Source organism: Phascolarctos cinereus, unplaced genomic scaffold (assembly GCF_003287225.1).
Source record: "Phascolarctos cinereus isolate Bilbo 61053 unplaced genomic scaffold, phaCin_HiC Scaffold_5;HRSCAF=322, whole genome shotgun sequence".
NCBI classification, from domain to species: Eukaryota; Metazoa; Chordata; class Mammalia; order Diprotodontia; family Phascolarctidae; genus Phascolarctos; species Phascolarctos cinereus.
The window spans coordinates 205,452,533-205,596,711 of NW_027555958.1; positions in this window are offsets into that span (position 1 = coordinate 205,452,533).

The window sequence follows — 144,179 nt, forward strand, 5'->3', positions numbered from 1 at the left end:
TTCATAGTCCTTGTGTGTATGGGACATGGTGTGTGTTCAGGGAGGACTAGTACCTCTGGTGTGAGAGCTGCCAAGCGATTTTCAGATCTGCTTTCCACTTTTGGTGTCCACTTGTTATATGTACCTCTCACCTGTGGCTTCAAAAAGCTGTAGCATGAGCAGTGGCCACACCATGGTAAACTGTTTTGGCAGACAGGCTAAACCACATTGAGGCCTCCCGAAGGGTCTCAAACCCATTTGGTGAGTTAGGGAGATATCTACCACAAACTTCTGAAGACTTACCCAGTGGAATGTGCAGATGAGAACAATTTATTCCAATGGCCATGAAGGCTGCTGCAGCAGGCGCTGTGTAACTCTACTCCTCAGTGATGATGGAGCCACATTGATTAGTGATAAGAATGTGATGATAGAGTGATGGGATGACCATTCACATAGTGTTCTTGACAGATCATCAACAATCAATTCTGAAGCCATTCACCACATACAGGTTGAAGTCAGTTCTTGTCTAACCAAACTTCCAACTGAAGAAGAAACTTAGAATGCCATAATACTCCTCTCATGTGGCAAAATGTCTGGTGCTGATTCTACTTCATCTGGTATTTACAATGTAGATTTATGGTTCTCATACAAAAGCTGACTGAAATTTTCCAGAAATAGGAAGTTATCCTCCAGCACACAAAGCCAGTGACCAGGACCTAGGCTCCCAACACAAGAAGCTTGGGTCTGTGCCCTCTATTCCCCAGAAGGACAGCTCAATCTCTTTAAATGCCAGGGAATAAAGAAACCATGAATAAAAAGAAATGTGCCATAGATTCATATTATGAGAAGAGTGGAGATCAAGACAGAAATTCTGAAGAGGACAACATTGTCAACAAACTCACATCTGCAACATCAAAAGGGAATATAAACTAGTCTGAAGCCCAGAAAGCCTTCTTAGAAGAGCTCAAGAAGGATTTTAAAAGTCAAATGGGAGAGGTAGAAGAGTCCCTAAAAAACACAATTGACAAATGGGAAAAAGAGTACACTGAAGAAAACAAACCCCTTAAAAATACAATTGGCCAATTGAAGAAGGAAGTACAAAAACTAACAGAAGAAAACAATCTATTAAAATCTAGAATTGGACAAATGGAAACTAATGACTCTATAAGACAGCAAGAATCAGTCAAACAGAAATAAAAACATGAAAAAATGGATGAAAACTTAAAATACCTCATAAGTAAAACAACCGACCTGGAAAATCGATCCCGGAGAGACAATTTAAAAATCATTGGACTACCTGAAAATCATGATGAAAAAAAGATCCTGGACAGTATTTTTCAGGAAATTGTAAAGGAAAACTGCCCTGAAGTCCTAGAACCACAAGGTAAAATAGCCATAGAAAGAATACACCGCTCACCACCTGAAAGAGATTGCAAATTGACAATGCCAAGGAATATAATAGCCAAATTCCAAAATTACCAGATGAAGGAGAAGGTGCTGCAAGCAGCCAGAAAGAAACAATTTAAATATCATGGAACCACAGTCAGGATTACATAGGACCTTGTGTCTTCTAAATTAAAAGTCTGCATGGCGTGGAACAAGATATTCCTTAAGGTAAAGGATCTTGGATTGCAGCCAAGGATCAACTACCCTGCAAAAATGAGCATGATTTTTCAAGGGACAATATGGATATTCAATGAAGTACAGGACTTCCAAACCTTCCTGTTAATAAGACCAGAGCTCAACAGGGTGTCCCCCTATGCCTGGTGCTCTCTTTTTCATCATCTTTTCCTTCAAACTTCCCTGGTTTCCTTAAAGTCTCAGTTATAATCATGCATTCTACAATGAGCATTTCCTAATCCCTCTTAATTCCAGTGGCTTTTTTTCATTGATTATTTCCTACTGATCCTGTATGTCTCTTGCTTTTATGTAATTGTTTGCATAATGTCTGTCTCATTAGACTGTGAACTTCTTCAGAGTGGGGACTGACTTGCATTTCTTTATATCCCTAGAAAGAGGGAGAAAAAGCATTAATTAAGCTCCTACTACATGCCAGACAATATGCTAAACCATATATAGGGATTTAATTGTTCTTTTTCCAGCTGCTCCTCTTTTACTCCCCTTGTCTATTAGTAGATACAGATATAAATATAGATATACATGATATAGAAATATACTCTGATCCATATACTGTGGTTTATCCACCTTCTAGCACTGACTCCTGTCCCTTACATTGAGCCATAAAAGAAGAATTAATTTAGGAACAGATAAACTGATTAAGGGGCCTGATTAACTGGCCTCACTAGCTAACTTCTTAGCTATCTGCTATATATTTCAAGAAGGACTTTTTCCTTCCAACCGTGGATGAAACATAGCTGGTTAATGTCATAAGAAAATCAACTGTTCTGATACAGTTCAGTATGGCTGTCATTTATGTCTAAGTATCTAAGTAGACTCAAAATTCTATTTTTAATGTAATAGCATGATATTTCTTGATTTACTAGTGGAAAAGCAGGAAGAGCTGTCTGTCACTCTACTCCCCCAAACCATTTTCTATTCTATTCTTTTGGGACATGTGTTTCTCTCTAGAAACTCTTTTGCCTCCCTAACCTCTATGGAACAAGTTAAATTTCAAACAAGTCCCTAGATAGGGATGAATACCTGATTCAATGAACAATAAACAGGTATTTATTAAGTACTTACTATGCACTGGAAATATGCTAGGTGATGGAGATAAACATATCAAGAATACAGCAGTTTGTACAGTGAGCTTATAATCTAGTGAAGGAGATAACAAAACCATTTAGTTTTCTGCACTGTTATTGAATTATTTTGACATCCTGTAAATGGGAGCTCTCTCTCTCTCTCTCTCTCTCTCTCTCTCTCTCTCTCTCTCTCTCTCCCCCTCTCTCTCTCTCTCTCTCCCCTTCCCTTTCTTTCTTTCTTTCTTTTTCTCTTTTTGCTTCCCTATCCTCCAATATTATATTGGCAATTGTAGATGTTTTAAATTTCATTTACTTACTGTATTATTCCCAATCACTATTCTCCAACCCACTCTAATTATTCATTCAAAAAAAGAACAAATTTATAGTTCAATGTCTATAATTTTATCAAATTTACTAAGTTAACAAGAACAAAAACAATGACCTTCTAAAGACACAAGGATAACTACCTAATAAGCTCCAATTGGAGACATGGTTCAGTCATGCATCATCCACATATTCTGACCTTAGGAATACCTTGTTTTCTGGAAATCTCCTATATACTCTTTGTGGTAGCAGCTTCTCTGTTTCCTCTTTTTTATTATTTTCTCAAGTCTAGTATAGCAAGGATTATCTTGGGGGTCCAATTCAACCCACTATGCTGAGGGAAGCAAACAGACTTTTCAATTTAAGTGTCTTTTTAAAAAAATTAATTTATTTATAGTTTTCAACATTTACTTCCATAAGATTTTGAGTTCCAAATTTTCTACCCATCTCGCCCCTTCTCCAACCCTAAAACATCATGCATTCTGAATAACCCTTCCCCTAATCTGTGATCCCTTCTATCATACCCCTCCTCTTATCTCCTTCCCTTTCTATTTTCCTGTAGGGCAGGATACATTTCTATAACCCATTGCGTGTACATCTTATTTCCCAGTTGCATGTGAAAACATTTGTTTTTAAAACTTTAGGTTCCAAATTTTCTCCCTTTCTCCCTCTCCACCCACCCTCATTGAGAAGGCAAGCAACTCGATACATGTTATGCATGTGTAGTCCTACAAAACACTTCCATAGTAGTCATATTGAGAAAAAACTTACTGTATTTCCCTTCAACCCATCCCACTTCCTGTTTATTCTATTCTCCCTTTTAACCCTGTCCCTCCTCAGAAGTGCGGGCTTTTGATTACCCCTACCCCAATCGGCCTTCCCTTCAATATTCACCAACTCTCTTATCCCCTTTCCCCCTATTTTCCTGTAGGGGAAGATAGATTTCCATAGCCAATTGTGGGTGTATGTTATTCCCTCCCTAAGCCAAATGTGATGAGAATAAGATTCACTCTTTCCCTTTCACCTTCCCCCACTTCCCCTCCACTGTAAAGCCTTTTCTTGTCTGTTTTATGTGAAATAATTTACCCCATTTGACCTCTCCCTTCTTCCTTCTTCCAGTATAATCCTCTCTTATCCCTTAATTTTATTTTTTAGATATCACCTTTTCATCTTCAACTCACCCTGTGCCATCAACCTATCTATCTATCTATCTATCTATCTATCTATCTATCTATCTATCTATCTATCTATCTATAGATCGATCGATCTATCTATCCATATATTTTTTCTCTCCAATTACCCTAATATTGAGAAAGGTCTCATGAGTTACAAGTATCATCTTTCCGTGTAGGAATGTAAACAATTCAACATTAATAAGTCCCTTATAATTTCTATTTCCTGTTTACCTCTTCATAGTTCTCTTGAATCTTGTATTTGAAAGTCAAATTTTCTATTCAGACTGGTCTTTTCATCAACAATGCTTGAAAGTCCTCTATTTCACTGAATTTCCATTTTTCTTCTGAAGGATTATACTCAGTTTTGATGAGTAGGTGATCCTTGGCTGTAATCCTATCTCCTTGGCCCTCACAAATATTATGTTCCATGCCCTCTGATCCCTTAATGTAGAAGCTGCTAAATCTTGTGTTATCCAGATTGTATTTCCACAATACTTGAATTGTTTCTTTCTGGCTCCTTACAATATTTTCTCCTTGACCTGGGAACTCTGGAATCTGGCTACAACATTCCTAGGAGTTTTCCTTTGGGTATCTCTTTCAGGAGGTGAATGGTGGATTCTTTCTATTTCTATTTTTCCCTTTGGTTTGAGAATATCAGGGTGTTTTCCTTGATAATTTCTTGAAAGATAATCTTTTAAAGGCATAGACTGTTCTTAGACCAAAGTCCTTGTCTTTAAACCTGGTTAAGGTTTATGTGATAGGATGTTAGGCATCAAATTAGTGGTTACACCAAAGAAATGAAGTAATACATTCACAAAATTTACTCATCTGAAATCAAAATTATTGAGATAAATTTTTTTTGGCCCTGAATTTCATGATCTGTACACTCTTTTCATTTTCTCTAGGATTCTCATTGTGATTCATTGCTTTTACTTATTTGTCAAGAATAATAATGACCAGCCAATCTTATGGATTATTCTTTTCCTCCATCATTGTACTCTGAGATGCTCAGATTAATAATTTTCCTTACTGTCACAAATCCCTGAGTATCTTAACTTTTAATATGTGTATGATTTGATACAATTTTTTACCGTCTACTTATAATCCCACCTCTCTTGCTTTTATTCTGCTGGACCAAGCATTCCAAGCTGACTTTGTGCTTTACTGTGTCTTCTCATGCAAACATAATGAAAGCTTTCATTGTTTTCTTTCATTGTGGACATTTCCACAACTTCTCAAACTGCTGTTCAGGAAGTGTATGTATGTATATGCATATATGTTTATGCACATACACACAGACACACATATATACATATAAATGTAAAGCAAGTTGAGATGAACTTTGTTGGGAGGGCTTGATATATTTTAAGAGAATTTCTAGAAAATGGTGAGAGACACCTTGACATGCTTCAAATTTGCTGAGGATTTCAGAATCTCTAATCAACATGGTAGAATAAATCATTTGATAGAAAAAAAATAAATTAAAAACACAGAAAATTGGGTGCTCTGTGAAATGGAGTGGAGACAATCCTTTGCATTTCTAAAATCCACTGATTTGCTTGAAATATTTTCTCATCTGTAGAGTGTGAGTTGAAGAGGGTGTGAAATATAAGGCAGGAAGGGCAATTGATCTGACATTCCACTGGAAGCCTGTCTGGCGATTGTGGTCTGAAAATCTTCCATAAGAATTACAGAATATGCTTGATAAAAGAGAGTGATTTGAAAAAGAAATACTAGGCCAAATCTGCATTCCATATTAAGAAACTGCAATAATTAAGATACACTCCAGTTTACTCTTTCCCTAGACATTTGTTAGTTATTGGGTGAACATGACCTATGAGATAACCTTTTAAATACTATTTAACTATCCTAAGCAGATGGGAGGTATCCAGACAACAACCAATCAAATAACTGGAAGTGAATTTTCCATTGTCAGTAGACACAAATAAATTTAATGTCATAATTTTGCTCTCTCATTCAGGCAGAAAACATTTTTCTGGGAGACAATAAATTCACCTTTGGCACTGAGTGAGGAATCTGATTCCAACAGTTTGTAATGATTCATATATTTGTACTGATGATTTAGACAACTCTGTTATAAGACCCCAAGAAAGAAGGTTTACATTACACAAATTCTCAGTCTTCCCTTTTGTTCCTATGTCACAAAGAGAAGTATGAAATCAGGGTTCTCATTTGTTCAAGTATTCTGAATTTAGAAAGTATTTTTCTATATATTTAATTTTAAAAGAAAAATCCATATCATATAGTCAAGACCATCTTGTGGCTTACAAAATGTATGGTAATATAAATGGAAATTCTTCTAAGTTCTTTGAATCTTAATTCATAAGATTTCATGGAAGCTAAGAGGTATGGTGAGTAAAGCATTGGATTTGAAAATAGGAACTTTGCAGTTCCAATCTTGCCACAGACACTTCTTTGCTCTTTGGCCATGGACAAGTCACTTAATATTTAACTTTTTTCAGCCTAAATTTTTTCAAGAGGAAAACTGGTATAATATTATCTACCTTATAGAGGTGTTGTAAAAATCAAATGTGATGGTATATGAAAAATATTTTGCAAATCTTAAAACATTACATAAATACTAGCTATCATTAGTTTATATGATTATAATAATGGTTGCATCATAAATTTAGAGCTAAAAGGGACTTCAGAGGCCATCTAATCAAATCTCCTTGTTTTATAGATGAAGAAAATGAAGCTCAGAAAAGTTGTTATTTGCCTAGTGTGATATAAGTAATAAATATCCAAAGAGGAATATGAACCCAGGGCATCTAAGCCTACCAGGTAGAAAGATTTCAGGTACAGGATTATAGATGTGCTTTATATCTATACATAAAGGAGCAGCTTAACTAAGTTTAAAGAGGCCCATCATTGATGTATGTTTTTGTAGACTGGACCTCACTCAGGTTAATCCCCTATTAGTTTATGTCTGCTATTGGAATGAGACACTATAGGTAATTAGACAGTCAACAAAAGGAATTGGTTAACAAAAGCATTGAGAGGATGCTCAAAAGGAAAGAGCACTCTTGATATACCCACCAAATCTGAAGGTCTCACAGTTGGTTGTCCTTGGTGACAGTAAGCCATATCAACATGATTTGAGGCCAACAATAAGGTGTACTAGCTGTACTAATATACTCAGACCCAGTGGGCTACAGAATTTCAGCCACCCTTCTTCCATGTCTTCTCATCACTGATACATTTAGACTCTTTGACACTGGGTTAGGGAATTAATTTCTCAGTCGCAGGCATGTTTCTTAAGACCCTGCAAAGCAGATGCTGACTTAAATTAGTAAAGGATATTATTTCCCCATTAGGCTCCTTAATGGATTGAAGTCACATGTCTATCTGAAAGCCATGATCAAAAAAAGGGCCTAGACATCATCTTTCAAGAAATGATCAAGGAAAACTGCCCTGATATTTTAGAACCAGAGGGCAAAATAGAAGTTGAAAGAATCCACTGATCACCTCATGAAAGAGATGCCCAAAGGAAAACTCCTAGGAATATTGTAGCTAGATTCCAGAGTTCCCAGGTCAAGGAGAAAATATTGTAAGCAGCTAGAAAGAAACAATTCAAGTATTGTGGAAATACAATCCGGATAACACAAATTTAGCAGCTTCTACATTAAGGGACCAGAGGACTTGGAATATAATATTGTCCAGGTCAAAGGAGCTAAGATTAAAACCAAGAATCTCCTACCCATCAAATCTGAGTATAATCTTTCAGGGGGAAAAATGGACATTCTGTGAAATAGAGGACTTTCAAGCATTCTTGATGAAAAGACCAGAGCTGAATAGAAAATTTAACTTTCAAATAAAGGATTCAAAGAAGCATGAAGAAGTAAACAGGAAATAGAAATTATAAGGGACTTTTTAAGGTTGAACTGTTTACATTCCTACACGGAAAGATGATATTTGTAACTCATGAGACCTTTATCAATATTAGGGTATTTGGAGGGGAAACTATATGGATAGATAGATAGATAGATAGATAGATAGACAGACAGACAGACAGACAGACAGACAGACAGACAGACAGACATAGATAGATAGATAGATAGATAGATAGATAGATAGATAGATAGATAGATAGATGGCACAGGGTGAGTTGAAGATGAAAAGGTGATATCTGGAGAATAAAATTAAGGAGTGAGAGAGGATTATACTGGGAGAAGGAGAAAGTGGAGTAAATTAGCTCAAATAAGAGAGAAAAGAAAAAGCTTTTACAATGGAGGGGAAGTGGGGAAAGGTGAGAGGGAATGAGTGAATCTTATTCTCATAGGATTTGGCTTAAAGAGGGAATAACATATACACTTAATTGGGTATGGAAATCTGTTTTACCCTACAGAAAAACAGGTGGAGAAGGGGATAAGAGAGTGGGGAGATGATAAAAGGGAAGGGAGATTGGCTGAGCCATTAATCAGAAGCAAACACTTCTGAGAAGGGACAGGGGCAAAAGAGAAAATAAAATAAACATGGGGCAGGATAGGATGAAGGGAAATACAGTTAGTTTTCTACAACATGACTACTATGGAAGTGTTTTGCATGACCACACATGTATAACCTGTATTAAGTTTCTTGCCTTCTCAATGAGTGTGGGTAGGGAGGGAGTAAGGGAGAAAATTTGAAACCCAAAATTTTAAAAACAACTGTTAAAAATTGTTTTCACGTGCACCTGGGAAATAAGATATACAGGAAAAAGTGTATAGGAATCTATCCTGCTCTACAGGAAAGTAAAAGAGGAGGGAGATTAGAGAAGGGGGGAGGAGATAGAAGTGAGGGCAGATTAAGGGAAGCAGTATTCAGAATGCATACAATCTTGTGGTGAGGGAAGGGATGAGAAGGGGAGAAAATTTGGAATTCAAAATCTTGTGTAAGTGAATGTAGAAAACTAAATATAAATGAATTAATTTTTTAATAATTGAGAAAAATAATGAATCAATTGGGCACATAGGAAGAAAAAATAAAACCTAATTCAATTATCTTACTTCATATTTTCATGGATGCATTTCTTTTTTTTTAAATCAATTAAGTTATTTTTTAATGTTTTTTAAAAAATATAAATCTATTTTTTTTTAGTTTTCAACATTCACTTTCACAAGTTTTCAAGTTCCAAATTTTCACCCTATTTCATCCCTCCCTGCACCCCAAGATGGCATGCATTCTGAATATAGCTTCCCCTAGTCTGTCCTCTCTCATATCTCTCCCCCCTTCTCTTATCCCCTTCCCCTTCTATTTTCCTGTAGGGCAGGATAGACTTCTATACCCCACCTCCTGTATTTCTTATTTTCCAGTAGCATGTGAAAACATTTTTTTTAAACATATGTATTTAAAACTTTAGGCTTCAAATTTTCTCTCTTCCTCCCTCCCCATCCACCCTCATTGAAAAGGCACTCAACTCAATATGGGTTACATGTGCAGTTATGCAAAACACTTCCATAGTAGACATGTTGTGAAAAACTAACTCTATTTCCCTTAATCCTATCCTGCCCTCCAATTTATTGTATTCTTTCTTTTGACCCTGTACCTCCTCAGAAGTATTTCCTTCTGATTACCCCCTTTCCAAATTTGCCCTCCTCTCTATCATCCCCCCTTCTCTCTTGTCCCCTTCTCCCCCTATTTTCCTGTAGGGTAAGACAGATTTCCATATCCAATTGAATGTGTATGTCATTCCCTCCTTAGGCAAAAATCCTATGAGAATAAGATTCACTCATTTCCTCTCACCTTCCCCTGCTTCCCCTCCACTGTAAGAGACTTTCTTTTTTTTTTTTGTGAGATAATTTAACCCATTCTACCTCTCCCTTTCTTCTTCTCCAAGTATCATCCTCTCTCATCCCTTAATTTTATTCTCCAGATATGACCCCTTAATCTTCAACTCACCCTATGCCCTCTATCTATCTATCTACCTATATATACATACATATAATTTTTTTCCTCCAGCTACCCTAATACTGACAAAGGTCTCATGAGTTATAAATATCATCTTTCCATGCAGGAATGTAAACAGTTCACTCTTAATAAGTCTCTTATGATTTCTCTTTCCTGTTTACCTCTTCATGTTCCACTTGAGTCCTGTATTTGAAAGTCAAATTTTCTATTCAGCTCTGGTCTTTTCATCAGGAATGCTTGAAAGTCCTCTATTTCACTGAATTACCATTTTTTCCCTTGAAGGACTATACTCAGTTTTGCTGGGTAGGTGATTCTTGGTTGTAATCCTATCTGCTTTGCCCTCTGGAATATTATATTCCATGCCCTGCAGTCCTTTAATGTAGAAGCTGCTAAATCTTGTTTTATCGTGTTTCCACAGTACTTGAATTGTTTCTTTCTGGCAGCTTGTAATATTTTCTCCTTGACCTGGGAACTCTGGAATTTGGCTATATTCCTAGGAGTTTTCCTTTGGGATCTCTTTCAGGAGGAGATCGGTGGATTCTTTCAATTTCTATTTTGCCCTCTGGTTCTAATATCAGGGCAGTTTTCCTTGATAATTTCTTGAAAGATGATGTCTAGGGTCTTTCTTTGATCATGGCTTTCAGATAGTCCAATAATTTTTAAATTCTTTCTCCTGGATCTATTTTCCAGGTCACGTTTTTTTCCAATGAGATATTTCACATTGTTTTCTAATTTTTCATTCTTTTGGATTTGTTTTACAGTGTCTTGATTTCTCATAAAGTCACTGGCTTCCACTTGCTCTATCCTAATTTTTAAGGAAGTATTTTCTTCAGTAAGCTTTTGGACTTCCTTTTCCATTTGGCCAATTTTTCTTTTTAGGGCATTCTTCTCCTCATTGGCTTTTTGGACCTCTATTGCCATTTGGGTTAGGCTATTTTTTAAGGTGTTATTTTCTTCAGTATTTTTTTGGGTCTCCTTTAGCAAGCTGTTGACTTGTTTTTCATGATTTTCTTGCATCACTCTCATTCTTCCCAGTTTTTCCTCTACTTCTCTTACTTGCTTCTCAAAATACCTTTTGAGCTCTTCCAAGGCCTGAGACTTATTCATATTTTTCTTGGAGGCTTTGAATTTAGGAGATTTGACTTTGTTGTCTTCTTCTGGTTGTATGTTTTAATCTTCTTTTTCACCAAAGTAATAGTCTGATTCTTTTTGTGCTGCTTGCTCGTGATCCAGGCCAATTACTTGAGTTTTAAACTCTTTGTTAAGGTAAGAGTCTGCTTCCAATGTGAAGAATGTACTGTCCTAAGCTTCAGGGGTTTGTGTAGCTGTTTTCACAGATACTTGTAGGAACCCATAAATTTTCAGTTCTTGCAAGTTGGTATGATAAGGGGCGAGGTGTTTACTCCTTTCCTGGACTGTGACTGCAAGTATTCCTTTCTGTCCTGTAACTGTGGGGAGGGGTTCCTCTTCAGAGCCACCAGAAGCTCCCCCATGCCATAGCTCCTTCTCACCCCAGCACCACTGCCCAGAACTGTGACCCAGATCCAAACATGGGCAAAGCAAGAGATTCCTGCCTCAGCACTGGCAAAGAGATCCCTGCAAGCCCTCTCTGATTAGCTACTGGATGCCCCCTCAGTCTGTGGGCCAGAAGCTAGGGGAGCAGCTGCCCACTCCAGGGCCATGCTCTTGGGGAATGGAGCTGAAACCCCACCTTCCTCTCTGAGCATCACAGAAACAGACTTTTCCCACTGACCTTCTAAGTTGTCTTTGGCATTCGTGGATTGAGGAGTCTGGAAACTGCCACAGCTGCCCATGATTCTGTCCTCTGAGGCCTGCTCCAGTTTTCCTGTGGCCTGCGTGCCCATGCAGAGCTACGCTGTGCTCCCTGCCCGGCGTGATACCCCTTTCTGATCAATCATCCAGGTTGTCTTGGGCTGGAAATTTTTTTCACTCTGCCTTTTTGTGGGTTCTGCCGCTTCAGAATTTGTTTAGAGCCATTTTTTATGAGTATTTGGAGGGTTTGGGGGAGAGCTCAAGCAATCACTGCTTTCACTCCCCCATCTTGACTCTGCCCCCCCATGCATTTCTTTACCTTCATAAAACATTACAATATATAATCAAGATTTGTAGAATATTAGGTCATAAACAAGGCTTATCTGCTTTTGATAGGTTTTCTTGACTGGTTTTGTGAAAGCAAAATAAATGATTGTGCCTCTAGTCCTTGCTTCAGTGGAACTGCCTCTCAGGATGATGTCAACAGCTATGTCTATTTTTGCCCCGAAGGTAAGCCACTCTAAACAGTGTGTTTTTATTAGTACAGTGAATTTATAAAAATTGTCAAGAGGATAGCAAACTGTCTCTGTGGCAGTCATCAAAGATATTTTGTTCTTTTCCCTATCAAATAGGTTATTCTTTAATTCTCATCTGCATCTGTTTACCTTCTATCTAGTTATATGTTTGCCCATATCAAAATCCCACCCCCCAAAGCAACAGAAACATATTTAGCACAAAATATATGTATTTCAAGTGCTGGGATAATTAGCTATTTCTTCCTGTATGGGGTCCTCAAAAAGAAAGGTTTGAAAAAGACAGAGTACGTTCTCTAACCCTGTAGCATAAACAATATTACATTAGGAATTAATTGCTATTCTGCAAAAATCAGGGAAGTGTTCTATCAATATTAGCACTTTTTATTTATTCTTCCCATGAGCATGAAAATTTCAAATTCTGACATGCCAAACTAGAACAGGAGTACCTAACCTTGGGTTGATAAACTTGTTTTTATTGTTTTTTTAATATTTTTATAACTTCATTTTGATAGATTGGTTTCCTTTGTAATCCTATACATTTTACTTTGTGTGTTTAAAAATCAGTTTTCTAAAAATAGTTCCTTGGTTTTGACAGACTCTCAAAAGGATCAGTGACAAAAAATGTTAAGAATCCTTGATCTTGGAAAAAAATGAAAATGGGAAAAGGTTGAGGAGATTCATTTTCATGGAATATTATCATTGTTATTTTTATCATAATTATTTTTTGTAGGAATGTCAGAATGAGTAAACAGATGCATAAGATAGACAAATGAACTACCTGGGCTTAGTCACACAGGTAATAACTAGAAGAAGTAGGTTTTAAACCTAAATTCTGTGACTCTCCAGTCAGTGTTTTGTTTTGTTTTTTATCAGTGACTCAATCTACCTCCCACTTTCCTTTTCAATAATCATTATGATTGTCAATATAAAAAAAATATTTGAGATTAAGAATTATACTCATGACTGAACAGAAATTCAGAAAACCCTTATGTGAAATGTACACTTTAACTGATATTATCACTCAGAAGGTTTGGTTTACTAATCAAGAAGCATATCTTAGTACATCTTTATTATGATAATCATAGCTTACAAGGGAAAGAATATTCACTTGGGTATCAGGGCACTTGGGTTCAAAACCTAATTTTTCTACTTTTAAACTGTGTGACCATGTTCAAGTCACATCACATTTCTGGGTCTTAGGTTCCTCATTTATAAAATGATGGAGTTAGCTGGCCTATAACATCCGTTCTCTAACTCCATGATCCTTTGATCTTCTTAAAGGAGCTGAGCTCTACTTGTGTTTAATAAGCATTTTTAAGGAGTCATGGCTAAGCATTCCCATATGGGATCTTGATGCCTGCATATATTTATTATAAAAATGAATGGAATCCAACTAAATTGGCTAGTAATGAATCCCACCATTTGATAGCTGGGAATACTAGCCCAAATAGTTATTACATAGCAAGTGAAGATTAAGCTTAGAAAGGATCATTTCATTATTAACTATGCTTTACTGGGTTATATCATTTATGCCGGGAAAATAAATCTTGACATTTATATGGATAATTTTGTGGCTTACTTGTTACCCTACCTGTGAGACATGGGTCTGATTAAACTCTGATTGCAAATGAGAACTGTAATACATTATTAATGAACTTGGGATAATTATAAAGTTTTATGACTCAGGGATCAGTGGAAATTGGATCCATGGTCAGTTTGAGAAATTATTAGAATACACCATACACTGATAGTGCTGATGACTTAGCATTAGTCATGGTCTTCCCATAGGCATGGCCTGTGACAACATTAATGACAGTCATTTCATAGCGTGACCATGCATTAGAATACATTTACAAGAGCATGAAATGTTAAATAGTGAAGTAAATATTCTGTAGCAGTCACAAGGACCCTTTTATCTCCCTGAAAGTTCAAGTTTTGCTGAAAAAAGTTATATGTGCCCAGTCTTCTCAAGTTTAATAAAGAAATCTGTAAAAATTCTAAAAACAAATCTGTCAGTTCAGATATTGAAATCATATTACCACATTGCAGTCAAAGGAGTAAAAATGAACTGTTATGATTTCAAAATTCTCTGATAATGACATTTTTTTTTAAATGTAAGATCACGTATTTAAAAATTGAAAGCACTTTAAAGGTCATTTAGTCCAATTTCCTCAGTTGGCAAATGAGAATACTGAAACTCAGAGAGTTTAAGCAATGTGCCCAAGGTCACATGATTGCTGAAGTGACTGATTCAGGATTTGACCCCACATCTTTTGATTCCAAATCCAAAACTGTTTCTATTATGTCATGGTACTTCTCAAATCATTCTTCTCCAAACATACATTGTTTTCCAAACCAAAAAGTGAGTCAGAATCAAAACCATGCCTGATAAAGTATTCTCAATACATACTTGAAAAGCTATCCAGCATTTCCTTGAAAATTTGTAGTACAGGTACCTAACCACTTCCTAAAGAACCCTGATCTCTTTTTGAATATCTTTGAATCATTGGAAAATTCTTACTTCAAGACTAAATTTGCAACTTATTTTTAATATGTTCTATTATATAATGAATTAATGTTAATTTCAAAGTCAAAAGAAATTGTCATTTTGTAATATCAAAAGGGGAAACCATAAAAGTACAGAAACACAGGGATGTCTTGAAATAATTAACCTCAATCTTTCTCACTCTCTCTCTCCCTCTCTCTCTCTCTCTCATCAACTTGTTATATATGAAAATTAGTGTTCTATGATTAAGGTCAAGGGTTAGATTCATATACCATTTCCTTTTGTTTTTATAAACTGTTTTGAAGGTCTGAACTGTGAAATTAAGCCAGTTGAGTGGGCTTATAACTTCTGCAAGAGTAATTCTACCTGCTTAGACTTGGTGGATGACTACATTTGTGTTTGTCCTCCAGGCTCCATTGGTAAGACTTTAACAACAAATCAGACAAAATAAGGAATGCTCTTGTTTATATGAAATACAAAGTAAATAAACCCCAGTGGCAAAGTTAACAATAACATTTTGATATGAATATTATTCTGTTCCCCCAGAGATTGTAAAATGAAATGGAGCACGAAACCCTGGACAAATTTATGCTGGAATTTTAATAAAATATCAGGAGGAAAATCATGTAGTATAATACCATAGCTATAGTTCATTGCAATTTTAGAACACAAATGAAGATTAATATTGTCTTTTATAAATTTGATTTAAAAATTTCCTCATCATATGAGTCCCTGGCATTTTTCCTTTAAAACAAGGATTCATAAATGTTTCTGTGTCATGGACCCCTTTGGCACCCTGATAAAGCCTATATAGACCTCAGAATAATGTTTTTTTACTGTGAATAAAATAAAATACTTAGGATTGCAAAGAAAACCAGTTATATTGAAATGCAGGTAGAATGATGTTAAACAGAAACAAATTCAGGAACCCCAGATAAAATCGCAATGCAAAATTTCATTTTTCCTTTAGTTCAGTTAAGAAATGGATATGTAAACATGTGACCCTTTTCAAAGGGATAACTCAGTTCAACATTTTCATTTATTATACCTCTTGGTCCATTGGCAATAGTTCTGTCCTGCTATCTTAGCTTCATAAGACTGCTACATGCTGGCTTTTTCATACAACCTCTTTCCAACACCACTGTTGCTTTCTTTCTGAAATCAAAATTTTTTTTACCAATAATTTTGATGAAGGAAAATATGTATCAAAATGATCTGTGTTGCAAAAAATAGATGGGATAGTTAGTTAATTCGATGGACTAAAGATTATTAAAAAAAATCTCAAAAGGCAGGAATTATGGGCCAAATTATATTAGATCAAATTTTATAAATTTTATAGGGACAGATGTAAAGCACTATTGAGAATGTATAGATATGTTGAATAGGGGAATGGTGCTACAGCAAATAAGAAGCTTAAATATTATGCCTTCTTTTAATGGAAGATAATAAAATTTTAAACTCTTGACTAGCAAGACAGACTTTAAATCTTGAGAAAATTTTAGAATAGATTATTGAAGAAATGTTTTTGAAACGAAGTTTTGATCACAAAAAACTAACACGGTTTCAAAAAGAAGACAAATACCATACACACTTTGTTTGCTTCTCAGAGGTTTACTTAACTGGTAAATGAAAGGATTGTTATAGATATAGCTTACTGAGATTTTGTCAAAATATTCACTAATGTATCTCATACAATTATCATGTGGAAGGTTAACTATTCTACAGTTAGAAGGATTTGGAATTCATTGAATGGTTACACACATTGAATATTTGTTTTATCTATCAAAGTAAATTTGGTAAGATGTCTTCTTTGGAATGTCCCAGGAATTTGACCTTTTACTATTTAAATTTTTATTAATGAAATAATAACATAGGAGCAGAATTCACATGATTATCAAATTTTTTCAGAGAAATAGTAATACTTTGGCTGAATCAGGATACACAGTATCCTCTTAGAACATTGGGATCAAATCTAAAAAAAAAAGAGGAAAATGTGAAATTTTACACTTATGTTTAAAATCATTCTCAAAGGACAAGATGAGAGAGAGAGATGATTAATCAGTTTATCAAAAAACATTTTGGAAGTTTTAGTAGACTGCAACTTTAATATCAGTCAAAGTTATACTATGGAAACAAAAAAGAATGCAATCTTTGGACTACATTAAGAAAGACATAGTTAAAAGCTTTAAAAAAAATTCTTACTGGACACATATTCAACAAGAATTCCTAGAAGATTTAGAGAAAGAAAAAAAGACAGTCTAAAATTTTTGAGAATCAATTAAGAGCAATAATGAAAAATTAAGACAAGGAATTAGAGCAATGCAAAAAAAGAAATTGCTCTCATTAATATAAAAATTAAAACCTCAGTTAAAGAGGCAAAAAAAAAATCCACAAGAAAATAAATCCGTAAAAATCAGCATTGGTTAAATAATAAAAATGGTGCAAAAATCATTGAAGAAAAGAATTTCTAAACATAAAAATTGGTTAAGTGGAAGCTAATGACTCCATGAGCTGTCAATACTGAGTTAAACAAAATCAAAATAATGAAAAAGTTGAAGAAAACATGAAATAACTCATAGAAAAATAACCAATCTGTAAAATAGATCAAAGAGAGATAATCTAAGAGTTATTGAATTAGCTGAAAACTATAGTAAAAAGTTTGGGATATCATATTTCAAGAATTGTAACCAAAAAGAGGAACCACCAGAAAAAAAGGGAAAAAAAACACAACAGAAGAAAAAAAAGAGCAAATAATATGTTTTGATCTGCACTCAAACTCCATAGTTCTTTATTTGGATGTGGATAGCATTTTCCATCAAGTGAACTTTGGAGATGTATTAGATTCTTGCATTGCTGAGAAGGACTGAGTCTATCAATGTTAATCATTGCACACTGTCGCTGTTACTGAGTACAACATTCACCTCTTTCTACTCAATTCACTCAGCCTCAGTCCAATACAAGTCTTTACGGGTTTTTTTCCTGAAGTCTACCTGCTCATCATTTCTTATAGCAAAATATTATTCCAATGCATTCATATACCACAACTTGTTCAGCCATTCCACAGTTGATGGGCATTCCCTCAATTCCAATTCTTTGCCACCACAAAAAGCTCTTATAAATATTCTTGTACATGTGGGCCCTTTTCCCATTTGTATGATCTCTTTGGGATACAGCCTTAAAAGTGCTATTGCTGGGTCAAAGGGTATGCACATTTTTATAGCCCTTTGTGAATAGTTCCTAATCACTCTCCAAAATGGATGGATCATTTCACAACTCCACCAACAATGCATTAGTGTTCCAATTTTCCCACATCTTCTCCAGCATTTATCATTTTCCTGTTTTGTCACGTTTGCCAATCTGATAGGTATGATATGGTATCTCAGAGTCATTTTGATTTGCATTTTTTAATCAATAATGATTTAGAACATTGTTTTCATATGACTATAGATGGCTTTAATTTCTTTATCTGAGAACTGCCTGTTCATATCGTTGACTATTTATCAATTGAAGAATGACTTGTATTCTTATAAATTTGACTTAATTCTCTATATACTTTAGAAATGAGGCCCTTATCAGAGAGACTGGTGTGAAAAATTCTTTCACAATTTTCTTCTTTCCTTCTAATCTAGGTTAGATTGGCTTTGTTTGTGCAAAAACTTTTCAATTTAATGTAATCAAAATTATCCACTTTGCATTTTGTAATGTTCTCTATCTCTTTTTTGGTCATGAATTCTTCAGTTCTCCATAAATCTGACAGGGAAACTATTCCTTGCTCTCCCAATTTGCTTATAGTATCAGCCTTTATGTCTAAATCTAAATCATGAAATCATTTTGACTTTATTTTGGTTTATAGTGTGAGATTTTGGTCCATGCCTAGTTCATGCCAGACTCCTTTACAGTTTTCTCAGCAGTTTTTGTCAAATAGTGGATTCTTATGCCAGAAGCTGGGGTCTTTGGGTTTATCAAATAGTAGATTACTATAGTCATTGACTGCTGTTTCTTGCATACCTGACCTATTCCACTGATCCACCACTCTATTTCTTAGCCAGTACCAAGCAGTTTTGAAGATTGTTGCTGTATGATACAATTTAAGATCTGGAAAAGTGAGGCTGCCTTCCCCTGCATTCTTTTTCATTAGTTCCCTTGATATTCTGGACTTTTTGTTATTCCAAATTAATCTTCTTATTATTTTTTCTAGCTCTATAAAATAATTTTTGGTAATTTGATTGGTATGGCAATGAATACATAAATTAGCTTAAATAGAATTGTCATTTTTATTATATTAGCTCAGCCTACCCATGAGCAACTGAATTTTTTTCACGATTATTTAGATCTGACTTTATTTGTGTGAAAAGTGTTTTGTAATTGTGTTCATATAGTTTCTGAGTTTATTTTGGTAGGTAGACTCCTAAATATTTTATAATGTCTACAGTGACTTTAAATGGAATTTCTCTTTCTATCTCTTGCTGTTGGGCTTTGTTGGTAATATATAGAGATGCTGATGATTTTATATGGGTTTATTTTATGGCCTGCAACTTTGCTAAAGTGGTTTATTATTTCACATGGTTTTTTCCTTGATTTTCTAAGTATAGTATCATATCATCTGCAAAGAGTGATAGCTTTGTTTTTTCTTTGCCTATTCTAATACCTTTTATTTCTTTTTCTTCTGTTCTTACTAAAGCTAATGTTTCCAGTATGATATTGAACAACAGTGGTGATAATGGAGAGAGGAGAGATAAACAGAGGAGAGAGAGAGGAGAGATAAACAGAGGAGAGAGAGAGAGAGAGAGAGGGAGGGAGAGAGAGAGAGAGAGAGAGAGAGAGAGAGAGAGAGAGAGAGAGAGAGAGGGAGAGAGAGAGGAGAGAGAGGACAGATAAAAGAGAATTAATCTCTTTTGACAAAGGAAGAGTTTGTGAACTAATGAGAGAGAGGATCACAGGAAGTAAAATGGATAATTTTGATTACATTAATTATTTTTTGTACAAGTAAAAATTATACAGCCAAAATTAGAAATAAACAGAAAATTGGGGGAAAAAACAAGTTTCTGTAATATAAACCTCATCTGTCAAACATATACAGAACTAGGCCAAATTCATTTTTCTAAAAGAAAGACATTTCTTATTGATAGATGACCAAAAGATTTGAATAGCAAGTTTTCAGAAGAAGATATCGAAATTACCAATAATAATTCCATGAAAAATGATCTAAACGACTAATAATTACATAAATAAAAATCAGATTGTGTAATATGACAGAAGAGGAAAAAGTCAAATAATGGAACTAATGTGGGGAAATAGGGACACTAATGTACTATTGGTGGGGTTGCAAATTGGTTCAACTTCTCTGGAGAATAATTTGGAACTATGCCCAAAGTGCAATAAAGCTATGCATACCACTTATCCTGACAAATCTGCTAGAAGCTTTGTATCCCAAAGCAATCAAAGAAAAAGGAAAAACACACACACACACACACGCATACATACATGCATATATATATATATATATATGTATATATATATGTATATATATGTATGTATATATATGTATATATATATACATATATATATATATGCAATATTTCTATCAGCTCTATTTGTGGGGGCAAAGAATTGAAAATTGTATTCAGTAACAGTAATATTGTAACCATAATTAACTGTGAAAGAATAAGCTCATCTGATTAATAAAATTATCCATAACAATTCCAAAGAACTTGTGATGAAGCCTCCACCTCCAGAAAGAGGTAATGAACTCTGAATACAGCATATTTTTTTCTTGCTTTTTTTTTGGGGGGGGGCAGAGAGGCTCATAATACAGATATTTTTGCATGATATCATATAAATAATGGGTAACCTATTTCTTGCCTTTTCAATGGATGAGGAAAGGGTAGATGGAGAGAATTTCAATATGAATATTCAAAAAAATAAATTAGAAAATAATTAAGGCAGTTTCTTGGAATAAAGAGGTGAGAGTACTACTGTGCTCTTTCCTGGACTCTGTCATATCTCAGGTATTTTATTCATTTCTCAACACTACATTTTAAGGAGGATTTTGATAAGCTAGAAAATATTGAGGTCAATAAACAGGATATTTACAGGCCTTGAGACCAAGTCATATAAGCCTTAGTTAAAGGAACAAGATGTTTAATTGGAGGAAAGATGCATGGAAAATGAGAGCTATCTTCAAGCATTCAAAGAGCTATTTTGTTGAAGATGGATATGATTTAATGTATTTGATTCCAGAAGGTAGAACTTGGAGAACGTAATAGATGGTACCTGAGACATGTTTAGAATTACTATCTGGAGAGTTAGAAAAAACACTTTCAAATGATTTCAGATATTTTGTGTATGTATGTATGTAAATATGTGTGTTTGTGTGTGTGTGTGTGTGTGTGTGTGTGTGTGTGTGTGTGTGTGTTTTGTCTCAGGAAGAACCTTCTCCAGAATTGAAGGCCTTCATGCAGAAGTTGTATAACTATTTGTTGGTGATGTTGTAGTTAATAGTCATTCCTTTTAATGTATGAGTTGGACTATATTGACATAAATGTTCTTTTCAACACTAAAATTATGTTATTCTGCATAAACAAATAAACAAAATGCATCAAATTAATAAATAATATGTAGAAAACATGAATGAAGAATAATTCACTTAAAAACTAGGGTTTTATAGGACAATGAGCTAAAATGAATCAGTAGTATGAAATGACACAGAAGATGAACAAAAATACTGAGGTGATAATATGCTCCTTGGGGTGTAGGTGGGAGGTGGTCCATACCTTTGATTTAATTAGTAGCAGAATTCCTATTGGAGAAAATTTTTACTAAAATTTCTACTAACAGAAGGACAGCTGTTCTCCAATTTACTGTCTTAGAGAGTTACCTATTTTTTGGGGGAGTAGTAACTTGCCCTAGCCCACAAAACCAGACTATATTAAGAGGCAGGATTTGAATTCAGGTTGATGTCCATAATGAAATAGGTCATAGTTCCATGGTACTCTACCTGTATCACTGCACCTGCTGTGTTCAGTTACATTATGAATTCTGTACTTTAAGAGGAACATTGCCAAAAATTTAGTGTATCTAATGGGAGGTCAGAATGGATACTATGCCATAGCAAGACTGGTTGAAAAAAAATGAGGATGATTATTTTATAAATAAGAAAAGTTATGCAAGATATGTTATACAAAGTTTTAGAAATTGTAATGTGGAAGATAGATCAAATTCATTCCTCTTGATCCCAGAGTATAGAACCAGAATCCCTTCATGGAAGATTAAAAAAAACAGATTTGGGCTCCAAATTTACAGGAAAAAAAACCATTCTAATAATTAATGTTTTGCAAATGTGGCGTGGAATACTTTCAAAGTTAATGAATTTACCGTAACTGGATGTCTTTAACCAAAGGTCAAATGATCACTTTGTGTATGATAGGGGGATTCAGGTATGAGTCATGCCAGATGTCCTTTAAATTCTTGATAGAATTTGAATTTGATGTGTCTAGGTGTAAACTATTGCACACTTGGCAAAAATTCCTGTGATTTTTCACATCATTGATGGATTAGTCCTAGCTATAATTACATTCTTTTCTATGTTACCAAGAGACTCATAGGAACTTTATCCAAATGTCATCACAATGGATTTTAATAAGAAATCTGAATTGAAATTATCAAGAAAGTTCTTGCCATGGGTAGGGCATAATAGGCAAATAAAGATCTATTACCTATTACAAAATACCAGCCCTCTCATAAATTCTAGACTTCCGTTCTAATCTAAAGAGAAAACATAGATTAAAAGTCAAAGTTATGGATGGAAAATGGAAATTTCTTAACCTGCTTTCATCAGAGGTTGGCTTCTAAAATTCAGCTCTTCTTACCTGGACAAGATAGTAGAATAATGAATGTAAAAGAAAAGGAATGATAGCCATGTCAACATATGCTAGAGAATTTTTATATAGTTGTTCTCAGCATTATACAGGTGAGGGGAAAAAAACAGATAAAGATAAAATTGAGGAAATAAAAAGGAAGCTCATTTTTCAGATATATTAGTCTATTAAAAATTTTTGAGAAAAAAGTTTCATAGATGTTGATTCTTTAGAATCCACCTTACAAAACCAGAAAAACATTCTGGAGTCTCTACTCTCTTTTAATATCCCAAACAGTGCATTTTAAAGTGCTATTTTACTGTGTTCTAACATACAATAATTGATGATGATGTTGATGATGATGACAACTATAATGACAACGTCTAGAAATGTGATATTATTTGTGTGAGGTTTCCCTGATGTAGAAACACTTTCCATCAATTCAGATTGATAAGTGACCTGTAACTTATAGTCTCATAGAGTTGCCTAGTCTACTGAAAATGTAAGTAACTTGCCCATAGTATAGCTAGTATAGGTCAGAAGTCTTACACCTAGTCTTCAAGACTCCAAAATGGCCTTCTATCCAATATACTACATAGCCTCTCAATTGAAATATTATACCCTAAAATGTATTCTTTGACTAAAAAGGATGGAATAAAAATAGTTGAGAGTTGAAAACTATGCTAATATAAGGTAATAATGAGAGAACAACTAGATATATTCTACTAATTCAAGTTATCTGTCATTCTGGAGGAATTATCCTAGGTGACTAAAAATTGGGACAGTGGTTAAATGACTTAATCTGTGTCACACAGATAGTAAGTATTTGAGGCTGGATTTGAACTCAAATCTTCCTGACTGTAGGCTTGGTGCTACGCATTGTACTACCTGGCTGGTTGACTTTTAAGACCTAGAAAATAGTAAATTTTGTGAAGTATAATCCAGGAAGACTGACTTCAATCCCTAGCAAAATTCTGTGAGCAAAAATTTGTGAGTGTTCAGAAATAGAAGTATGATTATTAACAGCCTGCATGTTATCATGAAGATGTGATCTTGCCAGACTAATCTCACTTCCTATTTTATCATTCCTATATGTTGCATACCTAGATTTCAATTAGACATTTGTCATAGTTTTTCATGAAATCCTGGTGTGTATTGACAGTTATGGACTGAATGATAGTAGTTAGGTAAATTTGTAATACGAAGAGATTAATGTATAAAATTTCAATGCAGAAGAAAACCTCAAGGAAATACCCTAGGGCTTTGTCCACGGCCCTGTTGTCTTCAATAATTCTACCTGTGATTAGGAAAAAAGAGCTTAAATAGCATTATCATCAAATTTTCAGATAATACAAAGTAGAGAGGAAAAGATAATATTATAGAATGCATTACTTAAGGGTTCTTGACCTGAGGTTCATGAACTTGTGTTTATTTTCTTTTTTTAAAACATTTTGATAACTGTATTCCTATATAAAATATTATTTTTTTACATTTTGATAACTATATTCTTATATAAAATATTCCTTAATAGAGCTTTATATACATATATAAGTATATTTAAAATAATTTAAATTTAAAACATGTAAAATAATGTTTATTTAAAATAAATATATTTAAATATATGTGTGTATAACATTGTTTTTAAAAGTGGTCCATAAACTTCATCATAGTGCCACAGGGCACACAGCATTATACAGGGGTACAAACACACACACACACACACACACACACACACACACACACATATTTAAGAGCCCTTGCTCTAGATATTTAACATCAGAGGCATTCTGAATCTGGCTCAGAGCACTTATAGGCTGTCTTTGCAGTACTATCATAAGTAATTCAACTTAAAAATCCAGTCAGAGTTGTTGGTTGGCACTTTATGGGCAAATTGATCATTTACCTGAAACTTTCACTTCACAGTATATTGTAGTTGTATCTAGTGCATCTCTATTTATTCAGACATTAGGCTGTGTTCCTTATTCTTCTACCAAATACTCTGTCAAAAATTTTTAAAGGGTGTTCATAATATCAAGGTGGAATCAGGATGGAATGGTTAAATATCATAGTGTTCAATCTCATATAAATGTATCATATGCACTGACCTTATGTTAATCTTGTTCTTTTTATGGCTAAAATATATTGATCTAACCTGTCCTTACCCTGTAATGAAATTAATTGATCCCTATGCACTTTTAACATCTACAGGTACACTTTAATATGCTACATCTGAATTGTGGATCTTATTGGACCAGCCAATTATTTCCTAACCAAGCAGATCATAAAAATTCTCTTCCTGTAAGAAGACCTCCATTACACCCACAATATCTAGTTAATTCAGGCAAAAAATTCACCGCGTATGAAATTTTTTAGCAACTACGATTTTGAGAGGAGTGAAATGAATGCATGGAGATGAAGGTTCTTAATCTTTTTTTATGTCAATAACATCTCTGATAGTCTTATGAAATGTATATATACGCTTTCTCACAATAATATTTTGAAACACATGAAATAAAATGCATGAGATTACAAAGGAAAGTAATTTTATTGAAATACAGTTTAAAATCTTAAAAAAATATATTTACAGTCTCCAGGTTGAGCCCCAAATGTAATAGCTTATAGAATTAAAGAGAAAAAAATAAAATTAGATAATTAAAAAAAAAACCCTTCTCTTGGCCCCATGTTTGTTTTTAAAGTCCAGCCTTTTTAGATTTGTACTTAATAGGTATATCTATTGAACAAATTTATTCCTTAGAAAGAGTAAAATTCACTGATATTTGCTGAACTAGTTGCATTGCACTCTAGAAAAATTTCTGTCATCAAATTCTCACAGGTTATCACTGTACTGAGCCGTAATTTATAATGGGACAAAGCACTTAAGTAAGGCTTGTCAGATATTTATGATCCATAGAAATTAACTTGTCTTCCTACAGTCACAAGTCTTATAACCCACATGGTTTATGCTTTGCTGCTCCTACCCATTCCCCCTATGAGACTTTCTCCATATATACATAATACAGCTCTAGTGGGTCAGGTGATTTAAATATTATTTGTTAGTTATCTTCTCTTGACCTCCAATTTATTTTCAAGGCCTCATTTAAAAAAACACTGTCTTCCTTGACAGCATTATTTCATTTTTTCCTTCAATACATTCTGAAATTCCCTTACTATATTAACCAAAGAGTACTGGGAAAATAGCTTGTATTAAGAAAGCAGAATACTAAATAAGTCTTCATTTAAGTTTGACTATAATTCTTCTTACCAGAGCTACTTGTTAGAGAAACTCTTTACTATAAATGATGATTTGAGAGTTAAAAATGACATTCCAGTTCTGACTGCCAGCACTGAATAAATGTAATCAGGCAAACAAATTCAGAGGGCACTTGACTACAATAACATTGCTTAGGTTTCAAAAATTAAATTAAGGAATTATCTTACAGTAAAATATTGCACAAAGCAACCAGTGAGTTGCATAAAGTAAAAGAGAAAATCAATTATGGCTCAATAATGCCTTGTTTACAGGAAGCATGATGGCATAATTTTCTTTTGCTTTTTCATCTGTAAATATTAAGCATGGCTTGTTTAATTATGAGGTAAAGCAAAACAATAGGAATCATCTAGGGGCATGAATCGGTTCATTTTTAACAATGATTAAAATTAGTTTAAATGAAGCTTCTTTTGTGATCCTAGATTTTTCCTTTTGAAAAAGCAGGCTGCTTTTTCTCCTTTGATATTCAATTTACTTCTTTACTTTTCAATTAGAATTCAGGTATAGTTCATCTCTAATGTTTCCTTGTTTTTGTTTTGTTTTGTTGCTGGGTTTTGTTTGTTTGTTTGTTTTTTGTTTTGTTTTGTATTTTTGGAAAGGCGATTGGAGTTAAGTGACTTGCCCAGAGTCATACAGCTAGTAAGTGTTATATGTCTGAGGCCAGATTTGAACTCATGTCTTCCTGATTCCTGGGCTAGTGCTCTATCCACTGTGTCACCTACCTACCTCTGTTTCCTTTTGGTAGCTAAATATGATTATGAGAAATTTTGATTTGTGAATACTTGTGACTAAAAATAAAAACACAGCCTTTGCAATGGAAAGGCTTTATTTAATTAATCAGCCAAAAACTACTTAAAACTATGTGCAAAACACAATCCAAAGTATATTTTAATAGCTATCTACCATTAGAATAGACCAACAAAAAGCTTTTCATTAAAAAAAATGGCATAGGGAACTTCATATTTAATTAATTGATCTATAGTTCTTTATGTTTAATTCAAAGATTTTCTCAATAAGCATGCTATTATATATTATCAATTGCTATTTATTCAGCTTCTGGTTTCCATAAAACTTTAATTTCATTTCTCCCCTGAAGCTTGTTAGATGAGAATAAGTCATTAAGTAGTACAGATTATAAAATGGGCCATTTAAAATTGATTTATTCCATAGTGAGAAACTATATATCTAAACCATGATCTTGTAAATATATGACATTATTTCTCAGGGAATAATAGACCTAGAATTAGAAGGGAACTGGGAAATATTTTGGTTCTAGCCATCACATTTTATAGATGAGGAAATTAAGGTCTAAATAGATTAAGTGACTTACACAATATCTCAAGTAGTAAATAACAGAGTTGGCATCAATATCTATGACTCTATTACCAATGATAAGTGATAAAAAATCTAAAAATTCCTTCACTGTTAGTAGTGGTTCCATCTCATTATCCTCATCAATGAATGAGAGATCCATTTCATTTGACTTGAGACACAATGAACTTATTTCCTTACTTGTAGTAAATGAAAAAAACATGATGAGTCAAGGAAACACCCTGAAATAGTGACGTTAGGGGCCATACCTAGAGTCACCAAAAGTATTATCATTTTACAGTGGGGGAAGAGAATTCACAACAAACAGAAAAAATGCTATATAGAATAAAGGTTGATACTAATTATTAAATACAAACACACCTCAATAATATAGAGAGAATAATAATTCAAATATATTGAGACCTCATTCTTTGGAAGAATTTAATTTGCATCAATAGCAGCTATGATCTATGAATATCCCTAGCTTTAAATCTGTCAAGCAAAAATAAAATTCAATGTTCCCAACCTGGACTTGTTAGATGATATACTTGTCACCTGGACTGTGAAGTTGTTTTTTTTTTCTGCTTTTTCAGATTCAACATGATTTATTATTTTAATATTTGATTTGTCTTTCTGTCAGACAAAAACTGTTTGACAGGCATTGATGAATGTGCCTCCAATGCTTGCCAAAATGGAAGTCTCTGCCATGATGTAATTGGTGAATTTCACTGCAGATGCTTGACAGGCATTCAATAGTAAGATGTTACCTAATATCATAGGCCCAAATAAAATATAAATTTTAAAGTAACCTTAAATACATTGGAAGTGAGTTTTGATGTCTTTAAGACAATTCTCTAGGTGTCTTCATGATTTTCATTATAATTGTTAGATGCCAATCTTACCACATAAAGGTGTTTGAAGAGAATGAATTTTATATATATATATATATATATATATGACTACATGACAGCTTTTGAAAACATTCTTTAATAGACAAAGAATCCTCAGCTTAATGGTCAGAGAATAGCCTTGGAGACTTGGAGGCCCAGATCTCCACTTCAATGATGATGTAGTCAGCTTTCATAACTGGACCGTCCTTTTTTAGTTTACCATTACAGAAGTATTAAATCAATGACCTTTGAGATCTAAACAACTTGGATTTCTTAAAGCATGCTCATTGAGATATTCAGATTCCTATAGTTGTCATGTCATATTTAGTACTAGGGTTAAAGATATGGGGAAAGAGAAGTCAAATGATCTGTTATGTTTCCCAGATTGTTCATCATATATAAGAAAGAGATTGAAAAACAGCATGGTGTGTGTGTGTGTGTGTGTGTGTGTGTGTGGTGAACAAGTTCTCCTTGCAGAGACAGAATACCTGAGTTAAAGCTCTACTTCTGAGATATACTGACTGTATGTCTTTGGTTAATTCACTTAACCTCTTAGTCCAGGTAAATCTCTAAGTTGCATAAATATGGCTCATCTGAATGAGCAGAGGTTTCCTACACCAATGACATCGCATTGTACACTTTCTGCTTCCCAACACAGCAAAGGAGAGGAGTAGAAAAGAAGAAAGGAAGGAAGAGAGAAGGGAAGAAGGAAGAAAAAAAGAGGGAAGAAAAGGGAAGAAGGAGAAGTGAGGGAAGAAGGAAGGAAAGATGGAAGAAGGGAGGGAGAAAGGAAGGAAAGGGGAAGGGAGGGAGGGAAGAAGGAAGGGAGAAGGAAAGAAGGAAAAAGGAAGCAGGATTTTCAGAGTGCTTTTAGTCCTTTTAAGAATTGTACTTGTTTTCACATTTATTGTCCCATATTACTTCAGATAAAGAATCAAGCTAGAAAATATTTTACATATATATATGTATTTGTATGATCAAGTAATAATTAGATAAATAACACAATCATATACAAACATATGTATCTACATACAGAGAGGTGGGAAGTGGAGAGAGAGTGAGAGGGAAGGTGAGGGAAGGTGAGGGAAGGTGAGGGAAGGGAAGAGGAGAGGAGATGAGAGTGTAGAGGAGAGGGGAGGAGAGGTTTGGATCAGCAGTCATTCTAGTTTTAGCTATACTAAAATATTCCAGCTACAGGAAAAAATAACAACTATAAAATAGATAAGTTTCTTTAAGACAGATATTATTTTCTTTCATCTTTGTATCTCCAGTGTTTTTCATAAAGTGAATGCTGAATATTTTTTTTTTGTTGAATGCATTTGACGAGAGTATATGGCATTGGTTGAGCTGCTTCACGGCTCTATGACTAATTTTCTTATCTATGAAGTGAGAAGTTTGAACTTCATCATCTGTTAGGTTCTCATACAACTCTAACTTTGGGGAAACTATAATTTACATATACAAGTGAGTGTAAAATATATGCAAATAAAATTTTAAAATAAAAAGCAATTTTGGTAGGAGAAATACAACTTGGAGAAATAAAGAAAGTAGATTATAATACTTGTTTGTTGTTTTTTTTTTTTAACCTTGCAAGAAATTTGGTTTTCTAACAGTTGGAGGTAAGGAGGGACTGCATTCCAGGCATGGAAGACAGCCTTTTCAAAGGCTTGGAAATAAGAGATATATAGTTGTATATGGGGAACAATGGAAAAAGAGGTGAATGAATGAAACAGATGGAGACTAAAATCTTTAAGAATTACAATGATTACATTGTAAACTTGGCACCCATAAATTCAGCTCCTCATTAGGGTCAGACACCTCCTTTCTCACATTTCCCATTTCAAAAATAAAAATAAATGGGAGGTAGATATGATATTCTAAAACATAAAAGCAAGTTGTAGAATTCCAAGTGGTTAAGAGCTTTCATGGAAATTTTTTAAAGGTTACTTCTGACCCTTCCTAGGTTCAAGCTGACAACACATTCATGATAAGAATGCGTTTGAATTGTTGGGATGTACAGATGGAATCATTTAGCAGGAAGTTAAAGAGGTCTGCAAAATCTCTGAAGAAACCAAGGCCAGAGTGAACACTTCTGGTGTCATAAACATACCTAGCAAAATCAAATTACTGAGTATTTATAAAATGACAAAACTAGAATTTTTTTTTAACATTTGAATGAGACTCTCAACCCTCACCTCTACCCCATCAGATTCCAGATTGGGGAAAGGTGGCTAGAAAAAAAAAAATAAGCAGCTTGGACCCCTGTTAGAACAAGGATATAATGTGATTTTATTTTTGAGGGCAATGTGGTGGAGTGCAGAAGAGGAGGGTGGGTTTTTAAGGTCAGGGTGAGATTGCAATTACCTAATTTCTGATTCCTTAGTGGAAAGGAGGAGATAATTATGAACCAAAGCCCCAAAATCAATCCAAAGGAAAGAGCTCTTCATAATCTTCTTGTCTCCTTCATCTTTACTTTCTTTTCCTGCCACCTGCTTCTTCAGCCTTTTTGCTTTATTTTATATTCTCCACCTTATTCCTCCTCTCTGACATCTATCTTCTATTCTTCCTTCCTACTCCTCTCTTTCTATCTTCCTCCCTATTCATACTTATCTTTCTTTTCCCTTCTCTACTTCCCCATTCTTCCTCTCTCTAGGCTTCTTACACTCCCTCATTTTCTGCCTTATGTTTCTTTCTTTTCTCTCTCCTTCAGTAAATTGGTTACCTGTAAAACTCTTTCTTCTCTTTATTTCTATGTCACTTGACTACTGTGTGTGTGTGTGTGTGTGTGTGTGTGTGTGTGTATACATGCACATTTGTAGTAACTTTCTGTCCTCAGTTTTCTTAAATGGTCCTCTTCTTCCCTCTGCTCACTCAAGTAGGTATTCTGCAAGCATCTTTTCTTTGCTTACTTCCCTTCTCTATAAAAACACTCCCTTGATAATCTTATTGAATCACAAATATTTAATTTTGTAATTTACAAATGTGACTTCCAAATTTATTGTTCCATCCCTATTTTTTTCTGAGCTTTTCTCAAATCTAACTACCTGCTGGATTTTTCTGTTTGGACATCCCATTTGCACCTAAAACTCTACAAAATGTGTAAAATCAAATAGGCCAGTTGAAAAGCTCTGGCAAATTATAAGTAACTTCTTAATAAAGTATTTACAGGGGCAGCTAGGTGGCATAGTGGATAGAGCACCGGCCCTGAATTCAGGAAGGACCTGAGTTCAAATCTGGACTCAGACACATAACACTTACTAGCTATGTGACCCTGCGCAAGTCACTTAACCCAATTGCTTAAAACAAACAAAAAAAATAAAGTATTTACAGCCTCTGCAATCCTCTGGATTCAATCTGTTTCCAGACTTACATAGAAATACTCAGTTACATTGTATATCTTACAGATAATGAGGGCTACTTGACATTCCTTGACCACATCTTGCGTGTTTGTACATCCAAATCCTTTGTTGATACTATCCAATCCTGGAAATCCTACCTCTATGTCTACCTGCTTAAGTCATCCCCATTATTCAAGTACTAGGTCAAACAGACTTTTTCCCCCCCGATATAACTATTCCTAATTTAAAAAAAATCTTCTCACTTTGAAGTCCCGTATTATTCTGTTTATATGATAACATGTAATTTACCTTGCATCAACTACTTGTGTACATATAATATACTTCATATCAGATTTAAAGTGTTTTTGAGGGCAGAGATTATGTCTTGTTCAATTTTTATCCCCTACAGCATCTAATATATTATACAGCCTGATAAATATTTATTGAATATATAATTACTTAAATGAAGTGTTAGTTTAACAAATCTTTCAGAACTTGGCAGTAAATTCAGAGTATTAATAAAAAGGAGCAGAATAGGAGAGGACACACAGGGCTTCCTCTAGGGCAAATAAACTTGGTGGTATACTTGGAAAAAGGAGAAATCTCTATAAGATTGGAATGCCTAAAATGGAATGTCATTATGTCTTCTTCAACATTTTGCAATGCTTTTGTGTTTAAAAGGAACATTACTTTGTCTAGGTTTTATCTAGGTCCTATCTAGGTCCTAGACTATGAGAGAAGAATTGGTATCACCTCTATCTGCCTGAGCAGTATCATCCTTTTATTCTTTCTGCAGCTCATAATATAACTAATCTTAAAGAATTTGATTAATTTTGTTGAAGCAAAAACATAACATACACCCTAACAATTCCCATCAAAACCAATTGGAAATTACTAGACTAGCGTTGTAGAGAACATGTCCTTTTGTTCTTATCTCCAGATTTTTACTAACTATTCAGGATCTCTTTTTTTTTTCTGTATTTCCTTAGTGAGTTAATATTGTTTCCACATTCATCATCAGGGTGATGGCCACCATCATCTTACCAAGATAGCCCTGTAAATTTTTTTTTGCCTAAATAACATGACCTAGTTACTGACAGATGACATATTCCTCCTCCTGCTCCTCCTCCTCCTCCTCCTCCTCCTCCTTCTTCTTCTTCTTCTTCTTCTTCTTCTTCTTCTTCTTCTTCTTCTTCTTCTTCTTCTTCTTCACAATTGGGATTAAGTGACTTGCCCAAAGTCAAGTAGCTAGTACATGTCAAGTGTCAGAGGTTAAATTTGAACTCAGGTCCTCCTGACTCAAGGCTGGAGCTCCATCCACCACACCCCCTAGTTGCCCAGAGTGATGAGATATTAATTGAAAGCTATAAACTAAATCCAAGTTCTGATGAAAGAATACCCCGTTTAAATTAACCCTTACTAAACTTAAAACTGGGGTTTATGACATCAGCATTATCCTTATAAACCTATAGTCTAGTTTTGATTTTATCAATGTGTGCATTATCCTTACAACTGAAATTCTGAAGTATATTCTCTTCTTCCTTCCCCTCCCCTAGTCTTTCATCTCTCTCTCTCTCTCTCTTTCTCTTTCTCTCTTTTTTCTCTCTCTTTTTCTCTCCTCTCCTCTCCCCTTCTCTTTTCTCCTTTTTACTTCATCTAATGATAACACATACAGCTTGGCAGAAATGCAGTTTGAAAATGAGAAAACATATTTTGAAAAATTTAGTATTTCTGTTACCTTAAAAATAAAACAACCACATGTGTCTTTTTACATGCCATCACACCAACCATGACCAGGTGAATACTTTATCATAAACTATGGGAAAGTAGATGTAGAAAGGAGATGGAAGTGGAGGAAAACAAATCTTTATCTCTCTATATTCTGTATTTTCAAGAGTAACAATTCTACATGCTTAACATGATTTGCCAAATTGAAATGGATGGTCTCATTCAGTCTGCTCACATAGCTGTATCAATATTGTATGGCTCATCTCCCAATTGTTGTAAGCAATTTCTCATTAGCAAACTCATACTGCAATATATTACTATTGGTCATGAATAAATACCTCCATTGCAAAGGGATTAATATATAATTAGCAAATGGCTACTAAGAAAGAGACTGGTTTGAAAGCAGAATATCTAGACAATTTAGATCCCTTCCCTGATGAATTCAAGCTTGAATCAATTTGTATTCAGTCCTTTAAAGATGCTTTAATTTTGACTAAAAACTGAAACGAAGTTATTTTTGTAAATCTAATATTTCCTTTCTGAAGCATTCTCTAATATAAAACCTACTGTGCCATGAAATAAGTCTGTTGTACATTTCCTTTCATCTTTGATGACATGCCTAATAAACTCTTTCTAAGAATGAGCTTTATAGGAAAACAGGCACCATACTTTTATTCTACCTGATAGACTATTAGGGAATCTGGCAGTGTATAATTACCAAGGGTAGTCTTACTATTAATCATCATTGCTGACCTGGAAATATGTGTTATATTGCTAACGATATGGTCAATCAGATAAGTTTGATTTCTGATGTTCATACAGCACACATATCTAAGGACTTCACATCACTTAAAAGTTTTGAAGTCCTCAATTATAAACATTTCCTCATTTTGGTAAGTGGTGAGCATTATCATTTTTCAAATTAAGAAAGAGTGATATTGATTTACATTGTCCATTAGTTTATCCAAGTCTAGTGATAGCCATGAATAAAATTCAAGCTCCCTATCTCTCAGACTAAAGCCATCGATCCTGCCGGTTTCTTTTTACTTGGAGTACTTAATGATTGCCTCTATTATAATGTGATCTGCTTGAGGGCAAAGAGAATTTTAGCTCTTTATCATATTCACAGCATTTAGAATAGTGCCTGACACATATAAGGCAAGCATTTAATAAATGCTTGTTAACTTAATGTTTACAAAGCATTTTACCTGCAATAATCATTTTGAGCTTCTCATCAATGATGTAAGATAGAAATCTCCTTTTATAAATGGAGTGACTCAGAGAAGTTAAACTATTTAATTGATAGACATCAATTTCCAAGGTCAGTTTCAACTCAGATTTTTTTTCTGACTCTAGGTTCAGTTCTGCATCTAGCACTATGTCATGCTGCCCTCTAGTAGGAGAACCTTCTCCTTCTTCTTCTTCTTCTTCTTCTTCTTCTTCTTCTTCTTCTTCTTCTTCTTCTTCTTCTTCTTCTTCTTCTTCTTCATATACAGGATTTAAAAGATAGCAAAGTGCTTTATATAGTGCTTTTACATAATGCACATTTTTAAATTAAATATTTCCCAAATTCATGTAAAATAATTTAAACAATACTTTATAGTACTTTATTTTTAATTGCATGTAAAGATAAATTTAAATTTCATTTTTAAATTGGTTCCAAATCCCCCCCTCCTCCTTCCTAAGAAGGGTTAAGAATTTTAAAAAGGTAATATATGTGAAATCATGTAAAACATTTCCATATTAGTTGTGTTGTAAAGAAGAAATAGAGAAAAAAGAACCTCCCAAAAAATAAAAGATAAAGTAATTGAAAATAGTATACTTTGATCTTCATTCAGGCTATTGTTTCTTTCTCTGGATGTGGATAGCATTTTTCCATCATGATTTCTTTGGAATTGTCTTGGATCATTGTATTGTTAAGAAGAGCTAAGATATTTATAGTTGATCATCACACAATGTTGCTGTTACTGTATATAATGTTCTCCTGGATCTGCTTACTTCACTTTGCATTAAATCATGTAAGTTTTTCCACATTTTTTTTTCTGAAATCTGCCTGTTTGTCATTTTTATAGTAAAATACTCTTCTGTTATATTCATATACCACAAACAACCATTCCCCAATTGATAGGCATCCCCTCAATTTCCATTTTTTGAACCACCACAAAAAGAGCTGCTATAAGTATTTTTGTACATGCAGGTCCTTTCCCCTTTTTTATGATATCTTTGGGATATAGACATAGTAATGGTGGTGCTAGATCAAAGGGTATACACAGTTTGATTGCCCTGGAACTGTGACTACCACCCCTGTTGTCCTGCAGCCACATCTTTAAAATAATTCCTTGAATTAAATTCTAAAGCATCAGAACAAAAAGTTGAGGTGAAAAAAGTTTAAAGGTTTTTGTTTGTTTGTTTTTGGTTTTGGCTGGGAAATGGGGTTAAGTGACTTGCCCAGGGTCATACAGCTTGTAAGTGTCATAAGTTTAAAGTTTTGGAAGGGATATTTGTGAGAGTTTAAATGAGTTCTTACCTTTATTCTGTCCTCTTGTCTCTACCTTATAATTCTGGTTTGTTTTTTTAAGGTATATTTTCTTCAGTATTTATGTGTCTCTTTTATCAAGATGTTAGTGGTCTTTTCATACTTTTCTTTCTTTGTTTTCACTTCTTTACCTAATTTTTCCTGTAGTATTCTTATTTGAGTTTGAAAATCATTTTTAGGTTTTTCTAGGAATGCTTATTGGACTTGTGTTCAATTCACATTTTTCTTTTAGGCTTGCTTGTATCTGTTTTGGCTTCATTGTCTTCTGAGTTTGTGTGTTCATCTTACCTCTTATCATAGTAGATTTTTATGGTCACATTTTCGTTGTTGTCGCTTGCTCATTTTTCTATACTCTTTCTTGATTTGGAACTTTATGTTAATGTTCGACTTTTCAAGCTTCTGACTTTTTTGTCACTGCTATTTTCAGTTTTCAGGATGTTGTGATCTGGAGAGAGATATAGTCAATACCCTCATGCTTTGCACTCTGGTCTTTAACCAAGATAGGCCCCTGATTCCTTGTGATTCCTTGTGAATGCAGTGCTGTTCCTCATGATCTTTGTTCCCTTGGGGCCAGAAGTGATATTATTATTCAGGGCTTCCTTTCTCTCTGAACTGAAAGTGCTTCTTACTACCCCTGAGCTATGACCCAGAAGTGTGTATAAGTAATGAAGTTGCCAAATAGTTACCCCTCAGGCTTCCTGCTGCTTCTTGTTTAAAAGTGCTTTTCTCTACCTTGAACTATGGCCCAGAAGTTGAACTAGGCAATGGAGTTCAAAAACAATGTCTGCTTCTGAGTCTAGTGCTAGCATAAGGTCTCCTGTAGTCTTTCTGACTAGTTGCCAAGTCCCCTTACTGTCTCTGGCTTACAAATTCCTGAAGCTGCTGCTACTTCTATTGCCAACACCTAATCTAATAACTAGCATTTTAGACATGTGAGCTCTGTTTCAACTTCTTACCTTGTGTCACAAATCTTTCTTTCTGATTTCTCATGTTGTCTTTGACTGGAAATATCTCTTTCTGACTTCTTGCCAGCTCTATCATGCCAGAATTTGACTTGAGCTATCACTTTAAAGTTGTTTGGAAGGAAATGATGGTAGAGCTCAGCTGAGCACTTTATCTACATTACCATCTCGATATTGCCACCAGAAGTCTCTATAGTAAACATTTAATACTTCATTCATCTATTCATCTGTATCTTACCCCATTTGCCCTCCATGAACTCTGTGAAGTAGGTGCTATTATTACCCTAATTTTACACATAAGGAAATAATCTGAAATAAGTGAAGTTTCTTTCCCAGAATTACACTGCTAGTAAGTATCTGAGGCAGTATTTGAACTCAGGTCTTCCTGATTCTAAGTGCAGTGGCTCTATCCAATGAGCCGTTTAGCTGCCATAGAATGAATTATCATTCATTTTATACTGAAACTTCAGATGTACTTGTTCATAAGTACCCTGCAGGATTTAACATAGAACCTAGCACATAGAAGTGGTTTAATAAATGTTTCTCTTCTTTTCTTTTCTTTTCTTTTCTTTTCTTTTCTTTTCTTTTCTTTTCTTTTCTTTTCTTTTCTTTTCTTTTCTTTTCTTTCTTTCTTTTCTTTTCTTTTCTTTTCTTTTCTTTTCTTTTCTTTTCTTTTCTTTTCTTTTTTCTTTTCTTTTCTTTTTTCTCCTCTCCTCCCTCTCCTCTCCTCTCCTCTCCTCTCCTCTCCTCTCCTCTCCTCTCCTCTCCTCTCCTCTCCTCTCCTCTCCTCTCCTCTCCTCTCCTCTCCTCTCCACTCCTCTCTCTCTCTCCTCTCCTCTCCTCTCCTCTCCTCTCCTCTCCTCTCCTCTCCTCTCCTCTCCTTCTTCTTTTCTTTTTCTTTTTTCTTTCTTTTCTTTTCTTCTTTTCTCGTCTCTTCTCGTCTCTTCTCTTCTCTTCTCTTCTCTTCTCTTCTCTTCTCTTCTCTTCTCTTCTCTTCTCTTCTCTTCTCTTCTCTTCTCTTCTCTTCTCAGCAATTGGGGTTAAGTGACTTGCCCAGGGTCACACAGCTAGTAAGTGTCAGGTGTTTGGTCTGAGGTCAAATTTGAACTCAGGTACTCCTGACTTCAGGAACGGGTGTGCTATCTACTGCATCACCTAGCTGCCCCTTAATAAATGTTTCTTGAGGGGCAGCTAGGTAGCCTAGTGCATAGAGCTCTGGCCTAGGAATCAGAACCTGAGTTCAAATCCAGCCTCAAACACTGGATATTTCCTAGCTGTGTGACCCTGGGCAAGTCATTTAACTCTGTGCCTCACCAAAAAAAAAAAATGTTTCTTGACTTGGCTCATAATACTTGAAACAGGTTTATCTTATTGGTCAATGAGGTGAGATGCATTTAAATTCTGTTCATTTTTGTTTATATTCAAAGAAGTTTTGCAACTGGTGATATAGATTCTTATATTAAGACCAAGAAATAGACAGGACAAAGAATGTGAAGAAGAAAAGTTAAAATGTAGGACACGTTAAAATCTTTCATAAAATAGGTTTACAAGTACATTCTATGTGATCAAGTCATATTGATAATACAAACATCTGTGGTGACATTCTAGTGATAATCTGTAACTGTTTGAAAATGTATTAAAAAAAATAACTATTCTCCTAGAGTTCTGGTCCCCAGAATTTTATGCTATTTTTTGGGGGTTCAAATATGTAGTTTTATTTGTGGAATTCCAGGTAAAAACAAACAAACAAACAAACAAACCTACCAATGTTATTAGTAAATGTTTTGCAAGTTAAAATCTTATATCATTGCCTGAGGCCTTGAGAAGTTGAATGACTTGCCCAGAATCACACAGCAAGTCTTGAAAGCAGGTTTACAGACTCCAAAGCAAGCTCTCTCTTCCCTATGTCACACTCTTTTTAATATTTTTTTTTCTTAAGGTGAAAACTGTTCCCTTTGTAGTCATTAAATTTTGATTTACTGAAGATTATATAGATACTGTCTTATATAATAGGATATCAAAGTTTTGCATGAAGATTCAGGCTAAAAAGAAATGAACAATTATAGTGATGAGATTTGATTGTATTCAAATTTTTCCATACTCCTTAGACACTGAACATCAATGTTGTTGACCATTCTCCTAACCACAGCATATCTGAATGATTCATTTTAATCTAAAGTAGAAAGGAGTGTGATAGTGATAAAAAAAAAAAAAAACACTTCAGTTATTGGAGCCGCAGTGTCAGCATCCAACTTAACAATGCTGTCATTAAACATTTTTACTGAGGCACAAAAGCCATGTTCTGTAGTATTTCTGCTAACACATCTTTTTTTTTTTCTTTTATTCATGAGTTAACTTCTTAAACTTTTAGAAAAATACTTTCTCATTTTATGTATCAGCACATACCCAACTTGCTAAATGACTTGTTGGCTCAGTGGCTGTTAAATATTTTTGTCTTCCTGGATTGATCCAGTGGGTATTCCTATAAGTGAATATAGATTTTCAGGGAAGTAAAATTTTTTTAAATCAATTTTTTAAAGGATCAAAATGTCTCTGAAGTAGAAGAATCCACACAGAGACCATTGACTTGGACTTGACTGAGAATACCCATATATACCACAATCCATTACCTTTCCATTAATTAAAGAGCTTAAATAACAAAAACTCACTATTTCCTTAGGCAACTTATTCTACCTTTAGGTGATACTGACTCTGGGGGAAGTTTTCTGTACAGGAATATGTAAGCTTGCCAAAGGTATGTACCACCATAATGGAGAACATCCAGCATAAAATCTAGGTAGAACATGAATTCCTTGTGGATGATGATATCTTCCAAATATTCAGTTTTATGGATGATATTGTCAATATTATCTCAATCTCCAAGATAGTGTTGAGCTTCCTAGAAGAGAATCTGTAATTGCTTGAAAGTAATTTGGGCTGTCCATCCATGCAGGAAATATCAAGTGAATTAAGAATGTCCATTTCCCAAATTTCAACATGCATTTGGATGGATCCCTTAAGAAACTTATCCAACAACAGATATTACTGGGACATAATGTTTAAATGAATAGCAATCTGGAACCAGATTTGAAAAGGATGTATATTGGTAGTTTTAGTAATTGTGACATAATTTTAGTAAATTACAAATCTAATTTTTAGCTCCAAACTTCCCATGAAAACAAAGAACCATCTTTTCAATATTTTACCAGTATTAGTACAGAGCAACTAAACATGGAACTGGCCTCTAAAAAAAAGTAAGAATGATAAGCATAGTGATGACAGTTGGAGAAATACATGGTGGCAGTGCAGATCAAATAAAATAAAATATATAAAGTACTTTGCAAAATGCAAAGTACTATATAATTGTTAGTAATCATTTATGGTTGTTCCTACTGCCGCTATTATCTCTAAGTTCCCATTTAACTTTAACATTCTTCTATGGTCTATTAGCAAATTTAGATAGGAAATAGATTTTTTTAACTTTCCGTTTTGGTTAGTAATATTCATCATTTTGATATTTAAATCAAACGTGCCTACACTTTTGTTTCTTGGATGGTTGTAAATGCCTTAATAATAATTTCAGCTAGCATTTTATATTGTTTCAAGTTTATTGTATGTCCTTTGATCTTTTAATAACCATGTGATGGGTACTACTATTCTTCACTTTTACAGATGAGGAAACTGGAACTGAAAGCGTATAAGTGACTTGACCAGAGTTACAGAGTTTAGTTAGTGTCTCAGACAATAGTTGAACTCCAGTTTTTCTGACTTTGAATTCAACATTCCAGGCCCAGCTGTGTAATAGGCTACCACTGTATAATACATGTAGAGAAAGGACCTGGAAATGAGAGGACTAGGACAAAACTGGAAAGTTAGGACTGGAATAGGTAAAGGAAGTCGTCAAGATTCAATATGAAATTCTATGTTGAAGGTGATTTGGAACTAGATAGTACATCTGGAAAAACTGTGTTCATGGCTCTGACAGTGATGAAGATGATGATGATGATGATGATGATGATGATGATGATAATAATAACAAATAAATACTAGGCAAATCTGAAAATACCTGGAGAAGAGGGGTAAAGACAAGTAGATTAAAATTCAACTAATTATCAAATATTCAAAAAGCATTTATGAAGCACCTAGTATATGCCAGACACTAGTTATAGGCAGACAAAAGCAAGACAGCCTCTGGTTTTGAGGAGCTTAAATTTTCCCAGATAAGAATGAGGAGGCACATATGGCAGAGGTAGAGAAATATGGGAAATGACATCAAGAATCAGGACAAGTAAAAGAAAAGAGGACCTAGATAAAAACCTAAAACATTAAAATAAAAAATTAGAAGTGAAAGTTATTGGTTGCCTGTTAGAGCACAGAGGGAAAGGAATGTATAATTTTTGTCTTCCTATTCTCATCTACTGTTACAGTGCCTGCAGCATTATAAACAATGAGTAACCACTTATTGATGAATTGGTCACTGAGTTTTACTTTTTAATGGTATTTATGTGTTTTGTGTGAAGGCAAGGAACAGTTGTAATGTGGGTTTCTCTGTCTAAACAGGAGATCTTGAAGATGGGTTGAAACGGAGGGAATAGCCAAGTATAACTATTTTCCAGGAAATTCAGAGAAATGTTTAGAAACCTGTTAATAATTTAACCTCCCTGGAAGTTATATTTACTTTAAACTGATGGACTGATTGATCTGCATACAAATTGCTTCATCTGAATTCATTTTAAAGAGTCTGATTACACCCAGAACACCAGTGGCTTGTTTTTCCCTCTTGTTTCTTTGATCTACATGACACTAATTGTGGATTTGATTTGATTTTCCCCCAAAAAAATTCATATAGATTAGTTGTTTATACTCATAGACTTTTACAATTCATGATAAGGAAGGGGTAAAAAAAAGCATGGGAGACATAATTAGCAAAGAATATTTTGGATACCTCTATCTACCTATCATCTATCTACCTACCCATCTATCTATTTATCTATCTGTCTATCCAGCTTGAGTAGATTTTTTTTTTCAGATCAGATTAAGATCCAGCATTTTTTTTTATCCTACACTTAAGTTGACTATATGGAAATTTAAGGATTTGTTGTGTATAACATTAGTATATACAAAATGGTTTTGTGTAGTAATTTCTTTGACAAGAAAGGGGAGGCCTGGTGGAGTAAGAAGTAAGTCACTCCTAAACCTCCCTTATTTACCTCTGAAAGCCCAGAAAATATCACAGGAGAAACCCCAGAACAACTGAGCTGGACTGAATGTAGCAGCCTTATAGCACAGGAAGCTTGGGGGATTAACAAGAAAGGCCACTCCTGCTCTGGGGGAGGGGGAGCAGTACAGGATGGGAGGCATCCCAGCAAACCAGCAGCAAGCCCCATCTCAGTATACTAGGGTGAGATCCTGATCCTCAGGGTAATGGACCAGGCATGCACCAACACCAGGATCCCCTGAGTACCACAGTACTGGTAGAGGAACCAGTAGACACCAGATCAGAAAACCATGACATGCAACTACATTCTCCAACAGCCAAATCTCCCAGTGCCTCAACACAATTCCAGGAAACACAACTCCAGGAAACAAAGCTCCTGGCTGACAGACACTCTCTAGAAGCCAAAGACAGAGTGCAAGGTCTGGGTGAGCAGGCATCTGCCAGCAGGCCCAGTCCAGCACAGCTCTGGGGCAATGGCTGCTTCCAGAGTTCTTGGCCCATAGATGGAGGAGGGATCAAGTGGCTGATCAGAGAGGGATTGCAGGGATCTCTTTGCTGGTGCTGAGGCAGAATTCTCTTGTTTTGCCCGTGCTTGGATCTGGGTTGCAGTTCTGAGTACTGGTCCTGGGACAAGGAGCGCTGGAGTGGTGGAGCTTGTAGTGGCTGTACAGATAAAACCCTCCTCACAGTTCCAGGACAGAAAGGAGTGCTTGTGGTCACTAATAGACCAGAGCACGGCCAGGAAAGGAGTAAACAGCTCCTCCCTTATCACACCACCTTGGAAGAACTGAAAATTTACAGGTCCTTACTAGTATCCCTGAAAACAGCTGTACAAACCCCTGAAGCTTGGGACAGTATATTCTCCATATCAGAAGCAGACTCTTACCTTAACAAAGAGTTTAAAACTCAAGTAATTGGCTGGGATCACGAGCAAGCAGCACAAAAAGAGTCAGACTATATTATCTTACTTAGGTGACAAAGAAGATCAAAACATACAACCAGAAAAAGACAACAAAGTTAAAGCTCCTACATTCAAGCCTCCAAGAAAAATATGAATCAGTCCCAGGCCTTGGAAGAGCTCAAGAAGGATTTTGAGAAGCAAGTAAGAGAAGTAGAGAAAAAAGTGGGAAGAAAAATGAGAGTGATGCAAGAAAATCATGAAAAACAAGTAAACAGGTTGCTAAAGGAGACCCAAAAAAAACTAAAAAATATAACACCTTAAAAAATAGCCTAACCCAAATGGCAAAAGAGATCCAAAAAACCCAATGAGGAGAAGAATGCACTAAAAAGCAAAATTAGCCAAATGGAAAAGGAAGTCCAAAAGCTTACTGAAGAAAATACTTCCTTAAAAATTAGAATAGAGCAATTGGAAGTTGGTGACCTTATGAGAAATCAACACTGTAAAACAAATCCAAAAGAATGAAAAATTGGAAAACACTGTGAAATATCTCATTGGAAAAACAACTGACCTGGAAAATAGATCCAGGTTAGATAACTTAAAAATTATTAGACTATCTGAAAGCCATGATCAAAATAAAGAGCCTAGACATCATTTTTCAAGAGGTTATCAAGGAAAACTGCCCTGATATTTTAGAATGAGAGGGCAAAATAGAAATGGAAAGAATCCACCAATCTCCTCCTGAAAGAGCTCCCTAAAGGAAAACTCCCAGAACATTGTAGCCAAATTTCAGAGTTCCCAGGTCAAGAAGAAAATATTGCAAGTTGCCAAAAGAAACACTTCAAGTATTTTGGAAGCACAATCAGGAAAACAGAAGATTTAGCAGCTTCTACATTAAAGGACCACAGGGCATGAAATATGCTATTCCAGAGGGCAAAGGAGATAGGATTACAATCAACAATCACCTACCCAGAAAAACTGAGTATAATCCTTTAGGCGAAAAAATGGTCATTCAGTGAAATAGAGGAATTTCAAGCATTCTTGATGAAAAACCAGAGCTGAATATAAAATTTAACTTTCAAATACAAGACTCAAGTGGAACATAAAGAGGTAAACAGGAAAGAGAAATCATAACAGACTTATTAAGGTTGAACTATTTTTATTCCTTCATGGAAAGATGATATTTATAACTCATGAGACCTTTGTCAGTATTAGGGTAGTTGGAGGGAAAAAAAAATATATGAATAGATAGATAGATACATGAATAGATAGATAGATACATGAATAGATAGATAGATAGATAGATAGATAGACAGATAGATAGATAGATAGATAGATAGATAGATAGATAGATAGATAGAGGGCACAAGGTGACCTGAAGATGAAGGGGTGATATCTGGAGAATAAAATTAAGTGGTGAGAGGATTATACTGGGAGAAGGAGAAAGGGAAAGTAAAACAGGATAAATTATCTCACAAAAAACAGAAAAGGTTCTTACAGTGGAGGGGAAATGGGAGAAGGTAAGAGGGAATGAGTGAATCTTATTCTCATAGGATTTGGCTTAAGGAGGGAATAACATGCACATTCACTTGGGTATGGAAATCTGTCTTACCCAACAGGAAAATAGGGGGAGAAGGGAACAAGAGAGCAGGGGGATGTTAGAGAGGAGGGCAGATTTGGAAAGGGAGTAATCAGAAACAAATATTTCTGAGGAGGGACAGGGTCAAAAGAAAGAAAGAATAAATGGGGGGGCAGGATAGGATTCAGGGAAATAGTTTTTCACAACATGCCTACTATGAAAGTGTTTTGCATAAATGCGTATGTATAACCTATATCGAATTGCTTTCCTTTTCAGTGGGGGTGGGTGGGGAGGGAGTAACTGAGAAAATTTAGAACCCAAAGTTTTAAAAATGCATTTAGAAAAAATTGTTTTCACATGCAACTGGGAAATAAGAAATACAGGAAATGGGGTGCAGAAGTCTATCCTGCCCTACAGGAAAATAGAAGGGGAAGGGGATAACAAAAGGGGAGGAGAGAGAGAAGAGAGGACAGACTATGGGAAGGGGTATTCAGAATGCATGCCATCTTGGGGTGGGGGAGGGGCAAGATGGGGTGAAAAATTGAAATCAAAATCTTGTGGAAGTAAATGTTGAAAACTATAAATAAATAAATTTATAATTTAAAAAATCTATCATGGAACCACTGTAAGGATTATGTACAACCTTGCTGCTTCTAGATTAAAAGATTGGAGGGCATGGAATACAATATTCCATAAGGGAAAGAAGCTTGGATTGCAAACAAGGCTCATCTACCCAGTGAAATTGAGCATAATCTTTCAGGGTAAGAGATGGATATTCAATGAAATGGGGGACTTCTAAATCTTTCTGATGATAAGGCCAGAGCTCAACATAAAATTTGATCTTCAAATACAAGACCCAAGAGAGTCATAAAAAAGGAAAGAAAAGCAACAACAGCATGTTATTAATAAGAGAAAACTGTTTACATCCCTAAAAGGGAAGATGACACTTGTAACTCTTGAGAACTGTTTTGTTATTATGACACTTAAAGATGGTATACATAGAAAGAGGGCATGGGTATAAGCTGACTTTGATGTGATGATAAAATATCTAAGTGTGAAAAGGAATTGTACTGGGAGAAGAGGAAATGAGGAGTCAGACAAGAGTAAAAATCATATGAAAAGGCACAGAAACCTATTGCAGTAGAGGGAAAGAAGAGAGGGAGATGAGCAATGCTTGAAACTTCCTCTCATCAGATTTAGTTCAAAGAGGGAATAACATAATCAGGTATAGAAATCTAACTTAAGGGTCAGGTAGGTGGCACACTGGATATAGCACTGGCCCTGAAGTCAGGAGGACCTGAGTTTAAAGCTGGCTTCAGCGCAAACACTTGACACTTACTAGCTGTGTGACACAGGGTAAGTCACTTAACCCCAACTGCCTAAAAAAAAAAATCTAACTTAACCTATAGGAAGAAGGGGAAAGGGAAAAGAAAAGAGAGGGAGTGAACAAAAGGGAGGAAAGAAGTAGTAAGAGTAAAGGGGAAGAAAAGGGAGGGGACTGACAGAAGGTAGGGAAGACTGAGGGAGACAGTGGTCAAAAACAAAACTCTAGTGAGGAGGGAAAGGGAGAAAAAAGAGACAAAAGCATAAATAGAGGGGAAATAGGATAGAGAGAAAGACAGAGATAGTAATTATAACTATGAATGTGAATGGGATGAATTCTCCCATAAAATGGAAGTGGATAGCAGAACAGATTAAGAATCATAATGCTACAATATGCTGTTTACAAAAAAACACATTTAAATCAGAGGGATACACACAGAGTAAAGCAGATGATATGATGGTATGCTTAGAGAATCCTAAAGAATCAAGGGAAAAAAATACCTGAATTATAAACAAATTTACCAATGTTGCAGGAAATAAAATAAACCCACATAAATCATCAGCATTTCTATATATTACTAATAAAGCCCAACAGCAAGAGATAGAAATAGAAATTCCATTTAAATTTAATGTAAACATTAGAAATATTTTGAAGTCTACCTGACAAAACAAACTCAGGGACCATATGAATACAGTTACAAAACAGTTTTCACACAAATAAAGAAAGATCAAAATAATGGGGAAAATATCATTTGCTCATGGGTAACCTCAGCTAATATTATAAAAATGACAATTCTACCTAAATTAATTTGCTTTTTCAATGCCGTACCAATAAAACTGCCAAAAATATTTTATAGAGCTAGAAAAAACAATAACAAAATTCATCTGGAAGAACAAAAGTTCCAAAATATCAAAGGAAGTAATGAAAACAAATGCAAAGAAAGGTAGTCTATCTGTGCTAGATTTTAAAGTGTATTATAAAGCAGAAATCATCAAAACTACTTGGTACTGGCTAAGAAGCAGAGTGGTGGATCAGTGCAATAGGTTAGCTATGCAAGACAGAACACTCAACGACTGTAGTAAGGTATTTCATAAATGCAAAGACCAGCTTCTGGGGAAAAAAGCACTCATTTAACAGCAACTGCTGGGAAAAATTGGAAAACAGTATAGCAGAAACTAAGCATATACCAACATCTTACATCCTATGCTAACATAAAGTCAGAATGGGTAGATGATTTAGATATAAAGACTGACACTATAAGCAAACTAGAAGAACAAGGAATAATTTACCTATCACATCTATGAAGAACAGAAGAATTTATGACAAAACAAGAGATAGAGAATATTATAAAATTCAAAATGGATGACTGATTGCATTAAATTGAAAAGTTTTTGCAGAAACAAAGCCAATGCAACCAAGATTAGAAAGGAAGCAGAAAGCTAGGAAACAATTTGTATAGCCAATGTCTCTGATAAAGGCCTCATTTCTAAAATATATAGAGAACTTAGTCAAGTTTCTTAAGAATTTAAGTCATTCCCAAATTGATAAATGGTCAAAGGATATGAACAGCCCGTTCTCAGATGAAATTAAAGCCAACTATAGTCATATGAAAAAATGTTCTAAAACAGGAAAATGGTAAATGTTGGGGAAGGTGTCAGAAAATTAGCACACTAATGCATTGTTGGTGGAGTTGTGAAATGATCCAACCATTTTGGAGAACAACTTGGGGCTATGTACAAAGGGTTATAAAAATGTGTATACCTTTTGACCCAGCAATAGCACTTCTAGGGCTGTATCCCAAAGAGATCATACAAATGGGAAAATAACCACATGTACAAAAATATTTATAGCAGCTCTCTTTGTGGTGACGAAGAATTAAAAATTGAGGGAATGCCCATAAATTGGGGAATTGCTGAACAAGTTGTGGTATATGGATGTAAGAAATGTGCTATAAGAAATGATGAGTAGGCAGAAAAACCTGGAAAGACTTTTATGTACTGGTGCTGAGTGAAGTGAGCAGAACCAGGAGAATGTTGCACACAGTAACAGTCATGTTGTGCGATGACTAACTTTGATACACTTAGGCCTTGTCAACAATGCAAGAATCTAAGAAACCTCCATTCTCATGATGGAAAATGGTATCACATCCAAAGATAGAACTATGGAGTCTGAATGCAGATCGAAACTTACTATTTGCTCTCTATTTGCTCTTTTTTTTCTTCTGTTTTGATTTGTTTCTTCATTCTTTTGGTTCCTCAATTGGTTTTAATTCTTCCTTACAACATGACTAGTGTGAAAATATGTTTAATAGGAATATATATGTGAAGTCTGTATCAGATTGTCTGCTGTCTTGGGGAAGGATGGGGAGAAAAATTTTAAACTCAAAAGCTTATGGATGTGATTGTTGATAAATCAAAATAAATTAATACATTTTAAAAATGGCTTTAAACAAATGCTAGAACAGCAGAACCCAGACAGAGTGAAACAGATTCTCAACCCAAGACAATGTGGATGTTTGATTGGAAAGTTCTATTTTGCTAGGCTGGAAGAGGAACATAGTTCAGTGTGGTCCACACAAGCAAAAACAGGGCATCAGCAAATCTAGAGCAGTCATCAGGGTTTGAATCAAGGGGTGCTGTGGTGTTTTCCAGACTCTCAACCCACAAATGCCAAAGGCAACTTAGAAGGTCAGTAGGAAAAGTATGTCTGACCACAGTGAAAGAGGAGCTCTGTCCCAGGCCCCAGTCCTGTGCAGCCCCAGGGTGGCAGCTGCTTCCAGAGCTCTCAGCCCACAGATGGTGAGGGTATCAAGTAGCTGATCAGGATCTCTTAGCTGGTGCCGAGGCAGAATTCTCTTACTTTGCCCATGCTTGGATCTGGGTTACAGTTCTGGGTGGTGGTCCAGGGGCAAGGAGGAGAACTGGCATGATGGAGCTCATAGTGGTGTTGCAGAGGAAATCCTTCTCACAGTTCTAAGGCAAAAAGAGGGCTTTTGATCACTCATAGACCAGAGTACAGGCCAGGAAAGGAGTAAATACCTCACCCTTGATCATATCTCCTGGGAAGAATTGAAAATGTATAGGTCCCTAAAAGTATCTCTGAAAATAGCTGCACAAAACTCCCAAAGCTTGGGACAGTACATTCTCCATCTTGGAAGCAGATCCATACCTTAACAAAGAGTTTAAAAATCAAGTAATCGGCTAGGATCATGAGCAAACTGCAAAAGAAGTCAAAACATAGAATCTTTCTTTGGTGACAAAGAAGATAAAAACATACAACCAGAAGAAGACAAGAAGGTCAAAGCTCCTACATCCAAAGCCTCCAAGAAAAATATGAATCAGTCCCAGGCCTTGGAAGAGCTCAAACACAATTTTGAGAAGCAAGTTAGAGAAGTAGAGGAAATACTGTGAAGAAAAATTAGAGTGATATAAGACAATCATGAAAAGCAATTCAATAGCTTGCTAAAGGAGACCAAAAAATACTGAAGAAAATAACATTTTAAAAATAGAATGGAGCAAATAGAAGCTAATGACTTCATGAGAAATAAAGACATTGTAAAACAACTCCAAAAGAATGAAAAGTTGGAAAACAGTGTGAAATATCTCATTGGAAAAATAACTAACCTGGAAAATAGATCCAGGAAAGATAATTTAAAAATTATTGGACTATTTGAAAGTCATGATCAAAAAAAGAGCCTAGACATCATCTTTCAAGAAATTATCAAGGAACAACTGCCTTGATATTCTAGAATCAGATGGCAAAAATAGAAATGGAAAAAATCCACTGATCACCTCCTGAAAGAGATCCTCAAAGGAAAACTCCTAGATAATATTGTAGTCAAATTCCAGAGTTCCCAGGTCAAGGAGAAAAAAAAATGCAAGCAGCCAGGAAAAAAACAATTTAAGTATTGTGGAAATACAATCTGCATAGCACAAGATTTAGCAACTTCTACATTAAGGCACCCAAGGGCTTGAAATATGATCTTGCAGAGGTCAAGAGAGATAGGATTACAACCAAGAATCACCTACCCAGCAAAACTGAGTATAATACTTTGGGGGGAAATGGAAATTTGATGAAATAGAGGACTTTCAAGCATTCTTGATGGAAAGACCAGTGCTGAATAGAAAATTCAACTTTCCAATACAAGATTCAAGAGAAGCATGAAGAGATAAACAGGAAAGAGAAATCATAAGTTACTTACTAATGTTGAGCTGTTTACATTCCTATATGGAAAGATGATATTTGTAACTCATGAGTCCTTTATCAGTATTAGAGTAGTAGGAGGGGGAAAATTAGACTTACATATATATATATATATATGTATATATATATATATATATATATACATACATACATACACACAGAGATAGATAGATAGATAGATAGATAGATAGATAGATAGATAGATAGATAGATAGCAAGCACAGGATTAGTAGAAGAGGAAGGTGTGAGATCTAAAAAGTAAAATTAAGGGGTGAGAGGATTATACTGGGAGATAGAAAGGGAGAGGTAGAATTGGGGTAAATTATCTCACATAAAACAGACAAAAAAAGGCTTTTACAGTTGAGGGGAAGTGGGGGAAGGTGAGATGGAATGAGTGAATTTTATTCTCATTGGATTTGGCTTAAGGAGGGAATTACATACACACTCAATCTATCTTACCCTACAGGAGAATAGGGGGAAAGGAAATAAGAGAAGGGGGGAAGATAGAAGGGAGAGCAGATTGGGGGAGGGGGAAATTAGAAGCAAACACTTCTGAGGAGGGACAGGATTAAAAGAGAGAATAGAATAAATGGGGGACAGGATAGGATGAAAGGATGTATAGTTAGTTTTTCACAATATAAGTATTATGGATGTGTTTTGCATGACTACACAATTATAACCTGTATCAAGTTGCTTGCCCTCTCAATTAGTGTGGGTGGGAAGGGAGGAAGGGAGAAAATTTGGAATCCAACTTAAAAAAAATGTTAAAAATGTTTTCACATGGGAAATAAAATATACAGGCAATGGGGTATAAGAATTTATCCTGCCCTACAGGAAAATAGAGGGGGAAGGGGATAAGCGTAAGGTGGGTTCATAGAAGGGAAGGCAAATTAGGCAAAGATTGTTAAGAATGAATGCCATCTTGGAGTGGGGAGACGGGTGAGATGGGGAGAAAATTGGAACTCCAAATTTGTGGAAGTGAATGTTGAAAACTAAAAATAAATAAATTAATACATGTTCAATGTATAAAAATCATAAACAAACAAACAAAAACCAAAAAGATATGATCAACAGTTCTCATAGGAAGAAATTAAAGCTATCTCTAGTCATATGAAAAAGATGCTCTAAGTTACTATTGATTAGAGAAATGAAAATCAAAATAACTCAGAGATACCACATCACACCTATATATTACCTAACATGACAAAACAGTACAATGATACATGCTGGAGAATATGTGGGAAAATTGGAACACTAGGGTTGTGAACTAATCCAGCAATTCTGGAGAGTAATTCAGAACTATGCCCAACAGTACCACTTCTAGGTCTATATCCCAAAGAGATCATAGAATTGGGGAAAAGACCCGCATGTGTAAAAATATTTATAGCAGCTCTTTTCACAGTGGCCAAGAATTGGAAAGTGAAGAGATGCCCATCAATTGGGAAATGGCTGAACAAGTTGTGGTATATGAATGTAATGGAATAATATTGTGCTATAAAAAGTGATGAGTAGGCAGACCTCAGAAAAACCTGGAAAGACTTATATGAACTAATGCTGAGTGAAATGAGCAGAACCAGGAGAATATCGTACACAGTTACAGCTACATTGTGCATTGACTGACTTTGATACACTTAGTTCTTCTCAGCAGTGCAAGGATCTAAAACAACACCAAAAGACTCATTATGGAAAATGCTACCTACATCCAGAGAAAGAACTATGGAGTCTGAATGCAGATGAAAGCATATTATTTGCTGTCTTTTTCTTTTATTCTTTTATTTCTTCTTTCTTCTGGTTCCTCCCATTAGTTCTAATTCTTCTATACATCATGACTAATGTGAAAATATGCTTAATATGAATGTATATGTAGAGCCTATATCAGATTGCACACCACCTTAGGGAGGGGGGAGGAGACAGAGGCGGAGAAAATTTAAAAATCAAAATCTTATTGAAGTGAATGTTGAAAACTAAAAATGAATGTATTATTTTAAACAATGTAGAAAGGAAAGTGGAATCTTTACTGTGGCTCTTTGAATTATATTTGTAGCTTCATTTAAATTTCATCAGAGTTTCTAAAAAATGCATGTGCTACAATTGTGAACATGCATAACATAAATAGAATTGATTAAATACTAGTGGAATGTGATGAAGAATTTTGAAATGATTAGTTGTAATTTCCAGTCTTGAAAATTGGTTTAAGTGGAATTCTGTTAGTCACACTTTCCTTTTGTTTTTATTTTCAGTGTCTTTACCCATCCTTTCATGCTTTTCTCCAAGTTCAGAGACTGTGTTATCTACTTCATTGAATTTAACTGTCTTCACTTGAACCACTGGACATACCCCTTCTTTACACATACACATACACCCTCCACCCTCCCCTGACACATATCCACACAGAAGGAAAAACAACAGTGGTTTGCAATTGCATAAAAGATGTTTTATATTTTATTTTTTTCCCCTTGATATAACCTTCTGTTACCTCCAGGGCTGTTCATCAATTATCAAATACTCTCTGTTTATCTCCAATCTCTCCTCTGCTTTTGGCTTCTTTTCTATGTCTGCAAATATGCTGAGGTTCTCCCTATTTTAAGAAAAAAACCCACCTCTTCTTGTCCCACATAAAGCTATTTTTCATAGGTTACTCCTCCCTTTACAATGAAAATTATAGTGAGTCTACACCCTGCATCCACCTCTTTACCATAATATTACTCACCATGTGAAATCTGGCTTCAGATCATATTACTCCACTGAACAAGCTGGTGCTAGGGTGAATAATATACCTTTTAACGTTAAATAGCTTTTACACTTTATGGTATAGCCATTTCAAGACTGCAAAATGTATTACTTATATAGCTTTCACTCTGGCTCTATTTACTTAAATCCAAATTACACTGTCAAGAGGGGTCCCCAAAGGCCATCTGACATCTTTAATTCTAATGATTCTTGGAGTAGTTTTGTAGATTTGGGGTTTGCTAGTATTATCAGCCACAAACTTCCATCCATTGTGCCAATGTGTTCATGAATACTGATTAATCAGACAGAGTTAATTAGGTTTTTAGAACTGGTATTTATTTTTGTGGTATAATAAGAAAAGTTAGTCCATAAAAAAGTGCCTCTTAAATGTCTTCAACATGTTCTCTTACAAGCATATCCAGTGTTCAGGGAAAAGTGGGCTCAAGCTCAGACAGTATATATGGTAAAGGCTTGGATCCAAGTGAATTTCTATTGATGTAGAGTCCATTTGTAGTTCCCCTTAGTTGTAGCCCTCTGCTAGGATGGCTGGTGTTGTTTTTTAGAGTCCAGAGATGTAAAAGGTCATAATCACAAAAGATTTATGTAGCATTTTCTATTTGCCAGGCCCTGTGCTAAGAGCTTTACAATTATTATCTCATCTGATCCTCATAATTATCCTGCAATGTAGGTGTTATTATTATTCTCATTTTGTAGATGAGGCAACTGAGGCAAACAGTGATTAAGTGACTTGCCTAGAGTATTTTCTTATCATTCAGTCATTTCACTGATGTCCAGCCCTTCATGACCTCTTTTTTGGAGGGTTTTCTTGGCAAAGACACTAGAGTGGTTTGCCATTTCCTTCTCTGGCTTATTTTACAGATAAGAAACTGAACCAATAGTGTTGAATGACTCACCAAGCATCACACAGCTACTAAGCATTTGAGGCTGGATTTGAACTGAGAAAGATAAGTTCCTGACTCCAGTTCTGGTAGTCTATGCACTGTGCCACCTAGCTGCCCTTTCCTAGGGTAACAGAGCTACTAAGTATATGAGGCTAGATTTGAACTCAGGTCTTTCTGGATCAGGCCTGACAGTGGGCTACTTAGCTGTTTTCAAATATAAAGATTTCTCTTCTCGCTTTGTCCTTGGGCCACTGGTATACAGTAAACAGTGCTACTGACATCAATGGGAAGTCCAACTCCTCAAATCTTTCCAATTTTACAAGGTCATTCTTTGGAAAGGGAAGGAAAGATACAGAACTTTATTGATTGCCCCACTTTGTGGCACACTAATTACAGATGATTGGTCTACTTCTTCAAAGTGCTACTGAAGTTAGAAAGCTACTATGGTAAATGGCATAGTGAATCTTATCATATCCCAATATTATTTATCAAGTATCTTGTGGTTCTTTGAAAATAGTCTTATGGGTAAGATTAGAAATCTACTGAGTCTAAACTGTTTATACTTTAATTCTTTGTTGATGCATCAAAAACATTTGATTAATGTACATAGGGGCCTGAAGTGGTATTTTCTTTTTTTCTTTGTTTTTGTTTTTTGTTTTTGTTTTTTCAGCCAAAGACAAGGTTTATTTAAAGATGCACCATATTAGCCAAGCTCTTTAAAGCATCTGTGAGCTATTATCTAGATTTTAATAATCTGAGCACCTTAATGGAGACAAGATGGACCTTATACACAGGAAGATTATGGGAGGGACCTAGGAGTGGCCAAGTAGTCTGGGAGGGGCAGAACTATGAGGTAATAGAAAGCCAGAGACCTGGACCTCACGGCCAAGGGAGAATTAAGCCTAGATAGGATTAAGGGTGGGAAGTGGCCTGGGGACATAGGGAGGTAAGAAAATGGAGGGCTGGGCTAGGTTAAGGGTAACAGATAATTGGGAGATTGCATAGGCTATAATAAAAGGCTAGTTGATGGGATCATAGCCTCAGAGGAATACCAGGGACCTCCTTGATCAAGTGGGAGAATTCCAGGAGAATCCCTTAGTCAAATGGTACCAAAATTCTTTTTGGGGTAAGGGGCAAAAGTCTTGGTTTCTGAAACTGCTTCCTGCTGGCAAGGGGTGTAGAGCTGTCCCTGCCTCTCTGGGTCCTGTTCAAGGGGTCAGACTTCAAATCCATTAGGCTAGAAGACCTTGAACTCAGTAGGAAGTTGGTAGCCTGATCAATCATCTGGAAGTTGATGACTATAATCCTGAAGGAGACAAACCTGGCAAGGAAGTTAAGAAAATAAGGACTAAACAGCCACAAATGGAGTATAGAGAAATGATAACTTCCTTGGAGGGAATTAAAGATTAAACTGGCAAGGTCAACTGTCTCCCACACTTCCAGGAAACATGGGGAGGTCTGGTGCACAGAGGGAAAAGGGAGATGGGAAGTTTAACTAGAGAAGATTGGCTCTGAAACTTCACCATCAGGTCCCTTCCCAACAAAGGGGCAGGGCAAGAGGATAGCATAAGGAAGGAGTATTCAAACAACAGATCTTCAAAGAGAAAGGGTAGGGGGGGCCATAGTAATTAGTTATTAGTAAACCTAGAACATAGCCATGATAAAGTGAGTAATCTTAACTTCAGCCTTGATTTTTGCTCAAGGCTCTGTGAGAGAGAGAGAAAGTGGGAGAACTGCCAAGGCCTTGAATCTGCTGTCATTCTCATTCTTAAGAAGACTGCAGGATAGGGTACTGGGAGGGAACTACACCACTTTTCCAATGTCTGGGACAATCTTTCCTCTAGTGTCCCTCCTGGGCACATCTTGGCAACAGTCCTAGAGGCATCAGTCCCAGTGGCAGCATCCTAGAATTGAGCATGTTCTCAGTCTCTAGGCCCTTCCCTTCTTTTTCTTTCCTTTGCTACTGCTAAGTTTCTCTTGTTAAAAACTCCAAAGGCCATCTCTAGTAATTGAGCCTGGGGTGTTTGGGGTCCCATTGCCAATTTCTGCAATTTTCTCCTAATAACTGGGACAGACTGATTAATAAAATACATGCTGAGGATTGTTGCCCCTTCTATAGAGTTAGGATCTAAATTCATATACTTTTTAATAGCTTCTGTTAGCCTGTCTAGGAAAAGGGAAGGGTTTTCCTTTTCTCCCTGAGTAATTTCCTTAATTTTTTAAAATTTACTTGTTTTTGAAATGCAGTTCTTAGGTCTTCTAACAGGCAAAAGACTGTATAGTCTCTCTTTCCCCAATCCTCAGTCTTCTGTTAATCCCATCCTTGGTCAGTGGTGGGAACAACAGGTGTTCCTGGGGGGTATTTTGTGGGGTCATTGCTAGACAAATGGTCCCCAAATCTTGGGGCTTGTTCCCAGATTTTCCTCTTCTCCTCAGTGGTACAACAGGTGGAGAATAGGATATGCAAATTGCCCCAAGAAAGCTTGAATTGTAGGGACACGTCCCTAAAGCCCTCACTAAACTTAGTGTTATCTTCTGAGTATTGCCCCAGTTTCTCTTTAACCTGAATGAGGTCTGAAATGGAGAATGGAACATGTACCATAATTGTCCCATTAGGTGAGACAGGAACTTCCCTTAGAAGAACAAGCTCTGAAGGCCCCATGGGAACTGGGGCTGGGGAGGAAGGGAGAGAGGAAGCCCCAGTTCTTGTGAGTGAGGGACTTGGGAATGCTGGCTGAACTGGACTGGCCTGCAAAGCTCAGGGAACTGACTGGCAAGGGAAAAAAATCACCTGGCACCGGAGGAGGGGGAAGGTTCAGGGGAAGCGATATCACCGAGACTGGGGCCTGATGCCAGGGCCTGGTGGTCCTTGCCTCAGGATAAAGGGTCTAGGGAGGAAATGCAGGGCACAATGCATAGAAGGTGAACAAGGCAGGATACAAATGGGGGTGGGCTAGAGGAAAAGGGAAAGAGGGGTGGCATTGGAAAAGGGGGAGACTAGGGGAGAATGGGGTGGAGATAGGAGCAGGGGTGATGATGTTAACAGAGGATGGGAAGAGGTGGGTGCTCTAGCACTGAGGGCCATAAAAGGGTTATCCAAAAAGTCTAGTTGACCCCCATCCCCCATTTGTGGGGCAGCTCTAGCTATGAGCATCCTACATTTTCTGAGAAGGAGGTCATGAGAAAGTTTTGCAAAATTCATTATGTAAGGAATCTCTACCCATTTTCCTTGTCTGCTCCAATATCATTCTAACTCTGAGAGAGTATGTTGCTGTAATGTCCCCAAAATGGGTCATGCCTCATAATTTTCCAGGTGATAGTGAGGAAAACAGTGTTGCAAAAGAATACCAACCTTTTCCTTTTAAATTCTTTAGAGAAACTAAATTTTTCCCAATTTTGTAAAAGGCAGCCCAAAGATGAATCTTAGGTAATTGAAAAGGACTGACCTTTTGTAGGTTTGGGGGCTGGAAGTCCCTCCTCTTTAAAGGAGGATTTGGGAATAAGCCTTGGGAAACAAACAAACAAACAAAAAGCCCAAGAAAGTACCAGAAGTTTTCCCAATTCCCTAGCGCCGAGAGAATTGGGTCTACACTTCCGGATATGGAGTCTGAAGGCGTGTCAATGTCCATGATCTTGAACCAAACCATTAGACCAAGAGCCTGAAAGCATCAGGCTGAGTTCGAGATAACCGTGTAGCTATCTGACATAATGGACCTGAGAAGTTAGACCTAAATAGCACTTCCAAGCCAAGCCTTCCTAGTTGCTTGGAAATCCACTGACTGTAGGGCAAGAAAGGTATTTGGAGGATAGGGGAGGTTTATGTACCTTCTAGTCTTGGCTGGAGAAGAGCTCGGGATAAAGCAGCTTCCCAGTCAACAGGGAACCATATGATGAAATATGGAGGTTTAGGGGTGCTGGGACTCCAAAATCACAATACATGGGTCCCGCCTGAATGAATTTGACCCAAGCTTTCTTTCAGTCAAAGACAAGGTTTATTAGAACATCCATCATGTTTGGCAGACTCTTAAGGAATCTAAGCATTTGTATTGCTAATACAAAAGGGATTTTAAGAATCTGAGCCAAAAATGTATTTTCTAAACATTTGTTATAGGCTCTATGCTCAGGAAACAAATAAACAAAAAAAAATCTGTGACCAGGTGGCTTGTGATTTCTATTATAAAATAACAAAAGAAAAAAAGAAACAATCAGAAAAAAAAAAGCTGTCTGCACGTTAATGTTTAGTTGCATAGTTTATACTATAATGACTGTTTTAAGTTCAGTAACACAGTTGATCAATGTTATTTTTAAAAAGTACAACAATTTGGCTGAAACTACTTACTGTTTACTAAGATAATCTCATCCACTATAAAGTCGTCATACATAACCTCAGGTGGACCTTCGTGCTTACCTGGAAATCCTTTTCCTCTATCCTTCAATTTGCTCTATCTCATTCTGGGGTATGTGACTATTCCAAGGTTTTCATTCATTCCCATCCACACTCATGCCTCCCTCATTACTGCCTAGGAATTAGCAAATAATTCTAAACCCTTTCATTCATCTAACTCCAATCCTGAAGGGAGATTTTGATAGCAAAAAATTTGCCTTCCTTTATATAGCACACACACATGCAAAAAGGCAATCATATCCTTTCCTTTCTCTCCCACTCTATATCTCGACACTCTCTGCATCCGTTATTCCCCATTCTTTTCTCTTTTGTTCTAGTGTTTGATGTAGAGATTATCCTTTTCCAGTCAGTCAATTAACAAATATTTATTAAGCATTTACTTTTCTCCCTATTCCCTTTGAAATAAAATCCAAACTTTTCTGTTTGCCATTTAAAGACCCTCACAACTTGGCTCTACCCTACCTTTTCAAAATGTATTTCATATTGTTTCCACTACATAAACCCTCTATCCCAGACAAATAGATATACTTGTTCTTTTATTAGATATTTAGTCTCATTACTTTATATAGCCTATCCCCAATGCTTGTCATGCTATATCATCTATTCCTTACAGAAGCCTTAACTTCCTTTCGGCATAAATGAGGTGCCACCTCAGATACAAGACCTCCATTCCCACCAATTTCTGAATTCTTTCTATCTCTTGAAATCACTTTGTATTATTTTGTGTATTTTTATATATGTCTGTATGTGATATATTCTACCCTCTGCCTCCCAATTGAATTTAGTCTGAGACAGTAGCTGTTTCATTTTTGTCATTTTATACCTGGCATGAAGCATGGTGCCCTGTATATATCAAAGACAATAGATGTTTATTGGATTTAGTTTAATTATTAAATATTACCTTGTGTTAAAATTGTTTTTTTTCCCCTTGCTACTGAAGCATAAACTCCATGAAGATAAATGTAATCTCTTTAGATAGAAATTTTGTATCTTCTTTAGTTTTCAGTATGGTGCTGTTATGCATGTAATTGATTCTCTCCACTCTGATCTATTGTAATAGCTGCTAATTTGTCATAAGGTATTCTTAAACTTTTTGTGTCATGGAACCCTTTGGCAATTTGGTGAAACCTTTGGAGCCCTTCTTAGAATATTGTTTGTTGCCTACATGCGTGTTTTAAATTAGTGCTAAATTTCAGTTAAAGGTTAGTAAAATTAAAGTTGTATGTATATATATTTATATAAATATCTAGATAGATTAGATAGACAGACAGACAGACAGACAGACAGACAGACAGACAGATAGATAGATAGATAGATAGATAGATAGATAGATAGATAGGAATATAGATATAGACATATCTCCTATCTGAATTCGTGGGCCCTTCATATACATATCCATAGATCTCTTAGAGGTTCATGGACCTCAAATAAAGAACCAAGTTTCTGCTCTCTACTCCATCTTGACACAACTGCCAAATTGCTATTCTTAAAGCACAATTGCAAAGCTGTAAAGATATAATCAAGTATCGAATGTCCATGTGAAAGCTTGCTTGTTCCCAAAAACACTTTCATGGAAGTTGCTCATGAATCACATATATATGACTCACATATTTCTTATATGTGAGACAATAAGCACATAAGTCAGAATTTGTTCATGTTTTCAGCACATTATTCAAGTTGAAGCAGGTATCTCTATGTATAGTAACATCCTCTATTCTTCCAGATATTCTTGTTTCTTGCTATTGTTGCTGGAGAGAGGGAGAAAGAGAGAGAGAGAGACAGAGAAGACAGAGACAGAGAGAGAGACAGAGAGAGAGAGAGAGAGAGAGAGAGAGAGAGAGAGAGAGAGAGAGAGAGAGAGAGGATAGGGATGCTTTCCTATTTCTCCTTTTAACTATAGCACTTAGCTCAATGCTTGGCACCTAGTAGACAATTTAGGAATACTTTTGAATTATTATCAAATGCTTGTGTAATTGCATCAAACAGATTTTCCATGACACAAATCTCAAAATTTTATAGGAATACTATGTAAGTATTTCACTGTTACCTTGTTTCTCAACTGGTTTTATTACTTTGGGACTTCACTGACTTCTCCAACATTCCCCAGGAAGATCATTATTGGGAAAACCTCATGATTCTGCAAGTTTCCATCAGCCATAATATTCTACCTCATCACTACCCCCCAGGCCTCTGATTAGAAGGTGGGGCCCTGAACTCCAAACACTGCATTTAAGGATGGTGCAGAGCTCAGAACATTACCTCATTTCTCTCCTCTGTCCACTACTTTGAGATTTCTCTGACTTCTCCATCATTCTCCCCACGATGAGTACTGCCCCTCACAACTTCTCCTTCCTTTTGTATTTCAAGTTCCCTCATTAGTTTGGAACCTACTTGATGGCAAGGATTCTTTTCTTAAAATTTGTATATCCCACAGTTGGCACGGTGCCTGATGCATAGTAGGTACTTTATAAATCTTAATTGACTGTTGAAAGTTTATTTCAGTGCTGAAGGACATAAGCCCTAATTCTTGCTTAGAACAAAAATATTTTTCCCCATCTAAAATTGTGTTTGTTCTTTGTGTAAGAAAAAACTTCTTAGGCACAAAATAAAATTTTCCTTTCTTGTGGAAGCAAATATACTATATTGCATTTCTCTGTCATGTTTTCTCTATTTTCTTTATAGTTATATAAATTAATAAGAACATTTTCTCTGTCATGAGAATAGTCTCAGGAACAGATAAAACTATACTTTCTTTTAGTCTCTACAAATTATGAAACTATTCTGATAATATAATGCATAAATTCTGCTTTACAGATGAATTGAAAATGGGGCATTTGTAAAAGGCAGGTTGGGACTGGCAAAAGAAATGTTGAAAGGAAAGAGGTGCCTTATTAAATTAATTCTATAGAAATCTCCATTTTGCTTCCCAACCATAGGCATCCTTGGTGAAATCAATATAAATAAATGTCGCTCGTCAACATGTCTCCATAGTTCAACTTGTACAGACTTCATCAATGGATACAAATGCCACTGTGCTCATGGATTCACTGATGAGTAGTACCAGTTGACAATTTCACATTGTAAAGGACAGTAGCCCACACAGTACATATCAAAATACTCTTGACTAATTTACCTTCACTTCCCCCTCATTTCTCATTATTTGCCTGAGACTAATGTTTCATTTGAATTGCAAAAACCTGGAACACCTACTCCATCTGTAAACTAACCAGCTGAAAACAAATTAAGTTACAAGGAAGCAGGCTTGAAATGTTTCCATGTCTAGGGAAGATAAAAGTCCATCTTTAGTAATTCAGAAAGAAGTTGGTATAGCTTCTGGTAAGGTAAAGTAAATAGACTCTGACATTAATATATGTGGAGTTTTATTTGATGAATTTCATCTCCCATCTTATCACCAGTGGTTAAAGATGCCTTTACAAGTTGAAGTACAAGTTGAAGAATTATGAAATGACACTTGCTTGTCTTATTAAATCTTTTAATTTTTTTATTATCTTTTCAAAAGCTTAACATGTGAAACTGATATAAATGAGTGTGCCTCTTTTCCCTGCAAGAATGGAGCTACCTGCAATGACCAACCTGGTAATTACATCTGCCAATGTGTGGCTCCATTTAAAAGTAATGAACACTAAGGGAGAAGGAAAAGCAAACAGAATTAACTCTGGAAAGCATTTCTTCACTTGTCTTAACTCATTTCACTCTCTCAACAACATTATTAGGCCTTCATTTTCTTAAAGTCAGCTTTTAAAGTGAACAAGCAATTATCTCACAGGCTGAAATGAGTGTGTAACTGGTTAGCATTGTTGATGCATCCACTAAAACAGGTGAGTTTTGTTTGTGTTTCATCACTAACCATAATAAAGTAAAACTAAACGTAGAAAAATAAAGTGCATATGATAATTGTTGAATATCATTTGAAATATCTTCCCACTTTCTCAGTTAAAATATGTAAGTAATTTCCTAGTCTTCTACTCCCCAAAAGATTCTCAAATGAGTTCTTGAATGTAGCAGTAGTGAGGTCATCTCACAATAATATCCAGTAATTGCTCCTTGACTCTTTGATACACTATACATTGACAGATTCTCCTCCTCCTCTTCCTCCTCCTCTTCCTCCTTCTCCTCCTCCTCCTCCTCCTCCTTCTCCTCCTCCTTCTCTCCTTCTTCTTCTCCTTCTTCTTCTTCTTCTTCTTCTTCTTCTTCTTCTTCTTCTTCTTCTTCTTCTCCTCCTCCTCCTTCTTCTCCTCCTCTTCCTCCTCCTCCTTCTTCTTCTCCTCCTCATTAGGATTTGCTGTGTATATTTGTTTTTATTTCAATTATATCCTGAGGCAGGTAGGTAGCATAGTGAGTTGAGCACTAGACATGGAATTAGGAAAAACATAGTTTAAGTTAGACACTAGCTATGATTCAAGGTCAATTCACTTTACACCCCCCCCCACTTTTGTGCTTTTAAAAATGTATTTTATTTTTCCCCCAGTTACCTGCCAAAACAATTTTTAACATTTGTTTTTAAAACTTTGAGTTGCAAATGCTCTTCCTTCTTTCGTCCTCACCCACCTTCATTGAGCAGGCAAACAATTAGATATATGTTATACATGTGTAGTCATGTAAAACATTTCCATATTAATCATGTTGTGAAAAAAACAAAACAAAAAACTCAAGAAAAAGAAAGATAAAAAATATGCTTCAATTTGTACTCAGACAACATCAGTTCTTTCTTTGGGGATGGATAGCATTTTTCATCATAATTTCTTCAGAGTTATCTTGTGTTATCATATTACTTTGGATCGTTAAATCATTCACAGCTAATAGTCTTACAATATTACTGTTACTTTGTACACAGTATATTTCACTTTTGATCAGCTCATTTAATTCATTCCAGGTTTTTCTGAGAGCATCCTGCTGATCATTTCTAATAGCACAATAATATTCCATCATAATCACATATCAAAATTTGTTCAGCCATTCCCCAACTGATGGACCTCCCCCCAATTTCCAATTCTTTGCCACCAGAAAAAAAAATCCTATAAATACTTTTGTACACGTGAATACTTTTGCTTTTTGTTGTTTGGTTTTTAATCTCTTTTGGGATACAGACCAAGTAGTGATATTATTAGGTCAAAGGGTATGCACAGTTTTATAGCCCTTTGGGCATAGTTCAAAATTGTTCTACAGAATGGTTGAATCAGTTCACAACTCCATCAACAATGCATTAATGCCCCACTTTTCCTCCAAAATTTATCATTTTCCTTTCCTGTCCTATTAGCCAATCTAATAGGTATGAGGCAGTACTTCAAATTTAATTTAATTTGCATTTATCCAATCAATACTGAGTAATAGTATTTTTATCATATGATTATAGATAGCTTTGATGCCTTCATTTGAAAACTGTTTATATCTTTTGATTATTTATCAGTTGGAGAATGGGTCTAATTTTTATGTATATGACACTTTCCTATATGTTTGAGAAATGAGGCCTTTATCAGAGAAACTTGCTTCCATTTTTTTTTGCAGTTACTATTCTTAACTGTATTTCTCTCCCTCCTATTTCCCCACTTATTCTATTATCTCTCCACTTTCACCCTGTCCCTCCCCAAAAGTTTTTTCGTTTGACTATCCCTTTCCCCAATCTGTCCTCCTTTCTGTCAAGCCCACCTTCTCTTATCCCCTTTCACTCTACTTTCCTGTAGAGTGAGATAAATTTCTATACTCAATTGAGTGTGCATATTATCTCCTCTTTCAGCCAATTCTGAGGAAAGTAAGGATCACTCACTCCCTCCCCCCTCCTCAAACCTCCATGGTAAAAGCTTTTGCTTGCCTCTTTTCTGTGAGATAATTTACACCATGCTAGCTCTCCCTTTCCCTTTCTTCTAACACATTCCTCTCTCAAACCTTAATTTTATTTTATTTTAGATATCATCCCTTTATATTCAACTCACACCTGGTCCTTCAATCTATACAGATAGATAGATAGATAGATAGATAGATAGATAGATAGACAGACAGACAGACAGAGACAGATAGATAGATAGATAGATACATACATACATACATACATACATACATACACTCCTTCTAACTGCCCTAATAATGAGGAAGTTCTGAGAAGTTCAAAGTATCATCTTCCAATGCAGGAATGTAAACAGTTTAACCTTATGAAGTCCCTTATGATTTCCCTTTCCTCTTTATTTTTTTATGCTTCTCTTGAGTCTTGTATTTGAAAGTCAGATTTTTCTATTCAACTCAGGTCTTTTCATCAGCAATGCTTGAATGTCCTCTATTTCATTGAATATTCATTTCCCCCCTGAAGGATTATGCTCAGTTTTGCTGGATAAATGATTCTTGGTTGTAATCCTAGCCCTTTGTCCTCCTATTACATTCCAAGCCCTCTGATTCTTTAATGTAGAAGCTGCTAAATCTTGTGTTACTCTGGCTGTGACTCCATGAGGCTTGAATTGTTTATTTCTGGTTGCTGGCAATATTTTCTCCTTGGCCTGGGAACCCTGGAATTTGCCTATAGTATTCCTGGGAGTTTTCATTTTGGGATCTCTTTCAGGAATTGATAGGTGGAATCTTTCCATTTACATTTTACCATATGTTTCTAGAATGTCAGGGCAGTTTTCATTAATAATTTCTTGAAAGAAGATGTCTAGGCTCTATTAATGATCATGACTTTCAGGTAGTTCAATAATTTTTAAATTATCTCTCCTGGATCTATTTTTCAGGTCATTTCTTTTTCTAGTGAGATATTTCTCATTGTCTTCTATTTTTTCATTCTTTTGGTTTTGTTTTATTTTTTTCTGAGATTTCTCATAAAGTCATTAGCTTCCCTTTGCTCCATTCTATTTTTAAAATAATGTTTGTTTATTTGTTTTCTTCAGTGAGCTTTTGAACCTGCTTTTCCATTTGGCCAATTCTACTTTTTAAGGAAATTTTGCCTCTTTTTTCCATCTGAACAATTCTTTTTAAGATATTCTCCTCCTCATTGACTTTTTATATGTCTTTTACAATTTGGCCTAGTCTATTTTTTAAGGTGTTATTTTCTTTAGTATTTTTTGTCTCTTTTACAAAGCTGTTGAATCATTTTTGTGATTTCCTTACACCACTCTCATTCCTCTTTCCATCTTTTCCTCTGCCTCTCTTACTTGATTTTCAGAATTCTTTTTGAGTTCTTCCAAAACTGAGACAAATTCAGATTTTTCTTGGAGGCTTTTAACGTAGGAGCTTTTACTTTGTTATATTTTCCTGAGAGCATGTTTTAATCTTCCTTGTCACCATAATAACTTTCTATGATCAAAATATTTTTCTGTTCTTTGCTCATTTTCTCAGCCTATTACTTGACTTTAAACTCTTTTAAAAAATATTTCTTTTTAGTTTTCAACATTCACTTCCACAAGATTTTGAGTTCCAAATTTTCTCCCCATCTTGTCCCTTCCCCCACCCCAAGATGGCATACATTCAGAATACCCCTTCCCCTAGTCTGCCCTCCCTTCTATCTCCCTCCCCCCTTCTCTTATTCCCCTTCACATTCTATTTTCCTGTAGGTCAGGATAGATTTATATACCCCATTGCCCATATATCTTATTTCCCAGTTGCATGTAAAAACATTTTTAACATTTGTCTTTAAAACTTTGGGTTCCAAATTTTCTCTCTTCCTCCCTCCCCACCCACCCTCATTGAGAAGGCAAACAACTCAACACAGGTTATACTTGTACAGTCATGGAAAACATTTCCATAGTAGTCAAACTAACTATATTTTCTTTGATCCTATCCCATGCCATTTATTCTATTCTCTCTTTTAACCCTGTCCTTCTTCAGAAGGATTTGATTCTGATTATCCATTTGCCTAATCTGCTCCCCCTTCTATCATTCACCCCTCTCTTATCCCCTTCCTCCCTATTTTCCTATAGGAAAATTAGCTTTCCATACCCAATTTAGTGTGTATGTTATTCCCTCCTTAAGTCAAATCCAATGAGAATAAGATTCACTCATTTCCTCTCACTTTCCTCCATTTCCCCTCCACTGTAAAAGCCTTTTCTCATCTGTTTTATGTGAAATAATTTACCCCATTCTACTTTTCCCATTCTCTTTCTCCCAGTATAATCCTCTCTCACCCCTTAATTTTTTTTTTAGATATCTTCCCTTCATCTTCAACTCACTTTATGCTCTCTATCTATCTGTCTGTCTATCTACCTGTCTATCTATCTATCCATATAATTTTTTTCCCTCCAACTACCTTAATACTGACAAAGGTCTCATGATTTACAAACATCATCTTTCCATGTAGGAATGTAAACAGTTCTAACTTAACAAGTCCCTTATGATTTTTCTTTCCTGTTTACCTCTTCATGCTTCTATTGAATCTTGTATTTGAGAGTCACATTTTCTATTCAGCTCTGGTCTTTTCATCACGAATTCTTGAAAGTCCTCTATTTCACTGAATAACCATTTTTCCCCCCTGAAGGATTATACCTAGTTTTGCTGAGTAAATGATTCTTGGCTGTAATCCTGTCTCCTTTGATCTCTGGAATATTATATTCCAAGTCCTCCATTCCTTAATGTAGAAGCTGTCAAATCTTGTGTTATCCTGATTGTGTTTCCACCATACTTGAACTGTTTCTTTCTGGCTGCTTTCAATATTTTCTCCTTGACTTGGGAACTCTGCAATTTGGCAACAATATTCTTTGGAGTTTTCCTTTCGGAATCTCAGGGGGTGATTGATAGATTCTTTCAATTTCTATTTTACCCTCTGGTTCTACAATATCAGGGCAGTTTTCCTTCATAATTTCTTGAAAGATGATGTCTAGTCTTTTTTTTTTTCATCATGGCTTTCAGATAGTCCAATACTTTTTAAATTATCTCTCCTGGATCTATTTTCCAGGTCAGTTGTTTTTCAAATGAGATATTTCACATTGTCTTCTATTTTTTTCATTCTTTTGGTTTTGTTTTACAATGTCTTGATTTCTCATGAAGTCACTAACTTCCATTTGCTCCATTCTAATTTTTAACTAGTATTTTCTTCAGTAAGCTTTTGGACTTCCCTTTCCATTTGACCAATTCTGCTTTTTAAGGTACTCGTCTTCTCATTGGCTTTTTGGATTTCTTTTGCCATTTTGGTTAGTCTATTTGTTAAGGTGTTATATTCTTCTGTACTTTTTTTTATTTTTTGGGTCTCCTTTAGCAAGCTGTTGACTTGTTTTTCATGATTTTCATGCATCACTCTTATTTCTCTTTCCAGTTTTTCCTCTACTTCTCTTACTTCTCAAAATCCTCTTTGAGCTCTTCCATGGCCTAGGAGTGATTCATATTTTTCTTGGAGGCTTTGGATTTAGGAGCTTTGACTTTGTTTTCTTCTTCTGTCATATGTTTTGGCCTTCTTTGTCACCAAAGAAAGATCATATGTTCTGATTTTTTTTTTTGCACTGTTTGCTCATGTTCCCAGCCAATTATTTGATTTATAAGCTCTTTGTTAAGGTAGGGGTCTGCTTCCATTGTGGAGAAGCTTTTGGACTTTTATGCAGCTATTTTCAGAGATACTTCTAAATTCAGTCCCCTGAGGCCTGCTCTAGGTTTGCTGCAGCCTAGTCTTTGCCTGTGCACCCACACTGAACTTCACTTCTCTACTAGCCCAGCACGATTGACCTTTCCAATCAATCATCCAGGTTGTCTTGGGCTGGAAATTTATTTCACTCTGCCTTTTTGTGGATTCTGCTGGTCTAGAATTTGTTTAGATACATTTTTACAGGTATCTGGAGGGATTTGGTGGAGATCTCAAGCAAGTCACTGCTTTTGCTCCACCATCTTGGCTCTGCCCCCCTTTTAACTCTTTTTTTTTAAAGTGGTGCTCTGCTTCTAGGACACAAGGCATGCCATCTGAAGCTCCAAGATATTGTGCAACTTTGTTCATAAATACTTATTTTTTTAGATTTAAGACTTTATTCTTGAGGTCCTCAGTGCTTTTTTCCACAAACATAAAAAAGTGAAGTTCTAAGCAAACTGTTAAATGTCATTTAGAATTTAACAATTTACATGCCAATCTAGAGATCCCAAAGATTAATATTTTTTTTAACCAGGGAAAGAAATAGAAACAAAGTTCCAATTTTTTCCTTTCTCAGTAAACAATAAGCATAATTTGAATGCTCTTTTTTGTTTGTTTTTATTCATTTTTATTTCTTATTTCTTGATTTTTCCAATTAATTAATTTGTTTCTAGTTTTGGACATTCATTTCCATTAGGATTTGAGTTTTAATTTGTCTCCCTTTCTCTCCCAGATGGTGTGCTATCTGATATAGGCTGTACATAAACATTCCTAAGCATATTTCCACATTAGCCATGTTGTACAGAAAAATTAGAATCAATAGGAGAAAGCACAAGAAAGAAGAAACAAAAGAAAACAGAAGAAAAAAAGAATAAATAGTATGCTTTAATCTGCATTCAGACTTCAGAGTTTTTTCTCCAAAAGTCTTAGATCTTTGCATTGCTGAGAACATCTAAGTCTATCAAAATTAGTCATCACACAATGTGACTGTTACTGTGCACAATATTCTCCTGGTTCTGCTCACTTCACTCAACATTATTCCATACAAGTCTCAACAGATTTTTTTGAAGTCCATTTGCTCATCATTTCTTACAGCACAATAGTATTCCTTTACATTCATATACCATGACTTGTTCAGACATTCCGCAATTGATGGGCATCCCCTCAAATTCCAATTCTTTGCCACCATAGAAAAAGCTGCTATAAATATTTTTTTTGTACTTCTGAGTCCTTTTCCCATTTTTGTCATCCCTTTGGGATACAGCCCAAGAAGTAGTATTGCTGGTCAAAAGGCAGAGATTCTTCTAAAGACCTGTAAGTTTTCTGTTCTTCCAAGATATTATGATCTAAGGAGAGATGTTTTTACTTCTCTCCTGACCTGTACTCTGGTCTCTGAGTGACTACAAGAACTCTATTCCACCCTGGAATTGTAAAGCAGATCTTGGCTCCATCATGGTCACAAGCACTGGTGTGTTAGCCCTCCTCCTCACCCTGGGACTGCCACCCAGAACTGTGACAGTGATCTGAGTATATGAAAAGCAATAGAATCCTGCCTCAGTGCTAGCAAAGATACCCCTGTACTTTCTTTCTGAATAGTTGTTCCACCCCCTTAACATCTATAGACTGAAAGCTCCAGAAGTAGCTGCTATGGCTACTGATTCAGTGGCTCCCAAGGTATGCTCCTTGTGTACTTTGGTTGGGGCTGTGCTGGTGCAGCCTGGGCTGAACTGTGATCCACTCTCACCCAGGAATAGCAGACCTTTCCTGTCAACCCTCTAAGTAATCTATGGCAACTGTGGACTGACAGGTCTGGAACCACCACTGCTGACACCAATTCAGTTGCCACAAGGTCTCTTTCTGGTATGCTGGGGCCCAGTCTGTGCTCGCTAGAGTGAGCTCCTCTCTCACTCTGGTGCAACAGATATTTTCCTGCTACCTTTTATGTTGCCTTGCACTGAAAAATTATTTCACTCCACCTTCTTGTGGGTTCTGCTGCTCTAGCTAGCAAGGTAGCTGTTAGAGCTTGTTGAACATTATAAATGTTTAGAGTCATTATTTAGATATATTTGGAGGGGTTTGGGGGAGAGCTCAGGTGAATCCCTGCCTTTACTCTGCCATCTCAGCTCTACCTCTGCCCACTTTAACCCTCTTAAGAGTGATTTTTCTTGTATTACTCACCACAAAATTGGTATAATTTAGCACCAATCTTATGGGTTAATTGTGAGGATAGAATGAGACTTCATACATATGCACTCATAAATATATATATATATATATATATATATATGTGTGTGTGTGTGTGTGTGTGTGTGTGTGTATGATATATATATGTGTATGATATATGCAGCTATATATTACATGCTTTTAATATACATGTAGGTATATAATATATACACATATATACTACATGCTTTTAATATTTTATTTTTTCCAATTATGTGTAAAAATGTTTAGCATTAATTTTTCTAAAGTTTTGACTTCCAAATTCTATCCCTCCTTCCTCTCTACCTCTCTTCCCTCCCTCTTCCCTGAGATCATAAGCAATATGCTATAGATTATAAACAAACTATTGACAAATGAGAGCATACCCAAAAGAGCTTAGGCTGGCCACTTCAACTATGGGAACTTCTGTTTACTCATATTTAAAATGAATGTGAAATTAGATGATTTCTAATTCTACTTTTATCTGTACTATGTGTGATTCTTTGATAGTGATGGGGTTTCATACTCATATACTTGAGATAGATGAAGAAGCAATAACTTGTAGGAAAGACTTGGTGAGAATGACATTGGAAAGATGAAGATGCTTGTAGTATTCAAATATGCAAAGAATTTCTTCATAAAAATAGGCATTTTTTGCCTCTGGATACTAAAACTAGAATCAATAAATGGAACTTATAAATATTGATCATGATTCAAAATAAGTAATAATAATAATAATAATTATAATAATGCCTAGCATTTATGTAGCATTTTAAAATTTGCAAAATATTTTACAAGTATTTTATCATTTTATCCTCATAATAACCCTGAGCAGTAGGTATTATCCTCATTTTATGGATTAGGGAACTGATGCAAACAGAAGTTAAGTGACTTACTAAGGATCACAGAGTTCTTAAGTATTGCAACTGGATTGGAACCCCAAATATTTCTGAAAATGGTATGACACCTTTATCTACTTATCACTTAGGTCTCTCAATAGAAGCTTTCTAATGAAAAGAGCTATCTAAAATTTAAATAGTCTGCTTTGGAAGATAGTGAGTTTTCCATCACTGGTAAACTTTAAATAGAGGCCCTAAGCAATTATTGGGGATGTGATAGGAGGAACTCTTGTTTCAGGAGTAAGAGAAAATAGCTTTAGCTATGATGTAATCAGGAGTAAGATTACCTTACATCCAGGCTCTCTTCAAATTCTCTAATTCTCTACATTATTGATATTATATAAATTGATATACACAAGTATTTATTTGTAAACTGATAGGACTACTTTCCCAAATCCAGTACTACAAAGAAAACTTTGTTTCAATAATTGTTATGACTTGGATAAATGTTTGTATTCTGCGTTCTTATTTTAGCACTTTAGTTTACTCCACATTTTATTTTATTTTTATTATTTCCATCTGAGGAGATTATGGGTCAATGCCAGTTCTGACCTACTCTATCAGATACTAGTGCTGAGATTTTCTCCAAATAGTGTATTGTAATTACATAGTCTATTTGTAGGGACAATAGAAAGTAATTAGAAATGTCTTGGTATAATTGTTTGTGTATTGCTTAAAATTGTGCTTTTATGTATATTCTGTTCTAGCATTATAATTATGGAATCTCCATGAGTAGAATTACTTTTCATATTATCATGATATTACTAGTTGTATATTTCTTTTCAAAGATTGGAAGGTTAGGATTTTTTTCTTATTTTTAAGGAAAAACATAGAATCAAGGAACCAATTATTTCCATACTACAAGGGACCTCTAATCATAGGTATTCATTCTTTATATTTCGGTAGTAGTTAGATTTTTAAAAAAAATTTGGCCCCTAGAAATTCTTTTTTCTAGGTTTAACAAGTACATGCCAAAATCTTCAATTCCTTGGAAACAAAGTCATTATTTTGATTTATTTTATTCGATCCATTATAGATTGTCTTATCAAAAGAAAAGAAATTGTTAAAAAAACTTTATTGCCTTTTATTAATTTAAACACATCAAGATTTACCTAAGAATTCCAAAATACGAAAAAGATAAATTAGAGTGATATTGTGGAGGCAGAATGGACAAGGTTTGGCAACTAATTGGATAATAGGGGCAAGTAACAGAGAAGGATCAAGGATAAATATAAGGATGAATTATGGTGAGTTAAAGGATGGTGGTACCTACATACCAATGGAGGGAATTAGGAAACAAATATTCTTTACAAGAAAGGATATTGTTTTGAGTTGAATATATTGAGTTTGAGCTGCTGATATAGCACCATATTTTAAATGTTAGACTTAGGCTGGAGGTAAAAATCTGGAAATCTGTTGTTTAGCACAGTGCCTGGCATATGATAAATTCTTTATAAGTGCTTGTTGATTTGATTTCAAAAGGATAATGAACCTCTGGGAGCTAATGAGATCACTAAGAAACAATACTGCGTCAAGGAGAAGAAGGGCTTGAACAAACCTCAAGGGTAAAAGCAAGTATAGAAGGTGGAGTACATATTTTGATCCAGCAAAAGAAATAGGATCTAGCAAGAAGGTTAGGAAAAAAATCAGGAGAGCACAGTGACCATATATTACAATAATACTTTATTTTTTATTAATTAATTTATTTTGAATTATCAACCATCACTTCCATAAGCTTTTGAGTTTTAAATTTCCCCCTTCCCTCCCCACCTCCTTCCCCAAGACAACATGCAATCTGATATAGGCTATACATATGCATTCCTATTAAAAATATTTTCAAATTAGTGATGTAATAAGGAAGAATTAGAACCAATAGGAGGAACCACCAGAGAGAGAAAACAAAAGACAATAGAAGAAAAAAAATACCAAGTAATATGCTTCAATCTACATTCAAATTCTATAGTTCTTTTTCATACATGGGTAACATTTTCTATCATGAGGCATTTGGAGATCCTTGTATTGCTGAGAAGGGTTAAGTCTATCAACATATATAGTCATCACACAACATGGCTGTTACTGTGTACAATGTTCTCCTGGCTCTGCTCACTTCACTCAGCATCAGACTATACAAGTCTTTCCAGGTTTTTCTGAAGTCTGCCTGCTCATCATTTCTTATAGCACAATAGTACTCCATTACATTCATATATCACAACTTGTTCAGCCATTCCCCAACTGATAGGCATCCTCTCAATTTCCAATTCTTTGCCTCCACAAAAGAGCTCCTATAAATATGTATGTAAATGTGGGTCCTTTTCCCATTTGTATAATCTTTCTGGATATAACCCTAGAAGTGTTATTGCTGGTTCAAAAGGTATGCACATTTTTATAGCCCTTTGGCTATAGTTCCAAATTGCTGTCCACAATGGTTGGATCATTTCATAACTCCACCAACAATGCAATAGTGTTCCAATTTTCCCATATCTTCTGCAACATTTATCATTTTCCTGTTTTGTCACATTGGCCAACCTGATGGGTGTGACGTGGTACCTCAGAGTTGTTTTGATTCGCATTTCTCTAATCAATAGTGATTCAGAGAATTTTTTTTCCATATGACTATAGATGTCTTTAATTTCTTCATCTGAGAACTGTCTGTTCATATTCTTTGACCATTTATTAATTGGGGAATGACTTGTATTCTTATAAATTTAACTTAATTCTCTATATATTTTAGGAAGGATACCCTTATCAGAGAGACTGGTTTTAAAAATTCTTTCCTAATTTTCTGCTTTGCTTCTAATCTTAGTTGCATTGGCTTTGTTTGTGCAAAAGTTTTTCCATTTAATGTAATCAAAGTTATCTGTTTTGCTTTTTGCAATATTCCCTATTTCCTGTTTGGTCAGGAATTCTTCTGTTCTCCACAAATCTAGTAGGTAAACTATTCCTTGCTCTTCCAGTTTCCTTACAGTTTCAGCCTTTATATCTAAATCATGAGCCCATTTTGACTTTATTTTGGTATATGGTGTGAGATTTTGATCTTTGCCTAGTTTCTGCCATACTCTTTTCCAGTTTTCCCAGCAGTTTTTATCAAAGAGTAAGTTCTTATCCCAGAAGCTGGGGTCTTTGGGTTTATCAAAGAATAGATTGCTATAGTCATTGACTACTGTGTCTTGCATACTTAACTTATTCCACTGATCCACCACTCTATTTCTTAGTCAGTACCAAGCAGTTTTGATGATTGCTGCTTTATAATACAATTTAAGACCTGGAATGGCTAGGTAGGCCACCTTCCCCTGAATTTCTTTTCATTAGTTTACTTTTTCTAACTGAATAAAATAATTTTTTGATAGTTTGATTGGTATGGCACTTAATAAGTAAATTGGCTTAGGTAGAATTGTCATGTTTTTATATTAACTTGGCCTACTCATGTGTAACGGATGTTTTTCTGATTATTTAGATCTGACTTTATTTATGTGAAAGGTGTTTTGTAATTGTGATCATATAGTTCCTGGATTTGTTTCAGTAGATAGACTACTAAATATTTTATAATGTCTACATTAACTTTAAATGGAATTTCTTTTTTTCTGTTTCTTCTCTTTGACTTTGTTGGTAATACTGATGATTTATGTGGGTTTATTTTATAGCCTGCAACTTATCTAAAGTTGTTTATTATTTCAAGTAGTTTTTTCACTTGATTCTTCAGAATTCTCTAAGTATATCATCATATCATCTGCAAAAAGTGATAGCTTTGTTTCTTCTTTGCCTATTCTAATACCTTCAATTTCTTTTTCTTCTCTTATTGCCAAAGCTAATGTTTCCAGTATGATTTTGAACAACAGTGGTAATAATGGACATCCTTATTTCACCCCTGATCTTATTGGAAATGCTTGTAGTTTGTCCCCATTACATATGATGTTTGCTGAAGGTTTTAGGTCGATACTATTTATTATTTTAAGGAAGACTCCATTTATTCCTATGCTCTCTAGTGTTTTTAATAGGAATGGGTGTTGTATTTTGTTAAAAGTTTTTCTGCAAGTACACAATAATAATTTAATGACCACTAATGATCAAACTGACTGGAACACCAATCTTGCCCTCTCTTTTAAATATAGACCTAAATTAATTACTCATTCAATATCAAGATTAAATAAATTTATCTCAAATGGAAATGAGCCTATAGTATAACAGCATTATACTCAGATGGTCAGAGTGGCCCCAGCCAATTGCTCTCACTTGTAGTAGCAGGGGGAGGTCGACATAAGCCCAAGTCCATTTTAGGGAATAATTTTCAATCATCGTTGTTTTTTAAGTCATAGGGAGAGGGACAGAATTTTTTTCCTAGTACTCTAGTTCCTCAATTACCTTGGGTAGCTGATGGAGAATGACCTGCAAGTCTTGGCTGCTAAGCCAGGTGAATGGTATGTACAATACGTGCTGGCCTGCCCTCCCCATTCCACCAAAACCTGCCTGCAAACTGCCAATACAGCCAAAAGCTGATACCTTTTCATGGTGTGTGTCGTGGTCCTCTTGGGGACAAAGGACAGACAATAGCAACAATGATAATCAGTCAGACAGAAAGAACAAATGCCCAGAAAGCATTTGCTGCAAGCTCAAATCTCAGAAATCAAGGAGTGCTAGTTCTAGCCATTTAGAATTCTGCACAATTATGACAGAACCACCTCTGCCCACAGTGTTTTATAATACTTCCTCTCTTCAGGGATTTTCTCTTCCATGGCCTCATTTTCCTTTGCCACCCTGCCTTCCAGAGGAAGGATAGGGCACAAGATATTATTATCCATATGCAACAAGCCTGAAATCACATAATTCTAGGTTTTGACAGGCTCTGAGTCCTTTTAATCAAACTCATTCTTGAATATGAATCTCCACTGCAACATACGAAATAAATAGTCACCCAAACTCTGTTAATTGACATTTAATAAATAGAACTTCCCAAGGTATCACAGTCCACTTTGGGATAGCTCTAATTGTTAGTAAGCTTTTCCTGACATTAAACCTGAATTTGCCTCTTTGTAGCCATCACTTATTTTCCCAAATTTTGTTTTATATGATCAAAGATACAAAGGTTTAGTCCTTCTATCCCATGATAGTCCTTCAAGAGTTTTAATAATAAATTATTATTCTTTTTAATCTTTAATAATTATTTATTATTTAATAACATGCTCACACAAAATTTAAAAAATTATTTTGAATTAACTTTGAAACTCAAAATATTCTTATGAGGTAGTCAGTATACATTTCTGTATCCTAGTTTACAGATCAAGAAACTGAGACTGAAAGTTTAAATGGATTGCCTGAGGGCAATTTGTGAATGATGGTCTGAGGACACATGTCAATCTAGGATTTCTAACTGTAAAGCTGGTATACTTAGTATCATATTTCCCTGGAACTGACTAGAATTCTTGAAAAGATCTTAAATTCGGCATTGCTCAACTACATATACCTACATATTTCCTAGTTTAGAGAATTTTATAGATGTCAGATGTCCCATACATACACAGATTGCCACATATTTGAACAACCAATACATATTTTCTGGATAGGAAGCTAATAGCCTCAGTACTTTTCTTTTTCCACTTTACTTTGTGAACAAAGTAAAGGTTAGCCCCAGTATATGGATAAAGGAGCTGAGATGCAACTACAGATATTTTTAATTTTAGAATGTTACTAAATACATAATTTTCTTACAACATGAGAAGTATTAAGGAACAAATAAACTCTCAGAAATAAAACCATTTAAACCAATAGGGAGGCTATTTAGGCAAAACATAGGAAAATTGAGATACAATTTTGAGCAAATCACTTCTGATCTGTTACATCTTTAATGACACATGCCGCCAAATGGGTTACAATTAAGATAAAAAGTAAAAATGGTAATTAGCCATTAAACATGTTTGCAACAGAAAGTAAACAAAGAAGAAAGACAGCTCAGCAAAAGAAAAATGCTTAAGTTGGTTGAAATGCTAGAACAATAATGCAGCTCTCAGGATAGGACACTTTGTTATGGGAACACGTAATTAGAAAGCTGATTTAAGTGCAAATTTTAAGTGTTTGAGAAGGGCAAAGACTAGAGTGCAGATAATGGAGCAATTACTTTTTCAGCATTCAAAGGCCATATCTCAGTAATTCTTGCATGAGGGCACAAAGTTAAAACTACAGCTGCTTTATAATTAAATGCTAAAGCTCTGTCTATAATTAGAGTGAACACTCCTAGAGGGCAGAGATGTTGACTAGATCTATACAGCATGCTAAATCAAACTTCTTTCTATTGATTCAGGTCAATTTTGGATCAGTTGGTTATATCACCAAAGGGTCAATATAACTTGGTCTAAACACTTGCAGATTATAGCTGCATATATTTGTTTTTATATCAGCTAAAATAAATGTAATATTCAACAGTCATTCTTGTGCATTTGTTGTCATTTTTGTTTGCTCTACATTTATGGTTCCATCAGTGTGGATTATTCTGGTTGTATATTCTCTCTCAACCAAAGCACACTGGTGACCTATTTCTAATTTATACTCTTAGAAAGTTGTCTAGGGTTATTGAGATCTTTAATGATTTGCTCAGAGTCATAAAATTAGTAGGTGTCACAGACAAAACTTGAACATAAGATTTTCTGAATAGGAAGCCAGCCTTGCTATCTCTTTTAATACAAAACCTAAGAATACCTTCTATGTGAGGGAGAAGATATTGGCCCTTTAATAGTTGTTGGTTTTGTATAGCAGTTAGCATATACATTGTGGGAAAACAGAGTTTCATGGGATGTCAAGAAATTACCTAGTTTTCTAAAGATATGCTAGGTGCATTTCTACATTTATTATATGAACTCAATTTTTCATTGTATCACTATTATTACTTTATTGATCTCCCATAAGCATTGAAGATACAGTTCTCATTTAATGTAACTTCATTTGAACTTGTCAAACAAAAGTTAGTTTTGATGTTATAATAATGACTTCTTCTGATTTCCATATCTTTGTTTCCCTTGCTTCCATCAAGATTCAGCTCAAATCTCCCTTTTTCAAAGAAATTTTTCACAGATTCCCAAGCTGCTAGCAACTTTTCTCTGACATTACCTCCCATATTTAGATGTGCACTTCATACTTATAGTTATTTTCACGTCATCTAACCCAAAAGAATTTAAGTTTCTTGAAGGCAGATTTTTTAAAATGTAATTTAATAATTTTTGGCCTTTTTTTGTATCCCTAACACTTAGGATCTGGCATTTTAGTACTAAGCATTTATTTAATGCTCGTTGACTGACTGAATGACTGACATGGTAGTAAAATATATATAATTACCAAACTCCAAAATCATATTATGCAGATAAATATATAAACATATGATCAGTTCTCATTAATTTTAATTACAAATTAGCTTTACAAAGAACAACATACAGATCATCTTGGATAGGAAATGGTTAATATTGCATCACCCTCTTCCCATTTGATTTTCCTTATTTAGAAAGATTAGAGAAAGTGGTAATTTAACTTAATTCATTACATTCTATCTCTGATGTTCCCTAAGGAGCATTTACTAAGCTAGCCACAGCAAGGGATAAAATCATTGACTATGATATTTTCCACTCAGCTCTTGCCTTAAATTTAGAGTAACTTACTTCAAATTTATTGATTCAGCGTGAATAGTGACAAAAATGGTGGAAGAAGAGGTAGCTGAAAAAAGTCAAAATGACCAGTAAAACATACCCTATTTAAATATTTTTCTTTGTTTGTTTGTTAATCAAGCTCATAATTGTTTTTCTGGAAAGGTCTGTGTTGACCCATGGTACAAGATAATAGTTTTCTATTTAGAAAAAAAAAATGTTATGAAAGAGAATGGAGAGAAATCTGTTAGTCCTCAAAGCATTTATAGATGTCTGTGTGTGTGTCTCCCTGTCTCTCTCTATCTCTAATACACAAATATGCCCTGAGCTAAATAACACACACAAAAATATATGTATGTATGTGCATATATGCATATAGATAGATACTCATGCATATATACATATATATCTGTATTAAGTGGAGTGCTAAAGATTCATAAGAGCATACTTGTGATTTGTAGATCAGATCTATTGTTCATTAAGTCCAGTATATGACAACTTTTCTTAATAGTCTATTTTTCTTTATATGCTTCCTTAAGGTAAATTTTTTGAGACAAGTCTATATTCACTAGCATCTCCTAAGTGAAACTATCATCTGTAACTGACCACAAAGTCCTAGAATTGAACTTAAACTTTGTTTGCTGTGGGACCACGTGATAGTTATTTTACCTCTTTGTAGCTACAATTATAAATTGAGGAGATAGATGATCCTTAAGATCAAAACCTTATGAATCTTTTAAAGGGAAAATTAAGGTTTTGAATTTGAAAAAATATATCTAGCATGTTCATGAAACGTCTAGATGTCAGACAAAATATGGGTAATAATCTAAAGATTAGAAACCAATAGAACAACAATGATAATTCCTGTCTGATTTATGTAATATCCTATTGACAAGTCTGTTGAATTTAGAGAAAATTACATTTTTTTCAATTTTCAATTTGGTACAACATGACAAATACTCCTCATTTGTTTGCTTTATCACAAAACTTCTAATTTAGTATTTAATTGTGGTGTGGATGTGACCCTTGGTCATTGGGCAATGTACCAGTAGACACAGGCAGCTAGGTGGCACAGTGTATAAAGTTTCAGGCTGAAGTAAGGGATACTCATCATCTTCCTGAGTTTAAATCTGGCCTCAGACTCTTACTATCTGGGTGACCCTGAGTAGTTTCCTCATCTATAAAATGATCTGAAGAAGGAAAAAGCAAACTGCTCTAGTATCTTTGCCAAGAAAACCCCAAAAGGAGTCACAAAGAGTCAGATAAAACTTGACAAAAACAAGTAGAAAAAAAAGGCTCTGTCATGTTCTTCTACGTCAGAAAGATGTTAAATGCAGTTCTTTGTGTTAGATTGAATCTGATATTTCAGAATTAGTGATTCATCATCAGTAGGTTGGCCAGTAGTAGATAAATTATTTGACCATGGCAATAACCCATTAAAAAAAACAAAAGAAAAAGAAAGGAAGGAAAAGGAAAAATAAACAATTAACCATTATTCTACACGACCATATTTTATTTAGTGATGTTTTGTATTGGTAAAAATAACAATGCATGATAAATTTATTTATTCATTTATTCAGTTATTAGTACTTTATTTTTTAACCAATTAAAGGTTAAGATACTTTACAACATTCACTTTTGTATGATTTTGAGTTCCAATTTTTTTCTACCTCTCCCCTCCCCAAGACAGTGTGCAATCTGATATAAGTTATACACATATAAATATTAGACATATATCCACATTAGTCATGTTGTGAAAGAAGAATAAGAACAAAAGGGAAAAAATTATGAGAAAGAAAAAAATGAAGAAAAATAGTGTGCTTGGATCTGCATTCACATTCCATAGTTCTTTGTCTGGATGTGGATAGCATTTTCCATCATGATTCTTTTGGAATTGTCTTAAGTCATTGTATTGCTGAGAAGAGCCAATTCTATCAAAGTTGATCAGCATACAATGTTGCTATTACTGTGTACAATGTTCTCATGGTTCTCACTTTACTTAGCATCAGTTCATGTAAGTCTTTTCAGGCTTTTTTTTTTCTGAAATCTCCCTGCTCATCATTTCCTTTAACACAATAGTATTCCATTACATTCATATACCACAATTTGTTTAGCTATTCCCCAATTGATGAACAACTTCTCAATTTCCAATTATTTGCCACCACAAAAGGAGCTGCTATAAATATTTTTGTACATCTGAGGTCTTTCCCATTTGTTATAATATTGTTGGGATACAGAACGGTGGTATTGCTGGATCAAAGGGTAGGCATAGTCCTTTGGGCATAGTTCCAGTTTGTTCTCCACAATGGTTCGATTAGTTCACAACTCCACCAACAATAAATTAGTGTTCCAATTTTGCCATCTTTTCTTGAACATTTATCATTTTCCTTTTCTACAATATTAGTCAATCTGATACATATGAGGTAATGCCTCAAGAGTCATTTTAATTTCTATTTTTTCTAATCAATAATGATTAAGGACATTTTTATAAGACTATAGATTATGTTTCTTCATCTTCAAATTGTCTATTCAATTCTCCATATATTTTAGAAATGAGGCTTTTATCAGAAATACTGGCATAAAAATTATTTTTAAGATTTCTGCTTTCCTTCTAATCTTGGTTTCATTTGCTTTGTGTAAAAAAGTTTTAATTTAATAAAATCAAAATTATTCATTTTGCATTTCATAGTGTTCTCAATGTCTTGTATGGTCATAACTTCTTTCCTTCTTTATAGATATGAAAGGAAAACAACTTATTGCTCTCATAATTTGCTTATGACATCATCCTTTATATCTAAATCATGTACCCATTTTGATCTTGTCTGGGCATAAGAGGGTAAGAAGTTGATCTCTGCCATATAATTTGGTTCTGCCATATTATTTTCCAGTTTTCCCAGCAGCTTTTGTAAAATAGTGAGTTATTTTCCCCAAGACTGGAGTCTTTGGATTTATCAAACAGTAGATTACTATAGTCATTGACTACTGTGTCTTGTGTAACTAACCTATTCCACTGATCCACCACTGCATTTCTTAGCAGGTACCACAAAGTTTAGATGACTGCTGCTTTAAAATACAGTTTTAGATCTGGTACAGCTAGGCCACCTTCCTTTATTTTTTTTTTTATTAATTCCCTTGATATTCTGAGCTTTTTATTCTTCCAGATGACATTTGTTATTACTTTTCTGGCTCTACAAAATAGTTTTTGGTATTTTGCTAATGACAGTAAATTAGTAAATTAATTTAGGTAGAATTGTCAGTTTTATTATATTAGCTTGGCCTATCCATGCGCAACTAATATTTTTCCAATTCATTACATCTGACTTTATATTTTTGAAAAGTGTTTTGTAATTGTGTTCATACAGTTCCTGATTTAACTTGTCAGGGAGACTTCCAAATATTTTATATTGCATACTGATATTTTAAATGGAATTTCTATCTCTCTATCTCTTGCTGTTCGGCTTTGTTAGTAATATATAGAAATACCAATGATTTTTGTGGGCTTATTTTATATCCTGCAACTTTGCTGAAGTTGTTAATTATTTCAAGTAGCTTTTTACTTGATTTTCTAGGATTCTCTAAGTATATCATCATATCATCTGCAAAGAGTGACTACTTTGTTTACTGCTTGTCTAAACTAATCCCTTCCCTTTCTTTTTCTTCTTTTATTGCTAAAGCTAACATTTCTAATACAATATTAAACAATACTAGTGATAATAGACATCATGGTTTCACTACTGATAATATGTGGAACGTTTTCTAGCTTTTCTCCATTATGTACAATGTTTGCTGATGGTTTTAGATAGATTCTACTTATCATTTTAAGGAAACTCCATTTATTCCTGTACTCTCTAGTGTTTTTAATAGAATATATGCTGTATTTTGTCAAGAGTTTTCTGCATCTATTGGGTTAATCATATGATTTCTGTGAGTTTTATTATTGATATGATCAATTACTTATAGTTTTCCTAATGTTCAACCAGCCCTGAATTCCTGGTATAAATTCCACCTGGTAATAGTGTATTATCCTTGTGATAAGTTACAATAATTTTTTGCTAATACTATATTTAAACATTTTGTGTTAATATTCATTAGTGAAATTGGTCTATAATTTTCTTTCTATTTTGGCTGTTCCTGGTTTAGGTATCAGCACCATATTTGTATCATGAAAAGAATTTGGTAGGACTCCACCTATTTTCCCAATAATATTGGAATTAATGATTAAATGTTTCATAGAATTCACTTGTAAATCCATCTATTGCTGAATATTTTTTCTTAGGAAGTTCATTGACATTGATGGCTTGTTCAATTTCTTTTTTTCTGAAATGGGGTTATCTAAGTATTTTATTACCTCTTCTGTTAAATGTGGAAAATGTATATTTTTGTAAATATTCATCCATTTCTTTGAAATTGTCAGATGTATTGGCATACAGTTAGGCAAAATTACTCCTAATTATCATTTTAATTGCTTCTTCATTGGTGGTGAATTCATCCTTTTCATTTTTGATACTAGTAATTTGGTTTTCTTCTTTCCTTTTTCTAAATCAAATTAAACAAAGATTTATCTATATTACTGTTTTTTTCCATTAAACCAGCTTTTAGGTTTATTTATTAGTCATACAGTTTTCTTATTTGAAATTTATTATTCTTTCCTTTGGTTTTCAGAATATCATTTTTGATATATAATTGATGATGCTTAATTTTTTTCTAGTTTTTTTAGTTGCTTGCTCAATTCTCTTTCTCCATTTTGTTCATGTAAGCAGTTAGATATGTAAAATTTCCCCTAACTAGTGGTGTGTCCCACAAATTGTGGTATGTCATCTCATTATTGGCATTTCCTTGGATGAAGTTATTGATTTTTTTCTGTGATTTTTATTTAACCCATTCATTCTTTAGCATAAGATTATTTAGTTTCCAATTAAATTTTAGTCTATCTTTAAATAGCCCTTTATTACACATGGTTTTTATTACATCATGATCAGAGAAGGATTCATTTAATATTCCTGCCTTTCTGCATTGGATTGTGGATATGATTTTATGCCTGATCCATGGCAAATTTTTATGTACATAGCATGTACTGCTGAGAAAAATGTATATTCATTTCTATCCTGATTCATTTTTCTCCAGAGGTCTATCATATCTAATTTTTCTTTATTAAAATTTATTTATTTATTTATTTTTTAAAGATTCATTAATTTCTTTCTTTTTAGTTTTCAATATTCACTTCCACAAGATTTTGAGTTCCAAATTTTCTCCCCATCTCATCCCTCCCCCAAACACAAGACAACATACATTCTGAATACCTTTCTGCTAATCTGACATTCCTTCTATATCCCTCACCATTCTCTTATCCCCTTCCTCTACTGTTTCCCTCTAGGGCAGGGTAGATTTCTTTATACCATTTCCTGAATATCTTATTTCCCAGTGAATGTGAAAACAATTTTTTAACCTTTGTTTTTAAAACTTTGGGATCCAAATTTTCCTCCCTTCCTTCCTCCTCACCCAACCTCATTGAGAAGGTAAGCAACTCGATACAGGTTATACTTGTGTAGTCATGCAAAACACTTCCATAATAGTCATGCTGTGGAAAACTAGCTATATGTCCCTTCATCCTATCCCACTCCCATTTATTCTATTCTCTCTTTTGACCCTGTCCCTCCTCAGAAGTATTTGCTTCTGATTACCCACTACCCAAATCTGCCCTCCCCTCTATCATCCCCAAATTCTTTTATCCCCTTCCCCCCTATTTTCCTGGAGGGTAAGATAGCTTTCCATACACAATTGTATGTGTGTATTATTCTCTCCTTAAGCCAAATCTTATGACAACAAGATCCACTCATTCCCTCTCACCGTCACCCACTTCCCCTTCACTGTAAAAGCCCTTTTTTTGGTCTGTTTTATGTGAGATAATTCACCCCATTCTACCTCTCCATTTTTCCTTCTCCCAGTATAATCTTCTCTTACCCCTTAATTTTATTCTCCAGATATCACCCATTCATCTTCAACTACCCTGTGCCCTCTATATATCAATGTATCTATACATATATTTTTCTCTCCAACTACCCTAATACTGACAAAGGTCTCAAGAGTTATGAATATCATCTTTCCATGTAGAAATGTAGTTCCAACTTAATAAGTCCCTTATGATTTCTCTTTCCTATTTACATCTTCATGCTTCTCTTGAATCTTGTATTTGAAAGTCGAATTTTCTATTCAGCTCTGGTCTTTTCATCAAGAATGCTTGAAAGTGCTCTATTTCACTGAATATCATTTTTTTTCCCCTGAAGGATTATATTCAGTTTTTCTGGGTAGATGATTCTTGTCTGTAATCCAATCTGCATTGCCCTCTGGAATATCATATTACAAGCCTTCTGGTCCCTTAATGTAGAAGCTGCTAAATCCTGTGTTTTCCTGATTATGTTTTCATAATACTTGAATTGTTTCTTTCTGGCTGCTTGCAATATTTTCTCTTTGTCCTGGGAACTCTCGAATTTGTCCACAATATTCTTAGTAGTTTTCCTTTGGAGATCTCTTTCATGAGGTCATCATTGGATTCTTTACATTTCTATATGATCCACTAGTTCTAGAATATAAAAGCAGTTTTCCTTGATAATTTCATGAAAGATGATGTCTAGGCTCTTTTTTTTTTTCGATCATGGCTTTCAGATAGTACAATAATTTTTAAATTATCTCTCCTGAAACTATTTTCCAGGTCAGTTGTTTTTCCAATGAGATATTTCACATTGTTTCCTATCTTTTTTCATTCTTTTGGTTTTGTTCTACAATGTGTTCTTTTCTCATAAAGTCACTAGCTTTTAATTGCTTCATTCTAATTTTTAAGAAAGCTTTTTCTTCAGTAAGCTTATGAACTTCCTTTTCTGTTTGCTCAATTCTGGTTTTTAAGGCATTCTTTACCTGCTTGGCTTTTTGGACCTCTTTTGCCATTTGGGTTATGCTATTTTTTAAGATGTTATTTTCTTCAGTACTTTTTAGGTCTCCTTTAGCAAGATGTTGACTGTTTTTTCATGATTTTCCTGCATCACTCTCATTTCTCTTCCCAGTTTTTCCACTACTTCTCTTACTTGCTTTTCAAAATCCTTTTGAGGTCTTCCATGGTCTGGGATGATTAATATTTTTCTTGGAGGCTTTGGATGTAGAAGCTTTGACTTTGTTGTCTTCTTCAGGTTCTATGCTTTTTTTTCTTCTTTTTCTTTTTCTTTTTTTTTTTTAATGAGGCAATGGGGCTTGCCCAGGGTCACACAGCTAGTAAGTGTTATGTGTCTGAGGCCGGATTTGAACTCAGGTCCTTCTGACTCTAGGGCCGATGCTCTATCCAGGGCACCACCTAGCTCCCCTGGTTGTATATTTTGATCTTCTTTGTCACCAAAGAAAAATTCTACAGTCTGACTTTTTGGTGCAGTTTGCTGATGATCCCAGCCAACTACTTGAGTTTTAAACTCTTTGTCAAGGTAGGGGTCTGCTTCCAGTGTGGAGAATGTACTGTCCCAAGCTTTGGAGGTTTTGTGCAACTATTTTCAGAGATACATCTAGGGACCCATAAGTTTTCAGTTCTTCCAAGGTGGTGTGATCAAAGGTGAGGTGTTTACTCCTTTCCTGGCCTGTGCTCTGGTCTATGAGTTACCACAATCACTCTTTTTCACCTTGTAATTGTAAGAAGAATTCTCTCTCCAGTGCCACTACAAGCTCCACCATGACAGCACTCCTCCTTGCCTCAGGATCATCACCCAAAACTGTGACCCAGATCCCAAGCACAGGCCAAGCCAGTTAATCCTGCCTCATCACCAGCAAAGAGATCCCTGTAATCCCCCTCTGATCAGTCACTGGATTTCCCCTCAGTCTGTGGGCCAGTAGTTCAGGAAACAGCCACTGCCCTGGGCTTGCCCCAGGACTGGGGCTGGAACCGCCCATTTCTCTCACTGTGGTCACAGACTTTTCTTACTGATCTTCTAAGTTGTCTGTGATGTTTGTGGGTTGAGAAGTCTGGAAACCACCATAGCTGCCTGTGATTCAGTTCCCTGAGGCCTGCTCCAAGTTTGCTAAGGCCCGGTCTTTGCCTGCACACCCACGCTGAACTGCATTTCTCTCCCAGTCAAGGGAGATGGACTTTTCTAATCAACCATCAAGGTTTTCTGGGCTAGAAATTTGTTTCACTCTGTCTTTTTGTGGGTTCTGCTGCTCTATAATTTGTTTAGAGCCATTTTTTGCAGGTATTTGAGGGATTTGGGGAAAAGCTCAAGTAAGTCATTGCTTTTACTCTGCCATCTTGGCTCTGCCCCGACTAACTTTTTCTAAAATTCTATTTACTTCCTTAACTTCTTTCTTATTTATTCTGTGGTTAGATTTATCCGGTTTTGAGAAGGGGAGGTTGAGGTCCCCCACTATTATAATTTTGCTGTGTATTTCTTAGTGTAACTCAATTAACTTGTACTCTAAGAATTTGGATGTATACCACTTAGTGTATATATATATATATATATATATGTAACACTTCATTGTCTATGGTACCTTTTAACAGGAAGTAGTTTCTTTCCTTATCTTTTAAAATTAGATCTATTTTAGCTTTTCTTTTGTTTCAGATCAGTATTGCTATCCCTTTTTTTTTTACTTCTACTGAAGCATAATATATTCTATTCCAGCCTCTCTGTGCAGCTCTCTACTTCAAATGCTTTTCTTGTAAACAACATATTGTAGGATTATGACTTTTAATCTACTCAGCTGTCCACTTCCATTTTATGAAAGAGTTCATGCCATTCACATTTACATTACTAACTGTGTCTTTCTCTCTATCTTATTTCCCCCCATTTTATAATTTTTTCTCTTCTTTCCCTTCTTACCAGTGTTTTGCTTTTGACCACTGCCTCCCTCAATCTGTCCTCCCTTCTATCAACCTGACTCCCTTTTTCCCCCCTTTCTCCTCCTACGTCCCTATGAGGTTAGTTAGATTTCTATACCTGACTAAATGTATTTGTTATTCCCTCTTTGTGCCAAATCCAATAAAAGTAAGGTTCAAACAATGCTCACCCATTGGCCTAATTTTCTTCTACTATAATAGGTCTTTTGTGCTTCTTCATGTAATTTAATTTATCCTAATCTGACTCCCCCTTTCCTCTTCTCCTAATACAATCCTTTTTTTTCACCTAATTAATATTTTGAATCTTCAGATCAAAGTCCACTTGTACCCATACCATCTGTCTATGTGTGGCCCTTATAATTGCCCAACCATTCTCAAGAGTTGCAAATATCATATGCCTGTGTAGGATGTAAACAGTTTAACTGTATAGAATAATATTTTCCCCTTTCCTGATTACAGTTTTTGTGCTTCTCCTGAGTCTCGTATTTGAAGATCAAATTTTCTGTTCATCTCTAGTCTTTTCATCAGGAATGTTTAAAGTCACCTATTTCATTGAATAACCATCTTTTCTCCTGAAGGATTATGCTCAATTTTCTTCCGTAGTTGATTCTTGCTTGTAATTCAAATTCCTTTGCCTTCTGCAATATCATATTCTAAGTCCTCTGATCCTTTAATCTAGAGGTTGCTAAGTTCTATATATTCCTGACAGTGGCTCCTTGATGCTTGTATTGTTTCTTTCTGGCTGCTTTCAATATTTTCTACTTGACTTGATAATTCCGGAATTTGGCCAAAATATTTCTTGGAGTTTTTGTTTTGGGATATCTTACAGGATGTGATTGTTGGATTCATTCAATTTCTATTTTACCTTCTGGTTCTATAATATGAGGGCAATTGTCCTTCATAATTTCTTTTTTTTAATTTTTTTTTGGGGGTTAGGTGACTTGCCCAGGGTCACACAGCTAGTAAGTGTTATGTGTCTGAGGCCGGATTTAAAATCAGGTCCTCCTGAATCTAGGGTCGGTACTCTATCCACTGCGCTACCTAGTGGCACACTTGATAATTTCTTAAAAGAAGATATCTAACCTCTTTTTTTGATCATGGCTTTCAAGAAGTCTAATAATTTTTAAATTATCTCTCCTGGATTTTCTTTTCCAGGTCAGTTGTTTTTCCAATGAGATATTTCACATTGTCTTCTATTTTTTCATTCTTCTGATTTTCTTGATTTCTCATAGTCATTAACTTCCATTTGCTCCATTCTACTTTTTAAAGATTTATTTTCTTCAGTGAGCTTTTGAACTTCCTCTTCCATTTGGCCAATTCTGCTTTTTAAGCGTTCTTCTCTTCATTGGCTTTTTGGACTTCTTTTGCCATGGGGGTTAGTCTTGGATACTTTCAATGTCTATTTTATCCTCTGATTCTAGGATATCAGGGCAATGTTCTATATAATTTCTTGAAAGATGCTGTCCAGTCTCTTTCTTTGATCATGGTTTTCAGGTACTCTAATAATTTTTAGAATATCTCTCCTGGATCTTTTTTTCCAGATTTGTTGTTTTTTTCCAATGAGGTATTTTAGATTCTCTTCTTCTTTTTTTTTTTTTGGTCTTTTGATTTTGTTTGACTTATTCTTGATGTCTCATAGAGTAATTATCTTCCACTTGTCCAATTCTAATTTTTAAGGATTTATTTTTCTTTAGTGAGCTTTTGTACCTCTTTCTCCATTTGACCAATTCTACTTTTTAAGTGGTTGTTTTCTTCAGTGGATTTTTTTTCCATTTGGCTAATTGTATTTTTAAGGAATTGTTTTCTTCTGTCAGTTTTGATCCTTCTTTTTCCAAACTCTTCACTCTTTCTTGTATACCTCTCTTTCCCCAATTTTTAAAAATTTCTCTTATTTAACTTTCAAAATCCTTTTTGAGCCCTTCCAAGGAGGCTTTTTGGGCTTGAGACCAATTCATATTCCCCTTCAAGATTTTGGATGCAGGTATGAGTTTGTGTTTCGGTCTTCCCTGTCACTATGATAATTTTCTGTGGTCAAGATTCTTTTTTGCTTCCTGCTTTTTTTTAGCCTCTTTGATGGCTTACAAAGTTGAGCTCTCCTTTTAGGACACAGGGGGAATTGTCCCAAGCTTCTGGTGCTGGGGGCCAGATGCCTGTTCTCTGGTTTTGTATGCTGGGACATCAGGTTCTGTTGGCTTTCTCGGTGTGCTGGAATGGCCTGGCCTAGTTGCATCAGTAGTTGCTTGGTTTCTGGGCCAGGCAACTTGCTTTCTGCTGTGAGGCTGGGGGCCTCACATCTGGCCTGCTGAGCCAGGACCACGATGGAGTCCTTGCCTATGCTGTAGCGAAGAGCCTCCCGAAGGCTTGCATGGACACCATCTGTCTTGGACTGTGCTGCCTTTTCCCAAAGTGAGACAGACTTTTCATGAATACTTCTAAGTGATCTTAAGCTGTAAAATTGCTTCACTCTGTCTTTTTGTTGGTTCTGTCACTTCAGAATCCATTTAGAGACTTTATTTAATGCTGCTTCTGAAGGAAACTGGGGAGAACTCAGGCAAGTTCTTGTCTTCTCTCCAGCATCTTGACTCCACTAATGAAAACTGTGAAATATTCTCAAAATTAAAAGTGATTAGAATAGGTTAAAATCCTCTGAAAGATTATAGAAAATTATTATCCAATATTTTCCCTTTTTAAAAAAATATGAAGATCTAGAGGCACACTGCTTAGTATTTAGAATTTATCTTAGAAATAAGATACATGTCTACAGATACGTCGGTGGAGGAGAGTTTTTTACATAATTTTTAAAGTTTATCCATAATATTAAAATTCATTTATTATCATTTAAAAAAATCAACATGTGTATAGTGTATGCCTTTCTTGAGTATTGAATTAAAATCAGTAATATGGAAATGCTTTCTTTTAATATTTTTATGGTTTTGCTTTGTGTGTATTGAATAAAATGATATATAGCACTATTTAAAACATACCAGCAGCTAAATACTGCTACTTAAATGTGCATTTCATGTATAACATCTATTGATTTTCAATTTTATGGTGTGTACAAATTTAGTAAAGACTATCATATTGTTGGATATTATCAACCAGAAATTACAAGGCAGCAATTTTCTTGGGAATTTTAGTGAAAAGTAACATTTCTCAAAAATCTGGTAATTTTGCAAACCTAAATAAAAGAAAGAAAAATGTATAGGTTTTTATTTAAAATGTGAGCATGATTTTTACTTATTTTTCAAGTAAAACACATCCATGCATGTATCTCTAGGCATTCATCTTCTCTATTCAGTTCAACTCTAGGCTTTAACTTAAATGTACTACCCTTTAATCATCCCAATTGAGGATTTATGCCGTGAAATAGATGGAGCTAACCACCTGACTGATCAAGCTGATTGAAAGCTTAGAGGTACACCTAACCTTTATCAAGGTCATGAAATTGTCATTTTAGAACATCTAGTCAAAGAGCTGAAAATTAATTCCTATGATAGTATTCAGTTTAAAAAAAGTCATACCTGGATTTGCCTGAAATAAAGAGCACCTGAAGTTTACTATTTTTTAATGATTACACAAAATATAGAATGAATAAGCAGTAAATTATCTATTTCTATTAAATAGAATAAAATATTTCTTATAAAATGTAAAAAATAACCTTCCTACTAAAAGGGATACTCGTCAAAAGGCCATACTTGCCTTTTTTTTCCTTTATAGAATAAGTATCCCATTGCATTGTGATAAGGCTGTGAGCTTTTAATTAAATAAATTTGTTAATTATGTTGATAATTAATTTGATAATTCTATAATCAATAACTATACTAAGGAGTCATAAACAATTTAAAGATGGATTCCTGAATGATTACATGTAGTTTCATAAATTAGAACTATTTTTATTTACCTTCATGTGATACAACATTGTATAGTGCAGAACTGTCAAACATCCCCATGCAGCCTGCAACACTACTGAGATCAGATGAATCATATTAAAATGTAATTAGGAAATATTTAGCATTATAAATGAAATACAATATAACATAGAAAATGTTGTTTTATAACTCAATATACACTTACAGGGATCCTTACATGTGGTTTAGTATCTCTAGTTTCCATTTGAGTTTGACATCAGTGGTTTGGAAGATGGAAATCTGACTTCAAATCCAAATAGATATTGGTTTAAGTCTAACATCAGACACATTCTTTGTGTAGCCCCGAAAAATTCACTCAACCTTTCAATGCTCTAGGAAACTTCCTAAGAAGATAACATTGCAGAAGTGCCAACCTAAAGTGATAGACAGTTTCCTCCTTTAGGAAATCCCTGTACCAAAGAAATCATCCATCAATATCCCTATGCTTTCTTTGATGAAAAAAAAAAAAGAGAAGAGAACTTCCCCTAGCACTACAGTTTCTGTCTACTGGGAGTAAATATTTTTCTGCTCTCCTTTACAAGAATAAAAAAAAAATACATATCATAATATAAGGAAATGAGAAGAGGGGGGAATTGAAACTTCATTATGGTCACTTTGAGTATCAATTACTATTTACAAAGTGACATACTTTAAGAATTATTGACATTTTAAATGTTTCTAAAATACTAAAATTATTATAAAATATGTTATATATTATATATTATTAATTATATAATATAATTATAATTATGTATTAATTAGTGATTAAAGAGCATCATGATAATTTTAATTACCTGTAGAGTCAACTACATTCACTTCATCTAATTTAGGTCTGAGGTTCCTAAAATTTAGGAAAAAATGTAATTACACAGAGTGGACACTAAAGATTTGTTTTGTCAATTCCCCTTCTCAGGATGGTGGTTAGGAGGAATCAGATGGATTTTGATATACTTTTTGTTTCTTTCTTTTGTTAAATATTTCCCATTTACATGTAAAAAATAATAACATCCTTTTTTTTAATTTGAGTTCCAAAGTCTCTCTCTCTACTACCTTCCCTGCTCCATTATGTAAGAAGGCAAAAAATATTAATTATTTATATGAAATCATTAAAAAATTTCAATATTAGCCTATGCCCAAAGGGCTATAAAAATATGCATACCCTTTGACCCAGCAATATCACTTTAAGGGCTGTATCCCAAACAGATCATACTAATGGGAAAAGTACCCACAGGTACAAAAATATTTAAAGCAGCTCTTTTTGTGGTAGCTAAGAATTGGAAATTGAGAGGATGCCCTTCAATTGTGGAATTGCTGAACAAGTTGTGGTATATGAATGTAATGGAATACTATTGTGCTATAAGAAATGGTGAATAGGCTGACTTCAGAAAAACCAGGAAAGACTTGCGTGGTCTGATGCTGAGTGAAATTAGCAGAACCAGGAGAACATTGTACACAGTAACAGCCATGTTGAGTGATAACTAATATTGATAGACTTAACCCTTCTCAGCAATACAAGAATGTAAGACATCTCCAAAGGCCTCATGATGGAAAATGCTATCTACAAAGAAGAAAGATCTATGGAGTTTGAATGCAGATCGAAGCATACTATTTTCTATTTTTTTCTTCTGTTGTCTTCTGTTTCTTCTTTCTGTTGGTTCCTCCTATTGGTTCTAATTATTCCTTACAACATCACTAATGTGAAAATATGTTTAATAGGAATGTATATTTATAGCCTATATAAGATTGCATGCTATCTTGAGGAGGGAGGTGAGGAGGGATGGGTGAAAAATTTAAAACTCAAAATCTTATGGAAATGATTGTTGATAAATCAAAATAAATCAATTTTTAAAAAGATAAAAAAATACAATTTAAGTAATAATAGCACCTTAAAAAAGTCCATATTAGCCACATTCCAAAAGAAAACATAGACAAAAAGGAGAAAAATGACAAAAGTTTATAAAATATACTTCAATCTGCATTCAGAGTTCATTAGTTCAGGGGCAGCTAGGTGGCACAGTGGATAAAGCACTGGCCCTGGATTTAGGAGAACCTGAGTTCAAATCTGACCTCAGACACACAACATTTACTAGCTGTGTGACCCTGGACAAGTCACTTAAACCCCATTGCCCAACCAAAAATACAAGAGTTCATTAGTTCATTCTCTGGAGGTAGATAGCACATTCCATCATGGATCCTTTGGAACTGTCTTGGATCAGTGTCTTGATCAGAGTATCTAAGTGTTTCACAGTTGATCATTCTAACAACATTTGTGTTAATTTGTTCAATGTTTTCCTGATTCTGCTAATTTCATTTTTCATGAGATCATATAAGTGCTCCCAGGTTTTTTTGAAACCATCTTGCTAGTCATTTTTTATAGCACAATAATTTTCCATTTTAATCCTATAGCACAACTTCTTCAGCAGTTGCCCAATTGACGGTCATCCCTTAATCTCAAATTTTTGGGAACACAAAAAGAATTGTTATAAATAATTTTATGCAGTTAATTCCTTTTCAAATTTTTCTTTTAGCTTTTTGGGATACAGACCTGATAGTCATATTGCTGAGTCAATGGGTGCACACACTTTTAATGCCCTTTGGCCATAGTTCCAAATTGTTCTCCAGAATGGTTTGACTAGTTCAGAACTCCACCAAGAGCACATTAGTGTCACAAATTTTTCTACATCCCCTCCACCATTTCTCATTTAACTTTTCTGTCATATTACACAACGTAATAGGTGAGAAGGTATCTCAGAGTAGTTTTAATTTGCATTTCTCTAATAAGTAGTGATGTAGAGCATTTTTTCTGTGAATATTGACAATTTTTTCTTCTGAAAACTGCCTGTTCATACTTTGACCATTGAGGAATATATATATATATATATATATATATATATATATATATATATATATATATATATATATATATATATAATATATATATATATATATATATATATATATATAATATTATATATATATAATATATATATATATATACATACACATACATACATATACATATATATGTGTGTGTGCATATATATATATATATACATACACATACGTACATATACATATATATGTGTGTGTGCATATATATATATATACATACACATACGTACATATACATATATATGTGTGTGTGTGTATATATATGTCTGTGTGTGTGTGTGTATTTGGCTCAGTTACCTCCATACAGATTTGAGAAATTAAGCCTTTACGAGAGAAACTTGTTATAATATTTTTCACAGTTAACCTTTTTCTGCCAATTTTAACTGTGTTAGTTTTGTTTGTGCAAATCCTTTTTAATTTCATGTAATCTAAATTAATACTTTTTACTTCCTGTGATGCTCTCTGTCTCTTGGTTGGTCCTAATCACTTCTCTTCCACATAGATCTAACAGCTAAATTTTTTCCTCATTTACTTAAGATATCACCCTTTATGTCTAAATCATTTTTCCATTTTAACTTTATTTTGGAATATAGTATGTGATATTAGTCTAAGTCTGTTTTCTTTCAAATTGTTTTCCAGTGTTCCCAAGCAATTTTTGTCAGATGTTGAGTTCTTACCAAAACTTGGATATCTAGATTTATCAGACACTAGATTACAATGCTCATTTCCTATGCTGTATTGTATATCTAATCTACTCCACTGATCTATTACTCTATTACATAGTCAGTACCAGATTATTTTGATAATTACTGCTTTCTAATAGAGTTTGAAATCTAGAACTGCTAGGCTATCTTCCTTCACATTCTTTTCATTGATTCCTTTAATATTCATGCTCTTTTATTCCTCCACATGATTCCCTCCCCCCAGCTCTATAAAGTTATTCTTTGGTAGTTTGATTAATATTACATTGAATAATGTAGTCTCCTTTTTATTTCCATTCAGTTTTCTCCATAGTTCTATCATTTTTTTTCTGAGATTATATTCATTTCCTACACTTCTTTCCTATTTAGTTTATGATTAGATTTCTGTAACCCTGAGAAGGGAAAGCTGTTTCTCCACTTCTTTATTGTTACTATGGTACTACATAGAATTTGGATTCTATGCCATTTGGTGCATATGTGTGGGATCATATTAAGCTTTACTGGGTAGGTGATTCTTTGTAATACTAGCTCCTTTCTCTTCTGGAATATTATATTCCAAGCCTACTGCTTTTTTAATGTGATAGCTAAGTCTGTGACTTCATGATATTTGAATGATTTTCGGCTTCTTGAAATATTTTCTCTTTGACTTGGGAGCTTTGTTATTGGGCTGTAACATTCCTGGGAATTTCCATTTTGGGATCTCTTTTCAGATAGTGATGGGTAGATTCTTTCAATTTTTATTTTACCCTGTGGTTCTTGGATATCAGAGCAATTATCCTTGATAATACTTGAAATATAATAGCTATATTCTTCTTCTGAATAGGATTTTCAGGTAGTATAATAATTCTTAAATCATATCTCCACAATCGATTTTCAAAGTCAGTTGTTTTTTTCCAATGAAATAGTTCACATTTTCTGTTTTTTTTTTTATTCTTTTGACTTTGCTTTTTTATTTCTTAATGTCCCATGGAATCATTAGTTTCCAGTTGCCCAATTCTAACTTTAAGGAATTATTTCCTTCAGTGAACTTTTGTACCTCTTTTCAATTTTGCCAAGTCTGCTTTTTAAGGAATTATTTTTATCAGTACAGTTTTGTGCCTCTTCTTCCATTTGTCCAATTCTATTTTGTCCTTCATTTCTTTAAGGCAGTTGGAGTTAAGTGACTTGCCCAAGGTCACACAGCTAGCAAGGGTCAAGTGTTTGGTCTGAGGCCGGATTTGAACTCAGGTCCTCCTGACTTCAGGGCTGGTGCTTTATCCATTGTGCCACCTAGGTGCCCCCAATTCTATTTTTAAGGTGTTATTTTCTTCAGTATTTTTTCTGTTTCTGTTTAGCAAAGCTAAGTGTCTTCTTATAATTTTGTTGCTTTGCTCTCATTTCTTTACCTATTTTTTCCTCTTCCACTGTTACTTTATTTTGAAAAAAAATAGCTTTTCTAGGAATTCTTGGCGGGCTTATGTCCAATTAATATTTTTTTTTCTTTGAGGCTTTGGTTGAGGTTTGTTTTTTCCACATTGTTTTCTTCTGAGTTTGTGCCTTTATCTTCTCAGTCAATACAGTAGCATTTTATGTTCAATTTCTTTTTTTTTTCATTTTTCCATGCTATTTTTTTTTTTAAATTTTAAACGTTATGTTAAAGTTGAGCCCTGTTCCTGGCATAAAGAGGAGAGGGGCACTGTCTCAAGCTTCAGAATTTTTTACAATTATATTTTCAGAACTACTTCTGGTGGATTGGAAGTTTTTGGTGCTTCCAAGATGTGATCTGGGGAGAGATGTGGTCACTGCTCTCCTGGTTTGCACTCTCTTCCTTACCCAGGAAGGGTCCCTGATCCCTTATTATTGCAATCCATACCACTCCTCAGTCACTCTTTTGTTTGGAGCCAGAAACAGTACTGCTCCCTTGTGAGTTCCTGATCCTTTGCGATCAAAAGTGTTACTGATTCTCAGGATTTCTTCCCCCTCTTGACTGAAAGTGTTCCTTTTTATCCTTGAACAGTAACTCAGACATGGTTATAGGCAGTGAATTTGCCAAACAATATATGGTCCTCAGTCCAGTGCTAATAAAGCTGTTCCTTGTGGTCTCTTTCTGACCATTTGCCAGGTCCCCTTACTGTCTCTGGCTTGAGAGCTCCTGAAACTGATCTTGTTTCCCTCACTATTACATAGTCCCACTACTGGTGTTTCTTCACTATGAGGTCTTGGTCAGCCTCCACCCTCATATTCTGGATCTTTCTTTCAAACCTCCTAAATTATCTTGCTCTGGAAGAATGTGTGCTTCTGACCTTTTATTGGCTCTGCCACTCCAGAATTCAATTTGAGGTCTTATTTTAAAGTTATTTGGAGGGGAAGATTGTGAGACCCTGGCTGAGTACTTTTTTTTTTATTCTATCACCTTGGCTATGGTCTTTTTCTTTTTCTTTTCTGGATTTTTGGGTAGTAAATGGGCAAATGCTTATTAAGAAGAATTAGGAATTGTTAGAGTATGCTTTTTTAAAACATTTTAAAATTCACATCATCAGTGACAACTACGGAGCTTCTGCCATCAGCTATAGTTGAGCATCACTGTCAGAGAATGTGCTGGATGGATCATTGATATAACACCAGAAGACCTGTCCTCCATCATCTGAAAGAATAGGAGTCAGTTTACTCACTTTCTTTTTACTCTTGAACCCTTCTTAGTGCTATCTGGTTTTCATTTTGTGCCCTTCCCTTCATTTGGTACAAGAAATAATTCATTAGACATTAATTTTAGTGTTTAATAACTTTAGTATTATCATCTTCAATTAACATTGAAATTCTGCTGGTAGATTATAACATATATGCAAATCAAGGATTTAAAAGAAACAACTTTTATTGTTTCATGATAGATATTAAGTGATCCACAACCTTGCTTATAGTGGACAACATTTAAATGATATTCATTTAAATAAAAGAAAACTAATTTAATAAACATTTCTACTTGTAAGAAATTATTACTATGATTTTACGCTCTAGGAATTTCCCAAAATGATGAGTGCTATTGATAAATAAAAGCTAATTAAAATACACCTTTTCTGTGAAGTCAAATGCATATATATTACATCTAAGTAGTTCTTAAAATGCACTTTGCAATATGGATGTATTGAAGACTTTGGGCACTTCCTTGGGCGTAGGTTTTTAGCTGAAAATAAAATGAAGTAGATGAAACATAAGACTAGATTAAAAATATTGACCATAAATCTTTTCAAAACCCTCTATAGAAAATGTCATTTACTTTCTTAGATCAATAAGCTCTTGTACAGTGTGTTATCACATTCCTAAAAGAAAAAAAAGATAGAATTTGTGTGAAGGTAAATATTAAGTGTACATATCTTCTCCTCTATAGTGAATTTCTCATTTGATGATCTCAAGAATGTCAAGACTTTTCTCACATATAATTAAGGACTAACTCAATAATTTATTTAAAATCTAATCCTTCAGAAAAAAAAATGAGCTATATTGATTAAAATATCTGTCTGTGAAATAGCTAAAATAACCATGGATGGATACTTTGAAACATTCATGCTAGCAATTAAATATACTGGAGCAAATAAGAGCAAAGTAGAAAAGATTTTTCATTAGTCTTAGACCTTTATTTTATCTTCAATTTAAAAAGAAGTTTGTTGTCTTCAAACAAACAAAGCAAAATATAATTTTTTATTTTTTATAGTTTTTTATTTTTCCCCAGTTAAAAGTCAAGAAAATTTTTAACATTCATTTTTACAAGATTTTGAGGTCCAACTTTTTCTCCCTCCCACCCTTACTACTTCCCCCCTTCAGAAAATAGAAGGCAGTTTGATATAGTTTATATATGTACTATCACTTAAAAATATTTCCATATTAGTTACTGTTGTGAAAGAAGATACAGATAAAAAAAATTAGAATGAATACAGGAAAATAATATGCTTCAATCTGCATTCAGAGTCAATCAGTTCTCTATCTGGATATGGATAACATTTTCCTTTGTGAGCCCTTTGCACTTGTCTTAAATCATTGTGTGGCTGAGAAAAGCTGTCATTAGTAGTTGATCATCACACATATGTGTTATTATATTAAAGCAAGGCTTTGGTGAAGGAGAACGAGCCTTAAGGTAGGATTATTGCGGTCTGAGAGGTTATGAATTCACAAACTCAAACATTCTTTAAGTCAAGTTGGCAAAAAGTTTATTGTTATGTTTTACAGCAGGCAAGGATTCTTAAGGAACCTGCGACCTTAGAGGGGTATAGTTAAAGTTTATATAGGATAAAATACAATAAAACATGTGCTAAATATGCTAACTAAGTGATTCAGGGTGGGATTAGGGAGTGGTTAAGGAGTGGTCAGTTCTTAAAGGAACATGTACTTCTTGTACCTACTGCACAGGCATTTTACCCAGAGTTCACTAGGAAAAGTCCACGGGGTGGGGGGCACATAGAGGTGTGGTTTTAGGCCTCCTATATCACTAAGTTAACTGAATTCAGGGGTAATTGAGAGTTGTCCAGTCTGCCACCAGTCAATGTCTTGTTTGACAAGATATATATATATATCTATATATATCTATATATCGATATATATATCTTAAGTTCAGAATACAGATAATGAGAAGTCCAGGATGTAGATAATGAGGTAGGGCAGTAGTATAGATAGTCCAATGGTTAAGAATATCTTTATGGCCCAGTGCAAAGCCAGTTTAAACTAATAATTCCTTCAGGTGCTGTTTGTAACTGCACCAAGAAAAGAGATAAGGGTCTTGCTGGGGCCCACTAGTGAGTAATTGCTAGGCACAGTGTCCTTGGGCTGGGGAGAAATTGCCAGAGACAGTGTTTCTGAGGCTAGGAAGAAATTTGGGTCCAAGTACAAACACCCAAACACAAGCACCCATCAGGATGACCCAAGTTCAAGTCCTGCCTCTGACAGACTGTCATACCCTTGCCAAGTTACTTAACTTCTCAGTGACTCCTCACCTAAAGCATCTGAATATAATTTTCAATTGCATAAAATGTACAATTCTATACTGGCAGAGTAAGGTATGCACCGGGTGTCCTTTACACTGATAAAATCACAGGTCTGCTTTTAAAAAAAAGTTACATAGCTTTATACTCTTTACAATGTGTGGCCCTTAGGCCTCAGGAGTTTACCTTTGTAATCTATGTTGGTTTTGTTACTCTTTTCTGCTGAATAGAATATTAGCTTTTCAGTGACAGGGATTTAAAAGAAATATCCCCAGGGCTTACCAATGTTCCTGGTACATAGTAGGTGCTTAATAAATGTTTACTAAATGTTAAATGAGTGCTTCAAATTTGGAAAACTGAGCTCAAAGGCAATGTTCAAACTATAATGGTAGAATTAGGAATAGTACCATTCCTAATTTCTAATCATTCTCAAGGTTTATATGGAAAATATGGCTTTGCAAAATTGCACAAATTATTGACCATGTGAGTGGTACTGTTGAAAATTATGTTGACTCAGTATCCCATTGTTCCCAGCTCTGCTTATTAGCCAGTGGTGGGGGAGGTTCTAGTGGGGAAGGAAACACTAAGTCTTTAGCTTTCTGTATCACCTGCTCTTTGTTGTACCCTATACTCTTACCTGCAAATTGTCACATTCTTGCTAACTTGGGAAGCAACTGAGATGCAAGAGGCCGGATTTCTTTTGCTGAGGTGGATCTGTCTAAATGGTCTTAAAAGTTACCTACCTTGAAGCTAGTGTTCATCTCCAGTGATCTGCCCGTCTACATGTTGCTGCCTTGACACCATCATAACAAACTCCTTTTAATGTTGTTTGTCCTGAGTTTTGCCTCATCAATCAGGCTGAAAGTCCAAATGAAAAATTTTCCTTTTAACACTACCTTTTTATTTCCTGGCAGATAATAAAAAAGGTACCACTTACCTTTGTTAACAAATGAACCCCATGCCCACAAAGGGACCTTAAATGAAAGAGTCCAATACACTGATTAAATGAATTTATTGTCTGAGACTTATAGGGGAGAAAAGATCTTCCAAGGGAGCAGAGAGTTCTCATCTGCTCAAAGTGGAGAGAAAAGGAGTAAGACAATATAGTTTCTAGAAGCTTTTGGAGTGTTATAGGGGGTGCAGTTAAGGGAGAAGACTTCTGTACATACGATAAGCCAAAGAGTAAGGTGTTTGGAAAGTCCTGAGTTTTCAGCTGTTTCTTAAGGCTGCCTTGAGCTGTTCAAGATTGGTTTGACCTCTGCAGCCTTCTCCAAGTTCACCTAGAGTTCATTTCACAAAGGATCACTGGTAGGTATGTCAAGCAGCTCTGAGCCCCAAAAATCCTTTTAATTGGCTGGTTGTTGTGTAATTCCATTTTCCTGCTCCCTTGTGAAGTAGGGAAGTTCTAACATATAGTATAGTCATTGCAGAGCTCGTGTCCACACCTTTTAGCCTCTCAGAACTCAGGGTTGGAAAGAGTGATCAAAGGCTATAAAGTCCACAATTATTCTGGTCGCCTCAAGCTTCCTTTTGCAATGGGAAATTTAAATTAAAAAAAATGCTTACCCTCTTTTGTGTCTTACCTGGAGAGCTCAGGAAGAATCCTAGCCTTTAGCCAGTGTACAACATGAGTGCAAATAACTTTAGAGACTAATTGAAAACAAAACAGCAAATTGATTTGGTTTAAGGAGTCCACTTAACTGGTAAGTGATGCCTTCTACAAAACATTAATGTTGGTTTAAATAGCATCTATGTCATGATGTTTAGCCCGTCTAGAGGTGTGGGGAGAGATAGGGAGAGAGATCAAACAGGGAAAAGAAGTGAAGTTTCTATACCTTTATTTGGAGTCCAACTAGCAGGATTTGTTACCAAAAAGAGAAATCATTCCCCTTAAAAGAAAGGAAAGAAGAGGAGGCAAACAGTTACTTTGACAATTGTTATTGACATCTATTTGGGCTAGGACAGTATGGTTGAGGTTGAAACAAAAGAAAGGATGACTGGTGTCCATCAAAGGAGAGCAAATAATTTGTTCAGCATTGGGTGAGACTGTCTAAACTTTACTGTGTCCTTATTTTCATATTTTATCACTACTTCACTTAGTCCCCGCTAAGTGGGGAATTTCATGTTCCACTAGGAAAACTGGAATGTTGGGGAACTCAGAAAATTAAGGAGCTAATTTTCATTTATTTCTGAAGATGATGGATTCTTATCTTCTTTCTGTGAAATTCCTGTTGTAGTTCACAACAATAACATGTGATAGTTGCACTTCAAAATAACTGTTTAAATTTATAGTCCTTTGTATTTTTTTTTTTATGTATTTAAAAGCAGTCTGAGAAGGGATCCATAGATTTTACCATGGATACAAAGGCATTCATGACATTAACAAAAAATGGGTTTCAACTCCTAATTTAAACTACTCTAGAACATCCTGACTGTGAATTGTAGAAGGTAGACCAATAGGTTGGCATTTAGAAAATTCTGCCCTGAGGATTATTTGTAATCAGAGATTGTCAAATAGGGATGAGCCTTTCCACACTGATATAACCAAAGGAGTGAGGAAAAGCCTTGAACTATTGGCTAACATTCTTCTTCTTCTTCTTCCTCTTCCTCCTCCTCTTCTTCTTCTTCCTCTTCTTCTTCCCCTTCCTCTTCTTCTTCCTCTTCTTCCTCTTCCTCCTCCTCTTTCTCTTCTTCTTCTTCTTCTTCTTCTTCCTTTTCTTCCTCTTCTTCCTCTTCCTCCTCTTCTTCTTCTTCTTGCTCTTCTTCTTCCTCTTCCTCTTCTTCTTCTTCTTCTTCATCTTCTTCCTCTTCCTCCTCCTCCTCCTCATCATCATCTTCTTCTTCTTCTTCTTCCTCTTCTTCCTCCTCCTCCTCCTCATCATTATCTTCTTCTTCTTCTTTTTCTTCTTCTTCTTCTTCTTCTTCTTCTTCTTCTTCTTCTTCTTCTTCTTCTTCTTCTTCTTCTTCTTCTTCTTCTTCTTCTTCTTCTTCTTCCATGCAAGTCTTTGCAGGTTTTTCTGAATTCTGCTTGCTCATCATTTCTTATAGCACAATAATATTCCATTACATTCATATACCACAACTTGTTCAGGTGTTCCCCAATTGATGGGCATTCCCTCAATTTCCAATTCTTTGCCACCAACAAAAAGAGCTGCTATAAATATTTTTGTACATGTGGGTCCTTTTCCCATTTGTATGATCTCTTTGGGATACAGCCCTAGAAGTGCTATTGCTGGGTCAAAAGATATGCAGATTTTTATAGCCCTTTGGGCATAGTTTCAAATTGCCCTCCAAAATGGTTGGATCAGTTCACAACTTCACCAACAGTGCATTAGGGTTCCAGTTTTCCCACATCTTCTCCAACATTTATCATTTTCCTGTTTTGTCACATTGGCCAATCTGATAGGTGTAAGGTGGTACCTCCGAGTTGTTTTGATTTGCAATAGTGATCTAATCAATAGTGATTTTGAGCATTTTTTCATATGACTATAGATAGCTTTAATTTCTTCACCCATTAACTGCCTGTTCATATCCTTTGACCATTTATCAATTGGGGAATGACTTCAGCAAGCATTTTTTAAAATCATTTTTTATTTTTCTCCTCCTTCCTCCCCACCACCCTCCCCAAGACGGTGCACAATCTGATTTAGGCTATACATTTACATTCCTATTAAACATATTTTCACATTAATGAAGTTGTAAGTAAAAATTAAAAACAATAGGAGGAACCATCAGAAAGAGGAAACAAAACTGAACAGAAGAGAAAAAAAAAAGATAGCCATTCAACTTTCACAGTTATGGTTACTATTTGTGTCTTTTTCTCCATCCTTTTTTCCCTGTTTATATTTTTCTTTCCCCTTTTTCCTTTGTCCCCCTCACTAGTGTTTTGCTTTTGACCACTGCCTCCTTCAGTCTCTCCTGCCTTCTATTATCCCTTTCCCTTTTCTTCCCCTTTGCCCTTACTGCTTCTTCCCTCCCTTCTATCCCAGCTCCCTTTCTTTCCCATTTTCCCTCCTACTGCCTATAGGGCAAGTTAGATTTCTATACCTAACTGATTATGTTATTCCCTTCTTGAGCCAAATCTGATGAGAGTAAGGTTCAAACAATGCTCACCCCCTCCCTTCTTTCCCTCTGCTGTAATAGGATTTTCTGTCTTTTCCTGTAATGTAATTTACCCTTGTCTGCCTCCTCCTTTCTCAGTACATTTTCTAAGATCAGACTAATCCACTTACTTGGATCCATTTAACCCACTTGATTAGATTTTTTTTTATCATTACATCAAAGTCAACTAATATCCACCCCCTTTATGTATAGTTCTTTAACAACAATCCAATTCTCAGTTGCAAGTGTCATCTTCCCTTGTAGGGATGTAAACAGTCTGCCCTTATTAACAACATTTTGTATCTTTCTGTCCCATTTACCTTTTTATGTCTTTCTTGAATCTTGTACTTGAAGATCAATTTTTTTGTTGAGCTCTGGTCTTTTTATGAGGAAGGTTTGGAAGTCCCCTATTTCATTGAATATCCATCTCCTCCCTTGAAAAATCATGCTCATTTTTGCAGGGTAGTTGATCCTTGGCTGCAATCCAAGCTCCTTTGCCTTACAGAATATCATGTTCCACGCCCTGCGGTCTTTTAATGTAGAAGCTGCAAGGTCCTGTGTAATCCTGACTGTGGTTCCATGATATTTAAATTGTTTCTTTCTGGCTGCTTGCAGCACCTTCTCTTTCATCTGGTAATTTTGGAATTTTGCTATTATATTCCTTGGCGTTGTCAATTTGGGATCTCTTTCAGGTGGTGAGCGGTGTATTCTTTCTATGGTTATTTTACCTTCTGGTTCTAGGACTTCTGGCAGTTTTCCTTTATGATTTCCTGAAAGATACTGTCCAGGCTCTTTTTTTCATCATGATTTTCAGGTAGTCCAATGATTTTTAAATTGTCTCTCCTGGATGATTTTCCAGGTCAGTTGTTTTACTGATGAGGTATTTTATGTTTTCATCTATTTTTTCATTTTTTTGTTTCTGTTTGACTGATTCTTGCTCTCTCATAGAGTCATTAGTTTCCATTTGTCCAATTCTAGTTTTTAACAGATTTTTTCTTCTGTTAGTTTTTGTACTTCCTTCTTCAATTGGCCAATTGTATTTTTAAGGGATTTGTTTTCTTCAGTGTACTTTTTTTCCAGTTTGCCAATTGTGTTTTTTAGGGACTTGTTTTCTTCAGTGTACTTTTTTTCCAATTGGCCAATTGTATTTTTAAGGACTCTTCTACCTCTCTCATTAGACTTTTAAAATCCTTCTTGAGCTCTTCTAAGAAGGCTTTTTGGGCTTCAGACCAGTTCATATTCCCTTTTGATGTTGCAGATGTGGGTTTGTTGACAATGTTGTCCTCTTCAGAATTTCTGTCTTGATCTTCACTCTTCTCATAATATGAATCTATGGTACATTTCTTTTTACTCATGGTTTCTTTATTCCCTGGCCTTTAAAGAGATTGAGCTCTCCTGCTGGGGAACAGAGGGCACTGACCCAAGCTTCTTGTGTTGGGAGCCTAGGCCTTGATCCCTGGCTTTCTGTGCTGGGGCCTCTTATGTTGGCAATTGGAGGCTGTAGGGTTTTGGCAGCTTACCTTGTGTTGGGCTGGAATCAGCAAGGCTGGAACTTTCAGGCAATTCTAGGTTGCCTACTTTTCCTTTCCTTTAACTTTCTTCAGCTCCTTTTAGATGGGTTGTGCAGGGTGTTTATCTGCCTGGGGCCCCCTGCAATATTGCCTCCCTCATTTCTGCTAATGCACTAGGAGATTCCTTTGTGGTAGAGTGCTAAGGAACCTGGTGGTTTTCTGAGCTGGCTTCCACTGCTTCCCCCACCATCACTGAGGTACTTGGAGGTCCAGATGTTGGTGTTTGCCTACTCTACCACCTGAGCTTCAGGATCTCCTTCTGGTTGACATTTGGAGGCTGTAGGGTTCTAACAACTTACCTGGTTTTAGGTTGGAATCAGCAAGGCTGGGACTTTAGGAAGACTCTAGGTTGCTTTCTTCAGCTCCTTTCAAATGAATGCTGCAGGGTGCTTATCCTTTGTAGTGCTGCTTCCCTTATTTTTGCTGAGGCACTGGGTGACCTGTTTGCTGGGCTGCTGCACTGCTGTTCCCCATCTTTCTTCTAGTTCACCTGTTCCAGGGTTTGTTTGTTTGTTTTTTTTTTCTGGGGTGATATTTTCTGTGTTTTCAGAGGTTGATAGGGGAGGGTGAGAGTGACTACCTTTTTACTCCACCATCTCGGCTCCTGGAAGCAGAAGTTCATTCTTTTTAAGATTAATAAATTTTCTCTCAGACAGAGCTATCCTAGCTCTGATATCCATTTCAATTACTAACATTTATTTACATTTTTACCTGTTCTTTGTTTTAATCTGTTAAAGTGTTCAGGAGGAATAATGTTTTCTCTTAGTGTAGATCAGCACCTTCTTAGCATTAAATTTATAAACTTAGTGAATTGCCTTGGGAAACTGAGAGGTTAAGTGACTTGGCTGAACTTCAACCTAGCTTTTCTTGACTGAGGCCAGTTTTCTGTCCACTGTCTGGAGTTTCCTTTTGCTTACTTAAATAAAATGTAATTTTTAAATTCAATTCAATGCAATTCAGGAATTTATTAAACCATCAGGAAGCTAAGTGTGGCAGTACATAGAGTGGTGAACTTGTAGTCTGGAAAAATGTAATCTCTACCTTCTTTAGCATCCTCATCTGTAAAATAGAGTGAGAAAAGAACCTATTTCACAGGTGTGTTGTAAGAATCAACTGAGTAAACATATAGAAATTGTTTTGCAAACCTCAGAGCACTCTGTCAACATTAGCAGTTCTTATAGGTTAATTCCAATCCTAAGCCAGAAAGAGAAATAACCCCTTGTCCTCAAGGAGCTAACATTCTTCTGGAAGTATTATTACTATTAGTTTCATGAGTGCTCTGTTATTCTATTTGTTGTTTATACATTTTGAAATTTGAAATAAAGCCAACAAGCACTTAAGAGTGCTATCAACCTAAAGAGTTTCAGAAAGAAAAAGGCAGTATCAGAATCCTTAATTATCCATTTTTTAAATAGCCAAAAGCCTGCATGCTCAGACCACACAAGAGTGGAAGATAAGGAAGCACACTGATATTTATTTTTAAAGTGTTCTCACATAAGGATCTTAGCTGTTGAAAGTCTATTGTGAAGCAATGAAATAAGGAATGACATTCTTCCCTCCCTTTTTGCAACATTATGTATACATATACATATACATACATGCATACATATATATATATATATATATATATATATATATATATATATATATACACACACACATACATACGTATATACACATAAACAAATATAGAGAGAAGGGGAAAACTAGAGACAGGGAGAAGAAAAAGGAGAGGGAGAGATGCAGCAATTGTACAGAAGGAAATTTTTGTGAATCACTGCCTAGAGACTAAATTGAAGGCATTTTATATGAAAATTGAGAAGGTAAATTACAGCAACTGTAGTGATTGGTTCATTAAATAAACACTGACATCTTTGCTTCTTTCTCTTCCAGGTTCTCACTATGAATCTGGGCCTTGTGAAGCTAGCAATCCCTGTGAGAATGGAGCTGTGTGTGTAGAGGAAATGGATTTGGACAACTTTCCCCTTGGATTCCAGTGCCAGTGTGTGAAAGGATTTGCAGGTCCACACTGTGAGATCAATGTCAATGAGTGCCAATCTAACCCTTTCCTAAATGGATATTGCCATGACAGTGAGTTCAATCTGATTACTCCCATTAATATGGAGCAGGACAACAGTTGAATCCAATGCAGTGACTGAATAGCTCTGGGGAACATAGAGGATCATTTACTGAAATTTAGCTTGTGATGGGCAGGAAAGTTAATGTCAAATTTTTTCTTCCTTCTTCCTTCCTTCCTTCCTTCCTTCCTTCCTTCCTTCCTTCCTTCCTTCCTTCCTTTCTTCCTTCCTTCTTTCCTTCCTTCCTTTCTTTTTTTTCTTTCTTTCTTTTGCCAAAACACCTCCATGCCTGGCAAATGTGCTCTGGTTTCTATGCGTCAACATTGCAGCTAATGAGAAATTTTAATGAGATGTGACTTATCTATGTTAGTGCCTAAACTAGCCAAATGTTTCTTGGATTGGAGTATCTAACAAATGTTTATTTTCACATGTACAAAAGCATTATTTAGAGTGATAATACAGAATAACAATACATTTTAACCAATATACCGCAAAAATTAAAGGTGTTATGTGTACCTTAAAATCCAATAGAATATTTGACAGCAACTGTAAAAGTATTGCTGTATTATTATTTTTTCCTTCTAAAATTGTTTGCTAAATTATTTACTGTCATTTTCTCCTGTAGTTTCAGATGTAAGTTGATAAATGACTGTAGTTTTATCTAGTTCAAATCTCTAAGTGAAAGTCTCATATTTTCACCACTTGTATAGCTGTATAAGAGATTATAAACAGAGCATCATGGATTGATTGATAAGGAGCTGGCCTTGGGCCTGATTTTCAGTCCTGTCTCTGAAATGTGCTAGCTCTGTGCCCTCTGGCAAGTAAACTAACCTCTCATTCAAGAATCTAATTAAAACTAAAATTTTAAGTTGCAAAGAAGCTGGCAACTTGTGTTGGTAGAGGAATTTTCCTCATTTTGGTATTTTTCTATGCCAATGAAATCATAAGAGATAGTTTTATCTGGAAAATTTCCTCAAAAAAGTGTGTTTGTGACTGGCAGGATATTAATAAATGTATAAGGAGTCTCTTTTTAATTGAAAATAAAAATGCAGTGCTCTATCTATATTGGGTAATTAATGCAACACTTTTTACTACATCAATGTGTAACAGAAAGATTGGCTTGTTAGTGGTTACACTCATGGTTAAATGATTGGGGTTTGCTTTTTAAATATTTCATCCCAATTACAATTTGTTTTATTTCTCTTAATTTTAGTTTCCCCCATCCTCACATTAGCATGGAGAATAATTATTAGCTTCTTATCTAAGTTAACATTAGTATTCCCTCTGTTTCCAACATTTCTCTGCTTCTTTTATTCAACCCTCCTTGTTAAATTCTTTGCCTTCTCTTACATGATTACTTTATTTCTTATCTTTGTTTTTGAAACATTGTGACTTTTTATGTAGACAAATCTCCAACATCTATAGTATAGTTGAAATCTGCATTATATCTATAATTCCTAATTTTAAATGAGTATCTGTAACCAAACACACATAATTATAACCATATACATATAAATGAAAATGTATGTATACATGGTTATAAATATTGTTTTGTATCATACATATAAATGTGTATAAGAGAATTTCAAAGATTTTATATATATATATGTCAGTGTATATATGTATGTTTACATGTGTATATATGTATATGTGTGTATATATGCATATATATGTGTGTGTATATATGTGTATATATATATATGTGTGTGTGTGTGTGTGTGTGTGTGTGTGTGTATAATATGTGTGTATGTGTATGATCAGAGCTTCCTAGGTCCAAACAAAAAAATGGTTCTGTAATGCACATTATATTAACATTATAGCAAGTCAATCAACTGAAAAAGCAATTATTAATCACCTACCATTTGTGAAGCACGGTACTAGGTCCTAAGAATACAAATACATTGAATGAAACAATTTCTGCTTGAAAAAAGCTTCCATTCTTACAGAGAAAAATGTTATAACTTATAATCGTTCTTAAACATGCAAGTAATTTGCAGATATAATGTAATTGGCATAACAATTGATGTAATAAGGATTTACTTAATGTATGTAGTAGATATCTTTATATTGCTATATTTTTATGACTTTATGTTCAGTTGTTCAGTGCAAAACAGGAAGTTGAATGAAGAATTCCTTGGAAATAGGAAAATCAACAATGCCACCCAGCTGCTAGTTACTTTGTGAATCTCATCCATGTCTGAGGCCTTTGGCTTTGACTTGTTCTCCTCCAAGACCTCTGCTTCATAGAATGAACATGCCTGAAGGATTCTAGGAGACAGAGAGAGCTAAGCATCTTTGGAATGATAAAAAAAAAATGGCATTTCCACAAATTACCCAAAGTATTTAATGAGAATAATAGCAGCTACATGTGCAGTGATAGAGTGACAGCATAGGGATAATGAAAAAGCCATGGACCTATGTCAAATGGTTATAAATCCATACCTTTAAGAACTACATTTCTTTCTGTCGATTCCTCATTATGCTTCAAAAATACCTTTTCCCTTTACATCATTAATGACAAATAATAATAAAGATAGTAGAGTCAGATCATTATTTTAGAAATATTATGATGATTTATAGACTTTCTTTTTGACTCAGGTTTAAACTGACCAATTTAGACCCCCTAAGAATAGTGGGCTTGATGTAGCTCTATGAAACAGAAGAATTTCTCACACATTTAACTTAATTCTACAGATTGCTTTAGTTTTAGCAAACAAGAAAATATTTGAAGCCAGAAGTAACCTGTTTGTCTTACATATTGCTCACTGCTGAAAAAAAGCCCAAAGGATAATTGTATATTTCCTACTGCCTTTGGCAAACTGTTGACAAATGTCCTTTGGGAATGCTTCTTATTTCAAACAATTGAATGTTGTGAGTTAAGTAGGAATCAGTGAGTCATTAAAAATATCATGGAGAAATGCAGAGGATGGCATTAGCTACATGCTTTTCAATTTTATATAATAGGGAAAATGGGAGATACATTTAAAATAAAATATGGAAGAAGGCAGTGTGCTACAGGGGAAAGTTCAATGTCTCTGAAATGAGAGTAGTCCAAATCTCACTTCTGCTGATTGCCAGCTGGGTTGCCTTGCTAAAAGGCACTTGATATCCTTGGAACTCAGTTTCCTCATCTATAAACTGAGAGGGTTTGAATAGATGATCTCTGAGATTCCTTCTAGCTCTAGAATTCCAAGATCCAAGATCCATAATCCTATGTTATCCTTTCATATAATTAGGATCACTTTTTTGTGATTAAAATGCTAAGTAAGTCCTTTGTGTTCTGTTGATTTCAGTTGTTGATGGATTCTCCTGCTTATGTAATCCAGACTATGCTGGAATAAGATGTGAACAAACCACTGATGACTGCATTACACATGCTTGTGAAAACAATTCTACATACCAAGATCTACATCTCATTAGTATAAATTATTAGTAATAACTGCTCTTTTCACCATAATTGCAAAGTTATATTACATAAACCCATTCTTAATAATAGAGTATATTTGTCTGTACTATGTGTACCAGTTGCTTGTAATATTCACGGATGTTAGGACCAACAAAGTCTACTTGAAGAAGGCTGCCCTTTGTTGGATTCTGGGAAAATTAGACGGTGAATAGGTAATGTTTGGTAGAAAAAAGTATATGTTCTTCAATTCTTTCTCATATCCTTTATAAGAAACAAGCAGGACAAACAGATATTTTCCCAGGAATGCTCTGACCTGCTTATTGCTTTCTAGTTCTCTCAAAGGGGAATAACCCTCTTGTTAAGTACCTGCGTGGGTATTAGCAGTCAATTTTCCAATATTAACCCCAGGAAGAACTCAGTCTTGGGCATCTCTTATTCAGTCACCCTAATGGTTATGTGACAATTAAAAAAGTTTAAGAGACATAGTTTCTGGGTAATTTAACCATTTTATTAATAAAGACAGTAGGTTATTAATAAAAGGATGGTCATTTGGCCTTCCCTCTTAGATCAAAGACAATCCTGGAGATGGACTCACACTTTATATACCCTTCAAAAGATTAGGTGGTCAATGAGGGGCTGAAAGTTATCCTTGGACAGAAAAATTATCTCTACTCAGACCGTTGTGTCCTACTTATGCTTGGAAGGAGACATCCTTTGGTTTAGCTATCCTCAGCTTTATCAAGGAGGCCAGCTAAGAATGGAAGGAGAGTTGAATGAATGAATGAATGAATGAAACATTTAAGTACTTATTACCTGCAAAGCATTGGGGATACAAATATAGGAAAACTCCCTGCTCTCCAGGAGCCAACATTCTAATTGAGGAGACAACAAACATGGTAGTTTGTAATTGCAAGTCGAATAGAAAGGTCCTTGCCATCTGTAATGGCAAAGTGGATGGTGATGCCCCTTTTTACTATGATTTTCACTGATAAGATCATGTTTCAAATGATATAGATATTATGACAGCTAGAAGAAACAGAATTATCAAATGAGGGTTTTTTATACTTTTTTTTTAAGATGGAGGATAGAGGGGTATGTTTGTAGGCAACAAGTTTGGACCATTAGGTTGGGAAATATTGAATGTTAGAAAGAGTTTAGGATAATAGACTCCTGGAGAAGACAGGGTGAGATGGGATAAGGATGCACGTGGAGGAGATTATCTCAGCAAGGGGAACAATAATCTCTTCCTGATGCGCTGGAGTGTAGGAGAAGTTACTGTGGGAAGAAGTCTGAATGATGGGAGATATGAAGGAGAGAAGAAAGAGTTCTCTGTAAATTGCCTTTTTTTCAATGAAGCGTGATGACAAGTTCTTAGCTGTGAGGGTGGGGGAGGGATGAAAAAAGTTTTTAAAACCACTGTGGTGGTATTACAGAGAATGAATGAAAGTGAAACCAGTACTAGGGTGGTTATGGATGCAATGTCTTTAGGAAGGAGCAGGAAGTACTGGAAGATGGACGGAGTAAGAAAAAGAAAGGTTAAAGATAAAAGCAAGTTGGTTAACTTTGAAGCAAACATTCCAGACAGAACAATGGAAAGTTTGGGTAGATCTTTAGTGTAACATTTAGGAGTGGTGGTTGAAGGTCACAAGATTAAGGGAGTGGACAGTTGTTCATAAGGAACTGATTTTGTACCTCAGCAACTGGAGCTTTGGAATCACTACAATTTGGAAAGTGTAAAGGTGTAAGAAAATGCTATCCCTTAAGGGAAAAAGTTAGGAGAGTACAGTGACTGGAGAGAGAGGCTCTTTGAGGGAAGCACATAATATTTTATTATGTCCTGTTAGTATTTCAGGATGCCCACCTACCAGCTGACTGAAGCATGTAAAGTTATGGAGTAGGGAATCCAGTCAAGAGGAAGAAGATGGTAGTTCAAGTTATGGCAAGTCCAGGATACACCACTAAAATGCTAGTGCAGTCTATTGAACAAAGAAGGCAAAGGGTATGCTTGGAGTGTGAGATTAAAGCAAATCTCTATGGGAAGAATATAAGATTTTACTTGCTAAAAATTGCATTACCATAGATAGAAAAAACATTTGAGGGAAATACCATGACTTAATGTTTAGTGGGAGGAGAGGGGATGAATCACAGAATACATGGGTTCAGATTTTGCTTTATATCCTTGAGAATATCCCTCAATTTCTCAGTGCCAGGCAATGCTAAAATCTTCATAGTTGTTTTTTTTTTCTTCAGAGTTCCCTACACCAAGAAAATCTCAAGCAGAGATTTCATGAAAAAATAAATAATCAAATAAATCCTAAATTTTAGAAGATCAGAGATTCAGAAGTATAAAGTAATGTTGTCCAAACCTCATCATTTTGTCTAAATTAAAGGCAATTTTGTACAACCTCCATCATTTTACAGATGATAAAAATGATGCTCCCGAGAGATTCCTATGGTCAAATGGTCATTAAATAAATTTGAACCCAGAGCTTTTGATTCCAACCTGAGTGTTCTTGAGACTGGATTGGCTGTCCAGAACAAGTCCTTTTTAATATGCTTTTAGAGTGGTGACTGCAACTGTTGCTGACAGATTGCCGAGTTCCCACCTCCAATCCAGGTCCCTAGCATATCCTACAATTTCTTTTGTTTTTATTGGGAATAGAAACCTTTTCACTAGGATGTCTGAACTTGAGTCACTGTCATATGAATTATGACTCATTCTTTAAAGGAATAGCTCTTGGCAACATGGAACCAGTCTAAGATGACAGAAGTCATCTTAAAGTATGTTGTTAGACCTATTGATATGTTCACTTATTCTAGAACAAGATATTCCATGTACACAAACAATATTTCAATGTCATTTATAATCTTATATTTTAATTTTGTTTCTACCTCATGGGTCATATTTTTCCTTTGCTTTGTTCATTCATCTGTGTTTGTTCTACCCTTTAGTACATATCCATTTGTCATCTTCTTTGTCACAAAGTTATGCCATTCTGCTTTAAACGGACTGTGACACCTTTGGCAACCCAGTATGATCCCTGCAGGCTCATCATTTCTCAGAAAGTCTGACAACAAAAATATCCACTCAGTATGGATTCACTGACTAACTTTAGAAAATAAATGACACAGTACAGATTTAAGACTAGGTTGATACATTGTTCTTAATCAAGTGACTTTATGTTTGCAAAACACAAATGCTTTATTTCATACTTTAATATAAAAAAGCCCTGTTTTATAAAAAGAGTATATTTTAATGACAAAACAACTACTATTATTTATTTTGAAAAAGAAAAATCTGAAAATAAATTTTATTTTCCTACTTTCAAATTAAGCAAGGCAAAATAGACTATATAGAAACTTCCATGGTAGTCTGGTTTACTCTAGTTTAACTCTGGTAATCAGAGGCAAGTATAAAGATTATATTAGTAATGAAAATCCATAAATAATCCATGTAATTTGCCTTTTCTTTATTATATTCATATGTAATATGGTCCCAGTGATAGACTATTTTCTGAAGACTATCCTACATACATAGAGAAGCTCATCACCAGTTGGCTCACTATTTTGAACATGACAACCCACAAAATAAGGAAAAATATGAAAGGGCCCTCAGTTCCATGTGGTCCCCTTCTGCTTATGCATAGATAAATAGTAGATAAATTAGGTGGTGTAAGGTGCCAAGAGTATCACAGTTTTTAGACCATCTATAAATATTAACTTTACAACTTGTACTGTAAATGTAAGATCTTTGTCCATTGACCAAGTCAGTACACTACTGGAGACAACCAGATCCATCTTGGTATTCTAACTATAAAAGTAACCAGATAATAAGAAGAATTAACAGCAAATGCATTTGTGCTTCATGTTTTTTTTTTTTTCTGCAGAGAGATAAATAAAGGACCTGATTTGGTTTTATCAGGGAAGTAAAAGCAACAATTATTATTCTTTTTTCCCATGGAGCTCTCAGTCGGCTTATATCACCGTGTTCATGAAAAACAAATATTCCTGTAATCCTTCTGTGTTCCACCCTCCACCTCTCAGCAGAAACACTAGCTTTAGGTCCAACCATGGGACTCTAAACAATTGACTGATGAGAGTTCACCATGTCTAGGTGCCCCTCCGGCAACCATAATGGCTGTGGACATATTCCTGCCATAACATCAGAGCTTCCAACGTACCACTATTTTCCACCTTCTACCTCAACTTCTTTCCTCCCTCCTTCAACTTGGGGAGGACTTATCTAAAAGAACACAAAGGTGTTCCTGAGGCCTGATTGGACTATGCGCTTGAATTCCATTTTGTATCTTTGTGGTCATCTAAGGGAATAAAAAGTCCTAGCCATATGCAATCTAGGCTCCTTAGACTTGGTGCATTTATGAAGCCCACAAGAGTCACCTTCTGCTGCCCTACTAACCAGATGCTTTTCCATATGCAGATGAGGACCAAGTCTAGGGAAACTAAGTTCCCCTGTATCTTTGGTACATATCTTTACTCTGTTAGGGCAAAATGAAGTTCTTTGTGTTAAGTACCCAGTGACTTGCAAGTGCCTCATTATTTCCCAACATCCAATCTAAACTAAGGGTGCTGGCATTAGGGCCTCTCTTCTGACTCACCCCTGCTCCAGGAATAGCAATAAAATTGACACTTCATTCCAGAGTAACACGTTTAAATTTCTCTATGATGCCACTCATCATCCCCATGAATTTCCAAATATTGTGAGACCATTTTCTCATTCCTTTCATCTCAAATAAATGCAGTCTCTTTAAGGACAAGACTGTTTTTCTTTTTGTGTTGGTATTTCCAGCACTTAGCATAGTGCTTAATACAATTTTGTATTCATTCATTCTTTCTTTGTTGTGATGATAATTACAGCTTATGCACCAACATCTGGTGCAGAGGAAAATGAAGTAGAGAAATTCTATAAAGAAAATGAAAATATCTTCCAAATTTAATCAAAATTTGGGTAATGGGGAGAAAAGTAAGAATAATTGGGAAGTATAGTTCAAGATCAAGAAATGAAACATTCACAAGTCTTATAGACCACATAGATTCTTGATGTTTTCAAGAAGAGTTTTGGACATTACATGACATAAGGAGCACTAAATATTATCCTAACAAAATGAAGTACTGTAGATTACGGAAAATAACTGGTAACCAACTTGGGAGTCATCTCTGCATCAGCTGTTTGTAAACATCCAGACCATTAACTTGTTAGAGCAAAGCTCAAAGTCAACACAAAAGTAAAATGATAAAAATTAAATTATATTTATGCTAAATGATTCAGGTAATTTCAACATTTTTGCTTTTTTAAAAATGCTATAAAATATTTCTAACCCATAACCTAATCCCATTCACCAAAAAGATCATGTCATCAGGAATCCCACACTCAGCTTGGTACATACATTTTGGTATTTTATATCTAGGTATACAAGTACTCTGTTATAGAGAATTCAAGAAAACTCAGTATGATTCTTAGGAAATGGATAAACTTTTGTCCTTCAGCTTCATCTCTCTCTGCTGGCTGTACTTTCCTATAGTCTAAGATATATGTGTAGATTTACCCAATCACTCACTCATTATTTATTCAACAACTATTTTTAGTGATCAGGATACCTTAAGCCCCTGTTTGTTGGAAAACTGTCTCTTCCATGTCTCTGCTACATTTTATTAGCCATAATATTCTGACTGTCACACAAACATCATATTCAGCAACATTTGTAACAGTAATAATGGATGCTGGACCCACAGTTATGGGTCCCACTTTGCTTATTCTCTTCTACTCTAAGAAGCTTGTCCCTGCTTTGATGCACACAAGCTTTCTAAAACTGATCCATTCCTGAAGGAGCTTGGCTTCCAAGGAGTGGTGTTAGACTCTCATTTCTTACATATTTTTTTTATTTCATTAAACTCCCACCCCCAGTGTCTCAGAGGAAAATGTGATTATTTCTGGTTTGAGCTCATCGAAGTCTCCCCAAAAAGAGGATAGGGATTTAAAAGGACTCAATGTAAAATGTAAATCAAGTATAGGACAAGTAATTTATTTCCTACATGTGAAAGCTATGTTAAAGACAGGAAACTCACAAGTACATATTTGACAAAAATAAACAACTGACAATACTACTTAGTGTTGTACTATACGTTGGGATTAATGTCTGAAACAACTAAACATGAAGTAATTTGCCTGACTGATGACTAGTGATTTTACATTTTATCTGGAACATGCATTATCTTCCTTACTGTTCATGACTTTTGGCAAGTCAGACCAGGGTTTGTGCTCCTTTTCCTGATAGTAGTATCACTTAGCTCATCATGAGGGATTCATGGTCTTTTAAGTTCACAGATCACCAGTGAGCCTGGGCACATTCACCTTAGTGTTTGATCATGTCTCAGAAAAGGCAGCACAAAGCAGAAGAGGTAGATGAATGTCCAGACAAAAACCTCTCTAGTTCATTTCTCTCATTGTAGCTGTCATGTGGGATCAAACAGCAGGTAATCAGAGCAGGGAAGGTCCTGTCCTCACCCATCCCTAATGAATTCTTAGAGGTATATGATGCTGCATGGAAGCTTTCAGGAAAACAAAAGGAATAAATTCACACTCTTTTAATATTCCACTAACTATTATTTTCTTGAACAGTGGCCGGTAAGGGGGTCATTTTGTCATTTCAAAGTAACACATGGCCAGAAGCCACAGGTCTAATCAAGCTATACTCCCACAGTTCTAAGATAAATAAATATAACTGGCTAAGAGCAAGAAGAGAAATGCTGTATATTCTCTGAAAAACTCCGTTACATATTGTTTTTACTTTTTACACAGAATGAAGAAAAGCAATACAACTACATAATAGTACATGCATCGTGTGGCTGCTTGCCTACAAATTTTCTTAGACCTTAGCCACCTTAATAAGCATAGAAACATGTTACAAATCGAGTAGTTTTAGGGGATAGTTCAACATCTGTAAACTTAGCCCTGGTCATTTCCAGAATGGCAGATGTCCCTAGTATAAGAATCAACAAAATAACCCTATGCAGGAATTAGAAAAGCTTCCTAATGTAATCATTACAACTCTGAACTCAAATTTGATTCCTCCACATCTCTAGTCAGGGCTATCTGGGTGCTATATTGATTTCAGTGGCCCTTGAGGCCGTTGCTTATCTATTCAGTGTTATGTTGTTGGCAAAGACCTCCAACTGTTTATTCTCTCTGAATTGGCTCAACATTTGGGGACCAGGGGAATTTGTAATCAAGGACAAATCTTGGTGCATATACCTATTTCTTAGCTGCCATTCAGTTCTCTTGTCTCTGACATGGCAACTCCCATGACGTCTCCTTCTTGGCTTCCACTGTTGTATTCTTTTTGAAGGATCTCAACTTCATGGGCACAATCAGCTTCAGATTTTTCATAAGCAGGGAAGTCAATGAAAGACATGGAGTCCCTGTGTGTATTTAAGCTAGATATGGATGATGAAAATGAAAATAAAATAAGAATGAACAATTATCAATATGGATTAATCTTTTTGATGGAAGTTTAAACTTTATGAAGCAAATACCCCCAATACACTGGCCAAAATACCCTGGAAATGGCCTTCGCAAATAGATCTTGCCAAGAAGATATATGGAAGCTGATACCGTAATCTCAACTGTAAAATTTTATAGAGGAGGAATGTCATGAAGACTGTCACCTGATAAAGCATTGAAGAGGAAGTAGTATTTTTCAGGAAAAACGATAACAACAGCAAAGTTGGGACTTTACTCTCTGTTCTAGTCATATACTTTTCTCCTGCCTTGTACCTCTTGTCAGTAACCTTCTATTCTGGAATCTTTCATCTCCAATGTAGTATTACTCAGTGAGGATTTATGCCTGTGACCTTAGACTTGGGAAACCAATTGGATATACCTAAGCAAGACTCTCCCTCTCTTTAACACATCCGATATCTGAAATGGGTCAGAATCTCTTAGCTACTGTAATACATGGAGTGTTCCAAGAATCCCACCCATCAGACTGGTGAGGTGTATAATCATATGTCAAGTATAAGGAGTAACATCTCACATAGTCATTGTGGACTTTTTCCTCCTCTTCCTGAAATAAAGACCATTGTACTCCATATTCAGGTAACATATTTGGTTATGTATTTTCCTTGTCTTTCCCTCCATCTCATTTTAAAGGTATTGTTAGCTGCTTTAAGATGAAGGGTACGTGGAGGATGGGTCCTGCCCTAACGTTTAGTTGTCAGTTGCTTCTTAAATTGTGCAATGGATACTATCATGATGTTCTCCCCTTGTTGCCCCTGCCTCTCTGCTACATACATTTATCTTTTGGTTACTCTAATTAATCCTCATAGCCCTCCCTTTAAACATGCCGAATAAAAGGTTCTATTGCTTTACTCATCTAACGACTCATTCCATCTTACTTAAAATCTTTGCTTAAATCATTACATGGATTACTATAGGGAGAAAGACAAGTTTACAAGAAGTCTGATATGAGACACTAAATCAGATCATTCTGTAAAAGAGACTGCAAACAGATGGAGAATGGAAAATATTTTCCATCTTTTTCAGCACAAAGTAGTTTATCCATTAATGAGAGTAGAATCACTTTTTGTGCTCTCTAGAAACACAATCCCTACTGTGTGGTAAAAAGAAGTAGTAAACACACTAAGGAAAACAAAGGTAGAAATTACAGTTGAACAACATCAAATATGCATAGTCAGAAAAGATTGATGTTAGAGTCACACAAGTTTACACATATTGAGGAACTAATTCTTAGGATAAATGAAAGAGATGAAGGATACCAAATGTGTGAGTACATGTCTACAAGGCAGAGGTCTTTTTTTTTTTTTGTAGAAAGAGCTAGATTTCCACATTTTGAACACTGAAAATCTAGAAGTCTTGAATAACAATATTATTCTTTTAAATTTGGTGTCAAACTGAGAGATATTAAGGAACAACAAATTGCTAAAGATTGTAAATTATACCCTTGAAGGTTCTAATACTTTTTACATAAAAATAGAACTCCATGTACTTAGGAATGCTTTATATTTTTTTCCCATGGGAATGTGTATATATTTAGGAAAATAATTTAAATCAAGTAATTTCCAATGCAATGAAAATTTTAGCATTAGCACTGTCTTATTTATAAGTTGTGCAAGTAGGTGGCACACTGGATTGAGTGCCAGGTCTGGAGTCAGAAGACTCATCTTCCTGAGTTGTAGTATCGGCTGTGTGATTTTGGGCAAGGTACTTAGCCTTATTTGTCTCCATTTCTTCATCAATAAAATGAGCTGGAGAAGAAAATGGAAAACCACTCCAGTATCTTTGCAAAGAAAATTCTAAATAGGGTCTTGAAGAGTCAGACATGACTAAATATAAGTGAACAGCAACAACACTTATTAAGTGGCTAGAAATATAGTTGTTCAAATATAAAAAATAACCAATTCTGACCATATCAGTGACATAGAAGAGTAAAATGTGTAAAAAATGGCATTTACATAATGATTTAAAATTTTCAAAGTACTTTAAATTCATTATCTCATTTGAAGCTCATATGAGCCCCGTAAGGTAGATACTACAAAATAGCAATATGCATATTTTTCAAGGAAGGAAACTAAGACTTTTGAAGATTAAAATTATTTCTGCATGATTAGAGATAACTTGTAAACCAGGTCTTCCTGACTCTAAGCTAAGCTTAGAACCACAGAATTTCAGAGCTAGAAATTCAGAGTTGGATCTTAGAGGCCATCTTACCCAAATCACACCTGTATAAGAAATGTCAAAACACTAAAATATGTGGTCATTCTTTATTTGAAGCCTCTAGTGAGAGGAACCCACTACCCCCTAACAAAGCCCATTCTACTTTTTAAAGCTCTAACTGCTTATTTTTCCTCTAGATTTATTTCCTCAATTATCTGCACAATTCTGGGAGGAATATTTGTACCTTACATAGTCTTATATAATGACTTATACATTATCCAATGTCTTTTTGCTTGTTATATAGATATTGGGTGATATATACTTTAATGATCTCAGTGGTGCATAAGGTCAGGTTATTATAAATTTTCAGTGTTCCCTAAATGTTACCATCAAGACATGGTCTTATGGCTGCCTTCCTAGCCTGAGTTCATAAGCTCTGGACCCTGATTTGGGTCCGGATAACACAATGTGAATGTTGTTCTTGTGGGTTACTACAGCAGTTGCTTACTCTAATCCCTATCACCTAGCTACAAGGCTCTATAGGTTCAGAGTAACAGGGTTGTATCCTTTCCCTCCCAAACCCTCAATAATCCATGCCATGGTCATTTTCTTGTGGCCTGAATCCATGATCCTGTTACAGAAACAGAGGAACAGCACTCTACATGTCTACCCTTGTTCTACAATTCCTGCCCTGGTCACTTGACTGTTCAATTCTCACATTTGGAGTGTAAAAAAAATCACCTACTGTGTTTTTTTTTCCTTTAATTTCCTGATCACAACTTGTCCTGCTGTGTTTTTAAATCTTGGTTGGATTGTTATGGGAGAAAACTGGATTGTACTGATACTTCCTATTCTACTTTCTTTGCTGTTTTACAATTGTAATTATGCTGAAATATTTCTTACATTGAGCTGAAGGTGGCCTCTTTCAAACTTACATTAATTTCTCCTAGCCAAACAGAACAAAGTTCAGGCCCTCATCACCTCCTACCTAAATTAGTGACAGTCTCCTTACTGATTTTCCTCATTGTATAGCCCTTCAACTCCATCCTTTATGCTACTGCAAAATTAATTTTCCTTAAACACAGACCTGACCATATAACTCTCCAACACCATTGGCTTCTTATTGCATCCAAGATGACATATAAACTTCTGTGTTTAGTTTTTAAAGCCTTTCATAATCTGTCTCTAATTTATCTTTCATTAAGTATTACTCACCTTCTCACACTGTGATCCAACCAAAATGGTCTTCTCTGTGTTCCTCACACAGAAAACTCAGTTATCCTCCCTGCTTTTGTGCTGGCCTTTCACCATGCCTCATTTCTGTCTAATAGAGTCTCTCTCTTTCTTTAAGATACAGTTTAGGTGCAATCTTCCTCATAAACTCTTTCCTGATAACTCCAACTTCTACTACCCTTCTTCTCAAACAACTTCCACTATTAACTTTATATTTGTGCTGTGCTGTGCTGTGCTGTGTGTGTGTGTGTGTGTGTGTGTGTGTGTGTGTGTGTGTGTGTATGAGAGAGAGGGAGGGAGAGAGAGAGACAGAGAGAGAGAGAGAGAGAGAGAGAGAGAGAGACAGAGAGAGACAGAGAGAGAGAGAAGAGAGAGGGAGAGAATGATTATTTATTCCTATTAGAATATGTTAATTACAATTACCTGTTGTTTCCTTCTTTGCACTTGTTTGTCTTGTACCTAATGTAGGACCTGGAGTATAGTATATGCTCAATAAATATTTGTTAATTGATTGAGTCAAATTTAATACCCTTTCTTTATGATAGGTTTCAAGGACTTAAAGATAGCCATCATCTTCCCTTTTACCTTAACTCCTTCATATTCTCTCCTCCTCCCCCAGTCTTCTCTTTAAGGCCAAATATCCAGTCTTTTCCATTGATCCTCATAAGTCCATTCACCAACAAAGTTTTCCTCTTCTGGACAATGCATCTTACCAATTCCCTTCTTAAACTGTAGCACCCAGAAGTTAGTGCAATACTCCAAAAATAGTCTGAAACAGGGGTGGTGAACCTGTGGCCTCAAGGCCATATGTGACTCTCTCAGTTGCCAAGTGCAGCCCTTTGACTGAATCCAAACTTCATAGAATAGATCCCCTTGATAAAAGAATTTGCTCTGCAAAACTTGGACTCAGTCAAAAGGCCATACCCAAGGATCTAGAAGGCCACATGTGGCCTGGAAGGTGCAGGTTCCCCACCTCTGGCTGAACAGTCTTGTAGATGAGCACAGTTAAAAAAATCTTTCTTCCCCCTCTTCCTTTTTGTTTCTTTCTTTATTTATAAATTCAAGGGAGAGCAGTTAGTGTGATGGAGAGAGGAGACATAGGTAAAGAAGGCAAGTTACTCACTGTATTATAATTGTTGGGTCTTTGAGAGTTTTACTTTTTATGCTATTGTGTAGAGCTTAAGTATGTAAGAAATACTCAATGAATATGAATAGAAAACTATAAACTGATATTGCTGTTATAATTAGGAAATATCCCTTTCTCTTCTGATCATGGCATAGATATGGTTCAGAATGAAATTAATGAGATTCATAAAATTTTATGGTACCTCTACCTTCATAATCATGAGTACCATAATGCTGAACTTCGAATAGTCACAAAAATAATAACTTCCATTCTTCATGTTCTTTAAGCTCAAAACATATGTTTTTCTTCCACTTACAGAAACCTTATGAGGTAGTATTTGGTATAAAAATTATTATCAGCATTTTACACATAATAGAGGGTGAATATGGAGAAATAATTTAGTCACATAGCTACCAAGTGAGAGAGCTAAGATTCAATTCCACCAAATATTAGTGTATTCTTTTTGCCATTCATCCTTAACAAAAACAAAACAAAACCAAAGAAAACAAAAAAATCAAACAGCTATTAGTCTTGTTTTCTACCAATTTATCAAAATGGTAATTATTTTGCTTGCATGTTGTGATTTCTCTCATTTCTTTCTTTATATTTACTTTTTAATTTTTATTTTACACATGTAAAGATATGTATCTACATCCAGAGAAAGAACTATGGATTCTGAATGCAGCTCAAAGAACATTATTTTCTCTTTTCTTGTTGTTTGTTTTTTTCTTTCTTGTGTTTTTTTTCCTTTTTGTTCTGATTTTTGTTTCACAACATGACTAATGTGGAAATTTGTTTAACATAATTGTCCATGTATAACAGATATCAGATTGCTTGCTGTCTTGGGGAGGGGAGAGAGGGAAAGGTGAGAGGAAGAAAAATTTGGAGCTCAAAATCATCAAAAAGATGAATGTTGAAAACTACCTTTACATGTAATTAGAAAAAAATACTCAAGTAAAAACAAATGAAAGAAGCTCATATTATAGAATTTTTGTCTAGACTTATCTTTCATCAATATGAAGTCACTAAGTAGCAAAGCATAATGGAAATGAAACTCATTAGGGAAACTAATACAAATCATCAACTCATTTAAAATGTACAGTTTTAGATACAGGCCTAAAGCCACTGAGAGGTTCATGGTTCACAGAGACAGTATGGGTGAGAGGTAGTACTTGAACCCAAGTTTCTCTGATTCTAATATACACTATAAAACACACTATACACAGTATAACTATAATACACACTATACACAATATGTGCTGTGATATACACTATAATAGAGAGTTTCCTTATAATGTTGAGTCTAGAATTTGGTGATTAATAATTTTCTTCTTTCTTTTTTGAATAAATCTTTTTTTTTAAATTTATTTACTTTTAGTTTTCAACATTCACTTCCATAACATTTTGAGTTTTAAATTTCCCCCCCTCCCATTTCTTCCCTTCCATCCTGAGACAGCATACAATCCAATATAGGCTATACATATACATTCACATTAAGCATATTTCCCCATTAGTCATGATGTAAAGAACAATTAGAACTAATGGGAGGAAGCATGAGAATGAAAGAATAAAACAAAACAACAAAGGAAAAGGAGAGCAAATAGTATACTCCATCCACATTCAGACTCCATATTTCTCTTCCTGGGTGTGGATAGCAATTTCCATCATGAATCTTTTGGAGTTGTCTTGGATTCTTGTGTTTCTGTGAAGGGCCAAGTCTATCAAAGTCAGTCATCCCATAATGTTTTCCTGTTTCTGCTCATTTCACTCTGCATCAGTTCATGTAAGTCTTTCAAAGTTTTTTTTTTTTAAATTCTGCCTGCTTATCATTTCTTATAGCACAATAGTATTATGTTACATTCATATACCACAACTAGTTCAGCCATTCCCCAATTGATGGGCATCCCCTCAATTTCAAATCCTTTGCCACCACAAAAAGAGCTGCTATGAATATTTTTATACATTTGGCTTCTTTGCCCATTTTTATTATCTCTTTGGTATACAGACCTAGAAATTGTATTGCCGGATCAAAGGATATACATATTTTTATAGCCTTTTGGGCATAGTTCCAAACTGCTCCCCAGGATGGTTGGATCAGTTCACAACTCCACCAACAATGCATTATTGTTCCAATTTTCCCACATCTTCTCCAACATTTATCATTGTCCTGTTTTGCCATGTTAGCCAATCTGATAGGTGTGATATGGTACCTCAGAGTTGTTTTGATTTGCATTTCTCTAATCAATAGTGATTTAGAACATTTTTTTCATATGACTATATATGGCTTTAATTTCTTCAAATGAGAACTGCATGTTCATATCCTTTGACCATTTATCAATTGGGGAATGCTTATATTCTTATAAATTTGATTTATTTCTCTATATATTTTAGAAATGAGGCCTTTATCAGAGACACTGGCTGTAAAAATTCTTTCTCAGTTTTCTGTTTCCTTTCTAATCTTGGGTGCATTGGCTTTATTTGTGCAAAAATCTTTTCAATTTAATGTAATCAAAATTATCCATTTTTCATTTCATAAGGTTCTCTATCTCTTGTTTGGTCATACATTTTTTCCCTTCTCTATAGATCCGAAATGTAAATTATTCCTTGCTCTCCTCATTTGTTTATAGTACCAGTTTTTATATTTAAATCCTGTACCCACTTTTATTTTATCTTGGTATATGGTATAAAATGTTGGTCTATTCCTAGTTTCTGCCATACGTTTTTTCCAGTTTTCCCAGCAGTTTTTGCTAAATAGTGATTTCTTATCACAGAAGCTGGAGTCTTTGGATTTATCAAATAATAGATTAGCATAGTCATTGTGTCTTGTATACCTAGCCTATTCCACTGATCTACCACTCTACTTCTTAGCCAGTACCAAGGAATTTGGATGATTGCTGCTTTATAATACAATTTATGATCAGGTACAGCTAAGCCACCTTCTCTTGCATTTCTTTTCATTAGTTCCTTTGATATTCTGGACTTTTTGTTCCTCCAGATAAATTTTATTATTGTTTTTTTCTAGTTCTATAAATTTTTGGTAGTTTGATTGGTATGGCACTGAATAAGTAAATTGATTTAGGTAGAATTGTAATTTTTATTATATTAGCTCAGTCTACCCATGAGCAACTGATATTTTTCCAATTATTTAGATCTGACTTTATTTGTGTGAAAATTTTAAAGAAATCTTAGTTAAAAAAAGGATTGGATCTGTGATTTCATTTGGTATAGCGAACTTCTATTTGAGAAATTTTCCTACACAGATGCAGGCAGAAACCTGTCTTAGGAAGCTTCAAAGTTTAATGAAGTACCCAAGGTCACACAGCAAGTATGTGTGGTGGCAACCCTAAACACAGGTCTTCCAAACTCCAAAGCCAGCTCTCTTTCATCTCCCCATTTTGCCTCTAAGCTTTAGTTTTCTTTGGTTATATTGTTCCAAAATGAGAGAGATCATTATAAGATTTATTGGTTTTCCCTTGCTTCCAGGCTGGCATTTGAAGACGTCATAGAGGGCGCAACATTTATGAAAAAAGGTCCAGAGCTGCCACCACTACCAATACTGAATATTGATTAGGCACTGAACGGCTGGGCAAATCAACCTAGCTGAATTAGTAAGTATATTGAGAGAGACAGATGGCATCATGCACTAAGATAGTCAAATAGCCAACCACTTTTCCTCAGACCAAATAAAAACCAGTCCTGAGAGTAAGAACCCTAGAAGTGCCAAATTCTTGTCCCATTCTTTCCTGTTCTCAATTATCATGGGGGAAATACTTATGGAGATGTGGCTACCATTTTAGTCATCACCACCTTCAAGTAACAGTTGTCACTAAAGAGCAGTTAAGCACAAGAGTCCAAAGAAAGAAGACTGGCCTGATTCCAGTCTAGCACCATGGTGATTGTGCAGGGAAGGAACTCGTGTGTAGGTAGATACAATTAGGCAACTGTCTCTGCAGATGTTGCAGCTCCCACCTTCTTAGCAGCCATTCCTGCTAAAGACCTAGAAAAGAAAGATAATAATCCCAAAGTTCTTGGCATTGTCAAATGACTAGACTCTAGAAAATAATCTTGCTTTTTTTTTTGAATTGAACAATGAAAATGAAACTAAAGAAGATACTTTACTATTTCCTTTGCTTTTCCGCTGTGACTTTCCATGTGAATTGCAGCTGAACTCTCATATATGAGTTGTCTCTTATTTGAATGTGGACTCCTTGAGGTCTGGGACTGTCTGGCTTCTCTATTTGTATCACCAGCCAGTAGCTTAAAATTTTTTCATTTGTTAAATCATTCATTTATACATGCTCCCACAATAACCCCCAACATGCATGTATTACTGGAAATATTAAATATTACTTAAGATCAAATATAATAAGATAGATAAATATGACTATACCAATCATGGGAAACAGTGTTGGATAATGGCAAGAAGACTATTACCTGGAAGTCTGAGATCTGGACTTCCAACCTGATTGTGTAATTTATCTGTGGTAAGCCATTTATCTCTCCAAAAGATATTTAACCTTATTTTCCGTATCCAGTTCTAAGGAAGGTTAAGAAAAAAAAAAAGGATATGCTAACTCATTTGTCCTGGGAACTCAGAATTTGGAAGTTCAAACAGAAAATTTAAAGATCCTTTGAAAAGTTAAAAGACTTCAAATGGCATTCGCTTGAACAGCAGAATTCTTTGCTGCTTTCCCTTGTAAGCAGCATTCTCCTTTTGGTTCCTCCATCTGCTCCAGTCCTTTAGACTTTGATTCAAAGAGAATAAAATAAAATTTTACTTGAAAAAATAAATGTTTGTGAATTAGATTGCAATACATTAGTCCCTTTTCTATCTTGATGCTTCTCTGTGGGATGTGTCATGCCAGCCCAGATTCCCAAGCTCTTGAGAGCTGGCAAGCCACAAAGTCTCCTTTCTATATAAAAGGATTACTTCTTTAGTTGTTGAGATTTAAAAATTTTGAAATGGGAAAAAAAAACAGGTGTCAGCAAGTTAAAGATTGCTACATTTACAAAATTTTGCTTCCTTTGTCATGATCCATCAACTTCTTTGTTAATTCTGGTTCTTAACTGGATTCCAGTTAAATGAAGTAGCTAGATAATAGAGTTCCTGATAAGTCCAGTAAATTCTGGAGCTCTGGGAAACTACACTCAATTGAAAGAAGCCCTCTTCTTTGTGTTCGAATCACAGGGGAAAAAAAATTGGTTCTACAAAGCCATATCAGATTTCATATCAACTAATTTAAAGTTGGCTTTGGATTTGGAAGATCATTATCACAGATATTTTTATTCACAAATTATCCAGTATTGCATTTATTACCTACTCTAAATCATGCTCTAATGAATTGTATAGTCTCTCCATCAGTATAGTCTCTCCATCATTCACACCCTCTTATCCTTTGTAATTATTGTCCATATTTTCTCAAAGCTCCTACACAGAGGGTCTACCTACCTAATCAGAGGCTGTTATAGCTGAATGAATGTATCAGATTTATAATATAAACCATAATTGAATGCTAAGTTAAAAGTAAGCTATTTAGAGTGATAATTAAATACCTATCATTTTTACCTATAATATCGATCTATGGGAGAAGTTGAGGGAAGCACTCAGTTCATTCATAGCATGGAGGAGGACTTCTGTAGATACAAGAGAATGCTGAAATGAGGTAAAAACTATTAGTAAAGTTTGTCAGAAATATTTTGGTCTGTGAAGTGGTTTTTATGAATTTATATTTGGAAAGGTCGATTGAATTCAGAGGGTGGTCTTTAAATTCCAGGTTAAGAGTTGATATTCTATGTTGGAGGTCACAAAGAATCCATGATTTTTTTTAACATACCAGAGGAATGATTTTGTTAAAAAAATATTTATATAGACCTTTCAAAAGCTGAGGAATACAAACTATTTGCTTCAAAATTAAACTTTTTAGTAGGAAAACTCTCAACATAATTGAGTCCCTGTTTGCTTTTGTGACCTCTCACTTTAAAGAAAAAAAAAATTTACACTAATTTTGGCCTTTAGTATTTTTCCCCTATTGAATTCAGGCATCTTATTGAAATTGTGTACTACTTCTTCCTTCTTAGTCATTCATATACTTTGCTAATTATATATTGAACAAAAAATGTGATGCCAGTTATTTTTTTTTCAAATCTACAGTAGAGTTTTTTCACCACAAGCCTGTGTTTATAGCAAGTTTTCACAGGAAATAATTTGGCAATTTCTGGGAATCCTGATACACACAGTGTAGCATGGCAAAGTAGTATTAGAAAGGGCAAAATAAACTGTGAATAAGACTGAAGCATGATTAAGTGAAGGTGAGAGAGAAGAAACCTAGAGTTAATCTAAGTAAAAGTTGATGATAATTAGTTAGTTCAAGGCATCCTTTTGTGATTGGGTTGCAGTCCTTCCTTCAATATTGCTTCAAACGATATTTTTCTCTTAGAGTTTCTATATGTTTTTATTTCTGTATTTCTAATGATCCATTATTTCCTTCATTTGGTAAATCCACCACCAATATACCTGATTATCCCACTATGCTTCATATATTTTTGTAAATGCCCAGGGCAAAAAAATGATTTGTTTTCTGGTATCATTGTCATAAAGTCTGGCCATCCAAATTCTAGTCATGATCATATCCTCCAAATTTCTCTCATACTTATGGTTATAATTTTACTTAAAAAGAGTTGTATTCACTTTATTTCTTATCTATACATTTTACATTTCTGTATAGATATTTGAAGTCATGGATTTCCATGATGACTCCTTTTATGATTATATATTTTATGAATTTTTGAGGGTTCTGTTATCTTCCTATATCATCTATACACCAATCTCAATCATTTCATATTCATCAGATATTGATAGAATTTTTCACTAATTTTTACTCAATTTTCATTTTTGAAATCCTATTGATCAGATCATCAATTCACCAGCTAAATACAATTCCAGTTAGATTTCAATTAGATGTAATCTATGTCTAGGCAAACAGACATCTCTATTATCTTTTCATTTTGTTTTGTTGTTCCTTAATAGTATTTTTTTCTGATTGCATGTAGAAATAGTTTTCAACATTCATTTTTATGAAATTGTGGGTTCCAAATTTTTATTTCTCCTACTCTTCCTTCCCTTTTCTTTCCCCAATTTGGTAAGGAATCTGGCAAAGCTATACATGAACAATCATGTTAAACATATTTCCACATTATCCCTGTTGTGAAAGAAGAATCAGAACAAAACAAAAAAATCACGAGAAAGAAAAAAAAAAGGGAAAATTTTATGTTTCTATCTGCATTCAGACTCCAAAGTTCTTTCTCTGAATGTGGTTAGCATTTTCCATCACAAGTCTTTTCTAATTGTCTTGGACCATTGTGTTGCTGGGAAGAATGAAGTCTACTGCAGTTAATAATTGCACAGTGTTGCTGTTGTTGTATACAATGTTTTGCTCACTTCACACAGCGTCATTTCATATAAATCTTTCCATATTTTTTTCTGAAATCTTCTACTCATCATTTCTTACAGAACATTACTATTCCATTACACTCATATACCACAACTTGTTCAGCCATTCTACAATTGATGGATATAACCTCAATTTCCAATTCTTGGCCACCACAAAAAGAACTGCATATTTTTGTACATGTGGGTTCTTTTCTCTTTTTAATGATCTCTTTAGGATACAAATCTAGCGGAGCTAGATGGTATGCACAGGGTATGCACAGTTTTATAGCCCTTTGGGCATAGCTCCAAATTGCTCTCCAAAATGATTGGATCAATTCACAACTCCACCAACAATGCATTAGTGATCTGATCTAATAGATGTGAGGTGATACCTCAAAGTTGTTTTGATTTGCATTTCTCTAATGGAACTATAGATAACTTTAATTTCTTCATCTGAAAACTGCCTGTTCATATCCTTTGACCATTTGTCATTTAGGGAATGGCTTGTATTCTTATAAATGTGACTCATTTCTCTATATAGTTGAGACACGGGTTATCGGAAACACTGACTCATAAAAATTGTTTTCCAGTTTACTGTTTTCCTTCTAATCTTGGTTACATTGGGGTTTTTTTGTGCAAAACCTTTTTAATTTAGTGTAATCAAAATCTTCTATTTTGAATTTCAAATGTGCTTACTCTTTTCTTTGGTTATAAATTCTTGCCTTCTCCATACATCTAACAGGAAAACTTTTCCTTGCTCTCATAATTTGCTTATGGTATCATCTCTTATGGCTAAATAATGTGCACATTTCAACCTCGTCTTGGTATGAGGTGTGAGATGTTTGTCTAGGCCTAGTTTCTACCATATTATTTTCCAGTTTTCCTAGGATTTTTTTTCCCCAATAGTGTGTTTTTATCCCAGAAACTGGAGTCTTTGGGTTTATCAAAGAGTAGATTACTATAGTCATTAACTGCTTTGTCATGTGTAGCTAACCTATTACAATGATCCACCATTCTATTTCTTAGCCAGTACCAAAGAGTTTTGATGCATTTTTGTTATCTTAAAACATAATTTCAAAGGTCAAATTTCAGCTTCCTACAATATGTTCTTAGCCATTTGTTCACTTTCCACATCCTCCTTTTCTTCTTAAATATAAAATAATAAAGCAAATACTGAGTCCACAAGTCCTTTACTTTCCTACCCAGGAAAACATAGTCTTCAGTGATTCTTTTCAGGTTTCTTCTGGTATTGTCATTGAATTTAATGGAAGTGGTTAGTTGGTGATTTGCAAACTGTGATAAATCTTAAAAATCTCTCCATATGTTTTATTGGATATGTCTACTCATGTAAATGGTAAAGGATCTCTAAAATGTCCATTAAAGTTTAGAATGGAGCTTTTAATCTCTCCTTCATAGGTTAGCAAGATGTCTCTTTTTCCAAAGGCCAGTAAGGAATTTCCTTGCCCTTGCTAAAGCCTATGAATTTTCCTAAACATTCTGTGTATTCATAAATAAATCAATAAATATTTATTAATCTCTTATTATGTGTCAGGCACTTTGCTAAGCACTCAGGATACATAAAAGAAGCAAAAGGCAGTCCCTTCCCTCAAGGAGCTTACAATCAAATGAAGAAGATTATATGGAAACAAATATACACAAAACATGCTACATGCTAGATAAATAGGAAATAAAAGCAGGAAAACACTAGAATTAAAAAGAGTTAGGGAAGGCTTCCTGTATAACTGAATAAATCCTTTTTTTTCCTCTCAAAACTTCCCAATCTTCTGTGGAAAGTCTCTTTCTAGTGATACTGTTCCAATGGTTCAGTTTCTTCTTCCCTTCCACATAGGACCATATATTTAGACCTACAAAAGCACCTCAGAGCTCATATAATCAAATATTCTCATTTTTAAGAAGAGGAAGCTGAGGACAGTTAGAGAAAATGCCTACAGTCTATCGCCCTTCTCATCTCTACCACCTAGCTTCCCCTGCTTCCTTCAAGTTTTAGCTAAAATTTAACCTTTGACTTGAAGCTTTTCTTCAATTTTTTAAAATTTCATTGCTTTTTCTCTATTGTTTATTTCCTGTTTATCCTGCATATGGCTTGTGTGTTGTCTTGCCCTTTATACTGTGAATTTCTCATGTGCAGGTACATTCTTCTGCTTTCCTTTGTATCAGCAGCACTTAGCTCAGTATCTTGCATGTAGTACTCACTTATCAAATTCTTATTGACTGCCTGACTGACAACAACAACAACTATGACAAAGTGCATTATTAAGAACAATTGGGTATGATTAGAAAAAGAATGATTAAGTATTGGGGTATATTATAATATGGCAGCAAGGTGGCACAGTAGATAGAGTGCTGGGCCAACTACTCATCTTCCTGAATTCAAATCTGGCCTGACACTTACTAGCTTTGTGATACTGGACAAGTCACTTAACCCCTTTCGCTTCAGTTTCCTCATCTATAAAATGAGCTGGAGAAGGAAATCGCAAAACACCCTAGTATCTTTGCCAAGAAAACTCTAAATGGTGTCACAAAGAATCAGACATGATTGAAAAATGAATGAACAATAATATTTTAATATACCCAACAGCAATTCACTTAAACTCCATAAACCAAATAACCATGTGATTACTTACCCAGATATTACTTATTTATAATAGTGCAACTATGCTAATAGCTAAAGCAAACACCAGACACCTCTCCCATCTGCATATCTTGCTCAAATGTCTCAATGTCTTTGCTGCTTTTAACATCTTTTCTCAAAAACTATTAATGAATCTATTCACCACACTGATTCAGATTTCAGTGATCAGTAAGGTACATTCCAGCTCTAAATTCTATCATTCTGGTTTCCTGAAGTAAATTTTAACCCACTATCTTTGTTTTTTTAAACTATACCTTATATACATTTTTAAGCTACAGAAATAATATCTGTTTAATGTCATGTTCTAAAAATTTTGTACATGTTTAGGATTTTAAACTTTTGGATACTGAAATGGGTCTGAGATACCATTAATATATATACTGTACTACCTCCAGACCATAATCCATAAATCATGGCCCATCCTGTGTGATTTTTGTCCATTTCTTCCTATAGTTCTTCAGTCAGTCAATAAACATTTATTAAGTACCAATTAAGTGTCAGGCATTTTATCAAATCCTAGGTTCACAAAGAAAGGTTTAAGACAGACCCTTCATTTCAAGGAGCTCGTGGGGAGATCCATCCAACATGCTAAATGATTTGCTCACCTTCCCTTGACATCTAGAAAATAACATAGATCACTCTGGCTGTACACTGGTGATCCTTCTTTTTTTTTGCATAATGAATTATTTTTAAATTCATACATTTTTGATAATTCTTTCTTTATAACATGTTTCAGTCTTCTCATTCTCCCCTTCCCTCTCCTCCCATGCTTCTTTATTGTCCTTTGGATACTACCCAGTTTTGATACTTTGGAGCAGGTAGCTTTGCCATATAGCCATGCAACATGATTTGAATACTGCCATTGAAAAGTTGGGCCTTTGTTTCTTAAAGAAGTTTAAAATAATTACAAGAACTTTGTGAATTCCCAAAGACCATGTAACCTGTTCCTCCCTTCCTGTTCAGTTATGGATTCATTCATCACCCATTTGTAGCATCTGATTATATACTGATTGAGGGACCTTATAGGTTGCCCATATAAATATGTATAACAGTGTATACAGTAGATATTCTTCACTAACTCAGTTTTTATTATTTGGATTGTTTGGAGGTCAAATTCTTTAATATAATTATGGCTCTCTAAAAGTAGGTGCTGCAAAATTTTAGAGCTTGATGAAACCAGTTTAATATTGTTAAAAACATTTTGAATAATATATCATTAGAGTAAATTCTTCTTTGATTTGAAGTGAGCATTATATTTTCTTCATGATATTGGTGAATACCTTTGCGAAGCATATGCTGCTCCCATTATAATAATTTCACGTGAAAATTTAGCCAATGTATCTCTCAATCAACAAAAGTACGTAAATAGCAAATGCTTAATTTACTTGCTAGAACAGTGAGGGCAACACAGGATAAGAACTGAAATCTGTTTGCAAAATATTAAGGATGATGGTAGCAGAAGAGCATGGGCATTTTTGTTTTCAAAGAGAGACCAATTCTAAACACTATTTCCCTTCCTTACAAAAATATCTGAGGACTATTCCAAAAAACCAGTGTTTCTCACCTTCAAAATTTCTGTTACAGTTACTAATAAAATTGAATAGATTAATCAAGAGTTCAACAAAGAATTTTACTGAGAGAAAAATATCCAATCCCTAATTTCAATGGCAATACTTGGGCCTACTATTAATACACTGATAATCAGACATGACAAAAATCTAAGGCTTCTAATATTTCTTCCCTGATGATATGAATCAGTGATATCATCTCCTAAACATTGCCAATTATATAGCTTGGCCAGCAGGCAGTACTTACTGTACCCTAGAGGAAAGAGACAGTCAACTAATCTTTTCCTGAAATTTACTAATCCAATTAGCTTAATCAATATATCTCTGCTTTTTGACTGCCTAATTTCCCTTTCCTTAGAACCTATACATGAAAACTCAGAATAGCTTTATCAAAAACTTCCTTATCAAGAATAATTTTATAGTCTATTTTAGCTAGTGTCTGAAAAATAAACATGTTTTAAATAAATAGATCATATTAACCATTAAATCTAATCTATAATTTTAGGACACAGCATAAAGTCTATTATGAAATTAACATAATCTTCAAAATTATTTTAAATCATCATTCTGTCTACTCCAGTTTGAGTGCCTCAATTAAAACTGCTGCATCCATAAATTATAATGAACTGAAAAATAATACAAACTCTAAATTACAAAGCAAACATCAATAATCATGCTTATCTTTATTTGGCATAACTTTGATGGAATTAAATTAAACAAGCATTTATTATGTCCTCCTATTGTGAGGTAGTATGTTAAGACAAAAATGAAACTATTTCTGGACTCAAAAAGCATATATTCTCATGAGTGGGAGAGAAGGGATGGGGGTTGGTGTGGGTTTGAGAATGATATGTATGCAGATAAGTAAATATAAAATAAAAATAAAGAGAATTGTTATAATAGAAAGCTTGATTTCCTTCCAACTAAATGCTAATTACACAAAGATCATCTCAACTATTGAGTAATGAATAAACCCCTTTGCCTAAGTCTATACCAACTAGAAATCACAGAAGTTATACAAATTAAAACACACCAGAAAATACAAAAAGTGAGTGAGCTCTCCTACTGTAACTGAGTTAACTTACCTGAGAGAATGCCCAATACCTAGAAGCGGCTAGGTGGCACAGTAGATCACATGCTGGATATAGAGTGAAGATGATTTGTGTTCAATTCCCACCTCAAAAACTTACTAGCTATATGACCCTGGGCAAGTCATTTAAAATCTTCCTATCTTGAGTTCCTCAACTATAAAATGGGGATGAGAATAATAGTATCCATCTCTCATAGCTGTTGTGAAGATAAAATGAAGTAATATTTTTGAAAGGCCTTTAACACAGTGCCTAGCATAAGTAGGTACTCAATAAATACATATCCCCTCACCCTCTACACCACCACTCATTCCCCTTCCCTCCTAAGAGGAAATTCCAAGAAGTCACTAGTTTGGCAAACCAAAAAAAAAAATATCAGACATTCTGAAACACTAGTTCCTCTACATTATTAGCTTCTTTCCAATATCTCTCTCCCTCTCACCCCAGGGACTTCTTCCAGAAGAGATCCTTGAATTGCAGAGTTCCTATCTTGAAGCCAGAAAAATGAACTTGTCCCTTTTGAGTTCTCACTGATTCCATTCCCTTTGCAAACATGAGGAATCAAGCAATCATTCTCTCCACCAATGAGTAAATAGTCTTTTGTAAATGCTCAAGCTTGAATTCTGAATTACATAAAATTTTATGAAAAAGATAAACAAAGTAGTTTGAGTTTGATGGAGAACACTAATAATTAGGAAAAATGATCACATATATACATATATATGTACTTATGCACACATATATATACATACACACATTGGAGAGACAGAGAGAGAGAGAGTTTGAGATTGAGCTTGTTGGAAATGACTTTAGTGGTCATTAAATCTAGCCTTCTTGTTTGATAGGAAACTGAAGTCCCAAAAGGTTAAATGACTTGCCAAGAGAGCATCTACTATGTGTAGGGTATTGTGCTAGTTATTGAGGCAGATAAAAAGAAACATATAACATAATCCCTAATAGAGTACAAATCCATTCAGGCAAGTGACTATAAAATAAGACATACTATGAAAATGTAATAAGAGAGGCATAAAATTTTATTTCAGAAGACAGATTAGTAACTTCTGGTTTGAAGGGATAGGGAAAAATTCCTCAGCCTGATAGCATTTGAACTAGGACATAAAGAATGAGAAATCAGATATGTGAATATGAAGTAGAAGGGCAGATAAAACAGCAAAGCAAAGGCATAGGAATGGGCAGAATGAGTACAAGTTTGGGAGCCAGTTTATTTGGAACATAGGGAATTTTCTCTCTTTAGATTATCATGAATATCCAATTTGTCAAATATTTATTAAGCATTTATTTATTACAAGATTTTGTTAGATACTGGCAATGTAACTTTTTGCATGGTACACATCTCACTCTTTAGTAGTTTATCCTCTCATTTGGAGAAAAGACATACAAAAAACTATAACAAATGACAGAGTATGATAATTGTCAAGAAGAGTTCCTGGGGAAAATGATACAAATAAACTTGAAGAATGAGGGATCACTTTTAGCTTGATAAGTTAGAGAAAGAAGTTGCTGATTCAGGTGTTACAAAATTTCTAGGATACCCTCCATTCACTCAATAGCTGGTTTCCCAGAAATTGGCAGCTATCTCTAATTCTAATAGTAACCTTGTGATTAATCTTTCCTCCCTAGTATAGCTCAAAAAAACCTTCCCTGTGATGATTCATGCCAGCAAACAAAAATAACTCTTAGACAAGGCATTTAATAAAATGTGTAGTAATAATAGCTATTAAAAACATTCCTGCCATAAACTCGAAGTGTACTTTTCAATAAATATATACAGCATCAATGAGAAAAATAGGCATCACATCAAAGTACAATGGTTATGAAGTGCATATGTACTATACACATGTGGTAAAGCTAATACCAATCTAAAGCTTACAATTCCATAATTATATAACCTCGGAGTCTTTTCTATGGGATCTTCTAATGATCCCCTTGGGTGAAGATAAAATTGAAGGGTTAGAGAATTGATTGGAAAGGTTTTGAGTAGAAGCTAAGATGACAAATAAGAACAGGAAAATAGGTTAGTTTGTGTTAATCATTGAGTAAATGAATCATTGAGATGAAACTGGAAAAGAAAGTAGAATCCTAAATGAGGATGGCTTTGAATGTTAGGATTAGGAGTATTTCTTTCTCTTAATAATTATTTCAGTCAGAAACTGATATTTTCAGATTTGTGTACTAAAAAAATAAAAGGAAGTAATCAAAATGACGGAGATGTGGAAAAATTGGGACACAAATTCACTGTTGGTAATGATTCAACTATTTCAGAGAGCAATCTGGAATTATGCCCAAAGAGTTATTAAACTACCTGTAACTTTTCACCCAGTAATACCACTATTTGGTTTATTCTCAAAGATGATTGTGGAAAAAGCAAAAGAACTTGTATGTTCTAAATTTTTGTAGCAATTCTCTTTGTGGTGCCAAAGAACTAGAAATTTCATCAATGCCTATCAGTTAGGGAATGGCTGAACAAATGGTGGTATATGATTGTAATGGAATACTACTGAGCTATAAGAAATAATGAGCTCAATGATTTTGGAGAAATGTGGAAAGAATGAAATAGAGAAATTATTAGTGAAATAATGAAGAGTGAAATGAACAGAACCAAGGGAGCATTGTATATGGTAATAGCAATATTGCTTTAAGAATGACTTTGAGTGAATAAGTTACTTTGTCTGTGACAAATACTCAGATTAGCTATAAAGAACATATAAAGAAAGACACCATCTGCATCCAGAGAAAGAACTGAGAAATAGAAGAATGTATAAAATAATTTTACATATATGTATGTGGGGGGGTGTTTTGTAAATTTGAAAGAAAAGCTAGTTGTGCATAGTACATTTGCAGCTTCATGCACAATTATGTTTATTGTATTATATCATAGAAATGCTTGCATTGTTTCATAAATTTAAAAAAAAATTAAAAGAGAAAAGTAAGAAAGATACTCAGTAAGCCTAGACAATGTGCCTAGCATTGTTCTGAATGCTGGAGGTACAAATGCAATTAAAAAGAAAGGCAGGTCCTGGCCTCAAAGACCTTATACTGATGTCATAAGGTAACACACAAAAGGGAACTGAAAACATAGTGGAGTTGAGAGTGCTGAAAGTTATGTAGAGGCATACTTTTGATATCTTAAAAGTCAGAAACATAGTTAAGGGGGGAATGAAAGTTGACTGTCCAGAGATTCTCCCCAAGATGGTGATCCTAGGAGTGACTCACCAACAGTAGAAGAATGAATTGGAGAAAAGATAGAAAAATTGGAAGGATTGTTTTTAGAAGAAAAACAATGAATACACTATTTAACACGTTGTGTTTGAATTGCCGTGGGGATGAAGAGAATGTATGTTAACAGCAACGATTTTCCATTATAAATTGATAGAACCTTTCAGCAGGAGGTTGTGAGGCAAACAAGGCTAGAGGCGTCATCTGACCAAGCGACTCATTGTAAGAAAAAAAAAACCCAGTTATCATTGCTCCTTTGTTACCTAGGGTTCTCCTGAGTACATATACCTTTGCAACTTAGTTACTCCAAGTTCTTAGTACAAACAGACCTGAGTGTGATTTTCCTGGAGTCTGTGACTGGAAGACATTTATAAACTTTTCATTACTTGAACTTCCCTTTGCTCACTTCTGGGATTTGGGTAGGAAGGATGGTGAATGCATCTGTAGGGCTAAAAACATGAACTGTGTGTTTTAACTTTGTGGGGTGGGGTCAGTCAAATTTTGGGAGTAACTTCAGTCAAAGCATTGTGGTAGTCAGTCACATATGGAATTTGTTACTTTTATTGATTCTATAAGCATATGAGTGAAAACTATACACAGTAGGATGACTTCTGCTTGTCAGTGTGATTGAATCCATCATGCTTGTTCATATGATTGAACTTGATGTAATATAGCAGATCCAGGGAAAAGGGGAAGACTTTACCTTGTAATATAGGAGCTCCAGAACTATTTGGATGTTATAAATATGTAATGGCCAAGGACTATTCCACTAAAATATACATGGCCACTATACAGATAAGGACAGATCCTATTATTTCTTTATCATGTGTCAAGGTCTAGTAATTCAAAATCTAATTTCCAACAATATATTTTTCAAGCAATTGTCCACATCTCTAATTTGATTATTTTCCAAAGCTCTTGACTTGGATGTTTAGCAATGGTGAAAACACCACTTGCACCACTATAGTCTGCCTTAGCTGGCCAAAGGTCTCATAATATTTAACAATACGTTTTAAATTTCTTTTGATTATATCATTTTTTCTTCATGTGAATCACCAGAAAAAGCAGTAGTAATCAGATCTGGTAAGTTTTGAGAGATTATCCGTATTTTGAGTGTATGCTGTGAGAAGACAACAGTCTTTTCTATTGTTGATGTCAAATTCAGTGAGTCTCTGAGAGTTATAAGCAAATTCTCAACCCTTTGTGGGCTCTTAATTTACATAATAAAATCATATGTAGAAAGTAGAACTGAGGGGCAGCTATGTGGATAGATTACTGGCCCTGGATTCAGGAGGACCTGAGTTCAAATTTGGCCCCAGACACATAACACTTGCTAGCTGTTGACCCTGGGTAAGTCACTTAACCCAATTGCCTAGCCAAAAAAACAAACAAAAAAAAGAAACTAGAGCTGAAATTAAAAGATAGTAGGAGAGATAAGAAAAACAGTAGAAATGAAGCAGAGGGCATCAACAGTATTACCTCCTCAACTTTCCCTCCTGAAGCTCCCAAACAAACAAAAACACCTGCAAAGTGGAAAATGAAGTTGCTGCAAAGGAAATGCTGATGTTGGCAAAACTGGGAACAATGCTGCCAAAGGTGAGATGCCAAAACGGACTAGGCACAGAAAGTTGAGGACCCAGGAGATGCCAGGTGAATTATATTAGTTTTCTTCTTTTTTTTTTTTTAGTAAATATGTACTTCTGGTGACTGTATAATTTGAAATACTGTCTTATCAAGATTTATAACAATGGAAAAATTTTTCTTACAAGATGATAAATAACTGCCAGTACTCTTGAGTAAGTACTCCTACCCCTGCTCTTTTCCTCTAAGACTTACTGGATAATATCTCTTTTCAAATGTAGTAGGGTAAATATCCTAATCAGCTCCCCCATGGAAGGTTTTTGTTTGTATATTTGTTTCATTTTTCTCTGAAAGGTGACAAACTAGCATTAGCAAGTGATTGACCCAGGATCCTAAGATTCAAGCTGCTGGCTCCCTCAATTCAGCTTCCTGGTAGTCTCTGGCTATCCTGATGTGGCTTTCTGGTCATTTAAAGTGCTAAAGGGGTTCCTCTCCATGTAAACAGAGCCCTTCAGATTTAGCAATTTACCGTGATTGAGTGAGTCCCCAAACCCTACTCTGCCTTCAAATGCATTTCCTTATTGCTGTGCATCCTGAAACTAAGTACTACAATATCCTTGTTAAATATCCTTTCTATATTGTAGTTAAATAACTTCCTTTGGGTAACTATTGAATGACCTAGAAGTGCCTTCTTTTATCCCAATATTAAACCTAAATTAATGGAATACAAGATCAAGTCAGGTTCATCCTTGACATGATAGCAAACACTATAGTTCTTCATCATCTTTCCTTGTAACCAAGCAGCTAGTCTCTTGCTAAAAATGTTGTTTCTCTCATCTACAGGAAGACACTCTTTTTAATTCTTAGTCACAAATGAAAAATATTCCTTTTTCTTTCTGCCACTTGCATCACATCATTCTGATTCTCCTACTTCTAACACAGATCAGAAGGCCTTTCTGAATTTCCCTCCTTCATATATTAACAAATTTGTCTATAATTCAACTTCAGATTCAAGCATCTATAATTTCATCCCTTTTTACTCATACCAATTGAGAATAGATATGCCATGGTAACATAGTTAATTAGTTAAGAAAAAATTAATATCCTGATGATCATACTTCTGATTTTAAACTTTGAGCTGAATTAGCTTATAATCTATTGTCATAGCCTTCAAAAACCCACAGAGGTCTCCAAACCATGATGGGCCATCATGCCTAGTAAATTACAATTCATCAATGTTACAAAATAAAGAACTCTTTCTGGGGCAGCTAGGTGGTACACTAGATAGAGCACCGGCCCTGGAGTCAGGAGGACCTGAATTCAAATCTGACCTCAGACACAGTACATACTACCTATGTGACCCTGGGCAAGTCATTTAACCCCAACTGCCTGGCCAAAAAAAAAAAAAGTCTTTAGTAAGGGAAACAGCTTCTTTAAAAAAAATTCAGATACCAAGCCAAAGTGGTATATTTGTTGTTATTTAGTCATTTTCCATCACACCCTATGCTTCATGTCCCCTTTTTGGGGTTTTCAAGGCAAAGATTCTGGAATAGTTTGCCATTTCCTTCTCTAGATCATTTTAAAGATAAGGAAAATGGGGCAAATAGGGTTAAATGACCTGCCCAGGATTACACAGATAGTAAAAGTGTTGGAGACTAGATTTGAACTCAGATATTCTTGACTCAAGGCCCAGCACTCTATGGACTGAGCCAACCCAGAGTTCATAGTCTAATGATACCCAAAAAGTGCACTTGTAGACTAAAGAGGGAATCAGGAGAATTCTTCCTCATAGTCTAATGATTGTCAAACTCTTTACAGAAGCCCACAATAATATATATTTTTTTCTTTTTATTCTTGTTACATGAATCTACTATATAACAAGGAGTCTTTAGAAATGTTGAGTTGCTTCTGACAGGGAACCCAGCCCAGGAGAATGTTATGAACATAGTTCTTTAACCAAAGGCATGTTAGTTTATGAACTAAATTATGCAGTGTGAAGGGTAGTCTTCAATTACTCTGGGTTTTTTTTTTTTGTCAATTTTTGTTGTTAACATTTCTTTCCAGTTGAAAAACTAGGAAGTTTATGATTATGTGCTATACCGTGAGCTGTTATGTTTCGGTCTTCCAAAGACTTTAAGTTTCAGGAAGATTACCACCTTATTCTAACTACCTATATCTACATTCATCTATGTTTTTATATGTTTTGAGTATTATTTAAGTGAATATCTCTTTGGGCAGGGATATTCCTGGACCTGTAATTTCATCAGTGTAGTGAACTTTTCTGATGAAAAGTACCCACTCTGATACGAAGAGGCAATTTGACTACAATTTCTCATTTTATATAATTGCCTAAATGCAGTGGTAGGTTAAATGATTTGCCTGTAGTCATCCAAGTAGTATGGCTCACAGGCAAGATGTGAAACCAAATCTTCTTGGCTCCAATGTCGGGCATCTATCTATAATACAACCTCTCCATGATTTCAGAATATCAAAAATATTTATCATTTGACGAAGGTACAGTGTAAGATCTACCATGTTTTGAAAGATGACATATCTGTGAAACAGAAAACTTGAAAAAGCAAGGATTTTTGTGGTCATTGTTTAACTAGATTTACATAGTTTCCTGCTCTGTAAAATTAGTATATTGGACTCAATTATCTCTAAAAATTCCTTTCAGTCTTAACATTGTATTATTTTATCATTATATGGTTCATTGACATGGCATCTTCTTTTAAAAGGGCATCTATAGCTAAAATTTAAGTACTTAAATAATTAAATAATTGAAATGAGTGTTAAAGTAAGATACATCTATTGGAAAAATGACTAATATAAAAAGGAATCCATAAAATATTTTTTCAAATAAATTATTGGTACTACTTATTATGGTGTAGTAGAAAAAGTTCTGGGTTTAGAATGAGAAGAAATGGGTTGAAATCTCATTTCTGAAACTTAATAATCTATGTATTTGACAAATAACTACATGTTTCTTAACCTATTGCTTGATCATGATGATGGGTTAGTATAATATGTACTTTACCAACATTGCAGTCTTCTTAAGTGGAAAGGGCTTTGGAAACTATAATGTACTACCAAAAATGCAATAGAATTTATTTTAATTTCTTTCACAAATAATTCTGAAACTATTTCCTTCAGTTTGTTATAAAAAAAATAGTTCTTGGTTTAGTGAAATTATCTTCATAGGCTTAGATTAAGCAGATGTATATTCAATGTAAAGATAACTATGCTGTCATACATAATTCATAAATATAAAGAAAATGAACAATCATATCATCTTCAGATAGAAATAATATTATCTCATTTTTGCAAATGCATATAATTTATTTTCTCCCCTTTGTCTATTGACCATATCTCTTATTACCAGAATGAAATAAAGTAGTGAGGAAAGCAAGATCCTCTCTTTAAATCCCCGTACTTATTGATAAAACTTCCAGGATTTCACCATTGCAGATATTTCTAACTTTTGCTTTATACAAAAGCTTTTGTATATGCTTTTGATCCTCTTATAGTATGGTCCTTCCTTGTAATACAAAACAAATACATAACAATCATAAGCATTTATGTATAGTATTAACAAAACCTAGGGGGGGATATTATTAATTTTATTCAAACTACAAAATTCATAAAATATCTTGGAATTAATCTACAAATTCACATTCAGTACTTTTATAAAAAATAATTACAAAATGTTTTTGACAGAATAAAAGAAAAAAGAAATTGTTGGTAACCTAATCATTGTTCTTGGTTAGTC